This window comes from Serinus canaria, chromosome 13, assembly GCF_022539315.1.
Source record: "Serinus canaria isolate serCan28SL12 chromosome 13, serCan2020, whole genome shotgun sequence".
Taxonomy (NCBI): Eukaryota; Metazoa; Chordata; class Aves; order Passeriformes; family Fringillidae; genus Serinus; species Serinus canaria.
In genome coordinates, this window is record NC_066327.1 from 7,513,285 (window position 1) to 7,638,586 (window position 125,302).

General features: G+C 45.9%; 3 protein-coding genes and 1 long non-coding RNA gene across 5 annotated transcripts; 1 reads left to right on the forward strand and 3 right to left on the reverse strand.

Moving 5' to 3' along the window:
* Positions 1-18,389: 18,389 nt before the first annotated feature.
* LOC103817466 (solute carrier family 22 member 5-like) lies at positions 18,390-43,601 on the reverse strand. The gene is made up of 10 exons (XM_050979724.1): positions 43,108-43,601; positions 34,500-34,603; positions 31,765-31,919; positions 30,174-30,345; positions 29,125-29,251; positions 25,528-25,628; positions 22,490-22,704; positions 21,032-21,214; positions 20,421-20,556; positions 18,390-19,852 (listed from the first exon to the last, which is right to left on the reverse strand). The coding sequence occupies exons 1-10, from the start codon at positions 43,498-43,500 to the stop codon at positions 19,765-19,767; spliced, it is 1,674 nt and encodes a 557-aa protein (XP_050835681.1). The 5' UTR covers positions 43,501-43,601; the 3' UTR covers positions 18,390-19,764.
* On the forward strand, positions 31,931-37,319 carry LOC127060112 (uncharacterized). Its single transcript, XR_007778746.1, has 3 exons — positions 31,931-33,080; positions 36,355-36,504; positions 36,947-37,319. It is a non-coding gene; the product is annotated as an uncharacterized LOC127060112 (long non-coding RNA).
* A 1,400-nt stretch (positions 43,602-45,001) lies between the features above and the next one.
* LOC103825119 (solute carrier family 22 member 4-like) lies at positions 45,002-70,750 on the reverse strand. 2 transcript variants are annotated; one of them, XM_050979723.1, is made up of 10 exons: positions 69,024-70,750; positions 62,915-63,018; positions 61,141-61,295; positions 57,330-57,453; positions 55,279-55,405; positions 53,208-53,308; positions 52,021-52,235; positions 51,193-51,375; positions 48,645-48,780; positions 45,002-47,478 (listed from the first exon to the last, which is right to left on the reverse strand). In XM_050979723.1, exons 1-10 carry the CDS (start codon positions 69,615-69,617, stop codon positions 47,403-47,405), a joined length of 1,815 nt encoding a protein of 604 aa, XP_050835680.1. In that variant the 5' UTR covers positions 69,618-70,750; the 3' UTR covers positions 45,002-47,402. The 2 variants fall into 2 exon arrangements, with proteins under 2 accessions (XP_050835680.1, XP_009098660.3); XM_009100412.4 differs by having other exon boundaries at positions 57,330-57,501; positions 69,024-70,745.
* A 5,161-nt stretch (positions 70,751-75,911) lies between these two features.
* On the reverse strand, positions 75,912-121,208 carry PDLIM4 (PDZ and LIM domain 4). The gene is made up of 7 exons (XM_009091356.4): positions 121,026-121,208; positions 106,989-107,140; positions 98,769-98,853; positions 87,575-87,753; positions 83,418-83,575; positions 79,575-79,695; positions 75,912-78,682 (listed from the first exon to the last, which is right to left on the reverse strand). The coding sequence occupies exons 1-7, from the start codon at positions 121,116-121,118 to the stop codon at positions 78,478-78,480; spliced, it is 993 nt and encodes a 330-aa protein (XP_009089604.1). The 5' UTR covers positions 121,119-121,208; the 3' UTR covers positions 75,912-78,477.
* Positions 121,209-125,302: the final 4,094 nt, after the last annotated feature.

Here is a 125,302-nt window from a genome sequence, read left to right on the forward strand (position 1 = left end):
AAGATGCAATAGGAAACTCAAAGATTTAAAATAGCTCAGGTGTGCCTTTGTCCAAGGTTCAGGAATCTTTGACAAGAAACTAGGGAGAGGGCTTGGAGACCATGAAAGAGGCAGTATTAGGAAACAGGAACTGAAGCAATATCTGATGGGAAAAGAGAAGTGACTGGGATATTTCTCAGCTGGTTTCACATCCAGGCATCTCCTTTCATGCACAGTCACTCCTGCTTTATAATGGGTGGGAAAGTGGGAGGTTGGAGCCAAACCACAGATTGCCCAGGGTATGGGGCTGATGGAAACATCATCAACTGATTTTTGAGGTACTTCTTATTTAAGAGAGAATTTTTACTCGCATGAAAAAATAGCAGGCTGCCAGCAGGGGTACTCCTGCTTGATATGATTGTAGCATCTGCATTACCTCCCTCAAAATACGTGGTTGTGTGGATTTATTTTAGAATAGCCAAATACACAGGAGGGTTTATATTTCTGCTTTCTCATATTTACATATAAATAAACCACTTACATATACTCCAGCCAGCAAACCCAACTACACCCACAGAGACTGGGCTTGGTTTAATTTCTAACAACTCTGCCAAGCAGGTACTCCCCACTTCTTCCTACAGTAACTTGTGGTGATGTACTTTGTTTACAGACATGTTTGGAGACACTCTTTATTGCAAGTGTTTCCTCAGTACCAATTTTTAACTCACATTTTCACCTAGCAGCTGCTTCATAGGATCACAGAACAGTTTGGGCTGGAACAGACCTTAAAGACCACCTCATTCCAAAGCCCACCATGGGCAGGGACACCTTCCACTGGAGCAGGCTGATCCAGAGCCCCCTCCAACCTGGCCTAGAACACTTCAAGTCTCCCATTCATTCCCATTCACTGAACACTGGGAGCTGCTGGGGGTCCTGTGCTCAGCAGCTGGGGGCTTCCCCCCAGAGCAGCATTTCACCTTCCATCAAAGAGAAATCTGGTGTCTCCCCAGCCATGAGCTGAGGCAAGATTTGCAGTGCAGAGGAGGAAAGCAGCACAGCTGGAAATGCAGGGACATTTGGGTAAATCACAGCAGAGCCCATGGGATTGCCCCCACTGTGGGGTGCTGAGCGTGACCTGAACACGAGGGCTCTGTGTTGTGTCCCCATCTGAACACACACAACAAGGATGATGCAATTCACCACAGCTTCATTTTTCACAGTCTTTTATCAGAGTAATATAGAAACATCAGCCGACTGGCAAGAGGCAGTGTGATGACTGAACTTACCCTCACCTTGAAGCAGCCTGGGAAATATTAACCACAAACATGAAATGAACATACCACAGCCACAGGGTTTTTGGTTGGTTTTTTTTTTTCCCTCTTCTTAGGGTTGTTTCTTTTTAGCTCATTAGCCGTGATACCTTTTATAAAGGTATTTGTGACAATGCAGAAAAGAAGAACTGAAAATTCCAGAGGTGCATTTTATGCACTACAAAATAGGGTTTCTTCTTCCAGTTTACTGTCTTAAATTTGACTTTTGCTGTAACCCAGTATAACATTCAGCTTGAAAAGCACAAGTGAACTATATCCTTGAAAGGAGCATATGTTATAATGGTATATGTGAGCCAATGTTTTACATGTGCAAAGGAGAAATTACTCCTGACAACGTCTTTAAGGACACTTAAATACTAAAATAGGTGTTCTCCTTTTCCAAAACATGTTTTATTTAAATTCCTTTTAAACACACTTAATTTAATTTGCAGTGCAGCAGCCAAACAATCTCTAGATTATATCTGACTAGGGTATAGTACTCTATTTTTAGGATAATAAATCTATATGGAGTTATATAGTTAAGTGAAGACCCAAAGCCTGGCATGAGATTCAAAAAAGTCTAACAGCCCCAGAAGACCAAATAATTAAGATACAATGTACACATTCATGCACTTGTGCCTACGGGAATAGGAGATTTATTTTCCTAATTCATAAAAAATCCATTTTCTAATGCATCAGCAGCTGCTTCCTTGCAGCAAGTGCCACAGCCAAAAGCCTACACCTTCCCCTTGCAGCCTACAAACTCTGCCACACACACAGGTGATTCTGACTTTCCTTCTCAGCTGCATGGACAGGCACATCCTCTCAGTGTCACCGGGTCCTCAGTGACACAGAACAGCAGCTCACCCTCAAACAGCTCCGTGTGCCAGGACACAAAGCTTTCACTGACCTGTCCCCTCGCCTTTCCCTTGCAGCCCTTCATTTTCAGAGCACGCACTGAGGCACTGCACTGTGCCTCTCAGCTGAGTGCACTGTCATACTGCTGGAGTCCCACGTGTCCATCTCCTTCTGGCACAAACTGCTTCTGCTGAAACATGCTGTGCATGCCACACCGTCACACTCTGTGTCCTGCTTGCAGTCTGACTCTGAACCCGTGTCTGGCTACATCTCACACACACAGGTGTGCCAGGAGGGAAAGGCTGCTTGGACATTGCCACTTATGTTCAAAAATGTCCATTCACTCTGCAAATGACAGCTTTCTTCCCTTCACATCCTTCAAACTTCACACACACATTGGAGCTATGCACTTTCTTTCTCAGCTGCACTCACGCTCCCCACCTTGACTCCTCTACCCCTTTTCCCTTGGCCCTTGACTTTTCCCCTAAGACACCCACCACATTGCCTGTCTCCCTTTACATTGCCTTGCCTTTCCTACCCAGCCTTGCACTGCCTCATCATTCCTCACCATTCCTTTCCTTTACTTTCCTGACCCATCCATATCCTTCCAATCCAGTTCCTTGCACTGACTTGCTCACCTGTCCCCCACCTGGAATTCAACACCCTCTTTTTGAGGAATTTCTTGTGCCTTTCCCTGCCTGCTCCTCCTAGGACTCTCAAGGCCTTCACATACCTCCAGTGTTTCAAGAGCCTGTGAGAGGAAGCCCAGAGGAGGTCACATGCAAGCACACCCCTCTGTCCTGGCAGCTTTGTTCTGGCACCTATCCTTGCATGTCTTGAATTTTGGACACAAAATTCACATTTTGCCCTTGGGCTCCAGACCAGAATGACAGTTCTTTTGCACACATAGGAAAACAGGCAGCCCAAGTGTTTTAAGTGCAGATTAGAGATGTGAGATCAAAGCCGGACAGATCAGTCTGTCCTGGCTGCTTTTGTGTCCCAGCAATCTTTGAATGTACCCGTCACTTGCCTTGCCTTGGCACCCCAGCAGTTTCTTTGCCTTGCCCTGCTGATTCTCCATTGCTTTGCATTCTCCTGCATGCCCATTCCCCACCCTGGACCTGCCTACTGCTTTCCTCCAGGGATTACCTCCAGGCCTACACCTTGATTGCATTTCCTTGCCTTTCCTGCCCCTTCCTGTACTCTGCCTTGCTGTGCAGTCTGTAGCCTTCCCTAAGCCTTCCTTCCCTCCACTGTTTTGTGTGGACTTTCTCACCCATCCCCCACCTGACTTCCCTTCCCATTTGTCCAGGTCAACCCTTTCATTTCCTTCTCCTTCTAAGACTCATTGCCTTGCCTACCTCTTTGTTTCCTTGCAAAGCCACTGACTGTCTTGCCTTGCCTCTGAACCCCTGCCTTGCCTTCTGTTCCTTTGCTCACCCCTCCCTCACCTGGAATCCAAGACCCCATTTCTCCGGGCACGTCCCAGCCCTGTCCTGCCCTGCCTGCTCCTCCAAGGACTCCCAAGGCTGATCACACAACCCCAGTGTTTCAGGAGCATGTGAGAAGAAGCTATGGGGAGATCCCCTGCAGCCAGATCTGCCTTTCTGGGCATTTTTGGTGTGGGATCAGTGCTTGCATGTGTTAAATTTTGGACAGGCAATGCAGATTTTGCCCTTGGGCTCCAGGGTCAGAATGACAGTTCTTTTGCGTACACAGGAAAGGAGGTGGCCCAAGTGCTTTAGGTGCAGATTAGAGAAGCCCATGTGGGATCAAGGCCAGACAGAGCATTCTGTGCCTGGCTGTTTTCGTGCACCAGCAGTTCTTGAAGGCACATCTCACTGCCTTGCCTTGGCATCCCAACAGCTTCCTTGCCTTACCCTGCAAACCCTCCCTGGCCTGGCATTCCCTTGCATGCCCATGCCCCACCCTTGACCCTGCCTCCTCCAGGGCCTTGCCTTGCCCTTCCTGTTCCTGCCTGCCTTACCCTTCACTGGGCTTACCTTCCTATGCCCAACCTTGCCTACAACTTCTGGGCTTGCTCTCTCCCACCACTCCATTTGCTTTCCCCTCACTGCTCTGACCTTGCCTACAACTTCTGGGCTTGCTCTCTCCACCACCATGCTTCCCTCATGCGACTTGCCTACTTGGGCTGCTCTCTCCCCACTCCATGCTCCCCAGCTCTGACCTTGCCTACCTGCACCTTGGCTTGCCCACAAGTGCCTACACTTGGTTTGCAGTGCCTTGCCTGCATGGAAGGCAAGGCAAGGAGTGGTAGGCAAGGCAAAGCAAAGCCAGGAGGCTCTTGGTAGGGAGAGGCAAGACTGACGTAGGCAAGGCAAGCCAAGTGACTTGGAGTGCCTTTCCTTGGGAAGCAAAGGATGTAGTGCCAGTGTTGGTAAGGCAGATGTCAAGGTACCATGGGAAGGTACAGTCCAGCAAGACATTTCTGTCCTGGCCCCTTCTGTGCAGGAGCCATTGTTGGATATATTCACTACTGCAGACATGTTATTCAACTTCTGCTTGCTAAGTTCCTGAGTGAGAATGGCCATGATTTTTCATGGGAAGGAAAGCATGTAACCCAAGTGTTGGAGGTGCAGATAGGAAGCTGCATTGTGCAGGTCAACAGCAGCAGCAACCTTCTGTCCTGGCATATTTGGTGTGAAAGCACAGCCTCAATGTGTACAATTATGGAGATGATATCCATTATGGAGAAGGTCTCCTGAATGATTCAATTTGGCATGTAGCTCTCACTTCTCAGAGGTGGGTGACCTTCTTGAAATCTGCCAGCACACTTCTTTTGGACAAGGTAAGCAGCTACACTGAGGCTTGGTGTGCAGCTGATCCAGTGCCCCAGGCAGGTAAACAGTGTGCTGGCACTTTTGTATGGGACCAGTCACTAGAAGTTTTGTATTTTGGAGGAGAGGACATAATTTCTCTTGAGACGAGCTTCTAGTTCCTCTCTTTGGCAAAGAAAGCAAATTTGGATGCACACTTTGGGTGAGCCTAGTGAATTTAAAGGCTTTTCCCAATATGCAGTTCTCTGGGTTTGAGCTGTTGAACTGTCAATGGGAATGCAGACACCAGGCTGTTGAGCTTTCTGTCCTGTTAGCTTCAGTGTGTGAGCAGTGGTCCCGTTCCATTTGGATCCTGACTCTGAGATTGAAGGCTTAGGATGGTACCTAGAGCTGAGAAGGAAAGTGCTGATAGCAGGGTGCCATTAGCTTGATGAGTGCAGGTGAAATTGTAGGCAGCAAGAGCTTTTTCAGCTGGCACTTGTGTGAGCTCTGTTTTTGCCAGATGTTTTCAAGTTTGTTAGAAGTTTCACTCTTCGAGAGTGACGAGCTTTGCTGGGTAAAGGAGCTGGTGTTGCCCTTTGAATGAGGTGCAAAGAAGAGTATGCACTTGGGAGGGGAAGATCAGCCAAACGTTTTTGTCCTGACACAGCTGATTTGAGAGCAGGGATGTTTCTGACTTGGTGTGTCCTGGGGGAGTGCTTTGGAGCTGGGCTGGGTGTGTTTCCTTCTTCTGAGAGCCGACACCACCATCGTGTGGTTGTTCTGATGAGCGCTGACAGTGCCCAGGACAAAGCCCAGCACTTTCCTGACCCCATTCCTGTGGGAGCAATTCTTGGAAGAGCTCTGATGTGAGTCCTGGCTCTTGGGCACTGACAGAACGGGATCCTGCAAGTAGCAGGGAAGGAAGAGGAATCCTTTCATTCTTGGCTGAGCAATTTATCAGCTGCAAAAAAAAAGGCAATTGCAGCACGGCCTCTTCCTTTTAGAACCTTTTCTGTGCCATCAGCTGCTCAACATGTAACTCACACCCACTGAACTGCATCCACCTCCCCGGAAATATGCACTTTCTCTCCAGCTCTATGTACCATGCTACTCTCTCACTCTCACAGATCCCAAACCCTTCAAAACATCCAGCAGCTGCTCGCAAAAAAAAGTCCTTCAACAAAAAGCCAGTGCTGGCCTTCATAGTTCTTTTGCAGTCTGTAAACTAGACAGAACACACTGGTGACTCACACTTCCCTTCTCAACTATTCATATAGCATCAGCACAGTCAATCAAAGTGGCAGAGTCCATGGCTAAAGCAAAGCGTTGCCAGCTGCAGTTCAGACTGAAAGATCTGCCAGGGGACAAGGCATTTGCTAACCTTCCCTTTTCCCTGAGAAACCTGATATCCACAGTGCAATCACTTTCACACAGCTTCAGTGTCACTGAGTCCAAGCAGCTCACAGAAAAGTAGATCTCATGACAGAAGACATTCCTAACATAGCTATTTCTCCTAACAGCATTTAAATTGTGCAGAGCATACTGGGACAAGGCACCTTCCTTCTCACATATATGTCCTGTGAGAGGGACAGTCTATAAGTGAGAGGGACAGTGTGTATGTGAGAGGGACAGTGTGTATGTGAGAAGGAAGGTGTGTAATCCCAGTAGGGTCTGTGCAATTTAAATGCTGCTGGAGAAATGGCTGCTTTAGGAATGTCTTCTGTTATGAGATTTTTCCCTCTATCCTGAACTCAACATTTTTACTCTTTCTGGGTCAGCCAGAAGGCATTTAGCCTTGGCATCATTCCTATCTGCCTGGGCCACTTGCAGCAGTTCTTATGAGCAGCACTGGTTCCAGGTGGGTGGAGCAGGGTGGATCCAATGTATTTACTAAGAACCCATGAAAAAGTCTCTGTAGAGCAAACTTAGCCCCTCCAGACCTAAAAGGGCATGGATTTGGGTGCTTCCCCAGAGGAAGGCAGTTCCTGGGCTCTGCTGGGTACCTGCTTTGTGGCCTGAAGGCAAGGTCAGAGTTATTTGGATCATTTCTTCCTGTCACTGGAGTCTGGGACACAAAAAGATGCTCCATAGGGAAATTGGAATGGTTATCACAGGTTTAAACTACTGAAACTAAATTAAATCTTAATTATATAAATAACTGTAGGAAATATTGGCTGTAAAACAACTGCAAGCCCAAAGTGCCAGCCAGGTTTGTTAAATCATCATCATTAAATCAAATACATCACCATTAGCAACTTATCATGCTTTAAGAACAGAATTAATTTAGCAATATGGTTTAAATTTTTATGAATTTATTTTATAATACCTGGATATCAGAGTAGGTTTTTTTGTATGCAGTCCAGAAGCCATAATTATGATTGCTTTTAGGCTGCAACTAATCAGCTATGAAGCAGTCTGCCCACTTCCCTGAGTAAGCCCAAGGAAAAGCCAAAACTTTCCTGCCAGTCTGGGGGATTTTTAGCAAAAACCTGAGTATTTGATAATACTGTTTACTTGTAAACAGTTATTATTTTCATTTCAGGAGAACTCTCTTGGTGATATTTTAAATTTTCAGTGGGTTAAGCACTGCTGCAGCCTTCTGTGAGCAGTAAAACACTTCAGCTTTGCCATTTTCTGGCACAGGGGTATACATTTGTACCTCTCGGGCTGAGTTGTTTCTTTACCCAGACCACACCAAAACAGTGTCCCCATCCACCTCCCCATCCTGTTCACCCCTCAGCTCTGCACGTCTCTGCTACCTCACCCTGATCTACAGGAAGCAATATTTCATATTCTGATGACTCATGGTTCACACACCACATCATAATTCTCTATTTATGGCACAGTGACCCTTGACATGGCTCCCCACCCTGGCAGGTTTAAAGTGATCATGGACACTCCAAAACACAGGAACCCTGATCCTGGTGCTTGGTTGGTTTATTCCCAGGGTGTCTCTTTCTTGCTTAGCGCAGCCTCTGTGGTCAGGCTTCCACAGCACAGCTGTGACAGTGACAGTGTGGGGCTCTGCTGTCCTGCTGTGGTCCTGGCACACACAAACATCTCCAGCACCTGCATGCACTGAGTTATTTCTCCTTCCCTTATTGCCAGGCTTTCCAAGTTACACTGGAACTTTACAGGATTTGATGACGTACTTCACGACGCAGCAGCTGAAACAACCAGAGCAGGGGAGCAGGAATGACCCAGCAGCAGTGACCCAGTAACCCAGCTTTATCACCCTGCCTGCCTCCTGCCAGCTCTCTGTGCTTTTATCATCATCACAGTGGCATAAACACAGAATGGTTTGGGTTGGAAGGGATCCTAAAGCTCATCTTGTTCCAGCCCTGCCTCTCCATGGGCAGGGACACCTTCCTCCAGACCAGGCTGCTCCAAGCCCCATCTAGCCAGGCCTTGAGAACTTCCAGGCTTTTCTGAGCAACCTGTGCCAGTGCCTAACTACCCTTTCAAGGAAGAATTTCTTCCCAAAATCCAATATAACCCTGCCCTCTCCCAGTTTGAAGCCCTTTCACCCCTTGTCCTGTCACTCCAGGCCCTTGTCAGAAGACCCTCTCCAAATTTACATTTGCTGATCAGCTTCAAACCAGCACTAAAGGCAACACAGAATACTGCTCCTATTTTTTTCAACTTTGTTTTTTCTTTCCTTAGCAGGGTGTGTCCTCCAAGAACACAACACTAACAAAGGAAAGCTTCTGCTAACACAGAACCGGGTCCTCAGGGCTGTCTCTGCACTGCCATGCAATCTATCCTTAGAAACACCAGTGCCAGGAGGAAACCTGACACTTCTGCAAATAGGTCCAAATCAAATATGTCAACATTACAAGCCCTAACAAACAAAAAACTCACTTGAAAGCTACAATCCTTCCTGCCTGAGGCCGTAATACAGTCATGCTCTCAGGCTCATCTTCACTGGGCTCAAAACAGCCCCAGAGTGTCCAGCCCAGCACAGCTGACACCAGCACCCATCCTGCACCAGCAGCACCAGTCTGGCTCCAGTGGTGGGGCCAGTACAGCACACTGGGAAGGCAGAACTCATCCCAGACATGCCCAGGGTCAGAAACACAGCTGCAAGGTCTGCCAAGTCATCCAGCCTTGAGTCTGAGTGACTTTACATGATGGTCTAGCAAGCCTGGCTCTGTGCCTCCAGTGAAGAGACACAGAGCTGGATGAAGAGCTGGATGCTCCAGTCCAGCCCAAATGCCCAAATGCCCTCTCATGGAAAGCAAGGCACTGGGAGAAGGGGACAGGGTACCTCTGCCTTGACAGGGAGACCCAGGACCAGGACTTCTACAGCCCCCAGTGTAGAGGGAGCAACAGTTACAGACTCAACTCCCATTAAAAAGCTTATCTATACTCCACCTGTATTACTTGCCTAAAAAATAGTGTTAGTCACCTGGGATTTTTTTGCTTTTTCCCATTATGTTTCCAAGGCAAAAAAACAGACATTATCAAACAGGTTTGATGACTAGAAAGGAGAAATAGCCTATCACTGAACACTCACATAGTCTTTTTTTGTCCCTTTCTCCAAGTAAGTTCTTAGTTGTAAACAAAGGGAAACACACAAAATAAATTACAGAGGAAGATGTACTTCAACAAATAGATGTACTTCTTTCTTCTTAAAACTGTCTCAATTCTGTTTATGCTGGGAAACAGCAACCTCCATTCTCCTCAAACAAACCAGCTCTGAACTAACAACGCAATTCCTGCAATCAAGGTCACAGCCTGGTTTTGCTGGAGCAGGCACTGAATGCTGTAACCAGGGCAGAATTCAAAACCTCATTTAAAATGGGCTAAGTATCAACAATTTAAGTCATTTGCTGAACAGGAGGAAAAGCACTTAGGAAATGTTTTTCTCTCAAAAGAAAGGAGGAAAGTCGGAAACCTTGTGGGTCATCTTGAGTGCATCCTGCAGAGGAAGCCACAGGGAGAGCTGTACAGCAGCAGCAAAGCTCCTCCCCACCAGGGTGAAACCAGGACTCCTCTCCATCTCCTTTAGGCTACACCCAACCAGGAAAGAGGGTAGTTCAAAGAGAGAAGGGATGGCTCACCACTCAAACCCATGTGCAAAAATCAAAGTCATTTCCCAGCTGTGACACTCACCTGGGGTGTCAGTGCCTGAAAGCAGCAGCTGTGGCCCCACACTGTGAACAGGCTGCTCCGTGTGCTGTGTGTGCAGGAGGGAGAGCTGTGTGTCAGGGATGTGTGTCAGGGACGTGGGCAGGGGCCTGACAGCCCTGCCTGGGAAGACATTCTTCCTCATATCCAACCCAAACCTCCCCCCCAAGTGTGAGGCTCTTTCCTCTTGTTCTATCACATTATCTGTGAGCAGAGACCGATCCCCACGTGGCTCCTGGTCCTGCCAGGAGAGTGGTGGAGAGTGAGAAGGTTCCCCTTGAGCCTCCTTTTGTCCAAATGGGGTGCCCCCAGCTCCCTCAGCTGCTCCTCATCAGACTTGTGCTCCAGACCCTTCTCCAGCTCTGCTGCCCTTCTCTAGACACACTTAAGCCCCTCAATATCTTTCTTGTCACAAGGGACCCAAATCTGACTCCAGGGTTTGGGGTGTGACCTCACCAGTATCCAGCTCAGGGGGATAGGCACTGCCCAGCACGAGATGCTTTTATTTGCACTGAGTATTTGGTATAAATTAAAGCTCTGTTGGAGCCAGCTCCTCCAGAGCTCCTTCATGTGCCAAGGGACCTCCCACACTGATGCTTGTTATCACCAGGCTGTCCCAAACTACAATTTTATTGCCCAGAGAAAATGATGCAACAGCTGCATGGGAAGTGTCAGCTATTTAATGCAATGCTGTTTGTTGTTTCACAAAAGCAGCTTTCAGAATGGAATGGTTGCTGCCATGCTTACTGACCTCCTCAAGAAGGCTTTTGGTTGTGCCTTTTCTTTCCTCTTAGGGAAGGAAAAATATCAGGATGAGAAAACTGGTGTATGGTAGTGAAGAGAAATCGAGCAGAGCTGTCCCTGAGCAGACTCCACCTCTGCACCCATTCTGGCTTCTCCCAGAGGCTGAACTCCAAGGGTTGAGCAGATAAGACAATCAGTTTCTGTATCTTATCCTTTGTCCACTGCATTATCTCCATTATCTCAGGACAAACAAACGGCTGGTTTCTCCACTGCTCAGTTAAACTCCCTCGAGGGAGCAGCAGCCACGGCATTGCCTGGGATGCAAACAGGGCTGGGGGGAACTGGTCCATCCTCCACTGGCACTGCTGGCAGAGGTGGCAACACTCCCAGTTAAGGAGCATTGCCCCATGCAGACAACTCGTTTGGAATTATAATGTCTGCCTGCTGTTTTTCCCCTGGAGCTTGCAGTTCTCTTACAGGGGCATAGAACCAGTTCAGCTTTATCAGCTCCAGTCACTTCCATCATCACTAACCTCATGCCATGACAGTATTACATCACCCCTCAACAAAGAAAGGATGGCAGCTGAATTTGGGTTCCTGAGGACAAACATTCCTGCAGCTTTTCATGGCCTTGTGAAAAGCCTTGCCAGACAGGCACCGATAGTGACAGTCGAATAAATTAAAGGCACATTGACACCATGTTAAAATCAATGTCATGCTTCCAGAAAGGCCAGTTCAGCTCCTCCCATCAGCAGGTGTCACTGCCTCTAATGACAAGCAGGTAATTAGCAGGCTGCCCAGGCTGCAGGTGCTGGCAGGACCATGCAGCCTGTCCCTCAGCATCACAGCTCTGCAGGACTGGGGCAGGATGAGCCCAGCACCTGTGCATCTTTGCATCTTTGTTTTCTCGCTGCCCACATTTCCCGGGAAGGAGCAGTCTTTCAACTGTCCCCAGGAAGGACATTTTTTGAAGTTTGCAGGACATGGAGGTCACCAGGTAAATGCTTTAGGTGGCCAGAATATAACAAATGCCTTTCAACAACTCTTATGGGAAACCCAGAGAAAAAGAAGGCAGAGGTTTAAAGTTTGTTACCTCCAAATCTCGTTCTGTGCCTTCCACAGATGGTGCAAAAGCAAAAGCTGTTTCATCTGTGGAGCCTGAGCCCTGTCCAGGGGTCAGCAGCCACCTCTGACCCACTCAACACAGTGCTAAGGTATTCAAGACAATCCCTTCCCTGTACACTCAGAGAAAACTGGTTTTGCAGCCCTTCAGTCATGGTAATTTGCTAATGGAAAATAAGGTGTTTGTAAGGGAAAGCCAGTTAAATGGGCTTTATTCAGTTTAATCACTGTGTTAATTGTACAGGAGATGAGCACCATTTAAGTTGTATAACTAGTGTATAAATCTCCTTAAGTAGGGCTCACTTAAAACAAAAACATCTCACCCATGAAACCACCTTCTCTCCAAAAGCGTCCCTCCCATCAGCTGCCAAAGGTAAAGAGAGAGGAGAGGCTGCCCTGAGGCTCTTCACCACAACCATGAAAGTCAATAAAGTCACACAAGGCGTTCTCTTTTCTCCAGGGACGCGGTTTCAGCTGGGAGAGGTTTACTTGGGCAGCTGTAGACATATTTTGCTAAAATAAAAGCCAAGGCTCTATAAGGCAAAGCGGACTGACTCAAATTCCTCTGAAGTAATGGAGCACTTTTAGCAGCAGCTTAACTGCACACCTCACACCTCCTTTCCCTTTTTCTTCAATCAAACCCACCTGCAGTTTCTCTATCAGACCCAGCACACTGCTCTCCTGCAAACCCCTCTTCTGCATCTCTCTTCTAGAAATAACCACTCCCTCCAGGTTTCCTCTTGTTATAAATGGCAATACAGTTATTGGCTTTTGCATTTATGTATTAATCACAGCTGTTGCTAGAGGAACAAACTGAATTTCATCTGCCAAGGCAAGGGTAAAGCACACTGTCCTCACTGGTCTCCATCCTCAGCAACTTACAGTGTAGTCTTAGTCCAACCTCAACATTAGCCTCTTATCCCAGCAGTGTCTGCTAAATCCACATTAATGCCTCACCCCCTTCAGGTTCCTGACCTTTTCTTCACACTCTGGCTCCACCAGCAGCAATCTGTACCAGAGCTACAATCAATACCCAACTTGAGATAGAACAGAAAGAAATTAAATTTGTAGTTCTTTTAATTTGTGTAAATCAGCTTATACTTGGGCCAGTAATCTTTACAAAATCTGTTCCCTCTTCCCAGATATAAATTCCTTGCTGGAGTTAAGAAGGAGGTTGGGCAGGCAGTGCTGCTCCAAGGAAAGGTCACCAGAGCTATGGCCATCTGAGAGCCAAGAGTCAGTCCTTGCTTCCCTCTTGGATGGAAGAAAATAAACGAACAGAGAAAGGAAAGCCAAGCTGAGGCAGTCACCCAGGTCACAACACTTTCAGCTCAAACAACTAAAGCTGGCAGAATTGTAAGCAACTGAAAACCTGAAGATAGGAACTAGCTGTGGGATAAACTGAACCATCAGCTGGGCAGCTGCTCCCCAGCACTTTGGGAAACACTTGCACCAAAGAAACCCCTCGAAGAGAATCACAGAACCACAGAATGGTGCGGGTTATCAGGATCCTAAAGCTCGTTCAGTCCACACCCAGCCATGGGCAGGAATCAGACCAAGCTGCTCCAAGCCCCATCCAACCTGGCCTTGAACAGGCACCCACAGTTCTCTAGACAGCTATGCCAGTATCTTACTACTTTCGAGAGGTAAATAAATGCGAAGGTCAGACTTCCAGAGGCTCCACCGGGAGCTCACAGGACCCAGCCCTGGGGTACAGGAGCCGGCGGGACCCGGCAGCGGCCGGAGCGGTGCGGGCACTCCCCGAGCGGGCGGGTACCGCTCCCAGCTCGCACCCGCCCGCGGCCGGAGGAGGAGGAGGAGGAGGATGAGGATGAGGAGAAGGGAGCGCCGAGGGGCAGGGCAGGGACTCGCCGCAGCCGCTCCCTCGGTGCCGCTGCCAGACCCGCGGGCCCGCTCCGCTCACCTGCCGGGGCCGCCCGTCGCCCCCAGCCCCACTCCGGCCGCGGCCCCGCTCCGAGTGACACCGCTCACCGCTTTCGCTTTCCCTTTCCTGGCGAAGGAGGGGCTGCCCCGGCTGCCGGCCGCCCTCGGGGAAAGGTCTGGGGGAACAGGGGCGGGGGAGCCCGGCAGGACCGGCCCGGAGCCAGGGGCACGCCGGGGCTGCGAGCGGAGCGGCTCCCCCTGCCCGCCTCTCACACTGCTGGTTTGTCTCTTCCCCAGGCGCCCGACCGCGATTGTCCCCTGAGCTGCAGCAGGGCAGGTGAAGAAGCACTTCGTCCGGGCACCGGAGGGACCAGAGGGCTTTAACAGACGTGTAGATGGGGCACTTGGGGAAGGGGCTTAGTGGTGGGCTTGGCAGTGCTGGGGAAATGGTTGGACTGGATGATTGTAGAGGCCTTTTCCCACCTGAACGATTCTAGGAGTCCCTGTAGATATGGCAGACCCAGTTCCCACAAGGTCATTTACCTCTTGGGACTTGAGGTGAAGGCACTTGGGATGGTGGGAGTGACTTTCTTCCTGGGAAAGCAGCAGTCCCACAACAGGAGAGCTCCCTCTGACCAATACCCTCTCTGCAACTGAGAGCAGGAGCTACATGAACTCTGGTGGCTTGGATAATGCTATCAGAGCATTGAAGAGTTCTTATGGCTAAGAACAATTAATGAATAGATCAAAAAGAAATTAAGTTGGCTCACCCCAGAGGCAAAGAACCCTCTAGATGGTCACATTTAAGATACTTCAAGAAGTATCTTATCTTCTAGCAGAAAGCCATCACTGACACAGCCAAGGGGAGAAAAGCTGGCACTCTCCTAAGTGCCTTGCAGGAACAAGGAGCATCCTCCTCCGCTGGTCTGCAATACCCTCCTGCACAGCTGCTTTCATCAGGAATTCAATCAATTACCTGGTGTTCTTGGACAGTTGCTGCTTATCACTCAATATTTACCCTGCCTCGAAGTAAAGCATACCTAGGAGTCAGCACACTTGTAGTTTGTTAGAAGTCAGGCAAAGAGTCAAGTGACACAGGTAAGACTTGCTGGCATAACAGGTCAAAGATCTACAGTGCAAGTGAGACAGAAAAACTGTGTCCCTGCAGCTATGGACATCTATCTTCAGAAACAACTGGCTCTACACAGTGCAGTCTCTGGTTTGGGTGTATTTTTTTTCTCTTCTCAGAAGCTTTTGTTTCTGCACAAGAATTTCTGGAATGCTGCTCCCAGGCTCTGTTCAGAAGAATGACCTCAAATGTAAGAAAAACTAGTGTGCACAGGCTGCTAGAGGCACCAGGAGTTTTACATGAAACCACAGACTGGTTTGGGTTGGAAGAGACATTAAAGCTGATTCATTCCAAACCCTGCCATGGGCAGGGACACCTTCCACTAGATCAGGTTGCTCTAAACCTATCCAACATAGCCTTGAATATTTCCAGAGATGGGTCAGCCACAGCTTGTCTGGGCAACCTGTTCCAGGAGGTACTTGCCCCTCCACAGCTGATAATTTCTTTTCCATCTCTTATCTAATCCTGCCCTCTGTCAGTTTGAAGCCATTCCCCCTTACCCTGTCACTCCATGCCTTTGTCCCAAGTCCCTCTCCCACTCTCCTGGAGCCCCTTCAGGCACTGCCAGGGGCTCTCAGGTCTCCCTGGAGCCTTCTCCTCTCCAGGTGAGGACCCCCAGCTCTCCCAGCCTGGCTCCAGAGCAGAGGGGCTCCAGCCCTCAGAGCATCTCCAAGACCTCCTCTGGACTCACTCCAGCAGCTCCACATCCTTCTGATGCTGGGGATCCCAGGGCTGGACACAGCATGGCAGGTGAGGTCTCACAAGAGCAGAGTAGAGGGGTAGAATCTTGTCTCTTGGCCTGCTGGCGATTCTAAAAGGGCATTTCATTCTGCTTTCATTCTGCTCAGATCCTGGGGAGCACATCTGGGTTGCACAAGTGCTGCTGGCACCTCTTGCTGGGCTCCTGGGCACTGCAGGCCTGCTGCTGTTTGCATGTACACAGAGAGCTCTTACACAAGGATCAGGGTACAGACAGCCCAAGGCATCTCAGACTGGCTGTTAAACAATGAAACTTCATACCAAGAGCCTTTCAATAGATACTAGGATATATTTCTAAACATGAAGATAAAAAAAAAAAGAAAATGTAATTTTAAAGATATTTTATTCTTAATTTTACAAATAACAAGAATTTATCTATAAAAAAAACAAAACTAGGATAAGAATCAATATAGGTTCAGCTAGGAATATTTACATTCTTTGAAGAAATTTATATATCTGTGTACAAGGCTGTAGCCATTACTGGTTTAAGGTACTCCCAAAAGCATTTCTAAGTAAGGCTTTATGGTCCTAAGCTGATTCTATGTTTTATAACTGCTAGGACTAAGTTTCTAGTCCACAAATACTGATATAGGTATTGCAGTTCAGCTCCCTGGGCAATGCACCCCCTCCCTGTGTACCCACCCACCCCAAATGCTCACTTGCAAAGGGAGGAGGAGTTCACACCTCTTCACAAAATAGTGTCAGAAGTCAGCCAAAGATGCCCATTGTGGAAGATGAAGTACTAAATGATGCTTATGGGAGCATTACATTCACTGCCAGGAGAGTCAGAGATTCTAACAATTATTGACTGTGGAGCACAACAGCACAAGTAGGTGTGGTACCTTTTGAGTTAATGGCATTTCCAAGCAAAGAAACAGAAGTCACAGGATTATCGGATGTGCATGAGATGATGACAGGAGTCAGCCTGAGAGCTGGAAAGGCATCCTTGTCCCCAAGGCCATATGCTATTTCGTGATTGTTCTCTGGCAACAGGGAATCCTCCCTAACCAGGTAACAATAACATGCATTGCTGCTGTGTTACATGTTATAGGCACGCAAACCATGCAGGATTTTCCAGGTTAAGATCAGTCTGAGTGCCAAAGTCTGTTTCATCTTCCTCCTCCGCAGCACAAGCTCACAGGTTTATCACAATTCCTCTTCCAAAGGTCAGTTCTGGCCTTTCTCCCTGTTCTGCAGGTATATCTGTAGTCACACACTGTGCTGCAAATCTTATCTGTTGCCAGCATGGATACCGCTCTAAGATTTGCCCATGACTTTATCAGGTCCTTTTATCTGTATCTTGTTTATTAAAATACTCCCTCAGTTTCTTTTGGAGATGCCTGTTACCCACTAGAACAAGATCCTTGGCTTAGACCTGAACTTGAAAAGAGTAGGATAAAACAGTAAGTACAAAATAACCCAGGCTGCTGTATCAATTATGTTCCACATTTCTGACTCAGACTTTTTGTTTTTAAAAACATAAGCAAGGGAAAAACCGTTTTTTGACATGAAGTGATTGCCATTGATTTTTTTAGTATTAGTCACAACCAGGAAATCCCCCAATTTGGATTTTAAAAAAATCCCCAAACCAACAATAACAACAGACGACCTCACAAAGAACTTTAGTAAACATCAAAATATTTAAATATTCAAGAACAAAAGTCTCTCTTTCAAGGCACATACTTTGATAAAACAGTGGGTGAGAAATTACAGCTAAATCAGATGTTAAATGGACACTGCACTTTAGGACTGGAATTTCCAGACTAAATCATCTATCAGGCAAGCACATATCTTACATTTCAGGGTATTTTCTGAAGCTGTTTACAGGAAGAGCCTTATGGGACATGCTTGTTTACATTGGCAAATTCATTACAAGGAAGTTGCAGCTAAATGTGCCTCAGATTCCTGCAGTTACCAGATCATTCTTTTACAACACACACACACAAAAAGCTGCTCCTCAACGTTCCAGTTCCTAAACATAAGATTTACAAAGAAAAATATCTGTACTGCATTTTACAACATACTCTTATGCTAGTAATAAATATTTCACAAAGGCTGTAAACCTAACAAATCAGGTCGTGTTTTCAGGCAAGGGGGACTGGCTGTTACATGCACTACCCTGACATGTATTTGTTCATGTCAAGGCTGTCCTGTGATGTGCAGTGAGGCTTGTAAAATCCAGATTCTTAATTTTGGCAGTAGCCTCAAATCACACACTGCATTTTAAACCTGCCTGCTCAGGGCTTGTCAGCCTACTAAAGAGGAGTGACACTGAACCTGCCCCAAGCTTTGGATTTTTTTCCTTGGAAAAGCTGTCAACACTGTGGTTTTGGTATCATTCTCTGACCCAGGGACATTGGTCAGCTCCCTGCTGCATTCATAAATGAAAATCCTAAATAAAAAGTGAGAAAATGCAGGAAAAGTGAGGCAAACCCTAGAGCTCAAGACACTGTTAGGAGGAATTAAACCAAACCAAACCACTATAGTCTATACAGCATTTTCTACTTTCTTCCTGTAACAAGCAATCCAAGGTACACATCAGTGCCATGGCTGGAGTCTGTTACCAAGGTCAGAATTTGGGATATTGATTAATGAAAGACTGGAATCAGCCAACACCACCTGTATATTTAAACACCATAGGAAAATGCAAAACTTCCCCAACCAGCTGCTGCAGTAGAGTAAGGACCCTGAGAGTTTAGGCTACAAAGGTTTAGGCTGTTTATTATTATTGTCTTAATTTAACAAGACAGAACAAAACACAAGTGCCATGAGAGAGAAACCTTTCACCACTCACATTTGTCACACTGTAACCAGCATAGTACAAATGAGACTCTCTGTACATATATATTATTGTGTATTTAAAGAAACACAGGTAATGCCAGACTTCCACAACACAAGGAACAGTTTCTTGGCAGACTGACAACAAGATTTGTAGGTTTGTTGGGTTTTTTTAAACAATTTAAAAGCAATTCACTGATTACATAAGTTAAGTGAAACTTAGAATGAACAGACCTCACAGCAATCATTTGGTTGACACTTGAAGATGGAGAGTCAGGGGTCAGAGATATATTCTGAGTTTTGTTCTCAGTGTATTCCACCATGAGGTCATTGCAGTGGCATGATTAACATAAAAATTTACAGCTAAATATATTAATTGTGTGCATGTGTACATGAGTGGGGAAAACACAGAACAAAGACAGGAGAATTGTTTCCATCATCCAAATTGCACAGAAAACATTAAAACAATTTATATATAAAACTTTCACCGCACATTGAAAAGGGAGAATGTCAAACTAACACCACTCCCTCTACACACAGATGAAACCATTTGCATTATTTAGAATAAATCCAGCCTGAAAAAAGGCCATATCCAAGGTCAGATGTAAACAACTTCACCAAGAAGGTACAGTTGAAATCCAGCATTGGAATCAAGTGAATTTTGTGAACAAAATTTCAGTGCTAAATACTTTGTGCAAGACAATCCTTTCAGTCTATGCTGAGTTAAAACATAACAGGTCAGAATTAATTCTCAAAATCTTTCTTTGCATATTTCTAAATTTGGTAACAAATTCAGCATATGCAAAGTCATTTGAGTAAGATCACAGAGAGGCATGTTGTCATAAACCCTCACTATAATAAATAAGTTTCCTGTCCACAAACAGAAGTCAAGGAACCAAAAGCAATGAGCAACTTTTCCAGGCAATTTTTACCTCTTGATGTAAGCATTAGCTCTGGAGGAGGTTCACTGAAGAATTCAGGCACACTGCCAGCCTTTGAACTCATTTTCAAGTATCTTTCAGCTGAACTATATGTGTAAAGTTACAAAAGATTGATCAGATTCTGCTCCATGCTACTACTGCATGAACTCAACCATGGCTGAAAAATCTCATTGAAGGCTACAAAGTATTTATGTTCATATAAAAAGAGAATGTAGGGAACATGGTGTTTAAATTAATAAATAAGGTTCAAATTACAGAAAACAAAGTGTTGTCACTAGCCCTTTCTAGGATAAACTTTAGAAGAAAAGTCCATTTAACTTTCAGTCCACCAGGAAATACATAGGAGTTCATCAAAAAGCTGTGCTTTTTAAAATCTCTGGATTTTCTTCTTCCTCCTTGGAATCCCTTGTGCTACTAGATGGAGGCCTGTATTCTAACCTGGGGGTTGAAGAAAGAAAAAATAAAATAACTTTAAAAACAAAGAACTTAGGGAAAAAAAAATCTGAGTCCTGTCTGACATTACAGCTTCCTAATTTTAATATCCAGTTGACTTCCAGTTGAAAAGGTCCCTTTCTTACACCACATCTATGCTCATGTGTCATCTTCAGTCAGAGCCATGGCAAAAGCCCAAATGCTCTCAGTGCCTTTTAGATCAGCTGAACTAAACTGGAAGAGTTCAACAGTTCCCCAGCACTTAGGAGACTTTCAGGACCTACAACATGTCCCTATACCTTGATAAAGCAACCCACTTTTAAAATGCACTCCTCAGATGTACTTTTATAAAGTCATCAGAGTCAAATGATAAAATTGGAGCTGAGAGAGGTACACATGAACATTTACACTTGGGAAGAGGGACTAAGACTTCAGCTAAGCTTTTGTATTTTCAACCTTTGCTGCCAAAGGTTGAAAATACAAAAGCTTAGCTGAAAGCTTAGTCTCTCCTTCTGACCCTACCTAGACAAGACCATTCCTCAGAGCAGAGGATGTTAAATCAGGTGGCACTTACCCTTTGACCCTCAACATTTGATCAATGGTGTCAGGAAGAGGCATGCCATAGCTCTCAGGCAGGAACAATGTGAGAATTCCTGACAACACAGTCAGGCTCCCCATCAGGATGTAAGGCAAGAATCGATCATAGGCACCTATGAAAAACACAAAAAAAGAAAAGAAAGAAACAAAGAAGAAGAAAAAAAAAAAAAAGCTGCATCAGCTCTAAGTTTCTGATAATTGCCCAGAGACGCTGTGGATGCCCCATCCCCAAAGTGCTAAAGACCAGGTTGGACAGGGCATGGGGCAGCCTGGTCTGGTGGAAGTGTCCCTGCCCATGGCAGGGAGGTGGAATGAGATGATATTTAAGGTTCCTTCCAACCCAAACCATTCTGTGGTTCTGTGGTAATGTTTGTACCAAGGTTCAGGGCTTTACTTGTGCAAGATTTGTGCTTTCAGTAAAAACAAAACCAACCAACCCCCATCACAGCCTGACGTTCAAAATGTATGTTGTTGTAACTGTGGTTGTAGGAACTCAAGGGAGTGGGATAAATAGCTGTGAGAAGTGTCCTTATGGAGGCAAGGGAATTGAGTCTCCAGAGCATCTCCCCAGCAGCCCAGGTAACTCACCAAGGTAAACAAAGTAAGGTGAGAGGATGCTGCCCAGTCTGGAGGCCATGGAACTTGCTCCAACTCCCATGTTTCTTACTACTGTTGGGTAGAGCTCAGCCGTGTAAACATAAACTATTGAGAAGGCAGAGGTGATTCCGAACTTGCCCGACATCACCAGCAGAATAGACAGCGCACTGAGATCTGAAACCCAAACACAGTCAGGACTTAGGCTCCTGCAATTCACTGTATCCCTTAACTCCTTTGTGTTTGTGTAACTCCTGCCTAATTAACTCCAATATCTGCTGTCTTTTTTCCCCTGTAAAAACCACAAATATAAGCAATGTTCTTTTAAAATGTTTTCTTTTTTAAATTACTAGATGTCAACATTTCCATTTTCTCTTGAGAACAGGGCTTCCTGCCAAATGAAAAATAAGGAGAACAGAGTCAGAACTGCTGAGATCCTCTCAGGTTTCAGGGGCCAGAACTCTGCTATTGCAAAAAATGCCAGATATCTCTTTTCAATAAAGTGAACAAAGTAAAACATTTGAAACAAATTATTTTATTTTAGGTTTCCTAAACACCTGGTATTTCTTTAACATTCTTAGCTACATTCTTTGTTTCATTAACACTCTTAGCTATAATAATTTAATTATAGGAAGTTAGGTTGACTTTAAGTGGGACAGGTAAGATTTGAAAATCAAACCAGATCATATCAATGTCCAATTGACTCAAAGAACAGGGGAAAAAACACCAAACCTGAGAATGCAGCACACAAGCACACATATTACCTGTATAAAATAAGCAAGGCAGTTCTTGCACATTCTCTTTTGTATATCTTTGATTTTTAAATGAGCCCTAGGCAACACCACCTCCCCTTATATTCAATATTGTTATCAGTAATGATTCCATAGCCCTATTAATCTAACTGGACTAAAGATACGTATGGTTTGAGATCAAATAAATGTTGCTTGGCCCTCCTTCCCAGTAGATACACATTATTTTAACTATCAACACTAATTCAGTACAAACATATCTGCTTATCAAAAATACTTCCACAATGACTCCATTGAAAGTAACTCTTTAAACAAACTCTAAAGTCAGCAACAGCTGTTTGGGAAGTGAGTTCTGCAGCCCCTCAGCAACTTCCACTTACCAAATTCTGGTTGGTCTAGTCCTAGTTTTACACCTGAACCTTACCAGGACACCCTGCCAGAGATGAGTTTAGAGGCAAAACTGGACTACAATTCTAATCCCAACAGATCCCAAAGCCAATGACCCACCTTTCAAACTGAATCTGAATGTCCTGTTGTGGCAGTCACTTGTGCAGCAGCACTGAGAGCCAAGGAAGAGGGGCAAAGATAGGACACGGGTGTCTGTATTTAGTCCCCTCAGGACACTTTTCCTCCACATCTGCCCCGTGCAAGGTACTGCACCTCACCTATCATAGATATGTGAGATCAACTAATGATTCCATACGTGAAGGCACCAGCTGAATGAAGAGAAGAACACAGCCTCCCAAGAATAACGCAGCAGCCATTGAGTACCGTCGGGGCAGACTGCGCAGCAGCAGCCAGGAGATGATGTAGGCTGGCACTTCAATCACTGCTGAGAGGAAGCAGTTCACATACACGTCTCCGTGCAAGTTAGGTGTGTCAAGAGAAAGTCCAAAATAGCCAACTGAGATTATCATCCTGAAAGAAACAACAGCAGGGTCAAACAAATCTCTCTTCTTCCTCAGGTTGCCATGAACCTCTTCCACATTTCCATCAAGCACAGAAATGGCTGTGTAGGGTAAATTCAGCATCTGGCAGACTTGTTCACTTCTGAAGCAGCTGAAGTGCTCACTTCAGAAACAGCAAGTCAACAATTAAACCATACAGATGCTTTTGATCTTTCAGACTGCTCTTGAATTCAAAGAAGAACATATATATTACCCTGGGAAGAAAGCAATCATTCACACTGCAGTAATGCAGTAGTTGGCATCAGTATTGTTTATAGCCTTAACCTGAAAGTCTGAGCTACTGAATTTTACTGCTGCTGAGGCCTACAACAGCTTTCCATACCAGGGAACTCCAGGTGGAGAGCATTGTTTCTGGGTCATTATGCTCCATGCTTTCTATATAAAGTCAGAGAGGAGGAGCATGGCATCCTGGTAGGCCCAAGCAGCCCGTGATTTTCTCTGCCATGCTCCAAGCTGGCTGGGCAGCATCCAAATCACACTGGCATGGCTGGCTGCCTGGGCTGGTCAGTGCAAGAGGACAGAGATTGGTGGCTGGATCACTGCCATCTTAATTTTGTGCCAGAAGACAGCTGGCTTCCATGTAATCCAGAGAAATATACAACTGGCCTTGGAGGCAAACTCTGTCCTGTCTTGGGAGATGCTGGGTAAAGAAGGTTAAGCTTTACCAACAAGTATAATGTGGTAAATAAGGAAATAATGGGCAGTGGATCATGACATGTCCAGGTGCAAACGTGAGGCACAGAACACTTGGCACTTCATCTTCTCCACCAGCATCTACCTTGTAACAGAACCTGGAGCAAAACCAAGTGCACCGCTGACAAAAGATTAGCTCTTCCTCCTCCTCATCGAATATTGGAAGAACCTTCATGGTCCAGCTGCTTAAAATAAAGCTGCTTAGTGTACCTGGGAAGGCTGAGAGTTACCCCCTACTGGTGTGGTACCCTGCCCTAAGCCATTCTTCTCAGAAGTAGTTCTGCAGTGTTTTTCACACCCTGTGCTCCTTGGAGTTGCTTCTATATACAAACTGTAAAGCTGGAACTCCCTTTTGGTAGCAGATTGCCTTAGCTCATTACATTGGCAAACCTTAATATAGTTATATATTTTGTAGAAAAACTTCAGTGGTATTTACACATCCTAGGGTGCCAAGAAGCCAAACTTCTTTATCCCTGGTGCAAACCCTGCAAAGGGAATAGTTTAATGGCCTGTTACTTAGTCAAAATTAACAAAACACTCAGCACTGTGTAAAGCTGATATATTGCTGTCTTCAACTATCCTCTTTTATAGCCCTTTTTTGTGAGAACTTATAATTCATGATACAAAATATACCATCAGTATACCATGGGCTGGAAAACTATGTGCTGTGAGGAAGCACAAGATATTGTATCTTTATATATTGGGAAATTAAATTAAAGGAGATTAGGTCACTGACATACAAATTAGAATAGTAAAAAAATTGCCGAACTTAAACAAATACTTTTCTGCAAGAGGAGGTAAGAGTGTGCAAGTCAACTGTACCTCTTTGACTCTTCCTGCCTATCATAAAACTTGATTTTTGATGTGGTAAAAAGCCCTTCAGTATGGGTTGCTGAATCCATTAGAATGGATTACATACTATCATGTCAGTGCTTCTCCCAGTTGCTTCATCCTACCAGAAATGCTGTTCAAACAGGTTTTGCCTTTGAGTTCTACAAGCACACACCCAAAACTGGCTGTGCCCAGGAGCTACTGCCCCACATCAAACAGATGAGGAGTAGGGCAGTCTAACCTCCAATCCAACATGAGAGTCAGTGGCTGGACTTGAGCAGTAAGACATTATATAGGCACCTTACTGACATTTCTGCAAGGAACCAACGTTACTCTTCTTTTTGAGCTGGTTTTTTTTTTTTGCACAAGTTCCCTTCTCAGTGTGTTTATGGCCTGGCCTTGTGCTTGGTGATGGGCCAGAGAATCTGGCTTAAATATAAGCCAGTTCATCCTTTGACCTAAGATGCCACATCATCTTGTATGTGCTGGCAGGTCAGTGGACTGAACTCTGAAGCTGTGCCTCACTAAGGAACAGGAACATTGTTCAAGAAGACAGCATATAAACTTAGTTGGCTCCCAAGCACTTAAGGGACCTTCTTGGTTTGGTCATTAGGTACATGCACTAATTAAACCTCACTTGTACAGCCTCTGGCAGGTTTTCAGTTACCCTCTCTGTTTACAGCTTTACTGAGATTTCTGGTAAGGAAAATAACCACCATTTAATCAAATTGAGCATTAAGCATGGCTTCAGCTGGTGAAAACCAAGCTAAAGATGACAAGTACACAAAGCAGATATCAGGAAAATATAGGGAAATTTCAGATGAGAACTTAAAAGGCAGCATTATCCCTTTAAGAGCCAATACAAAAGAAATGGAAAGATTCTCCCCTTATTCAGGCATCACTGTTCAAATCTCTGGGCAGAAGTTCTCTGACTGGGGGTAGGGTATGACTCATTCCTCTAAAAAGACTTTTTTACAGTCAGAAGAGCATTCCCTAAGGCCCATGATCAGGCAGCACTCCCACACTTCCACTGCCAGCTGTTTGGATTCTCGTTCAGTTCAGGATGAGCCTGTTTCAGAAAGGAACACCAACCCAGATGTGTTTCTACACTGTCACCAAAATGAACCAATGTAACCAGAATTTTGTTTTTTCAGCCAGCTAGTCATTGATTTTTGAGCTGGTTTTATCTGTATCTCTTCAGAATCCCTTAGTATTTAAAGTGACATACTCCTGAATCACGCTTGCTTACCAAATAAGCACTGACATAATTGTGATAGTTAGGATATTTCGAGTTCTCACTAGATCCAAAATGGTGTATGTCTGTTGCTTCTGGGAATTCACATCTTGTAGCTGTAAAAGAGCAAACAACAAAACATGGGAACTTTAACTTCCTGCAAAAATAATGATTATGAAACTAAGTCCTACCACCAATTTATACCTCAGTCTTTTGATCTACTGAAAGAGGTTTGTAACAAAACACATGTAAGAGCCAAACTTGTGAAAGTAGAAGCTCCTCTCTAATTTAAAGTCACTTAAAATTTAGACTGAAATTAACTTAATCTTAACTCTTGTGACCAGTGACAGGACTCAAGGAAACTGCATGAAGCTGAGTCAGGGAATGTTTATCAGACAGAGGATGGCTGGGCACTGGAACAGGCTCCCCAGGGACTGGTCACAGCACCAAGCCTGACAGAACCCAGGAAGCACTTGGACAATGCTCTCAGGCGCTTGCTGTGACTCTTGGGGTGTCTTGTGCAGGGCCAGGAGTTGGACTCGATGATCTGTGTGGGTCCCTTCCAGCTCAGCACATTCTGTGATTCTATAGTAATCATTTTCTTTGTCTGAGGCTTCACAAAACAACTGCTTTTTGTCACTTGAATTATAAAGCAACAGCAATAATTCACAATTTATATGTCACTACTGGAAGGGTTCTTACATCCAGTTTTGAGCACTGCACCTGGAGAATCAACTGCACTCAGACTAGACCAGAGTAACAAGGAAGTGAGAAATTTGAAAAAAAGTACAGGGTTTCTTTAGCTTAAGGTCCAGAAGACCAAGGACATCTTGAAAGACACAGAATAGTCTTCAAATATCAGAGAAACAAAGAGATAAACTGTCCATTGCAGACACAGCAACAATTAACAAGAATTGCTGCAATAAGCTGCAGCAGGGCAGTTAGCCAATGACTACTCAAGCTGGACCTAAGAGTAATGTATTTAAACTGAGACAAATTGGCTAAGGAGCTGAAGAGTGCCCATCATTATCTAGTCTGTTTTTGAGATTATCTTCTAAGAATGTAAACAAAAAGACAACAATCCTTTCCCCATTAAACTTTCCAGCCTCTCAACATAAAATCACTTCCATGTAAACAGTGCAAGAGTATTCAACCACAAAGTATGAGAAAAAGTTCTGTGCTTGGTAAGATTGTAAAAAAAAAAAATATATTTTTTTTTTATTAGGACTTTGTTTAGTCTCCTAAAGAGGGGGTCCAAGGGAACGATTTTTCAAAATATAGAAAAGATGATTTAAGAGAACAAATTCCATTGATTAAAACGATCTAAAACTAAACTATTAAAACTCCGATAAAGCAGCTTGGAGTTTCTCTAACCTCTGCAGGAACATGAAAACTCTTTCCAAGTGACAGTTGGTTCTGAAGATCTGGATAATGAAATAGCAGTCTAGTACACACCAAATTTCTGTGTATTTGCTTTCCTCAGTCCCATTTTCTACAAAAGTCAAACAGTCCTTTACCTTTCATCGCTTTCACTCTGCATGAAGCCAAACTTGCATCACACAAACTGTAGTCACCCCACAGCCCATAGCCCTTTCTCATAAATCACATGATCTTTCCACATGCCACTACTTGTTGCCAAGAAACAAGGAAAAAAAAAGAAGAAACAACAAGCAAACCATAAAACAAAACCAGGAAAAGAAATATTCAATTAGTCTGTTGATGAGAAAAAGGGTCCTTGCCTTTTAAGAGCTGGATAAGCAGACAACATAATCTTTACCAGGACAGGCTCAAACAAGAAGCCATGAGAGAAGGGCAGGGAAAACAAAATGATGGTTTGAAATTAAACTTATCATCCAAACATTTCTATCCCTTCTTAACCAACCAGGCCCTATTTGCACTCCACAGCTTGGTCACCTGCTGGACCTCAACTAGCTTGAAATCTCTGGAGTCAAAATTCTGCAGTTGCTTCTCTCCAGCTGCACAGGCTTGAGGGACTCTCCAGCCATAAGCTCCATCCCAAACACACATTTCAAATGAGGAAGGCAAAGGGCCAGCCAGATTTCTGAGAACCTCTCTGCAGCATAAACATGCTTCCTAAACCCTCAAGAGGCTGTAAGCCTTCTGCTTTCCAGCTCTTCAGATAGCAGACACAAGAACAGTATAAACACACCACTGATGCAGAGGAGTTTTGCACAGATCTTTTGGCCACAATATTACTTTTACCTTAGAAAGGATAGACAGCAGTTCTGCATGTTCATCAAGCTCATTTTTCTTTGATGATCAGAAAGCTGGTATGTTTTGAAAGCTGATGTGCTAATGTCTGTAAATGCACATGACATTCTCCAGCCCACCCTGCTGCAACATCAGCATTTCTCCTTGTCCAGCACTTCCTGGAATAAAATCCCTATTCTTGCCCCTGCCTTCTTCTCCTTCACTATCCAAGCCCATTCAGAGACAGAAAACACCTCAGTGCTTCTTTCTAAGAACAAGAGAGAAGATTCCAGGAACAGTGATCTTAGGCAGATGTTGGAGCCAGAGCTTATTTTCTATTCTCCTGCTGCAGTGCTGGCAATAGATGAGTTTTCATGGCCACATCATGAGAAAGAAGAAGAAAAAGGAAAAGATGTATTCTAACAAAGATCCAGAGGAAAAGGTATCAGAAGGAGTGTGTTTTCTTGGCATTCTTACTCTGTTCCAGTAAGACCAGGATGTTTGCCCTACTATCTCCTAGTAAGTCTGCAAAAACAGCTTTGTCTGCACCTCAGCTGACTTCAACACAAGGGAAGCTGTTTCAGTCTCAGCAGCAAACAGCTTAATGGCTTCCCATTCTCCTTAGCCCAGATCAAAGGTATTGTAAAGCAAATGAGTATATTATACTCATTATATACATTATAAGTCTTTTCACTTAAAGGACTGTCGATTGTCTGCCTGTGACTGCCCAGACAGATTCTGTCGAGGTGCCCATTCTCCTGGAATATACAAACAGTTTGTCTGTCTTGACTTTCTGAGATCATGTTTGAATGTCTATGGAACTGCTTCTACACCTTAAAGGCACTTTCTACACCTTCAGCTCAGACAAAGGGAAGATTTCCAGAGAAAACAGGAGCATGTAGGAAGAAAGAGATGGGAAAGATACCTGTCACTACTTCACCTGAAAGGGGCTCAAATTTTGCTTTCCCTAACGTGGATTAGAAATTGAACTAGAAAAACAATATTTCCAGTGTCACTGGCCAGGATTAGCCCTATGTCATACAGAGTTATATTACAGACTGAATTAACACATAATCTGTTTCGTGCAAATATTTAGATCACTAAGCAATAGGCACCTCAAATCCTCCCCTGAAAAACAGAGTTGAAAAGGAAAAAGGGCAGCTGAAACTGGATGTAAAAGATGTTTGCATTAGATGTTTGCATGCTGGCACTCCTGTGGCAATAGGACCACAAAGGCTTTGCAATGAAGGGAAAAGGTATTGTGCATTTCAGCAGAAAACAATGATCTTTCACCCACTTGGGAAGCACAGAATGCAGTGCAGGCATACCTCCATTCATCTGTATGGAATTAACTGCTTTACATGAAGTTCAGCAAAAACTGGACTGCTAAACAAGTCTTACCTCACTAGGGTCAAATATTACATCTGGGGCTGTAATGCCATTCGTTTTTGCAGCTTTTCGGATGATGTCTTCTGCCTCCTGAAACCTCCCCATGGAGATCAACCACCGTGGAGACTCTGGAATGATCCTGCAGAGAAGGTTCAGAATAACAAGCCTTCATTTCCATAGAAAGAGCTGCTGAAGGGACAAACACATTGTTCCAGGCAGAAAGATCTCTAAACATGCCACATCTTGCAGGAATTAGTGCAGTGACAACAGAAATTAAATTTACAAGAGCAGACTAGTGTAAGGAACAAGACCAGACTAATATGCCCTTATGGATTTCAGAAGTGCTGAAGGGATTAGCAGTGACTCAGAAAAAAGAGCAATCCAAACATTCCAAGCATGGGATCAATTTAAGAAACTCATAAATGTGAACACACAAGCAGCACGCTGTTGCTAACACATATAAAATCAGTAACTGTAAATTCTGTGACAGCAAGGCAAATCAGAGAGCAGAATTTCCCAGTCATTCGATTGCACAAGAACCGAGATGGAAGCACAAACACAGCTGCTACTTTAGGTGAAGCAACACCACCACCACGTGGACTATTTCAGCTTTGCATGCCACTCAAAAGTAGCATTTTAAATGCAGAAGAAAACACGGAAGTGCCACAGCTGTGCAAGTACCGTTTTGTAGTTTGTCATATCTCTGTCACCCTACCAATGCTCAGAACATCTGATTTTTCCTTCTGCCCTTAGTTCACACCTATACTTCAAAGCCTGTGGATTTCAGTTTGTGCAGAAGTATGAGTTTTATTGACCTTTTTTTGCTTTGCATGTGCAAGACTTAATTTTACAAAAGCCTATAGAACATAAAGAGCAAGTTTTTCAGGCATCAGTCAGATCACATACAATGCCACGGACCGACAGCTAAACAACTGGGAGAGTAAAGAACACAACATCCATCCTTCACCTACCCATTCATGAATTTCATTAGCTTCATCATCTTAAAAATCTGCAGACAGGACCTTGTAAAGACTAAAGTCTTGTGAGTGAGTTGTACTCACCACCAGAGTGGGATGCAGAGCAGGCCGGGCAGGGTGAGCGCCAGCAGCAGCATCCGCCAGTCTCGGAGGAAGAAAGCGAACAGAGGCAGCAACATGTAACCAAAGGCATAAAAGATGCACACACCCAGTGTGCAGAACAGCACCCGGACTGACTTGCCAAGGATTTCTGTGCCTGTTCAAAACAGCAGAGGGATTATTAGATTTTCACTTAGTAGCAACCAAGTCACTTAGTAAAAATACCCCTTGCAATTGGCTTTGAAATGCACTGCACTGCAGAGTTGCAGGATGCAGCACTCTGCTGAGTAGTTGGAGAGGCACCACAGAGCTGCTTCATGCTGTAATCTGCACCAATGGAGGTAATTATATGTGTAAAAGAATGACAACTGGGCCACATAGCATTTCTGTAACTCAATATGTAGCTCATATTTCTGTAAATACGAGCTGAAATCACCTGACATTCTCAACAGTTAAAAGTAGCTTGATGTCCAGAATCCTCTCCAGCTTATGAAGAGTGACCGGCTTCTTCAAAGAATAATTCAAAGGTGCCTCGACTAAGTTCCCAATCTGTATCACCTTCTAAAAGAATATTTAGACTATCTAAAAGACTACTTAGACTATCTAAAAGACTACTTAGACTATCTAAAAGACTACTTAGACTATCTAAAAGACTACTTAGACTATCTAAAAGCCAAAATCTTCAATGTCTTTTGGGGTAGACATATGGAATTTATGTTGGTCACAAAGACCACGCTACTGCCAGGGGAATTAAATGCATGAACAGGGGTCAGTGCCCTCCTCTGAAATGTTTTGGGAACTGCAAATCAAGAGACAGAGAAAAAAAAATACAATCTGTCTTGTTTCCATGGAAATCAAAGAAGATGCCAGCAGCTGCATCAGGCTATGTGCAGTGAGGTTATCTAAACACTGCTTTCACCCCTAAACTGGCCTTCCTTGGCTCAGAAATAATTTCTTGCCACCATTTGGTACTTTGGACAGTGAGGTCACTGTAAATTAATTTTTTTAAAAAAAATCTCAGATTCATGAGGTAATTCACATCCCCATAAATAAATAGGGTCTTAGCTTGAAAGTATACAAAGCAAAAGTCATGATGACATTTAAATTTTTACTATAGGCTGTTTAAAGAAGACTTTATAAAAATTACTACCTATCCTGGTTCTTTTGCAGTTTTAAAATTAAACAGGTATTTAGACTCCAAAAGACATCAGAAATTCCAGAAAAATCATAGAATCATGGAATGGTTTGGAATGGAAGGGACGTTAAAGATCATCTAGTTCCAATTCCCAAGAAATCATATCTCACATGTATTATCTCTCCCACTAGAAGATGGACTTTATTTCAAATAGATTCTGGGGTTTTGCCTCTTTTAGGACTGTAAACCATAGAAATAATTCAAATAGCACCTCTATCAGCTGGAAGCTTCCAAGGAGAAGAGAAGTTATTCATGCACGGTGAGGCCACACTCTTAACAGTGTTGCTTGGCAAAACAAATCAACTCTAAGTCAGTACTGAAAAGGAGCAGGAAAAGCACAAGATGAAAGGACACATGCAGTGACCAGCAGGACTTTCATACCAAGAACAAATGCTGCCACGTAGTTAGATATCTGTCCCATGCCAACCAGCACAAACAACACTGAAAACATCTCCCAGCTGGTAGAGAAGACCTGTATGAAACTGAAGCCAGTCTGCATTGCCAGAGTTGCAAACAGCACATTCTTCCTGCCAAACCTTCCATGGACAGATTAAAAAAAGAAAGAGAAGGGGAAAAAATATGATTAAACAACATCATGAATGCAATCTACAGAAACAGAAAAATAAAATTACTTATATGCATGCTTAAGGAGATACAAAACTTCTTCAAAAAGCAGAGGTTCAGGAAATGCAACACAGGCACAGCTATTCTAAACACATTAAAAACATCACTGGCCAAGAGAAATTAATATTCCAATGGCTGCTAGTTAAATCATCTTCAAGTATGTGCTGGAGCACTATTCCTTTCTTACTGATTGGAAACAAATCATCAGGAACAAGTTACTTAAAGTGCAAGAGTATCCAATGCTGCTCCTCCTCCAAGGAGCTCCTGGTCCCTGACAGATCAACAGGTTAAAAAAAGAAAAAGAAGAAAGGCTTATGGAAGAGAGGTAAAACTCAGATTTGGAAGATGCTATTGGCAGTCAGTGATCCTGCGCCACAATCTTCATTCCCTTTGGTTTAAATATGAACAAAATTAAGGGATTCTAGAAGAGCTCCTGATGAAGTACTAACAAAACCCCAAAAAGCAAGGAGAAAAGAAATTAAACTAAACTCAACCTGTCAAGCTGCTGTAAGAGTGGTTGCTGCTGTCCTGGCCCAGGCAGCCCCACACTGCTGGGACAGGGTGTGCTGACTGCAGGTTTCACAACTCCAAAGTCCGTGTTGACCTGCAGGTCTACAGCTAGTGTTGTGGACAACACACAAAGAACTGACTGTTACCTGAAACCCCCAAATATTTTGTCAGCCTTCACATCTCAGGCTCACTGCAGTGCAAAACTCACTGCAGGCAGCTTTGCTGGAGCATTCTCCTCATGGAGAGAAGGAGCTCCTGACCCTGAGCTTGGTGTCCCTCAATGGCTACGAGTAACTGGATGGGCTGCATGGATGGGCTGCATGGATGGGCTGCTCACCTGCACCTAGTGAGGATCTGTGCTACCAGGGGAAGGAGCTGCAGGAGACTGCCAGGAGTGTGAAGATAGGAAGCTCATGGATTCTGGCACCAGAATCCTGCTTCACCTGCTGGGTAGTGACCACGGGAGACACTCAGGATCCTTACAGCAGACAAGGAGCTCTTTGGAAGGAAGCACCAGAACCTCCTGAAGCAGCAGCACCAAGAAAAGGTGGTGAGAGACTCAGGTAAGAGGGGAATCACTCCTCATGTGGGAGGCCATGGATCTGGGCCTGGGGATGAGTGTCAAGCCAGCTGAGATCATGGGTTGGGATTTGCAGGGAGGATGACATGGGTGCTGGGTTTCTGCTGCAGCTACCTGCTCAGAAAAAAGCAAACAGGACCTGCTGCAGAGCACCACAGGAAACCTCCTCATGTCCAAAGGCATGGGCCACCAGGAGGGCTATGAACACTCCAGGACACGCTGGAAGGACACAACCCAGGAGGCTTCTGGAGCTCTTTAGTGATGACTTCCTAACAGAGAAGGCTGAGGAGGTGACAGAGGGACACTGCTGGATCTCAAACAAGGGTGCACTGATTGGGGGTGTGGAGGCCAGCAGCCTGCTGCCAGCAGGCTATGCAGGGGGCAAGAGCAGGATTGTGAGGGGAGGAACCAGGCAGAAGGCTGGATCACAGAGAGAGCAAACACTGGCCTGCCCAGGGATTTTTTTGGACAAAAAACATAGCATATAGCTTTGGAGAGAAGTACAGGAAGGCTGGTTAATTTTTAAAGCTCATTCTTTCTAAGCTTGAGATTGGTCCATCCTGAGAAGCAACTATGAAAAGGCCCTAAATGATGCCAGATTTCTGGCATGGAGATTATGTTTCAGTGAAACAGAAACTTTGCAAGTACCAGCAAATTAGAGAACCACATATTGTTCTCAGAGAATCAGAAAGACAGCACACAATGCCCAGCAAATCCCAGGGAGAGAATCAGAAAAACTGAGCTTTACAAAATACAAACAACTGTTGGCATCACAGAAATTAATGGTGTCTTCCTTTTTTTTTTAAATGTTTGTACTGATAAACAAGTTTAAACAAGTTTAAACATTTAAACAAATTTTAAATGTTTGTACTGAACAACAAGAAAGTCTTGATTCTCTGGAGTACAGCTGAACAGCATTTATTTATGCTTCCACAAATACAGATCATTGGACTTAAATGCTGTATTTGATGATGAGAAAAAGCAGCTATAATTTATAAAAAGAAAAATCCCAATTTAAACAAAAAAAAAAAAAAAAAAAAAAAAGAAACCAAGTGTCAGGGATCCTTCTGAACATAGTCCAAAATAAATAGAAGAGAATGTCATTGATCAGATTTTCCAGACAAAACTTATCTCCAACACCTGTTTTCTGGCATAAAAAACCAGTTTGCTGTAGAGTGACTGTGTTGCAAGAACAAGCAGATGCAGATAGCACCTACTAACAATCTTTATAACATTCTGTTCTAGCTCAGCACATTTCTCTACTCACTCTGTGTACACTCAGGTTAGACAGTCACAGAACAGACGTGTTAGTAGTTGTAGGAAGACACTAGTAGGAAAGCTGATATACAATAAATGCCTACAAATGAGCAAAGAGACAGCAGCGCTGGTGTATATACTTTACTTGTCTGAGAGCTGTCCTGAGATGAAAGATCCCAGCAGGACACCCACAAAGAACAGGGAGGTGCACAGGGGTCCCTTCCAGTCGTTGTCACATACGAGATTCCACTGCAGGGAGAGAGAATTGGAAAGTCTTTTAATAAACAGGATTTCCCCTCCCTCCTAAACTCTGCTGAGCTGGGTTTGGAAGGAATGAGAACAGAATTACAGAACAGTTTGGGCTGTAAGGGGCCTTAAGGACCATCTCATTCCAATCCCCTGCCATGGCCAGGGGCACTTTCCACTGTCCCAGGTTGCTCCAAGCCCCATCCAGCCTGGCCTTGAACACTTCCAGGGATGGGGCAACCACAGCTGCTCTGGGCAACCTGTGCCAGGGCCTCACCACCCTCACAGGGAAGAGTTTCCTCCTAATATCCAATATAACCCTGCCCTCTGTCAGTATGAAGCCATTCCCCCTTGGCTTGTCACTGCATGACCTTGTAAATAGTTTCTAAACTTGATTTCCCTACATATAGTAATGTTTCCCATTAGAAATTCACATTCCTAATTTAAGAAAAATTGAACTATAGAAACAACAATATAGAAAGAAAAAGCCTTTTTATTACATTTTAATATGGTTTTGAAAGACAGGAGACTCATTCCTTACTGGGAATCTAAATAACCTCAATTAGAATCTTTGAAATACAAATTGAAAGATACACCCAACAAACAAAGATTTCCAAGATTAAAACAAAAATGAGGAATAAAAGAAAATATTTTTAAAATAAAGTTTTCAAGATCCTACCCAGTTCAGTCACATGTTTTTGAAACAGCACTCCTGTTATTTTTCCATCTACATAAACAACTATTACTAAAAGACTCTTAGTTCTATTTTGGTTTTCTGGGGGAAAAAAATGTGTAAATATTAGAAGAAAGGACAAAACCCAGCAGGGATCCTCATCCCCTCCTTCACAGCTATGTTCTGACTGGAGGACATAAAACCAGTTTCCCAGACCTCTCCCAGTACCTGCTGCCAGAGGGCAGGTGCTGCAGCCCTGAGGAGAGGAACTGGGAGACAACAGAGGTGAGACCAAACCCTCCTGAGCGTAGTTATTCAAACAGCTCCCTCAAGGCCTCTTCTGATGTTTTAGCAATGGAAAATTTTAGATTTTAATCTGTATTAAAAAGGCCAAAATGAAAATATTCACCCGGGCCTGAATAATTAATCCTCCTTGTCCCCCAGTTACAAATAATTGAGTATATTTTTTTTCAATTCATTGAAGGGAACACCCTTCCATGCTTTGATCTGCTCATGATAAACACACAGCAGCTGCTGTGTGCTCCAGCTCCCACACGTGGGAATGCTCCTGGTTCACTGCCTGCCAGCCCCATCTCCTCAGCAGCAAGCCTCTGACTCCAGGAATCTCCCAGCCCTCAGCCTGTTAACAGTCACACCAGCACCACATCCTAGTCCATGGCTTAAGGCTGGAGGATCACTTAAAACTATGCAGAGAATGAACAACAGCAATGACCTTCCACTGCCAGATTCCTGTGTCAAAATGCAACTGAGCCATCGCTTCTTTCATGGAATAGAACCCAGTTTTGAATTAGAACTGGGAACTGTTCCAGAGATGAATTATGGTCATTCACACAGGCTACACTCTCATCAGCTGTCTAACTCTAGCTGCCAGCCCTTACATTACCTTATATTTATAAGACAGTCATCATAATCATTATTTTTAAGGTCAATATGCACCTTTTTCCAATTTGTAACTGTATTCAGGTCATTTCATAACCCCTCCATTGATAAATCTGTTTGTGGTTTTACATCTGAAAATTCTCTCCTGTCAGATTTCATAACCTCAACATTTCCTCCCCAGGCCTTTCCAGCCTCACAGCACCTGGAGCTCAGGCACCAGCACTCCAGGCAGTGCTCCAGCACATCCTACCACCACCATCCATTAGGCATCACTACAGAAGGTCCTTCTAGAACTGTGGCTTTCCAGTATGTTAAAAGTATCTCACTCATGGTAAGGAATTGAACTTACTATAGTTATCCACATCATTTAGATTTTGAACTATAATTAACATTTATAGTGAAATCTCTATTATTCAACAAAAGCTATACTTCATTATAGATTAAAGAAAGCTTCAGTCTGTCATGACCAGAGGTTAAGCTAGCTAGGGAGCTTCAGTAAAATATACCTGGCAACTGGGAAATACCAGCAAATGACTGTTATCAAATTTATAATTTATACAGGCCAAAGGTTTCAATGGTTATCATATGCCTTTATGTGATAACACCTACCAGAGAAACAAACACCACAAATACAAATCCTGCTGTTATAAAGACTTGCCTACTCACAAGAAGTTATCTTTGCATCAACTACTGCAGTCAGGCATCCTCAATAACAGAACTAAAATTGTCTTGGTGATTAGTCTGTCATTACTAATTAGATCATTACTTTCCAGCCGATCACCCTGTGCCTGTGAGTCCACCACCTCCTTTCATCTGTCCTACACCCTGCACTTTGGCACAAGGCTTGAACAACACTTGGATTTCCAGACACTGGCATGTTTGTGTCCTATAACAAACATTTCCTTCAGATCACTGAGGTGGAGACCTTTCTTGGAAAAGTTCACAGTACTAAAATGTTTAGCACAGCTCTGCCAAAACCTTCTTGCACTGGCAGGTGGAAACATACTGGGCATTCAAATGTGACAATGATTACCAGCTTGTTTTTCTGGCCTCTCTGTTAAAGCACAGCAAGGAGCTGTCATGCTGAAGACCACTTGAACCAGGCTCATCAAAGTGAGCTTCAACATCAAATTTCCAAAGTAGAACTACCTTGGTTGTACAACACCAGTAATTTACAGACTCCACAGGGATTTTAAGGTCTGTTACCCTTTGCCCCAGTAAAGGGATAATAATTAGAACAAAGGGATTTTAAGGTCTGTTACCCTTTGCCCCAGTAAATACATGACGAAGTCTTCAACTCATTGATGACACACCTATAATAGACCTATATTATACTGCTAGTCCATGATGAAGGCATCATCCTCCCAGAATCATTTTGCAACCATACCCTTCCCTCAACTGCACATTGTCCAAGAGGAAGTCACCAGGGCAACACTGCTAGATGACCATGGTAAAGAGCAAGTGTCCCAGGAGTAGTTACTAATCAACCCCTCCTGCTGGTAGTGCTGTTTGGACACAGCACACCCTGACCTAGTGCTCTAAAATCATGTGCTATTTTCACTTCTTAGTATCTAGTATCTAGTTCTTTTCAGCTAGCTGCTAGCTGTAACAGCCTTTGCCCCAGTGAACAAGATAAGGTTAACCTTGGCAAGGTATCTGGGCTTCAAACAAGAGAAAAACATTTCCACTCTGTTTTCAAAGAGTAGCTGCTGATTGTGAAGCATCGAGCTGCTCAAGACTGGTACCCAACAGAACAGAGCATTCTTGATCTATTTTGTTATAACTTTAGGACATCCTCTACTGCAGTTTAAACTTGTCTTCTTACTCATCTTACAGATATTTTGTGATTTTTCTACTTCCCAGTCAATTCATCAGGCTGGGGTGATGTCTGCCAGCAGCCTCACAGCCAGCACAAATGCTCACTTCTGTGCTGGAGCCGAGCTGTGCTCCTGCACCTCTGTAAGCAGATCCTTGGCTGATGCCAGTGCTGGTGAGGACAACTGGGAACAGGGGATGGGGAAAAGAGCACAGGCTATGGAGATGGCCAGGAATGTGGACAGCTTGGGTCAGAAGGCAGGGGGAGCAAAAAGGAGAGGGACTGAAGCAGTTCCTGTGCCTCTCAAGCCCAGGATTGAGGCCTGAGTATCAAACAGTCCCAGGCACTTACAATCATCACTCACACACCTCTCTAGGACAGCACTTTCCAAGTTCTGCTTGATCTCTTACATACCAGCTGCCTGGAACCATGTCCCCAAGTCCCTTGCTAGAAAGGCAAGCCCAGTGACAGAACTGAGAAGGATAAAAACTCTATAAACTACCCCATCAGATCTCCTCCCTCTCACAAACTCAAGACCCTTCCCTAGTGCCACTACAAGATCCCTAAACAAAGCTGGACTGTGACAAATACAAACCTTCAGGAGCCTCACCTGGTTACACTCCGCTCCTATAAGCAAAAGCCTTATAGACAAAACAATTTTTACAGCTACAAGATACTGTGTCTTCCCATCCCTTTATTTTTTAAAACTCTTTTCCTGTCTTGCTCAGAATAACATGCATAATTGAAAAATTAAGTGGCTAGTTCCATGTATTAATATTTTCTTTTTAAAAATCAAGACTTTTTGAAGCTGGTCCAGTACCCTGTATTCCCTCCTACCACTTGCTTCTCTCAGCAAGTAGAGGCAGGTTCTTCAAAAAATCTCAGTCACACAACCAAGTACTAACAACCTTTGATGCTGAATCTGATTTTGTTTATATCCATACAAGTATTCTCTGCTTACTTGAAAGCTGTGAGTGTTATTAAACACCCTTTCCTCTAAAAACACATTTGTATATACTTAAAAGGTCTGGATGTTACATTGAAACTTATTATCTAAAGCAAACAGAACTCCGTGTCTACAAAATACACATTCTGCTTAGTTTTCCCTCCTCTAGTTGTTTTACATTTTTGCAGCAATAAAGCTTGCATAGAACAGGAAGGAAATTGCCAAATATTTTACAATTCCAGTGCAGAAATGGAACTGTTCCCCATACATCACATTGTTGAGATGGCTGGAGAAAAACGAAACAGGGCCCTGCCATCACCTGAGGTGACTTTGAATTTAAAAATAAAGGCAACATAAAGGGAATTTTACCCTGTCACAACGGTCCACAGTGCCTCTAAAAGAGCACTGTTTTCATTTAACAATATCAACTGCAGGCCTTTTATTCTTTAACAATATTAATCTTTATGCTGTGATCTCAGAAACAGCTGTACTTTGTACAATTTCAAACACTACTGCATGATGTGTTTTTTAAATCACACCTTGAAAAACCTTGCATTTTACAAACACCTTTGTTTTAAGGTGTCTTGTCAGACATTTGTATTTACTTATTAAATGAAAACCAGACTTTCTTTTCCTTCTTCTGAAAAAACTAGTAATACTAAGCTTTTTCAAAGCTGCAAAAAGCTTTTTCAGCTCCCAGGGCTCCAAAGTTATGAGTATGAACTTCAGCCACAGTGATAAGCAAACATTAACCTACAACAATAAAAAAGAAGCACCTGTTTTAAAAGATGATAAATAATGGAGGTGACTAACATTAATGAGTTGGGTGAGAGCTGAACCTGGATGACACAGGGTTGATTTGCAATTCAGCTGCTGGCTCCACTGCTGCAACAGCCTGCTCTAGAGGAAGGTGTCCCTGCCCATGCCAGCAGGGGTGGAAGTAGATGATCTTTAAGGTCCCTCCCAACCCAAGCCATTCTACGATTCTATGACTGTACAAATTACAATGTCTAGCATAAGCCTGTGTTTTTATTTTGGCAAAGTGAAACAATGCATCCCTCTGCCTTCCAGAAGGGTGAACACTGAAACCTCTGGATGACCAGCTGTGCCCCAGAGCCCATTTGTGTCCTGCACATGTGACTGCTGCAGTCTCCCCTTGCTTCCTGAAGCCCTGGCATAACCCACTCATCTCCAGGGACTGTGGGCTGACAGCACAGCAGGGCACTTGGATCCCTGGGGTGTAGAGAATGGAAACCTCTGGGCCCTCATCTCTGCCCAGAACTTTCTCTGAACACCCACACAGGAAGGAGCACTAGCCCTGCACCTAACCAGCCTCCAGACACCTGGCAAGTCCCACCATGTGCATCCTTCCCCTGCAAAAGCCAACAGGCCCTAAAATTTGCCAATAGCAAAACAGACACAAAGCATGCAAATCTGGCACACACCACCTGCACTGATTTCAAACTGATGAACAATACAACACCTTTTCAGAAGCTGAGGATGAATAAGTGTATCCAAAATTCAGCATCTGTTTATGTTCACTGTTCAAGAATTACTCTTGTGTGAACTAAAATGTTCTGACTGATGTATCATCTAACACCTCATTATATCATATTTCTAGTGCACTTATGCCCTTAGCTCCACTGCTCAATTCTACTCCTGGCATTGCCCCATAACAAACATGACTGGCAGAAGTTAATATTTTCCCTTAATTACTCGTAGTTTAGTCCTTTTAGTACCATGTATGAACTTTTACTACTCCTACATTCATTTTTTACAGGACTTATGGAAGAATTAGAATGACACAATTGGTTTCTTGAGCCAAAATAAAGCCCTTCTTAGGCCCTGAGCTACAGCATTTCAAAAAGTAAAAGACAGAAAGGGATTTTGTTACACCAGAGCTGGTTAAATACTGCAGACTGGCTAATAACAACCTTCTGTTGTTGGTTTGTGAAAAAAGAAAGTCTCTCTTCAAGAGGGAGAGAACTGAATGTTTTACATCTCCCCTGAAAAGCAGAACCATAAACAAGGTTTCTCTAAAGTCATGACAGATTCAGCAAAAACCTTTCTTAAAAAAAAATCCCCCTTCCCCCTCCCAGTGTCAGCTATGGAAATGTGGGACAAAGGTCCTCATGATTATTCAACAAGTTAGAGATACGCAACTAAACACAAGATTAGTTAATCATGAAAGCAGTACCACCAAGCCAAGAAATTAAACAAGTTAAACACTGAAAACCTGTAAGTGTGTGAAAGGCCACAGCTCTTGCAAAACTCCCTCAGAAGCATTAATATTAAATGAGAAAAAAAATACTGCCTCAGTGCATGATGCCTGGGCAGACAAACACTGCCTCCCACGGACTCAGGACATCTGCCAAGTCACACAGAGGAGGAGCCAGGGCTGGGGAGTCTCAACACTATGTGAGCAGCTCTCTTTTCTTATAGACTGTAAAACTCCTGGACAATACTCCAATAGCTCAAGACATTTTAATTAACATCAAGCCAAAGCTGAGTGAAGCTCTAAAGACAAAGCAGCAAATCGAAGCCAGGATAATAATCATAGCACAGCACTCAGAACACCATGTGCCCCCCTGTGAAAGGCCTGCCCTCGAAGATGCCAACTGCTTTACACTGCCCTGAGAGTACTCAGCCTTTCACAACGGTGCATTTCAGCAAGCACTGGAGCTGAGACATTCCGAGCAGCTTTCCTCTCCAATAAGACAGCAATTCCTTAGGAACAGACGAGGCAATGCCTTGCACTTGTCAGAATCATTTAAACCCTTGACTGAGTTTCCTACAACTCCTGTGTTCCCATTTCTAATTCTCCCTTGTGCTGCCATGGCTCCTCTCCCATGTTCTCCAAGTCACCTTAGTCTTCTGTGCCCAGATCAGCTTATGGTCATTTAGTACTCACACCCATCACTACCCAAACACTGATCACAACCCAGCTTGCAAAACAAGAAATCATGGCAGATTTTTTATGGAGCTCCAGCTCCATAAAACTGGGAGTCTAGGCAATGGGACTGTACAAACTTTGTAAGCCTTCTGAAAAAGACCTATACTTGTATTGAAATTCAAGTATTCCTCAAAAGTACTTCTCAAAATCCATTTTCTTGCTTCTTAAATCCTGCCCCTGTGTCTGGACAGCTTTCTTCTGAAAGCTGAAGGATACTCAGCACAGCTTCACCTTTGGTAGGCTGCTCACACCCCAGACTTGACTCAAGCAGTCTACACCTGCACAGACACCAACATGACCTGTCCCAGAATGTGAGCAGAGGGACAAAGCACAGGTACTGTGGGCACACAGCAAAGTTCAGGGTCCTTTGAACAAAGCATCAAACCAGGTCTCCCCAACCCATGCATCTTGCACAACTCAGGATGACTCCAACCAGTGGTGACAGTGGTGACACACTGGCACAGGCTGCCCAGAGGAGCTAGGAATGCCCCATCCCTACAAGTGCTCAAGGCAAGGTTGAACAGGGCTTGGAACTACCTGGTCTAGTGGAAGGTGCTCCTGCCCACGCCAGGGGATTGGAACTGGATGTTCCTTAAGGCCCCTTCCCTCCCCTGTGATTCTATGAGTTCTACCACCTTTATTTTTTTAAAGAAAGAAAAAAAACACTGTTGATGTTCAGAGACATCTCTGCCACACCAAGCAAGCTGAACCCAGTGCTGACCCTGCTCCAGCCCCAGCCCCCTGCACAGATACCTGATGAACCAAGAAGCATTTGCACAGCGTGACCAGTTTCGCTGGCCAAGGAAACAAGCAGCACTTGGAAGCTCATTATAGAATCAAACAATGTTAAGGGATTGGAATGGACATCATAAAGATCATCTAGTCCCTGACATGGACAGGGACACTTCCCACTAGACCAGGTTGCTCAAGGCCTCATCCAAGCTGGCCTATGAACACTGGGCATCCACAACTTCCTTGGACAACCTGTTCCACTGTATCACCACCCTCACCATAAAAGTTTCCTTCCTCGTTCTTATGCAGATGAAAGTGAAACGAAGACCTCAAAATAAACTCGGCATGGCGGGTTTAGCGGCAGATCAACGTGCCGGCAGAGAGGCCAGGACGCGGCGGAGCTGCACGGGCACTGCGATAACCCCGCGGTTCTCCGCGGCACCCCGGGGCTGCCCGGGATTCCCCTCCCGCTCCCGCGGCCGCGCACCTCGGTGACGATGGTGGAGTGATAGACATCGCGGCTGTACTCCCAGCCGTCCAGGCACGGCTCCTGCTCCAGCGTCTCCAGCTCCACGTCGGAGCCGGGTCGCAGCCCCAGCGCCGAGAAGTTGGCGAGCGCGGCCAGGCGGTAGCGGCGGCAGCGGCTCGGCACCTCCTGCCCGCCCCGCCGCTCCAGCGGGATGCTGGCGTTACGCCACTCGTCGCTCAGGTTGGCCCCGCGGGGCACGACGCACCGGTGCTCGGGCGTGCCGGCCAGAAACACGATGGAGAGGCCGTTGAAGCCATTGGGAATGATGCTGGCGCTGAGCAGAAAGAAGACGAGGCGCTGGAAGCGGCCCCATTCGCCCAGGAAGGCGGTGGCCGCGTCGTAGTCGCGCATGGCGCGGCCGAGCTGCGGCCGCCGGTGCCGCGGCTCAGTGTGGCGCGGGCAGGAAGCGGCTCGGCCGCGCAGCCCCGCGCCATGGGCCGGCCTGGGGGTGGGGTTTGCCGCAGGCCGCGCAGGTGGGGCCGGCCCGGCAGAGGCGGGCCCGGGGCGCTCCGCCCGGAGGCGCGGCGGGGGCTCGGCCGGGCCGGGCCGGGGCGGGCGGAGCCGCCTGGGGCGGACCGAGTGCGGCTCTGAGGCGGGTGTGCCACACAAGGCGGCGCCGCAGCCTGCCCGCCGCTCCCGGGTCTCGTATGCGGGGCTCCGCTCCGGGCCTGGGGCCGCCTTCCAGCTCCCGCCCGGCCCAGGCCTGGGGGACCAGTCCCCTGCCCTTCGTGTCTTGTGGTCAGGAACGGCGTCGGGTTTCGTATTCACTGCCCAGAGAATTCAAAAACCAGGGTGGAAATGAATTCTGGTCAATGAGGTGGGAAAGGACCCCGCAGATCGTTGCGTCCAACCTCTGACCGAACAGCCGCGTCCAGTCTTGCCTTAAACACCTCCAGGGACCTGGACTCCAGCACCCCCGGGCAGCCCCTTCCCACCGAATGGTGACTGGGCTGCCTGCAGCCCCAAGGCACACATGTGAACCTGCCTGGGGGTCTTCCAAAAAACCTTGTTTGGGGTCAGTGACATGGATGAGCCAGGAGCCTTCATGGAGTGTTCTGCTCATCAAAGCAGGGCTGTGGCTGTTGCTGCAATTTCAGGAGCTAAAGGGTTCCTCATGTCACTCTGTAGCACCTTCCCACAGCTGCCTTTGTCCCTTCAGCAGGCTCAGCTAAAGCTGTAAAAAAACTTTCCTGACCCTGACACTATTTTCTCAGGCAATGCGTACTACATGTTTGACAAATAATAAATTTAATAAATAATATTCTAACCTTAGGCCCAAAATCCCAGCTCTACCTAGTGGCACTGGCAGGAAGGTCAGAGAGTCCCATAGACATCAGTTCAAAAGCTGAATTGTATCACTGCAGAAATTTGGTCCTGCTCTTCATAAGGCTAATTCACATTTTCAAGTGGCTTTTCATGGCTGATATTTTTCCCCACTTCTAACTGATTAAAAAAAATGGTGTACCTTTTATAGCATTTTTTGAACACTTGTATTTACAGTGATCTTTTATCCCAGGCTGGAATCACACAGCTGTGAAAATTCTCAAAGGTAGAAAATGAATTATATAATAGGAGCTGAATCACAAAATCATCCTTGAGCCTGGCCAGTCAGCTTCCAGGGATACGCACCTGAAAGGCAGATAAACTGTACCACACCATCATAATTTTCCTGTGTGGAAGAACTTAAATGGTGAAAGAGCTTATTTCAGGAATTTTTTTTAGCCTAGTAAATAATAAAATGTATTTAGCCTGATCCAGTCTAAATACATTTTATTATTTACTTATTTAAAATTCTTGGCACCAAGTGTTTAAGTTCAGAGACTTGCTCTTCAAATAGAATCCACACATGAAGCAGGTTGAAACAATGTCAGTGCACGTTTTTATTGCAGTGAAGACAGAGGGCAATGACTGACAATTACTACAGCTTCATACAATTATTAGCAGATCCAGCAAGTCAGCAGAGGATCCAAGGTTGCACAGAGAGACCCCAGTAAAGGTGACAGAGGTTACAGATGAGGCACGGGGTGATGACCCCTGTGTCAGTGAGAACAATCCAGCTGGGATTCCCTCATTTCCACTATGCTCAGACTCCTTAAGGCCTTATAACAACATCACAAAATTTTAAGAAAGACATTCCACTCCCCTGAAAGATTATTAAATCTGCTGCAAAAAATACTGAAGTGTGATGCTAGCTCAAGATCAATGTTCAAGTAAGAAAAATGAGACTGGTTAAAACATGGTATTTTAAAAAACACTATACTTTTTCTTATTTAAAAAAGGAAAAACTTGTTTTAAGATACTGAAAAGTTCAAGAGTACAAAAATATTTACCTTTTAGAAATACCCACGCCTACAGTCACATAAAATAAGTCTCAAAATAACAATCTTCATAAAAATATGACCACCTATATTTAGCTCAAGTCCTCAAACCTGTCCTATACTGATAAAAAGGCTTTCTTGAGAAATTCAGTTACATCCAAACAGTACATCTTTAGATTAACTCTGTAAAAGTAAAAGCAAGATCAAATACTGCTGTTATTAGAGAAATTGATTGAGAAGGGATGAGAAGATCAGGAGTCACAGGTTCTCTTATGCCATGTTACATTTATGGCAAAAGCATAACTGCAGGAAATTAAAAATAGTATTTCAACTCCCAAAAGCAGCTTGAGTTAATTGCACAAGTTCCTTGCATTTGTTCATGAAGCTTAATATTTGTGCTTGAACTTCAGAGAGAGCCTCATTCTTGTGCCAGGAGCCAGAACAAGACAGCCTACCCTGAACTCATGCATGAGAGATGAGACATTGTGCTTTTGTTAGCCCTTACAGAAGGTGAATCAGGGCTAATTGTTATTTATAAAGGATACAAATCAGTCTACCAGGTCTGACAGACTTTAGGTGACCAAGAAGTGCACATACAGCAAATAAATACAAAAATAAGAGGAATCACACTCTTCAAACAATGTAGTGTTCATAAAACAGTAGTAGCACAACTCTGAACTCTACATTTATCTTCATCCAATCTAGTTTTGCTGAACTTAAAAAAAACGCCAATCATACATAATCTGTAGGATTTGAAAAATCCTGGTTTTGTTGTTGTTTGAGTTGGTTTTTTTTTCTTTTTTTTAATAAAACCCCCTGTGGTCCCAAATTAGTCCTTTTGAACTTCTAATAGCTGCAGGTGAACATATCCAGTACAGAAAATCAGATTTTTGTTAGCATCGAATTGCCTTTAAGTTTGTAAATCCTACAAAGGTTTTGTGAAAGCTTTTGAAACTGCAGTGAGTGTTCTCTGAAGGTGCAGAACAAAATGGTAGATATTCGAAGAAGAAATTAAGTACTCTGGGAAAAAGAAAAAACAACAACCCAAGAGAGCTAAAAAACTGCTTATGCCCATATACCACAAAAAACCTGAAAGCTACATGCTACCATGGCACGTTGGGACAGGATCATGGACTTGCTGCAGCTCACTTTTCTGTTGAAAGTGGGTGTGACCCACCAGAAAGTCAGCAAATTATAGTCCTTTCTCAGTGCTCAAGATTTTCCCCCCTCCCCAAAGACACTGAAGATTCACAAAGCTGAGGGTTTAGGGTGCGCTCAGGCTTTATGAAAGAGCAGCAGCTTTTACAGGAACAGGGGGATCCCAGGTCCTGGGAAAAGCAAGTGAATTCTAAAGCCACTCTGATGGTATGTTTAAAACCCATGTCCTTACAGGGAAGTCTGTGTCTGCTCTGCTACAAATGAATTTTGACTCCACTTAGTCTATGGGCTTTGGTCACAGATTTCAAAGGAGGCCAGGATCTTTCTTTTGGGTTTTGAAAGGCAGATACTCAGCTCCCCTTCCTCCAGTCAACACACAAAGTGAGAATAAACACCAGCATTAGGTTTGCTATTATTTTTTCCCCTTTCAGCAGCTTTTATCAAGTACCTGACTGCCTAGAGTCACTGCCATGTTATTTCTAAGGCTCACTTCCAGCTTACTCCTTGACTTGTGTTCAGCACAGACAGGCCCCCATTTTTCAGCAGGGGCTGTGTCTGCTGACAAACAGCAGGGACCAGGACACTGAATGACAGAATAAGGGTCCTGCAGGAGCAGACAGCATCTGGTCAGTATACCATGTAATTTGGGGACAGCAGCACAGGGGATAACAACTATGGTGCAGTAGCTGTTGGGTTTTGTTCATTTTCCTCTGGCAGCAAATGCATTTTGAGATGATTTTGTTCTTCTTTCAGCCCCTCTGAGAGGTGTGTCTTTCTTCACAAAGGTGTTACCCGACTTTTAGGACTCTCCTTGGAACTCCTAGTGACAGTGGGTTGTTGCTCATTTCTGAAACTGAAAGCAAGTAAAAGATTCAGAACATTTTCCAGGGTATCATCAGACACTTCCCTCTCCTACAAGCACTACTACAATAACCATGTTACACTGCTAATATAAACATGAAATGAAATATAATGTTCTGTACAGTGGGCCTTGCTGGATGGCAGCAGCAGTGCAGCAAACAACATTTGGAGTTTGAACATCCTTCAGCAACTATAATTCAGTTACTTCAGGCTGTTCATCCAAGAAACCTCTGAGGGGAATCTGGTTTGTTTCTAGGATTTCTAGCTACAGTTTGTCAACTACAAAGCTGAAAAGCCACATGTGAGACATCTAAGAAGTAATTGTAATAAAGAGCAACATGCCCTTTCTCAAGGAAAGGCCTAGCAATTTTTCTTTTTCTGAGAGCATAATGACAGCTCCTTATGCTGACCAAGAATTAGATAAAGGGAATTCTACCTTTTTCAAGCTATTATTGCTTACAGGGCCAAATTCTGTTCCAATACCAGTTCTCACTGAGCTGAATGGGGTCTATGCAGCTGCTCTTTGGTTAATTCAGTTTCCCTCTGCTGGTCTAAGAATTTTTCTCACACTGTAGTGGATGTGCATGGATTTGAGCAGAAATATTTGCTCGGTGTACCCTAAAGAGCAATGATGGTGGGACATGAGAACTGTCATTGCTTACAGCTAAGTCATATAAACCTGAGGAAAAGCTGTCTTGGCCTGTCTCTAGCTGCCCAAGAAGAGGCTAGAATTTTGAAATCCTGTGTTTAATTTAGAATAGTACCTAAAGAACTTAGACACTGGAAGAATGAAGGGTCTCATAATGCATATAATCCTACTAAATAAATAGTTTAAATGAATAGTTTAAATAAAGAGTTAAGGAGAGTAAATTATATAATAGGATGGAAAATGTCTGGACATCTGAAGCAAGAGCCTCAAGGTGCTGTGAAGGTCAGCCTTGCTTTGCCAGCACACATCAGCTCTCAGGTTTAGACATTCTGGAGAAATTGTATGGTGTCATTGTCTGTCAAATTAACAAACCCAAAGAAAACAATCTGAAGGGCACTTTGAGAGCTTTGAAGTTTTGCAGTGGACCTGAAGAAACATGTTTTCTGATTGTGAAAAGGGACTGTGTTCTAAACTCCTGTGCAGCGTGGGATGAATGAAAGCTGCCTTACCATTTCACCTTCAGCATCTGCTCAAAGCTCTCAGGCAGTGGATTGCCAAAGCTCTCTGGGAGAAACAGGGTCAGGATCCCAATCAGCACAGTCAGGCTCCCCATCAGGATATAGGGTAGGAATCTGTCATAGGCACCTGGCAGAACACAGAACATTCCAACAGTACGTAATGTTCACAACTGATAAACTCACATGTAAAGTTTATATTTCAGACATTGCTGTAATGCAGAATTAATTGGAATAATTAGCTGAGAGATTCATCAATATCAAAGGTGAATCCAAAGCTGAATTACATCTATTACCTGCCAGCAAAGGGACTTTTCAATTTTAAAGCTTCAACATGTGCTCTTGGATGGCCACACCTACCATAATTTCAATCCCCACATTTGTGTTGCAGCCAAAAGTTTGGGTAATTTTTTTCTTTAGGGTTTTTTGTTTGGTTGGGTATTTATATTTTTATATTTTCAACTTTTTATTTATTTATTTTCAACTGGGATAATCAACATCTTTGCAGGGCAATAGGTCTGCTGGAGCCTTCAGTACCACACTGTCATCAAGAACCAAATCCTCTGTTAAATAATACAATATGAGGGAATACAATTGCTTGTAAGCAGTGAAGCACTAATCACTGCCTGAGATCATGTACCCTGCTGGGCTGATGCAAAAGAAGGGAAGAGACCAAGTCAGCTGAACAGGTCAGTTCCAGACTAACAGCTCATTTATGGAGAACTGCTTTAAAGCCTTCCTTGCTGCAAAGGGAGAAAACATCAGGCTTCCCAAGACACACTTAAGGCTCTGACCTTACTCTACTCAGAGAATTATTTTGGACTTGAAGGCAGCAGCCTCTGCCAGCAGCCTCAAGCTGGCACACAACTGTTTAGGCAGGATGCAAGATCCTCAAGTCACAACAGCACAGCAATGAAAAGGTCTTTCAGAAAAAGGATTAGCTAGGAATTAAAGTATTGGAGAAAGAGAAATTATCAAACTGGACTTGACAGCTTTATTTTATAGCTGGGATAGAGCAATATACTTTATAATGTATGGAATAAACTCAGATTAAAGAGAGGACCTCTGGGTATGTCTCACAGAGCTGAAGTTTGTGATCTGATCTCCTCTGTGTTTTTGAGCTGGATGAACTGCAAGGTCCTAATTTAGCTGTAGCAAATAGCAGCAGCTGACAAGTTTCTCCTCAAACCTCTTAAAGTTTAGGAAACTATTTTGATGTCTGGAACATGATTTTTTTAAAGACTGAGCCTATGGATACCTGGGAGGAAAAAAACCCACAAAAAGCAATCAGCAAAAATGTTATTTTGTCTACATTTCTCTCTCAGTGCTGCAATGGAGACTGAAGACCTTAAGGAGAGTCACAGTCCTGCTGACCCTTTTACTTCACATTTGCACTGTACAAGTATGAAACTAAGACAAGGTATTTTCATCATTTTTGGTACAGAGTGTTCCAGTTACACTGGATTGCAGAGGTGAGTGAACACTGATTAGTTACAGATAGTAATCTCCTCTCCACTTTCCTGGCATGGAGAATCAGCAGGAACCCCTCAGCAGTACAGCAGCAATGTTTTGTCAGAGCCAGCAAAGCGAAGCTCATGTTGAATCAAAGATCTCAGCAGGAAGCAACACTCATTAGGGGCAGAGAGAGCTTGACATGGGTCCAGTGATGGCAGAAGGAAATAAATCATGTGTGAATGAAAGAAACAGGAGATTGAGCACCCCAGACTGAACAGTCAGTATTCACAGATACTCTCACCCTTAGTCCCCTAACACTCTTACTGTCTGCAACATGAAGAACATGTATTTTATGTATTTAAAAAAAACAAACCAAACCAAACAAAAAAATATTTGTCAGTTAATATATGTGCAGCACTCAGAATGTGATGGCATTGAGTGTCAAAAAAAGCCTATGAGGAAATTAATAATTCTGCTTACAGAAATATTGAGCAATGAGAAAAAGCAAAATGAATGAATGCTGAGATGACTGGCTTGGAAACTAAAAAAAAAAATAAAAAAACACTTCAAGTAAATACACTTTCATGCTACTTAACCTATATGTTTTCCATGTATTACTTTAGAGAGCACAAATCCTGGGAATGTTTGGATTCCCACCTGCCAACATACCCATCTCAGGATGCACAGGGACAGTACCATGCAATGAATTTCCTACTGCTACATTTCCTTACTTGCAAGACCACTTCTTGTCACATTCTCCTGAGTAACTAACTGGCACCCTGAGATGTGGTTATCATTTCAGCCACTCTGCTTGCACAGTTTATAAACATCATCATTGTGTTGGACCAGCTCTAACCCACTTCAGGGATGCATGAATGGTCCCTAAAGGAATGAATTGCCTGATCCTTCTGTGAAGCCCAGGGAGCTCCACTTAATTTCTACCATGTGAACTCACACACGAGCTGAGAGAAGGAACTGAAAAGCCAGCAAGTGAAGGGACTTAACGCTGAGCCTGCACTGCAGAAGCCCAGACAACTTCTCTGTTGTGGCAGTTGTGTGGTGCAAGGCAGGAAGCAGGAGATCTCACCCAGGTAAACGAAGTAAGGAGCAATGATGCTGCCCAGCCTGGAGGCCGTGGAAGTCGCTCCCACTGCCATGTTCCGCACCAGCGTTGGGTACAGCTCCACGTCGTAGACATAAAGCATTGAAAATGCAGCTGTGATGCCAAACTTCCCAAGCATCACCAGTCCAACAGAGAGGACATTAAGTTCTGGAGGAGAAAAAATAAAATCAAGGTGAATAAACAACACCTTGTGCTTATTACCTGTATTACTTCTACATCCAAAAGACTGTCTTGCTGTGTTTTTCCAAAAGGGTGCTTAAGGGTTTTTTAATGATACAAAGTGTTAATCCCATCCCTAGATGACTCCAAACTCCTGACTAAGCTTAATGTAGATGCTCAGGTTATTTTGTATTTGTCAGATTTTTGTTGACTTCAACCAAAACCAGCATTCTTGAAATGGAACAAAACTGTATTACACAGGAATAAACTACAAGCTTGAACCCACCCTTTTTTCACAAAATCCTGTGGAGATTTACACACAGGGAAATCTGGATGCAGGTTTTTATAGCCTGGAAGCACAACCAGATAAATCACAGTACACTTTTGGCTTTCATTTTAGAACTTGGTTCCCCCTGAACTATATAAAGCTCAGTAATTTGACACAATAAATGAGAGTCGAGTGTGACTCAGCATATACAAATGCAAAAGAAAAAAACCTAAGGCTGCAAGGGATCAGCAGAAACTTGACCTCCAATTCTAAATTTGATCCTGGTTTCCAGTAATTTTGTGGTACAAGTATACAGTACCATAACATATTTTGAATGTTTCATATACAAATGTTTAATTTTGTACCTGCAGGAACCAGCTGAATGAAGAGGACAACACTTCCCCCTAAAAACAAGGTGCCAGATAAGGAGTAGCGCCGTGGGAAGGAGCGGAGGAGAAGCCAGGCGATCACATACGCTGGAACTTCAATAACAGCTGAGAGGAAACAGTTGAGATAGGCATCTCCATGCCAGTCTGGAGTGCTGAGGGATAGGCCAAAGTAACCAACTGATGTGAAAAACCTGAGGAAAGCAATAAAACCAAGTTATTCCAGAAACAGCAGTATCTGGACGCCTCCAGTGTTGCCTCAGATGTCGTTACAAAAATAGGATGCCGCAAAGCACCGCCACAGGCATTGTGGCTTAAAAACGTCTCAGAGGCAACCCCCTCTTTCTAATTCTGTCATCCCATTCAGTGATCACATCCACAGCAGCTTGAAGACACCTCAGATTTCTCTGTCCTTCCTGCATACCCTACACCAAGTAAAAAGCTTTGTGAAAGTTGTTTACAAAGGCTTTTCACTGCAATGGACTCAAAGACACAATGAAAGTCTTGCAAGCTTCCCAAGCCAACTGCATTCCTACTTGAAGCTAGTGTCAGGATTTCCCACCCTCAGCAGTTCCATCATATCTTATTTAATCTTCACAGAGAGCTGGATGTTCATGTTTCAGATCTCAGCAGTGCCTTACCAAATGTGCTAGCCAGTTCCTTTCTGCTGGAGTGAATATGGACAGAAAAGAGTTCTGGTTTGTCTATAGAGCATTATTGGGTCCTCATTTCTCATGGCTGCCCAGGCAGGGACCAGGATCTCACTGAGATGGGCACAGTACAGAACAGAACAAAAATGCTGGCCACAGGTCTGGCTCTTATTATGTTACTGAGTTGCTGCCTTTGCTTCAAGAAAAACATTTCTCTTCAAATAGAGATTACGGAGATGGGGAGCATTAAAAAAAAAAAAAAAGCAACATACTTAAAAATACAGAAGTTGTTACATATAGTTTTCTAACTATTTTACACCTGAGTCAAGACTACTGTCTCCATATTCTTGTGTAATACTGCAGTGTGGTTGTGAGGACACTGAGGGCCATGTACCAGCCAAGGACCACTGGGGCTCAGCTCCGAGGCTCAGACTTTTTATCTAAACCTGTGGCATGTGCCCTCAAATCAGGAACTGTTCTATTGCCTGGGTACTTTAGGAATTCACATTTCCTTACCACAAAAGTAATGACATAATAGTAATAGTTGCAATGTTTCGGGTTCGAAATAGGTCCAGAAGGATAGCCTTCTGCTGCTGCTGGGGCTTCGAATCCTGCATCTGAAGGAAAAAGGAAAACAAAACCAAAAAAATTCCCACACACCTAAGAGCATAACAACCTCTGCTACCCACAGTCCAGGCAGTTACGGAGTTAGGACTATCAGGGGATAAGTGGTCAGCCCAAGGGCCACTTCTGCACCAGGGAGCACAGTCCTTAGACAGAGCTTGTCTTTGCACTCAGCTGTACTCATGGGAGTTTCCACTGCACCACGAAGATTCATTAGAAAGGAGAATCAGCTGACCAGGCAGATGAGTTAACGTTTCCTTAAGGATCTCACATAGTACTTCCTGAAGTAACCTCAGTACCAGAGGCATTGTTCTGTCCATTCTCTGCACTGTCCATTCTACTCTCTCAAACATTCAGTAGTGATGGGAAATTAATGTAGGAAATCAGCCAGTTTTGCTGCCTGGCAGGGAGAGGAACAGATGAGAAAGGTTGGTGAGGTGGCCAGGGCACATCATAGGAGCATCCACCACCTCAGACTGGAGATAGAGGGTCTAGTTTGAGGCTGCAAGCAGGAATCCTCTGAGTGGCAATTAGGGTGCCTTTCTGCCTGCACACTTCGCCCTTGCTAGGGCAAAGCCAGAACTTGTGGCCAGGTTTCCCCCAGGCCCAAAGCACAAACCACCCTGCTTCTCCCTACAGCACTATCCAGGAGATGCCTTTCCTAGGAATAGATGATGGTTTCCAAGGAGTGTCTTTCTATTAATGTTTGAAAAATACTTCCAACATGAGACATAGCATGCAGATATCTTCCTCAGGCTTTTTTGGACAGACACTTTGGCACACAAAATTTCCATGAAGCAGGTGAGTGCCTCCTTGTTTTAAGAAAATATGCAGGAATGATAAAATGCTGCAATCCAAAAAAGTCATCTCCAGTTTGAAAGACATCTGAGGCCTGGCTGTGAAGTAAGGGAAGTGCTTTTCCATGGCTGGTGTAGAATGAGCTTCCCATAATTGGAACATACACTTCAATTCACACTAAAACTTCCACTTGGGAAAGAAATCTTCAGCCAAAATATAAACGTGACAGTTGAGTGACAGATTCTGCCCAGGGGAGGGGTAACTCACAGCATCTTTGTCTGGCAGACACTGCAGAGGAGTGCACAGTGCTTTGCTTTCTGCTCTCCCTGCCACAAAAGGAGGGTGGCAGTATAAGGCAGCAGAGGAAGATCCGACCTACAGACACACGGTCATTGTTGAGGCAGGGCTGGAGGAGTCTTTGCACAGGAAAAATGTGCCTCTGTGAGGAGCTCCAGTGAGGGCAGAGCCAGTAGAGGGGGAGATGAGCACAGGAACCAACCATCCCGCTGTGGCTGTGCTGCTTCCCGGCTTGCTGGGCTGCCAGGTTTCACCAGACTTTCTTCTTTTAACCAACAGATATGAAATACAATACCAGTAGATATGAAATACAGAAAAACCACAGTTTTGAAGAAGAGCTTGATGTTCTTCCCTGTCTTCACTCACATCATGGTTTTCAAGTCCCGTTGTAGCACTCAGGTGCTTTGGCTGGTTTGGGCAACCTGAGGAGTCCCTCAGGCTCCACACAGAGCCAGCTCGTGCGGGTGCTGATTCAGGGTCCCCCACACAGACCCTTCCAAAGGGCTCTTGCTAAACTGCAAACTGCTACTAATGCACCAAAATGAAATGGGCACAAACACATTCTCCTTGGGTCTTTGCAGTGCCCAAAGGATGAAGCAATCTGGGTCACCATTGCTTTGAAAACCACAATAAAACACTGCTGAGGAAGAGAATTTTACTGTGAGAAGCAAACAAATAAAACCTCCCTCTGGGTTGTCACTTTGATCTCTTTGATCACTTTACTAACCCAGCACTTACCACAGGCCAACAGTCACTGCCAGCCTGAGAGCTGCCGGTGCAAACCAGCTCTGCTGGCACTTCCCAACAAGTCAACCAGCCAAACGGGGAAGTGCCAGCCAGGTGAAGCACCAGGATGTATGGAACATACCTCTGCAGTGTCAAAAAGCACAGCTGGGGCTGGAATGCCATTCATTTTTGCAGCCTTTTGGATAATAGCTTCTGCCTCCTTATATCTTCCCTGGGAGATCAGCCACCGAGGAGACTCAGGAATGATCCTATAATAAGTTTCAGAAGAAATGATTCAATGCTTGCCCAAAAGTAACAAGTTGTAAATAACATATTTATTGTCCTAGGAGTTACACTTGGATCTCACAGATTGCTTGCAGCAGGAGACAGCCAGCACAGAAGCATGTGGGCAATGTAATTCAAATACATGGAACCTATTGTCATGCTAAAGTAGATGCTTTGTCCTCAGTGGTTGTTTTTTAAGGAATAATTGATGTCCACCAGATGTCACCAGATAGACAGAAAGGATGGGGGTAGCTTAGCCAGTGTGAATAAAAAATATTCTTAGGAAACTGCACACAATGTGGAAATGCTTTAAATATGCACAGCATGTATTTAAAGGTTCTGTGTCATAGGAATTTTATATACAAACCTCACCATGTTACCACAAGTCTGAGGCAGATTCTCCCAGGCAGAGGGCAGGGGCAGTGTCCCCTTGCAGAGTTGATGACATTTTCTAATCAATTACAGGCACATGTTGAATGAATTAACACCAAGCACAGGACAGAAAACTTTAACTTTCCTTAACTAAATCCTTAGGTATTAACAGATGCTATTCCTTAACTAAATCCTTTGGTATTAACAGATGCTATCTTGCTCCCTTTATTCAGCAGCACTTTTACCTCTCCTTGGAAAAAAGCCGGTCAGGCACTCATTTTCTGATGAGCCCCAAAGACTGACTCAAAGCCAGGTCAATAATTACAAACATCAAATGATTTATATCTGATCATTAATCATTAATGGGACTTTCTGTAAGATGAGCTGCCTCCACTGCTTTTCTTACTGGGAAAGCTGAGGACCTTAAGACTGCAGAGATAATGCAAGGAACCTTCTGGAGAATTTGGAAGGGAAATGAGTGAAAGAGCAAGAGGGATGTGCAAGTCACATGGCCCGTGGAAGCAGTGGGTTCACATGCCAAAATGCCAGCTAACACCAACCTGCCTTGGCAGAGCTTTGCCAGGGCACCTTGATCCCCATCTACCCTCACACAGGCCCCAAAGTGCCATCAGAGGAAGTTTTTGGCACTTTTAAGTGTAAGCTTTTAAAAGGCCTGGGAATTCCCAGCCCATGGATTTCAAAGCAGGACTCTGAAGCCATGCCTTGGGGACAATTTTCCTGTGCCTCACAGTGCCTTTTTTATAGCAGACATCTGAGAGGCTCCCACCCAGAACCAGCCTCCCCAGAGAACAGCTGCTTGGTGGTGCAGCGGGAAATGCTGCTGTGATGAAGGAATTTGAAATGCTTCAAGTGAAATAAGCAAACTGACCCTTAAACAGAATCAGACTGTCTTTAAAACCCAATGACAGCAGAAGTGGAGCTGAAAACCATTTTAAAGGTTTGGTTTGAAGACTGAGGTTAAAAAAAAACCCCAACTAACCATCAGCAGATACTTCTAACAAGACTGGGACATGCAGGAGGTGTTTTAGACTATAGAAGAGTGTGTCTAAATCATTCAACTGTTATAAAGATCCTAATTGCTCACTTACTTTTTCAAGATAGCAAAAAGAAAAGAGTTCCCTGAATGATATGAAAGAACTCTTCCTGTTGTGAATTATTCTTAACTTAAGAGTGTGAGTGATACCTTGCTTTTTCTTTCCTATTTTCAAACACCTGTCCCTTTAGAAAACAGCAGATGCCCAAGGCAGCAAACAGAGAGGGCTATCTGCCCTTCTTCAGTGCTTCTGTCCAGCTAGAAAGAGCAGGGCTTCAAGTACACAGCACCAACCAGGCTCTCTAGGTAGTTACTCGACTTAAAATTGGCAAGAAACCCCAAACATAAAACGCCCCTCAAGGCAGAGCCTTCTCACTCGGTGAGTAGAAGAGTGCCCCTCCTCCCGGACCCTCTGCCACGACCCAGCACAAAGAGCATCAGGCGGGAGGGGAGGTGGAAGCGTGGCCCCGGCATGGACTCACCACCAGAGCGGGATGCAGAACAGCCCCGGGACAGTGAGCGCCAGCAGCAGCATCCGCCAGTCTCTGATGAAGTAAGCAAACAGTGGCAGCAACATGTAGCCAATCGCAAAAAATATGCAAACTCCTAATGTAGAGAATAGAATACGAACTGTTTTGCCAAGAATTTCTGTGCCTGTTTAAAACAAGGGAGGTTGGATTAGCATTTTAACTCTTTGTGTTCAAGCTTGACTAAATACTTTATTGCATTTACAAAAAAAAAAAAAAAAAAAAAAAAGCTAAACAATCTTAGAAACAATCTTAGAAAAGAGCAGCACAGCACAGACACACCTGTACAGAAAAGCTGCTGGGAGTATTGGGAACCTTCAGATAAAGAAGCTACTTCTGTTTGCTTTGATTATTGCATTGGCAGACAAGATAAGGACAGGCATGGGGGATGGCTGGCAGACTTCCAGGAGCCTTCCCCACACACTCATCCTGCTCCCCCACTTAACCCATCTGGATTGATGATTAATTCACTGCTGGGCACTTCTGAAAGAGCAAAGGTCTGAGCACAGCAGACTGGCATGGGATGGAAGGATGTGAATTTACAGTCAGGTGAGGTGGAAACAAATTTCCCACCTATTTTTGGGAACAGAAGGAAGGTTGGAATGTTGGATGGGCACATCAGGGGCTGAAGGACAGAACCAGAGAAGATGCCATCCTCTAGTAATGTGACTGTTCCAGTAGCCAGGCAGCAGTCAGGGAAAGCATCCTACAGCCATTGCACCATGCAGCAACCCAATATCAAGTCATGAAAACTCAGACAGTTCTAAGCCTTCTACAGCACCTAAATTCTTTTATAATAAAACACCCAGCCACTCCTTAGCAGAATCCAGTGAAGCCCCCAAGTCTACCTCACTTCTTGAGCTCTCAGCCCCTGGTCTGCAGAGCTCTCCTTCACATCAGGAGCACTGCAAGGGCCATAACTGCCACAGTTTGATCTGGACTCAATTGAAACACAAACCACACTGAGAAAACTGAGCATCACAAAGTGTGCAGAGTGTACTTGGTTGTGTATCATGGCAAGAACTCCAACATTTATTATTGCAGAGAAAATGGAAAAAAATACCCAAGACTGGAAAACCCTCCTATTTGATAGTTACATGAATTGCCATTTCAGAAACCTGGAGTAACTGAATAAAGTCACAGTAAAAAAACATGAAAATAAGAATTTGCTGGGCTAAAATGAGTGTGTGTGGATCAATGTTACCATCTTCCTCTCAACTTGCTCTTGTTTGGAGGGACTTTCTTGGGAGAGGTCTGATACTTGAAACATTGTTTTAAGCCTGTTAAATGTTACATTATAATTTGTGTCTCCAAAGACAGTACCAGATGATGTCTTTCATCTTCCCTCATTCTCCTAGCCATGGAGTAACAGCTTTTGGCCAATACCATCATGTCTTCACAAACCTCTGCAGCATTTTGCAGTCCCAGAACCTGAACACAACAGTTTTGAGCACAGAGAACAACTGAGACTAAAGCTATGAGAGAAATTTCACAGCATGTCTGAAAAAACTCTACTTTTGACTACAGAAGTTCACCAACAGCTCAGGGGGAACTATTTCCATGAAGGTGGGCAACAGTGCAAAGGGCAGCATGAGCCTGGGTGGCTAAGGATGCTGAAACAGGGTCTGAGCTACACATGGGGAGGCAACAGAGGTTTGGATGTTGAGAGTTTGAGTGACAGGGGAAACCTGTGCTGAACTTGGGAAAAGACCCAAGGCTCTCAGGGGTGGAGGGTGCCAGGGCTGCAGCACAGCCAGGATCAACGGGGCCTTTGTAGGTGCAGGTGTCACTGCTGCCCTGGCAAGCACAGCTCAGCCCTGCCTGCTCTTGGATGAAACAAGGGAAGCATCTCCAGCAGGATGGGCTTTCTATAGGAGTTACTTTTCTTTTTATGGGTATGTTCTCCTATTCAGTACCTCTATCACGAGCAGCTTCCTGGAAGCTCCTGGGTTTGCCTTGCCACAGGCAGAAGTTACAGTGCTTATGGGGACACCTGGCTGTGGAATGTAGGGTGGGAAAGACCACCCTCTGTCAGTATCTCCCTCCTTACCCATGACAGGCAGCTGATGGCTCACTTAAATGAGGAAGCTAAGGTTTAAATTAGTTTAGATTAACCCTGCCCTTAGAACCAGCCTCAAGGCTGCTGGGGACTGGCCAGCACTGCTGCCAAGTGCCCCAGGAATCTGTCCCTCTGGCTCCCTGGGAGCCACAGCTGGATCTGCCCCTCTGCTCCCTGGGAGCCACAGCTGGATCTGCACCTCTGCTCCCTGGGAGCCACAGCTGGATCTGCCCCTCTGCTCCCTGGGAGCCACAGCTGCTGTGGCAACTCTACAGAGGGGGAATGGCAGAAGATAAAGCCCAATGGGGCAAGGGCCAGCAAATGACAGCTAACCAATTAAACAAGCCTAATGGCATCAGGGAAAACCCAGTCCCCTCTCTCAACAGAAGAGCCATTTGTCCACTGGGGTGTTCCTGGTCTTCCCTTTCAGCTTTGCTTCTGCTGAGCCCTGAGACAGCATCCCAACCCACATCCAGCTGTGCCCCACATTCCCAGGGGAGCTGGCAGCTAAATTCCTGCCTGATCAGAACCTGCACCTCTGTGCTACCCAATACCCATGTGTTTCCACAAGGATTTTCAGCTTTACCCAGTGCTGTCCCCTCCAGCCTTCCCATTTGCTCCTGCTCCATCAGCTCCACACAAGGATTAAACTACCAGGACAGTGGGAGCAGTGGCAGTTGTGACAGCAATGGCAGGAACAGTTACAATGGTGATGGCAACAAAGGATCTGTCTGCTGACAGCCTGACCTTAATCCTCCCCTGCCACAGGCAGCAGTGACTCGTGGCTGCTTGGGGACACTATGCTGTATCCTCTTCATAGCACTGACTTCATATTATGCTCTTCTGAACTGTTTTTTCCCTGTTAAATCTCATGGGGTAGGAAAGACCAGCATTAACTAGTAATGTACAGTTTTAATCTAGCTCACATTATGATCTACAAATTGTAATGTTGACACCAGAGGTTTAAAACCAGCCATAAATATATATTTATACTGACTTTAAAGACAGCAAATTCCCATTTCCCCCCTGAGACCTGCATCACTCATCCCCATAATCTGCCCATGCAGTTGGGGGATGAAACCCCTGCATCCAGTGGGAGCCTTTGTGGAGTCCCCTTCCCCATGGGGTCCCTTGTTCCCTGCAGGGTCCCCAGGAAGAAACTGTAGCCATGCAGCTGCTGGGTCTTTATTCCTACACTCCTCATAGTAAAGAAAGCAAAACTTATTTTCTAAAACTTAGGACTTTATCACTGATCTCAACACTGAGAGCATTTATAGCCAATGGGGCTTTGGCACTCAGCCAGCTCCTCTGCTCTGGTCCCCCTGACACCCATTGTGCTTGGAAATTGCTGGTTTGCTCCCAGGCTTTGCACTCAGGTATGCACTGACCTCTCTGCAAAGGGTGAAGAGGGAGGCAGGGATGAACCCAAATGCCTTCTGATCTCAGACCTGCTGCTAAACCCTGACCACTGCCTTGAATGTCTTCTCCAAAGAGGAATGAAATGGATGTTTATTTATACTCCTCCTGCTCTCTTGTTTTTCTCTAAACCTACAGAAAGTATAGGCTTGAAGAATCACAGAGGAAAAAAAATCATACTGGCCTAAAGTAGGAATTTTACCAGTGTCTAATTAAATGATCCAGGTTCAGAGGGAAAAAAGGTAACAGTACATTAAGCAAACATTTAATCTAATGCAAATGTATTCATACCCAAAATGAAGGCCACCACGTAGTTAGAGATCTGTCCCATCCCCACAATGAGAAAGAGCACTGTGAACATCTCCCAGCTGGCGGAAAAGATCTGCAGGAAGCTGAAGCCAGTCTGCACAGCCATTGTAATAAAAAGGATATTCTTCCTGCCAAACCTTTGGTAAAGAAAAAGATTATTACTGAAACAGCATGTATTTATGGTGGGGGCTATATAAGAGGGCACAAGGGAGAACAAATATCCAATCTCAAGTCATGCATCTTAGCACAACCTGAAGTTCTGTTCATCTTAAAGAATTTTATTTTCATACGCACTAAAAAATATTAAAATTTCCAAGACCCATGAGGAACATGAGAAGAAACAGAGAAGAAAAGCTATGAGCAGAAACTTCAGAAAGCCACTAGAGAGAGATTAAGGAGACCAGGCAACAGTACAATAGGGAGACACATGCAGACTGCAGGCCAAAGTTAGGAAAGTTAGGAAATGATGGATTTTAAGCTACTGGCACCTATACTTTGCAACACCATTATGCTTTGAGTATGCTAAACAGCTTTGTCAACTGGTTCTGGTCTGAGTTGCCAGACATACTGTCCCCTTTGTCTCACCTGTTTCTCTGCATTAGGATTATATGGCATGTGGCCCTGGAGAGGCAGGACAAGCTCAGGTTTTCCTCCCTGTGGGCACAGATGCTGCACAGGCTGCATCACCTGCTGCCTGCAGCAACTCTTCACTTGGAAAGGCTTCTGTGGCAGGCAGGGGAAATTGCTTAGGGACAGGCTCAGATCACAACCCTTTACTGACAAAAGCCCCAAATAATCCAAGGAAGCTCATGTGGGAAGGCATGAGCTGGGCTCTCAGTGGCTGGACTGCCATCAGGGCACACACACTTCCTCAAATGCTCCCACTGGGAAATGGCACCACTGGGATTTAGTGATTATCTCATCTCCCTTTCAAACAGTAACACCAACTGACTTCTGCACTGGGGCAGGAGTCAGGAGATTAAATTCAGATCACATGGAATTTAATGCTGGAGGCTTTAGGATTAAGACTGCCAGTGAGTTTTGAAACCCTCCACTAAGCACCCAGAGGAACACTGCTACCTTATGACATCCTCAGTCCCAGAGAGCAGTCAGAGCAGGAGCAGAGATCCCACCATATGGCTATGGACACAGGGCTGAGGGCTGAATGGAGCAGAGATTTGCACAGGGAATGTATATTCTGCATTCAACACTTGTACGGCCAAAACCTCAACACTGTTGAGACAATTATCAAATGCCTGTAATGATTTTTTTACATTTATATCTACTTAGTGAGATGCTATGACAATTGCTATCATTTTCAGGTTATCTTTTTTCCTTCCTCTTATATGCCCTTACTCTGTTTCCACCAAACCATCTCTCCTATGCAGAGATTCCATCCAAAGGGCAAATTCCTATCTTGCAGCTCTATCAGGGATTATCAGTTAACGTGCAACAAAACCCAGCATCTTTTAAACTACTGAAAAGGCTGGATAAAGAAAGAAATGGGAAGTGGGTTGTGAAGGGAAACCCACTGCATCAATCTGCAAAGCAGCCACATGGGCTCCTTGTAGAGATCAGTCCCTGGGCTCTGAAGAGCCCAAGAGAGAGAAATCCTTCACCTGGGATAGACCAGGATGGGATTTTTGAAGAAGCCAGGCCAGTTACCTAATTTAGATCAGAAATCAGAGCACTGGATATTTCACTCCTTTTGTCTCTGAAAACAAATGCCCCAGGTGTGCCCTGCCCATGGCATTACCTGTCTGAGAGCTGCCCTGAGATGAAGGAGCCGATGAGGACCCCCACAAAGAAGAGGGAGGCGGTCAGTGGGGCTTTCCAGTCGTCCTCACACACCAGGTTCCACTGCAAGAGAAAGTCCTGTGCTCAGACACAGCCCCAGTGCTGTGCTGAGCCTCATCCAGCACAGGGGCTGCTGCTTGGAGACACACACGTTTCCATGCAATAGAATTCTGTTTCCCACACTTCCATCCATAGCCAGCTCTTGGCCAAGGTCACTGTTGGACACCCTGCTTAAAGCACAGGAAAAGAAGGGAAAGGGATTGCCTCCCCAGGCAACTGCATGAGGCCAAAGCACCAGCAGCTGTCTGACACAGCCCCACTGCCTCTGGCCAGCAATGCCAGACCTGATGGGAGCCCATGTGTGCAGCTCAGGGGCTGTCCTGGACCTGTTTCCAGTACAATCCTCCCATCATGTACCCACCAGACCCCTGGAGCTGGCTTCCCATGGTCCAAGATGCTTCCAACAGTGAAACAGAGCAATGGAGAAGGGTAAAGAACCATCCTAGCTAAGGAGAGCTCCCAGTTTACCTATGCCAGCACAAAACCTGCTGCCTCTCTATAACTTCTGGGGCTGACAAAGCATGCGTAAGAAGACACACAGAATGAAATCTCTTTTCTTGCATTGAAGTGTTACCAAATTCTGTTCCCCCCCACCACCTGTACACTGACTTGCCACCCATCACTCACAGCCTCATGACTGCAGCTGGCTGTAGCTGCAGACTTAGGACAGGAGCCAGTGTGGAAACTTCCACCTAAAACTACTCATAACCTCAGACAAGGTCTAAAAAAAATAAAAATGGCATCATGAGCCTCTGTCCACCGAAGTTACAGCTGAGCATGTCTGTGCCAAGGCTTGCTCCCCTCCCGGTGACTAATCTCCTGGTTAAGGCATGCCTGCCAGCAGTACTTAGGGAGAGGCTTCAAACATGTCACTCTCAGATCAGATAATTCTACCACAATGGTAAGCTGGTTAGATCACAGATTAAAGTATGGCATAATTTTAATAATTAGCCATGCTATCAGAGAGCAGGGCCATTGCCTGCGCCAGCAGCCACCCTTTGCTCAGAGAATGGATGGGTCAAAAGCACAGGCAAAGGTTTGGTGATGGAGCAGAAACTTGCCATCAGAGCTGCTCAGGTTCCTCACTCAACTTCAGGCAACAAAGAGCAATTCTTGTGTTGCAGAGACACCCAGGTGCTATCTGATGGCACCACAAGCCCTGCCAAAAACAAACCACCAGTGGATTGGTGGGTGAGCTTCACAGCTGCTGCAGAACAGGCAGGCAAACCCCAAAATAAGGCGGTGTGGTTTGATGCAGTTTGCTTTGGGCTACAATTTAGGCAAGAGATGCAATTAATGCCTATTTTCAGACAGAACAGAAGGACTCTGCCAGCAGAGGGAAGTCAAGTACCTCTGCCCTTTGCCTAGCCTGCAAAGTAACACCAGCTACACTACAAAAAAAGAAGTTGAGATTAAATACACAGCCCATGCCTCTTCCAGAGGAACACACATGTCTTCAAGGCAAGGAACACGGAGACTTGTGGACTAAAATGTGACTCCAAGACTTAAATCTGATTAAGAACAAGAAGAACCCTGTGGCAGAATTTTCTGTAAGGTATTTTCTTGTCCCTGCTGGGAAGGGAGAGGTGGTGAAGTGTGGGCCTGTCTGGGCACACACCTGCACTTATTGGCACTGTGTTTTGAGAAGGTGGAGGTTAGCATGTGGGTCAGTGGGGCTCTGGTACATTCAAGGATGATAGTTGTGAAAAATAGATGCAGGAATCTGCTTCACCTGTGAAAGAAAACAGATTTCTGTAAAGAAAGTCAGTAGAAATCAAGTCCAGTATTTAAAACAAAGCAAAATTCAGCTACAAAAAACCTGGCATTCAAAGTGCACTGCAGAGTCTTTTACCTCATCCTGCTGTTCCTTCCTTGCCCCTCTCAGGGAAAACTGTTGAGTGCCAGCATGGCAGAATCTGCAGCTCATACAAACTATTGTCAATTATCTGAGTACTGAGCACCTTGCTCTGGGGCATTAGCACAGCACCTGCTCCCGGACCTTCAGACTTGAGTTGCTCAAGGTTAAGGATCAATGTTTTCAAAATGTCTCCATGGTACCAACAGCATGTTGGCTGTAAAATAAACCCAGCTAAATAATAACTTGCCCATGAAACTGCATTACCTCCTTGGTGCCAAATGCCTCCTATCCAGGTGTTTGCTCCATTTTTTCCCATAACATACTGCATACCCAGCAAAAATTCACTCTAGAAGGTCTAGTCTTTCACAATTGGGGGGGATGTATAAAAAGCACACAGCAGCTGGCTGTCCAAAGAGGTGTTACTGTTTACAGGAACTCACTGCATTTGATCAGGAAACACACAAACACATCAAATCCATCTGACTTTGAGTATATCTGAAGCTGCTGAGTGAACAATCCACCTATTTTAGCTCCAATATCATATGGTACCTGAACAATACAGCCCTACCCTACAGCTACATCTTATCTCCCAAATTCCAGCTTCCCATCCCCACAGGCACTCACTCTGACTGAGGCTCATGCACAGTGATCAGCCACATATCAACATGGTAAGGTTTCACCAGTGCTTCAGTGTGTAGGGAAAAGTGAAATGCAGCTTGTTTGACCCCTCTCTCAGAGCTGCATCCATCACAGATAGCACCAAGCACTCCATGGCTACAGGAACTACAGACCAGCCACAGCAAAACTGCCTACAGCTAGAACTTCCAAAATGTCTCTACTAGGCTAATTATACATTAACCAGAAAATAAGTAATTCTGTAATGTCCCTAGCAAAGCAAACTGGGGAGCAAAGTTCATGTAAGATTCCAGGCAAGGCGTCTGAATGCTAGGAATAGGAGCTGCTCAAGAACACTGCTATTAAATCACGTTATTCCCATCAAATCCCTACAGCCCTCTCTGACAAGTCCCCAGCTACTGCAAGAGCCAATTCTGCTAAGTGCTGCTGGTAGGAGCACTACAGATGGACAAGCTTTCTGAAAAACTGAAATTGCTGGAGAGGGTACCCTGACTGCCCAAAGTGCCCCCCCTGCCAATTAGAAATCGCTAATTAACCCCCTGAGCACAGCCCGTTCACATCAGAGGAGAAAACACTAGAGGAGCCTTGTGTAAATGGGTGGGGCTGCAAACCAGGGAAAATCTGAACTTGTTTCCAAGAGTAAAGCTGACCATGAATAACTCAAGAAGTGTTAATTATTCACAGATGGCCCCATCCTGCTCCCTGGGTACCAGGTCCAGCAATGACACCAGCTCTGCTTAGTGCACAAGTGACAAGCACAAGCACCTCCATGCCTGAGCAGAGGGTGGGCTTCCAGGGCTGGGCAGGGCTGTTCTCCATCGATGGAAAAAAACAGAAGAGAACAGAACATAACAGAAAAGACCTTCAGATGCCTTCAAACCACTGCAATTCCTATCCAGTCTCTTGCCTCTGCCAGTCCCAAAAGCTTCTGGTTTCTGCCTGCACTAAGATCAAGGGCCAGGACTGGGACAGGGACTGAACAGGATGACACAGGTGACAGACCAGTACCCCCAGCAGAGCCTCTGGCACTCCCTCTGCCCTTTTCAGGGGCCCCAAAGGGGTGTCTGGGGTACATGCCATGCCCCAGTAGTGGAGAGCAGCTCAGTGTGTCCCCAAGGAACAGTGCTGGTGACAGCCTGGCTCAGGAGAACAAACTGGATCCTAATGCCTACTCTGAAAGGCAAAATCAGTGCTTGTCCTTGAGACTCTAATTCATGTTTGATCTGAACATCATTATCTGGAAGTAAAAGAAAAGTAGATTACTTCCAGAAAAGAACACCAATGTAACAGACCCCAGGAGCCCCTGCCAATAGGAAAAGGAAACTGCAGCCCCTTCATCTCAGCCAAGGAATCACTCTTGACCCCACAATGACTCACATTTCCACTTGCTCACCATTACTCTTACAGCCCCTTTCTTATATCAGCCTGGCCCAAAGATCACCTGTGGACACGTTCACTTTTCCCCATCATCTCCATTTTAACACCACCAAAATGACTCAGTCTGGGATTCTCTGGTCCCAGGGTTTAGCATGTCCTCACAGACCAAGTAACACAAGTGCTGAGCTGGCATCTCCCACTTGCCTTCAAGCAGCATTTAATAACAGGATTAAATGCAACTGAATGAATCAAATGAAGTCTCCAGCTTCATCTTACTTGATGGTAATCCTGTACCATCAAGTTCTGTTCTTTAATTGAGTTCTGAAGCTATTTCTTCACTGAGCTTTCTGGTGGCCTGTCCTGGCTTGTCTTTCCTAATACAGAGAAAAATGTTGGGTACAAAAATAAGCATCTCAAATTTGTCTAAACTGCCTCTTTCCAGCATTTAATCAGTGCCTGTTTTCCTTCTTTTGAAACCAAATTCTGCATTTTTTCCAAATATCCATGACAATTTTGAAACAAAACAAGTATCCTTCTTTTCCATCTGGCTTACAGATGGGAACCTGGCACTTGGTTTCCATCTCTGAAAGTGTTATTGCCTGTCTGGCACACCCCAGGCCCTGTGGCAAACCCCACAGCTATGTCCCATCCAAATACTGCACAGAATGCTCTTGTCTGGCATCTTCCAACATAAATTATTTACTGTTCATTAAGAAGAATCAGATTTCTCCTCCTTTTGCTTCATTTACTGCCTCTCCCAAAGCATGCACTGACTCTAAAAAGTTCATAGAGACACCAGGATAAACTGACCTCCCTCTGGCAGTGAAGTGGCATTGTCTGTGCCAGTGGTGGCCACCAGGCACCTGTCATGCAGCCGTGCCAGCCTGTGGGTTATGTGGGCAGCAGCCAGGTTGCTGCTTCTGTTTGCCCATGGCCAGGAGCAGGGCAAGCCTTCCATGAACCCCTGCCTTGATCTGCTATTGTGAGGGAGCTCGAGAGCCAGCACAATGGCAAGTGTCACACGTGCCAGTGACGTCTCTTTGAGCAAGTGACAGGAGGCTGACACCTCCTGCCTGGCATGTGGCTGAGCCTACGTCTGCACACCCCTGGCACAGACCCTCCTCCTGTGTGTTCAGGGCACAGACTCCTCGCCTCAGCATCAGAACCTTTCCTGGCTGTGCCATCCTCCGATGTTTTTTGGTGGCAGATGTTGCTGCTGAGTCACAGGGACTCGTGAGGAGGGTTCCCCACCCTTTCCCTCTCACGCTCCCGAGGGTGAGCCGTGCATGAGGAGGGTGGCCCTGGGCTGAAGGACCGCGGAGCCTGCCAGCTGCCACTGCCTGCCATGAGGGCGAGCCTGTTATTCCCTGAAACCCCTTACACAACGAAGAACAGCAACAGCACTCCTGCAGCTTCAGAGGAATCATTTTCCTTCTCTAACGGAGCTGCACACTCCGTGCCAGCGTTACGGAACAGCACGGCTCTGCCTCCACACCATGGCACGGCCAGAAGAGACAAATAAGTGCTTACATTGCCCGGCACAGCTGATGCTGCCCCGTGACTCTCTGCACAGATGATGCCACTGCAGACAGAGCCTTACAGACCGAGCGGGCAGCCCGGCTGCGGCCAGGTCAGGCTCCCGCAGGAGTGACCGCGGCACCTGCCTCCCGCCAATCCCAGCGCTGACCGCCGCGGAAGCCACCGGCATTCCAGGGAGCGGGGCCAGCGAGGGTCCATTCTGCTCTAGCCCCGGACAGACTGGGGTGTGTTTATCTGAACGTCTCCATGTCCCCATTCAGCGCTGCACTGAGGACGAGCTATTCCATCACATAGAAAATTTACTGGGATGCTCAACGCGCGGCAGGAGGAAACTACTGGGCTTCAATTTTCTGCCTCCCCCTCTACACAAATCTGTCCCAGAGTAAAACCAGCTGGCAAACACAGCTGGAATGGCGAGGGCGCGCAGCTCCATCGTTAACCTTTAACTCGCATCCCTCGCAGCATCGTGCCCAGCCGGACCCCTTCCCGCAGGCACTTCACCCGATGGTTCCTGCTCCCTGTTCGCCCACCCCCAGACAGAATGAGAGGCCCCGGCCACAGCACGGCCCGGGGTAGGGGTGTCACCGCGGCCGCGCACCTCGGCGATGATGGTGGAGTGATAGACATCGCGGCTGTACTCCCAGCCGTCCAGGCACGGCTCCTGCTCCAGCGTCTCCAGCTCCACGTCGGAGCCGGGTCGCAGCCCCAGCGCCGAGAAGTTGGCGAGTGCGGCCAGGCGGTAGCGGCGGCAGCGGCTCGGCACCTCCTGCCCGCCCCGCCGCTCCAGCGGGATGCTGGCGTTACGCCACTCGTCGCTCAGGTTGGCCCCGCGGGGCACGACGCACCGGTGCTCGGGCGTGCCGGCCAGGAACACGACCGACATCCCGTTGAAGCCATTGGGAATGATGCTGGCGCTGAGCAGAAAGAAGACGAGGCGCTGGAAGCGGCCCCATTCGCCCAGGAAGGCGGTGGCTTCATCGTAGTCGCGCATGACGAGCGCGGAGCTCCGCGGGTCTCCCCGGAGCCGCGCGCTCCGCGGAGGCGGTGCGGACGGCTCCGCCCCCGCCCGACTCGGCCCGGCCCAGCCCGGCCCCGCGAGGCGGCGCGTCCCGGCCCGGCGGGCCCGGCCGGAGGGGAGGAGGGAGGAGTTCGGCCGGCCTCGGGCTCTCCCGACCCCGCCTCCCCGGGGCATCCCCGGAGCTTTCCCCCGAGCACCGCTTCTGCTCCGCCGCCGGCTCCGGAGCTTTCCTTAGGAGGCGTGTCCGGTTTTTTTCCATTTATTTGCCTGGGCAGCCGCAGCATGAGCGGAGCGGGTGGTGCCGGTACCGGCACGGCGGGACCGGGCGGCTGTCTCGGCAGCAGTTGCCGGTGCGAGATCAGCGTTTGGTGGGAACGCGGCAATGATTGCGCCGCCCCCAGCCTTCACCGAGCCCCGAATCCCTCCCTTCAAAAAACAGGCTATCCCCTGTGTTGCTGCTGCAAGATGGAGGCACAGCATCGTACCACCCCCGCGGGAGCGGAGCACAGCCGGGCATCAGGAGCACAGTTAATGGGCAGGGAGCTGGAACAGGGAGCCATCAGCTGGGAGCTGCCGGGCCGGCGGCGTCTCTCTTCCCGGCTCATCCCACGAAAGGTAGCGACGTCGATAATGGGAGCCCTCCTACACGCTGGCACAGAGGAAAACAAGGGCAGTATTTTAGGAATTGAACGTTCTCACAGCCCCTCAAATCTCGTCCCTAATGCAGCCCGGTGCTTTTTCCCAGCAGTGTTTACTCTCGGCAACAGACAAGGTCAGCAGTGTCTGCTCCAGGAGCCTGTAGCAGCTCTGGCCTCGAGAGAGGAGCTTTTTATATTCCCATCTCCTATCCATGTACTATTCCTGCTCCACACGTGACTCTGGCTTTGCCCGCAGTCCGATACGTGGATAGCTGTCAGAGCCATTTCAGAAATCTGAACAACGCTGTCGTTTTCTGAAATTATTCAGGGAGCACTCAGAAACGCGGTGGTGTCTAAAACAAGCACAGTCCTTGCCCTGCTCGGACATGCGGCTCTCTGGAGCTGTGAGCAGGGTGCCCGGGTCGGGCTGTGCCCAGACGAGGATGCCCGTGTGCGATGTGCGAGGGCAGGCTGGGAAGTATCGCTCCAGCAGAGATCACAGAGGGCGACGGCGGAGTGGGGGAAGGAAGCACGGAGTGGAAGCGATGCTCGGCGGTGCTTGGGCAGGAGAAGCATGTGGCAGCATTTATCTGGCCAGGCAGCGATCTGCAGCTGCTTTGGATGAGGGCGAAGAACTCGTGTCATGGGAAGATTCAGATATCTCCTGCTTGGAGAGGACATCCTCATGCCAGGCCTGGGCTACTGAGCAGTCTAAGCTGTCCCCAGTGATAAGAGCAGGGTGGGGGCCAGTTGGAACAGATCAGGGGTTCCCAGGCAGCAGCAGGCAGCAGCCCTCCACCTGCCCTGCCCTGAGGCTGTGCAAGAACCATAGTAAAAGGCAATGCATGCCTGCACCCATGAGGAAATTAGGGATGTGGAGTGTATTGTCTTAAGCATTAATGCTAATGCAAGCATTAATGTTAATGCAATCTTAGTAATTATTCAGTCAACAGTAATTTATTACAGAGGACTAATTCACAGAGCTCAGAAATAACTGTGGTTAGGCTGCAAACTTAGCATATCAAAAGTGGAAGACAGAGTCAGTAAGGGGTAGATGAAGTGCTTAGGTTTATCTGGTTTGCAGATGCATGCTTAACGTATTAAAATTTTGTGTCTGACATGAGAACACCACGGGGTTTTCTCTTTACTGTGAACCTGCATAAATTAGCAGTCATAGAAATCCCTTGTGTTCTAGCCAGCTCTGCTACAGCACCACAAGCTCTTGCTGCAATCACCATAGCCCAGAGCTTTTGCTGGGTGCTCTGCAGCTTGCAAAACCCACTTGTGATCCAAGATCAGGGATGCTTTACCCCAAGCATGGAGATAATGAAAACCACATTAAAACAGTGGCCAGTGAATGGCTTGGACTGTTGTGGAGCAAATTCTCTGTAGGGGAAGGACCAGTCCTAATTCTTGCAACTGATCCTTCTTAAAGAGGTCAGTGCATGTGTCCAGAGAAGGGCAACTGATCTGGGGAAGAAGCTGGAGCACAATTCTGATGAGGAGCAGCTGAGGGTGCAGGAGGGGGTCTGGAGTATGGGAGGCTCAGTGGGGACCTTCTTGTTCTCTACAAATCCCTGAAAAGAGGAGGTAATAAGGTGGGGGTTGGTCTCTTCTCCCAAGGAACAAGCAATAGGATGAGAGGAAATGGCCTCAAGTTGTACCAGGGGAGGTTTAGTTTGGATGTTAGAAAAAATTTGTTCGTGCCACTGGCAGTGGTGGAGTCACCATCCCTGAAGGGATTTAACACACATGAAGATATGGCACTTGGTGACACAGTTTAGTGGTGGGCTTGGTAGTGCTGGGGGATTTTTTCACTAAAACAATTCTATGATTTTACCACAGGCTTATAAAACCCACTTTCATCTATTAGATGAAGAGCAGTGTGTGGGAAATGAGCTCAGGGAGATTCCTTTAAATTGAAGTCAGAGCCAAGGAGCCGGCAGAGCAAAGGAGGAGTACTTCATTACAGGGGGAGATGGAGCAGATTTTTGAATGGTTGAGACACCACCTCTAGTGCTGATTCTTGTGGAAGCAGGAAGTTGCTCCAATGGCTGCTGGATGCCACAAGCTGCCCTGAGCTGTGGAGGAGCCCAGCTCCTGCTTGTGCAGTCACATTACCCTCATCCAGTGTACCACTGTGCCACTGCTGGCATCAGAGCTCCTGCTCTGCTCCAGAGTGGGGTGGTGCTGCCCACAGCAGCTCTGCTCTTTCCCTTTGAAGGGATCCTCTGCTGTGGTAGGACAGCTGTGCCACCCTCCCAGTAGCCATCTGGAGAGCTGGGAATTAAGAAAGGACATGATACTTCAGAGTTCTGTGGATTGCATAGCACTTGGATCACGTGGAAACTTGCTTATCAACAGGGCAAAGCAAGGCCTATTTTGTATGTGAGCTGCAGTGTGTCCTCTGAGGGGCTCTGTGCCACATGATTGAGCTTCCGTGCCACCCTGCTGGAGTGTGGCACAGCCCTGCTCTGGCCAAAGCCCTGGCCTTGCCCTCCTGCTTACCTGCTGCCCACCCTGGAGCTGATGATCGTATCCATCAGGGTCACATCCCACTGGACCAAAAGCACTTGGGAAAAAGTCATCTTTGGCAGCCTTTAAAAAGGCTCTTGACTCAGCCTTTCTGCTCTCAGCAATACAGTGCAGGTGCCCCTTGCAGCAGTGCCAAGAGTTGCCTGAGGCTCACTTCAATCTAACCTGTGGGACTTGGAGCTCTCAGGGGCATTATGGCCATCATTTCCCAGCTCCTGGTAGTGGTGAACTTCTCCTAAGCAGAGGGCAGCAGACAAGCATTTGGTGTGAATGAATTTTCATCTTCTTTGTGGTAGGAATCCTGTAAAAGAGATGGAGCAAGGATGCCTGTCTTTAGCACATAAGTGAGGATTTGGGATAAACCCTCCCAGAGCCCACCTGCTCCACTTCAGTCAGCTTTCCCAAGGCTATCCACCTCTCAGGAAGAACTTCAGTAATTTTGCCTGGTGCAATGTCACTCCAGCTGGAGAAGGGACATTGCTTTGGCCCTGGTGGGAACCAGCACACGCTTCCTGTGCAGCAGGAGCACGTTCTGCTTCCCTGGGCCCAGCCTTTGGGTCAGTGATGTGGGTCAGGGCTGCAGCAGAGCGAGGAACCGCCAGAGGTCTTGCCAGAGAAGAGACGAGATGCTCAAGCCCATCACTATGGTGTGAAACGACCTCTCCCGGAGAGATCATTGCCAGACGTTTCCCGAAGTTCTGCCCTCGGGGTGGATTTGGATGTTCTTGTTCGGGAACCTCCCCACATGCCGGGACTCCTCACAGAGCTGGCTCTTGTCCTATCCTGCTCGAAGCCGCTGGATATTTCAGTTTTCATCGCTAGATGGAGCAGGAGACAGCACAGCGCAGGGATGGAGCTCTGCCTCGTCTCATGGCCCTGCACCCAGACAGCTCCTCTGCCCCTCATCCCCATCCCACATCCTTTATAACCCCCTGCAGCCCATCTGCCCCCACACATTCTTTATAGCCCCCTGCAATCCAGGCACACCCATTTGCCACCATCTCCCCTACAGATCCCATACATTCCTCTGTACATCATGCATTCAATATCCTCCTTTACATCCCCTGCACTCCCCCAATGTTGGGAAAACCCCTGGGATATGCTGCCTGGGGAGCTGGGATTGGCCATACCAGGGATAGGTTAGACACCTCTTGGGAGGGTCATGGTGGCTGGTGCTGCCTGGGGACAGGAACAAGGTGTGAGTGGCCTCCCAAGAGCCCCTCCAGCTGGATTTTCCAGTGGTGGTGTCCATGTCCCACTGGTGAGCCCAAATCCTCCCAACCCATGGTCCCAGACTGCCAGAAGCTTGCATCTCCTGAGAGTCCATGTGTTTGGGGAGGACACACTCATCACTGGCCTCCTGCAACTCTTCAGGTTCAGGAGTCAAGGACTTAGGTGCTTCTTCAGACAATAGTTATTCTCATTAGTAAAGGCAAAAACCTGAACCAGGCTTGAGCAGAACCTTTGCAGAGTGAGGTGTGGCCCTGAGCACTTTGACTGCCCTGAAATCAGTACTGGCCCAGCCCAGGCCCTCCTCACTGGGCTCCCTGTGCAAGCAACTGCTTTAGGACTACCTAAAAATTCAGAATATTTAACTGTCCCGGTGGAGAAGCTGGTCCTGGCTGGAAGAGCTCTGAGAGTGTTTGCTGGGGAGAAACAGAGACAACTTGCAGATAAGTTTTTCTAGAATCGGGAGCAGTTTTCTGGGTTTTATTATATGTAGAGGGAAGATTTTTTTTCCTCCCTAAAGTAATGAAAATAGTTTTTTTTATACATGAGAAAGGGAAGAAAGGGAACTTTTCCAAAGGGCCTCTTTCCCTCAGTCCCCCTCCTATGGCACAGGACATTTATCCTCAGATAAATGGACAAGCTGAGATTTTTTCAGTCCCTGGGGCAGACCAGTAGTAACAAAAGCAAAGTTAAACAACTCCAAACAAAAGCTGCAGCAGAACAGGGGCGTGGTGGTGGAAATAATGCCTGGCTAAGTAAGAAACTTTAATGATACATGGAAAAAGTTAAACAATTAAAACTTGCATCAGTCTGGCCCTGGTCCCACCTCGTTTAGTTAATAAATGCTGTGCTGCATCACAGTGGAGCTTGTGCCTCTTTTTTCCTGAAGAAGAGAGGAGGCTCCCAGTGTTGGGCTGGTCAGAGTAGCTGTGTGGGTAGCAGAGGGTCTGGGGGGCCCCAGAGCTGCCCAGGCTCTCTGTACCCCTCAGTCTCACAGTGGGGATCCCCCCAACGGGCTGAAGCCCCCCAGCATCAATGCCCAGGGCAAAGGGGCTGGGGATGGCAGTGGCTAAACCACAGAAACATATCCAACACATGTGTGTATTCAAGGGTGAATAGAAAAAACACTAATTGGAGAGTCATAACCATATGAATTATTTGAATATGTGTACAAATTAGACATAGAGTTTCCAGTGTGGGTCTTTCCCCTATGGAAACCTTTTCTGCCACATGCAGATCCTCAGAGGTTTTGTCTTTTAAATGTTTTAGGCACATACAGACAACTAATTCCACATATGAATACTTGCCAAATCAAACTTTTTAGGTTAAATATTGGAGGCACTTACCTCACACCCCTTCTGACTTTCCCATACACCAGTGATTTGAATCCCAATCAATTATTAAAACTAGACCTGTAGAGACTGAGCTACAGAAGCAAACATCCCTCTGAGACGGCTGCTAACCCCAACCTACCCTCACCTCCCAGACCCCCACACTCACCACCCAGTGGGCTTCTGTACTCCAGGGGTCAGCAGTCACCTCTCCTTGGGAAGAAGGCCCAGCTCACTCCAGCAGTGCCAGCAGTAACACCCCAGCACTGCAGAACTGTGGATCCCAGTCTGAGGACAGCCTGGGACATCAGGTGGGAGAAGGTTCCCTTGGAGTATCACTGTGACTGATTAAACATCACCAAAAGCACTGATTCTTCAGCCTTGTGCAGGGGCAGATGCAGCAAAGCTCTGGACCATCACAGGATGAGCTGGGTCACACTGGTGGAGAGGAGCCAGGCACCAGTGGGGGATCACACAGAGACACAGTGGCCTTTCCCACCTCCACACCTGTTAGGATGTAGGATCCCAGGAAGATCTCAAGTTAAAAAAAACCCACACCAACTCCCCAAAACACAGACCAAACCTCAAAGAAGCTCTCAATGAAATGTGGAAAGCAATTCACATTTGCAATTAGCATGGAGATGCAATTTGTATCTCCAAGATGCTTTTTGAAGTTTATCCAGTCCTCTGGATGCCAGGAGACCCCCACACATACAGACCAGGCAAAGGCCAAGTGATGTGAGACAAAACCCATAATACAATTTTATTTTTTGTTTCATACAAACAGTACCCTCCCCACATTTTACAGAGTTGAACAGAATTATCTGGTGATAGAGAGGGTGACGCTTGTGGCTGCTCCTGTAAGCCTCAGAACAGGAACAGGGTGGCCTGAAGCCAGGAAACCACGTGCCCTGGGATGGGCCTGGGTGAGGCAGCTCCAAGCTCTGCAGGGGGATGGGGTGAATTGATTACTCCTCAGAAAGGGTATCATGAGATGCCATGTGGAAATATTGACTTGAGGGAACTTGGGATCATTAGAAGAAGCTCCATGTGCAGCATTCCCACTGGTGTGGCAGCCAAGCAAGACCACCAAGGGTGCCCTGGCAGCAGCCTGCTCAGCTGGGTGTTTAAAATGAGGGCAATGAACCAACTTATGAACTTCTTGGTGCTCCCTGTATCAGGGCTGCAGATTCCGGGCATCCTGCAGGATGTGGCCACCATGCAGGTAGAGTCAAAAGGGGACAAGAGCCCCAGGGAGTGACAAACGCACCACTGGCAGCTCCAACTGTCTGCCTGGAAAACAGGGAAGGGCGTCCTGTGCCATTCATGTTGGGAGTCTTCCACCATGCAGCTGAGCTGTATTCAGTCCTGGATTTTGGTGAAGCCTGAACTCTCAAGCTACAGGCACCAGAGCTCAAACCAGCAATGTTTAAGACAACAGAGGAATTTAGAATAAATGTTTCTGACAAGGACACCCCAAGAAGCTCCAAGCAGAGCCCTGCAAACCAGAGCAGTAATGCTTCCCACCTGATTACCATGTCCCTCCTCTACACTTGTCCCAAACATTCCCCCCTTCAGAGGGTCCAAGTGACCAAGCAAGGCCATGCAAATACAAGAAAAATGTGGTTCAGCACTGTGATAAAATTTCCACATTTCTTGTACATTAATAACTAAAAATTCCTTATGGCAGAAGGAGGGGGAGGTAGATGTCTCCCTGCTAGCAGGAATGCACACAGCCAGCATCTCTGTGGTACCCAGCTGGAGGGAGCCCAGGGCTGCTGGGAGGCTGCAGGGCATGGGGTAGGAGCTGCTGTGTCCCAGTAAGGCACTGCACGAAGAGGTCTAGATGGACACCAGTAACACACTAAAATCCCTTCTGGGGTGCAGAACCTGTAGGAAGGAATTACCTGCTCAGCCCCAACTAGGATCATGTTCCCAACCCTCCCCCAATCCCCAGTTTTCCCTCGTGTGGAGAGCCAAGAGGGAAAGGAGTCCTTTGCCCATTTTTCCTTTTCTATGGAAGGAAAATAAGCCCAAGCATTTATTTTTCTCCCCTATATCCTTACTCTCTCAAAGTGAGGAGGACGAAGACTGAAGCTGTTGCAAAGCAGAAGTAACCTTGTTGTACCAAAGACACAGCTTCCATCACCTTGCACAGCAGTACCCAGCTGAGCAAGTCAACTCTCTCCTTCCTTTAAGTACCAACATGAAAAACCCACATTTCTCTAACAAAGAATAATTTCAAGAGCTACAAAACCTTCTCCCTGTCAAATAAAGTGGATGATGGACCTGGCTGAAAGCACAGCCTTGGGAGATGGGTATAAACACAATCCTGCTGCCCTGGGACCTGGGGCTCACCCAAGCTCTGGTTATTCCCTAAGTGCCTGGAGGGATTTTATCACCCCCCCTCTGCTGGGAGGCAGACCCAGATAGCAGCAATCTGAGGATTTAGAAATAAAGAACTGCAAAATTATAGCAAAAACTGGGGAATATTCACAATGGCCAAAGCAAAGGCAGCTGTGGGGAAAAATGTAGGAGGTGGGGATAATCAAAGGGTGCTCCAGACTGCTGCAGTGTCCTGTCAAGGTGTATTTGAGTCATTAGATGACAGAATAATGGAGTTAGGAGTAGAAGGAGGCAGAAAAAGGCCTCATCACACACTCAGTGCGGAGATCTCTTGGAAACTCGAATCAGTCCTTGTCAGCCTCAAACTGCACTGCCCTGGTCCAGAGAGTTTCACTGTAATTACTGCCTTAAGAGACCACCCTTCCTTGGCACATCTGCTGGGATGCAGCTGAGTGAGGCACCCACTGGTGATGTCCTGACTCTCAGGGGTTGGTTTTGAATCATTCACTGGGGCAGCCACAGGACAGGAGATTAGGGTCAGGACATAAGAGATAGCTTCTTTTGTTAAAGTGCCTTATTTTCTTCGAGCTTTTAAAACATCTTCTAAAACATCTTCAGTAGAAGGAGGGCACAAAAAAAAAAGAAAAAAAAAGGAATACAGGTTTTATATGAAAGAGAGTAAAGAATTAATCAATATTTACACAGATCTTAGACAAGATTACAGCACAGACTAATAACCCAACACAGCAAAAAGCAGAATGTCAAAAAGAAGGGCAAAACCTGTTTGAATGCTTTCAACACCATTTCCCAGAGATCCCAAGTGTAAACGGTTTTATCTAGGAAAAGGCATTTGAACTTGGGCTTTGGTCATGGGGGTTGATTACAGCCCCAGTGCTTGCAGCTGGAAGGAGGACGTGGGTGGGCCACCCCACCTCTCCAGAGCACAGCCCAGCCTTAGACAAGTTCAACTTTAGCGTTTGGATAAACAGCCACCACGTCATATCCTTCAGGGGGCTTAACCCTCTCCTTGGCGTGTGTCTCGCAGTACAGCTGCTCCTCAATGAAGAAATACCCCCTCTGCTTCAGGTTGAGGCCACAGTCGTCACACATGAAGCACTCAGGGTGGTAGAGCTTGTCCCGAGCCTTGACGATGGTGCCCCTGGGAGAGATCGGGAGAGCTCGTGTGAGGTGGAAGAACAAGGAGCATGAACAGCTTTTCCTGCTGCCTCAAGTGAAACACTAAGAAGGAAAGCAGCGTGCAGGGACATGTAAGGGTGTTATCAGGGGTTCTCAGCCCACCCAAAGCTGCCACCTCACTCCAGGTGTGGCTTCACTGTGCTTCTGTGGGAAGGGATGCTCCACACCCAGCAGCCCTGCTCCAGAGCTTGATGCAAAACACAGCCTTGAATATATACACTCAGCCTGGATCTGAAAATCAGGAGCCAGCATCCTGCAAGTACTGGGGCTGAGCACCTGCAGGCACTATGACTTGTGGAGCAGAGACCCTCACTCACAGCTTCAGCAAGAATACCATTGCAGGCATTTGCACAGCTCACACTCAGCCAGCAAATTTGACTTGAGCAGGATATAAATTACAGCAGAACATAAATTACAACAGGTCATAAATTACAACAAACAAAGCATAAAAACATCTATACTTTCTGAAATAAACATCCATCTGTCAGAGAGTAACTCTTCAACAAATAAACAAAACAGCTGTTTTCTTCTCAACACTCAAGGTGTTTCTCCCACCAACCCTTGTAAGGCAGTGAAGGAGTGCTTGGTGCCATGGTGCTATTCATAGTCCCTGGGCAGCTACTATGATAAGCAGGGCACAAACCATCCCATAAATCATCCCTTGTGAGATTCCCTTAAAAGGGGCAATCCAAACTGCATTGCTCAGGTTTAGATATGGTTAGAAAAAACCAGAAAGGGATTCAAGGTATTCTGTTATAAATTCTAACCCACATGCCTGGTAGGACCCAACCCAGCCACATCCCAGTGTCACTGTCCCCACTGCACCAGGGGCTCTGGTGAGGCAGGACACTTACACAATGCCATTCCTGCAGCGGGTGCACTCGGGGAGCATTTGCAGCCCAGACATGGGGCCACCAAGCTTTGGCACCGGGGACTTGATGTTCCGGGGGTTGCTCAGTTTGTCGAGTTTTTCACCTGCCAAGAATTAGAAAGACACAGATTAAAAACTTGGTCTCTCAGGCCTGTTTTTTTCCCTCTTCTTCTTCCTTTTTTTTTTTCCTTTTCCCCTACAGAATCAGATGAGCCTGTCTGTCATAACAGGACCTGCAACTCCCTTGGAAGTTCCAGGACAGCACCAGCTCAACAGACATGGACCTTGTCAAAATACAAAGCAGCTGTGATCTAGAGATGAGAGATTAATTTGGCTGTAACACTACTTAGTTAAAAATCATAAAGTGAAGAGCCCAGAAAAGCCACCCCTCCCCCCCCCCCCCCCCCAAAAAAAAAAAGTTTCCATCACAGCAACATTTCAGGTACACTTGGTAGACCCACCACCATCTGTCAAGGAGATATAGATGAAAGAATTTCAGGGAATGAGGAAAATTGAACCAAACAATAATAGAATCACATGCACTTTTCTTCCTAGAGCACACATTTAAGCTCAAATAATCTAGCCCAAAATACTGTGATAGAAGGTAAAGTCTTCTGAGGCACTAGGCCTCCTTTCATGAAGGTCCAACAACAGGAAAGTAAGAAATGAAGATTTTGTGTGTATGAAAAAATATCATAGCAGAATTTTCAGTGTTTCTGCTTCCACTCCCTACAGACCATCTACCATCTGCCCTCTGATTCTGAACAGCACCAACGTGCTTGTTGCCAGCTACTGGGATACTTAAAAGCTTCCAGTATTGACTGCATGGTTTTCCACAGCTGAGAACTGACTGGTCTGTTTGGCATATATTGATCTACAGGTCCTCTGTGATTGCCTAAGGTTGTAGAAAGGAGAAGCTCATGAAGAAGGACCAGTTGGCTCACAGTTTGGAAAAGCAGCAGAAGAGCTCTTGGATGAACAAGTCATTCTCCAGAGTTCTAATTTGCTACACTTCCTGAGCTTCCAAGGTGTTTCAGTCCAGGGTCCATTGTAAACATGTGCTTCAAGCCCTGATGCCCAGAAGGTCTCAGTAGGCCACAAGCACTTTCTGACTGAGGTCTCTGCACATACTCTGTGCCAATTTTGGCAGCTTCAGAACAAAATCCAGTGTAAGCGCCTCCCATAGTTCCAGGAACATTTCTGCCCTTCCTAAGGGGAACTTTAAGTACCTGGAGCCTGATACATCATCACTCCTGGTTGCTCACAGCCCCAGGGCAGGGTCACACCACAGACTGAAGGGCATCCCTCAGCAAAGAGACCCCTGCTCCCCCATCTAGTGTGTCTCAGGAGTGCTTATTGTCCTGGGCCCAGATGGGAAGGAGGGTGCACCCCTGACTCATCCCCTGGGGTGCACAGGCACCTTCCCACCACAGCCCCCTCTCCAGCCATGGCTCTGACACAGAGGCCAAGGCTGCCAGCAGTTCCAGCCAAGCAGGTAAAACCAAAAGGACCAACTTCCCACCAGATCCCACCTCCCCAAAACACAACACAGTGTTTGGAAATGCCAAGAGTTTTCATACATGCAGGAGTGCCTGCTCAAGAGCAGAGCAGGGCTACTCCACCCCAGGAGTTCCCCCAGTACTTGGCTGGCTCCAGCCAAGCCCCTTGTTGAATCCTTCCGCTGCCTTGCTGGGAATAAACTGAAGCAACTGCTCAGTCTGTTGGCTTCCCCCAGCATGAGACACAGCATGCTTGGACTAGACAGGCTCATCTGCCAACATTTAACAGTTAAGCTGTCACTGCCTCTCATGCAGAGTGCTTGGATAAGTTGCTTAAAAAAGGAAAGAAGGAAAAAAAAAAAAGGGATTTTACAATAAAATGAACCCTGCAGAGAAGGCTGCTTCCCATCTTCTTGAACTGTGTATCATTTCCTTCTATTTAGCAGCCCAGTCTCATGGTGATTTATGATCTTCAGCAAGGCAGTAAAATGCTTTAACTCCACAGCCTCCACCATGCCATCCCTGCTATGGCTGGAGTTTTTTGTCCTTTCTGGGTTATGGGTGCATATGAGGGTGGGCACTGCCATTCCTCCAGCCTCCACCTTAGCACAAAGCATTGCTCCCTAAGGGGGGGGATAGGGCTCAAATACTTCTAGTAAGAACACATTCCATATAAAACAGGTCGTTGTCCAAGACACTCAGCTCCTTGGGAGAGGAGAGCTTGACTTTAAAAGGACAATGCAGAACAGGCTCAGGTCAAAATGTGTAATTTTAGGCTTAAGGAAAAAGGAGCAGGGGTGGCAGCTGTAAAACAAACCCAGCAGGAACACTTAGGATTGAAAATGTGCTGGAACATCACAGAGCTTCATGCCAAGCAGAGATGCTTTTCACCTAATTTCTCATCCCTTGTGAAATAAACACTGTTGGAATGACCATGGCATAAGTGAGGCTGTGCCTGAAGGCAGTCACACATTCCCTCCACACTACTGAGAGGGAGAATGGTAGAACCCAGGTGACATTGACTGCTCCAGCCTGTCCCATACTGGCTGGTACCCGAAAGCAGCCTGTCAGGCTCCAGTCAAACACACAGTGTTGCACTGGTGATGGGCTAGAGCCAAGAGAATGATGATGAGCACACATCCAGGACTGGATGCACAGTCCCAGGACGTGGGGACTTGTCCTGGCACCTCTTTGTTCCCCAGCCTTTTCTTTCTCCCTTCCTCCTAGCGCTGGGTTTCTGCCAGCACAAGGCTGCAGGATGCAGGGGGAGGCAGGAGCAAACCAGCAAAGCTTGATTTTTTTTTCCCTTTCCCTGGCACAGAGAAGGAAGGCAGGCAGCACTGTTACTAATTGGGATTAACACAGTCACTTCCCATTTACTTCTTCCTGACAAGGAGACTGGGGAAGCAGCAGATTTGTCCCTGCTCTTGGAGGTCTTGAAGGACCTGAGGGTCCAACCGGGGCTTGTAAATCACACCAGTTTTTCTGCCAATCCAGGGGCTGTAATACTAATATAAAATACAATAATACACCCAGTGCTTCTGAGGTTGATCCTATCTCATGCTTTGCAACTATGGCTCAGTCCCAGTGAGAAAACCAATACTGGTGAACTTCCATGATGATCAGAAGTTACCTGCAGTTGTGCTTGTTGTGAAGCAAGAATCAACATCCTTCTAGTCAAAGAACAGACTTCAGCATTTTACACAAACAGAAACTGAAATGCAACAGCCCAACTCACTACCTCTCACAGCTCCATAATGAGATTTACAGCAGTTGGTATTTTCTCATAAAAGATATGTTCCTGGATTCACATGATTGCAGTATGGGGCCCTTGGAAGGAAACAGAAAGAAGGGTCTTGCCCTGTAAGACTGTAAAGCAAAGCCTAAAAATTTGAACATAAAAGCCCGAAAAGACTTATGGTGAAAGGCAAATAAAATAAAAAAGAAGCTGAAATGTATAGATTGGGGATCTTATTATTTAATGTGTTAACAACATGGGCAGGAAGCTGTGACAGACCTGAGAAGTGAGCCAAGAGTTCCTGATCTCTATCCCTGCCTTGCTGAGGACCATCCCACGTCCTTATGCAAATGCCATTTACTTAACGAGACCAGGTTCTCCAACAGGGATCTTATACAACTGCTTAAGGCCATTACATCTCATAAACCATCTCAGAAAACAGCTGCCACATTGCTTACAAATCCAGCTTTCACACAGTGCTCAAGTCAGCCACAAACTCTGGTAAGCAGGACTATGTGAAACACTGATTTGAAACCTGCCATCCCAGTGGTCTCCTCACAGGAGGGTGCTTGGGTGCCAACCTCCTTACCATTCTCACTGGCCTCCAACATGCCCTGCAAGTAGCGGAAGGATCCAGACTGCTTTGGCTCTGAAATGGGCTTCTCATAATCCTGGAGCATCTTGTAGACATCAGACTCCACATCAATCCCATTTCTGTTCCGTGGGAGAGACTTCACGGGGTCAATGCTGGTGTAAAGCAAAGAAAGAAAGGCTCAAGTCAAACAGAAACAGCTACTGTCAGCTCATCAGGGAGGTACTGAAATCTCCACATTCCCACAGATTCAATTAAGCACCTCTGTTCTCATGTGTTTCCCTGCCTGGAGGTATGTCTGGCACAGGAACAGTTGCTGAACCGAGGAGGTTAAACTTGTTCCCTGTTGGGCTCCAATTGAGCAACACAGCAAGGGCTGGCCCAGTTACCAGATGCCTTCAGGAAAGAGGGCAGCTGCTTGCAAATGCTGTAAATTGCTTTGCTACCTATGTAATTTATTGATAAAATGGGAAAAAACAGGCATTTCATTAACTATGTAGGGCCAGGGCATGCACCCACCCCTTTAAGGGCATCTGGAGAGTGTGTGCCAGGCAGGACAGCAAAACCCCTCACCATCCACAAGTGCTTCCTGTGAAGCTGGTGTTACTGTAGGTACATGACAAACACAGAGCACAGCTTAACTGAGAAAACCACCTCACCAGGGAGGGGGACATTGGACATCAGGGATGCCCCCCCCCCACCTCCAGCCTGGAGCTGCTTCTGCTCTGTATGAGGAGCATTTGGGATGCACACACAACAAACAGCAATTTAAACCATTATTCCAGTCCAATACATCAAAAAAATGAAAATCATGGTCTGGAATCAAATATATTTCAGGTACATGCTTAACCGTCCTGCTGAGAAAAGCTGAATCCAACTGCTGTTGTGCTCCAGAGGCCCCAAGACAGAGCACAGCTCCAGGGGAAGGGGCTCCTCTTCCTTTTTATAGAGCAGGTCATCAAGGTCATTATAAAACCAATAAAAATAGCAAGAGCCCTGAACTCCATCACCTTCACATACTTTAGCTATCATCTGGATCATTTTCTCCACCAGTGTTATATTCATGTCTGCTTAAACAAATAAACAAAAGAAATAACATTCACTTTCAAAGAAAGAAAAAAAGGAAGGAGAAAAAAAACCTCCAGCAAAAATCACTTTTAAAGAATGTCTAGAGCTCCATATTCTGGTAGTGACTCCCCGGCAACTCTGCTCCCTGTGGGAGGTGAGGGCCAGCCTGGGTGGTGGGGCTGAACCATGCTGGGCATGAGCCATGGACCCATCCCCGTGACTCCCAGCCAGTCCAAACCCCACAGGTGTGCTCCAAGTGCTTCTCTACCCTGCTACGGTTCACTCCTACATCAACTCACACATTTTCAATGGGAAAGGGCAGGTTTTGGCCAGCTGTGTTAATTTGGCCCAGCCTGGTTTGTTGGTAGCAGCAGGGAGGGGGCCCACAAGGGTAGCTTCTGTGAGAAGCTGCTGGAAGCTTCCACCGTGTCTGACAGAGCCAATCTCTGATCTCTGAAGTTGGACATGTTGCTGGCCCAATTAGAGAGGCTGTAACACCTCTGTGATGACACATTTAAGTAGAAAATCAAAACGGGGCAGTTTTTCCAGGGATGGCAAGGCACTGCTACCAGGGGCCATCCCCGGCCTGGCCTGTGGCGATACGCGGCTGCTGCCATCTCGGCACGGCCCGTGGCAAGCCTTGCCCTGCCCCAGCCATGCCTGGCCAGCCACACTGCAGGCAGAGGGACAGAGGGACAGCAGTGGCTTCTCCTTCCCTTTGCCCTGCAGGGAAGAGAGACGTGAAACAGCACCGGCGCCGCGGCCTCCACTGCTGGAAACATGGCGGCAGGGCCTGGCCCATGGTGGAAACATGGCCAGAGACTCCCTGACACAGAACCTAGATGAGATCAACCTCCTGGTGCTGCAGGATCTTGTAAGAATCTTTGAATTAGTGGAACTAGTTGGTAATGGTATCTATGAGCAGCAGCTTTTCTTCTAGTCAGAGAAGAGGAAGAAATGAAGACACGTGAGGGAAAACAACATGGCGGCACCAAGGTCAGTGGGAAAACAAAGAGGGGGAGGAGGTGCTCCAGGCATTGGAGCCAAAATTCCTTTGCAAGCTCTGGTAAAGACTATGATGAAACAAACTGTCCCCCTGTAATGCAGGAAGCCCATGGGGGATGCAGATCCACTCACAGCCCATGGGAAAAGTGCTCATGGAGGAGCGGGTGGATGGCAGAGAAAGCTGTGATCCAGTGGGAGACCCGAATGGAGAGAGGGCTCCTGCTTCCAAAAACAGAGAGGGGCCTTGCTTCCAAACTAGAGCAGCCCATCCTTACAGGACTGCACCCTGTGGATGAGTGACCCAGGCCACAACAGTTTTGGGAACACTTGTTTGCCCGTGGGAAGGACTCACAGCATAGCAGAGAACAGACTCCTCTCCCTGAGCAAACAGAAAATCTTGAGCGCCAAACAGACCAAAACCCCCACACCCTGTCTCCCTTCACTGTCACTGGACAGGAGGGAGGGGCTGGGGGAAGGTGTTTTAAAGGTGTATTTTACTTCTCATTAGCCTTCTCTTACTCTGTTAATATAAATTTACTTTATACCTTTGAATTAGAACCTGTTTTGCCCTTTAGAGTATTTTCTCCCAGTCCTCATTTCAACTCATGGGCCCTTCATTATTTCTTTTTCCCCTCTCCTCTACCCAGCTGAAAGTAAGAGAGGGTAAGCAAGTGACTTTAGTGGTACCTGGCCTTTGGCCAGTGTCAAACCATGATACCAGCCCAGCTTCATCAAAGAATATGTACTCCAATTCAAAGAAAAGGCACTCCTGCCCCAATTCTACTCAAAGACCCAAGTGAATGTCCTTGCTTTAGGCTCATTTGCAGAAAATACCAGATTTTCTTCTCTATTTTTTGTGCAGTTCTCCTCTTTCCAACTTCAATAACTTTCCCGCAGCAGCACAGGGAATGAGCTGGCTTGCTGCATCACTGAAATACAGATTCATGCAGACTGAAAAGAAACTCTCTTTGCATGTGATACAGACATTACTTTCTTGCAGGATATTTTGCCAGTTTGGAAGAACATAAATCAAGATCCTCATAAGCCATGTGAAAGCATCCCAGTCCACAACCTGGTTTGTCTCAAAGTCTGAGTTATTCACTCAAACCATTCTTGGCTACACAAAAGCCTTTTCTTTCCTAGGAGCATTATTTATTTCTCAGCCTCCCAGACAGCTGCACTGAGCAGATCTTACACTTATAAACATCCCAGTTACTGGAATTCATCCTTTCAGCCAATATCTCCAGCTTTCAGGGCAAGTGTTGGCTCCTAGGTATGTGGCAAGGTGTACCTCACTCCTAGGAGGGCAGCACCCTCCATCCTGCCTTGGAGATACACTTTGAAAAAACAAAATATTATTGTCTGTGACACTCACAGAGCCATGGAATTGTTTAGGTTAGAAAAGATCATCAAGCCAAACCATTCCCCCAGCACTCCCAAGGCCACCACTAAACCATGTCCCCAGGAGAAACATCTACATGTCTGTTAAGTCTCTCTGTTAAGCATGGTGACTCCACCATTGCCCCAGGGAGCCTGTGCCAGGGCTTACAACCTTGCTGGTGAAGGAAGTTTTGCTAATATCCAATTTAAACCTCTCCTCCTCTTGTCTTCCTTGGCATTAATCCCAGCTGGGGGACCATACCTAGGGGCCACTAATCTACCTACTCACATCAGCAACAAAAGGATCTTAACAGAGATCTGGAGAGTGAGCACCTTCACCAAGATGCAAACCTGAGCATTGCTTCAGCAACACAAACTTCAATTTAATGTTGCAGTTGCTACCTATGTAAATGTGGCCATTTTGTTCAGAAATTGCTGTCTCCAAGCCTTTTTATTTTTGCTTTGTTTTATTTGGTTAGTTTATTTTCTCCTCCCACCTACACCTGACCAGCCCAGCATCCTGGTGGACTTGGCAGAGTTAGGTCAATGGTTAGAGAAGATGATCTTGAAAGTCTTTCCAACTGAAGTGAGTCTAGGATTCCATGACCTCAGGAGCACCAGGAGCACAACAGCCTCTGTGCACTCCCTGAACCTTAGTTTGCAGGAGCAGCAGCAGATGCAGAGCCAAGCCCTGCCCCTACCTATGTGCAGGAGTGATGTGGAGTCCACTCAGCTGGCCTGGAAGGGCTGACTCAGAGCTGTTGTTTGTGTACAGCCGGGTTGGTTGGTGATGCTGCATGTTCAGCATCTGCTTGCTGTCCACAGGGCTGCCCCCAGCTCCATGGGGCATGGACCTCCTGCTCTGGGCAGGGCCACTGTCCTGGAAGAGAAAGAAAGCAGAAAACATGAGATTTATAGTGTGTGATGTACATGCAGGGGCTGTGTTGGGACATGCAGTTTGCCATAGTAACATTTTATGTGTGCTGTGGAAAACAGGGATGTGCAGCAGGAAAAGGAAAATTCAGGCTTGACCTGCAGTTAAATTGTGCTGAATCTACACAGCTCCCCTTGGTCCCCAACTAAATGAATTTGCTATTTTTCCATGGTGAGCCACTGCCAAATATTCTGCATTTATTTCTCCTGCACTTATTTTATATTTAAAAGCATATGTGCTGTTTCTTTAAAAGAAAGGCTGTGAGTCTACTTCTTATTCCATGTTCCATCACTCTGAGTACACTTGCTGTGCTCCTGACTTCAGGGCCATCCCTTCCATTTCTACCAGCAAAACAGGATAAACCCATGCTAGGCAGCTCCACGTGCAGGATGGGCAACACCCAAGGACAAGGGACCAGTCCTGGGATTTTCACTTGCAGCCACCCTTGTCCACACACATCCATGTTCCTTTAGGAAGGTTTTCTCCCCAAATAAGATTAGTAATTTACAGTGTGACAAACACATCACTCAAGGGTTTAGCTTGATATTCATATTTCCATTTGCTTTTTAAGTACCAAGGTAAACTGTGGAAATATTTTTGTCATATGACCTCAAGTCAGGAACTCAGATGCCATTAAATGAAAAATTTTCCACATTATTTTAACATTTTACCAATGTTAAACATTACCTATGTGTTATTCCACACACATGGAATTCCACATACATGGGTGTGCTATTAGTCAGTCCTATCCACACCCATAAACCAAGCAATACCTACTGCTTATGTCACCTGAGCCAGGCTTTGCCTGCAAAAACTCAGTATGAGGAGAGGACCTAACCCCAGCAACTGGGAAAAGCAGCAGGAAGCTGGACACAGCCCATGGACACACACTGGCTGCTATTTCCAGCCATGTGAGTCACAAACATGCCTGGACTGATGAAAGACATAGATGCTGTGTAAGAGGCTGGAATCTGTTTAACCTAGTTTAATTTGTTCTAGGGCAGCTCCCCAACACAGCTGCCTTCCACCAGCTTTTCAGTAGATTGAAGCTGATAAAAAAACAGGCAGGGAAATAAAACACCATCCTGTGAACAAATAACAAAGTGTATATTGTGGGGCTCTGATACAAAGCTTATTTTTGACTAAAATAATCCAATAAATACTAATTAGAAACAATTGTCTACCCCAGTGCACAGGAGAACACACTGGCACTCACAAACTTTGTAAAAACAAACAGCTAAGAGAAGTAAAAAACAGAGCCTGCTAGAAAAAAATCCTGAAAGTCCAATTCTTCAGTACTTCCTAAGGCAAATTGTCCATTGATAAAACCAAGCTTACTTAAGAACTGAAAGATGGTGTCTTCAAGGTTTTTTTCCTACCATCAGCTGAAAGCCTGAAGCCTTCAGCAAGCTCCCAGCAACTTCCCCTGCCTCAGAAGCTGCCTGGAACCCTCTTGGCACAGTTCCCTCCACACCACACATGCACAAACACGTGGGGAAAACTGCTTCCAACATAATAACTTCAAATTGTCTATTAAAAAAGGAATTTTGCTGCCAGGAATAATATAATTTTAACTGTTCCCCAATTTATAGTTTAAAAAAAATACATATATATATATATATATACACAAGCAGGCTATGTGTTCCCAATTCCCAGATTTAGGTTATTATTTCAAGGGAAATAAAGAAAACACTCAACCATGACGCAGAGAGGAAAAGAAGGATCATAAACATTTTTTTGGGATAACAGCAATGGCCCATATGGATGGCAGCACTGACAGCAATGCTTTTAGAATGCAATTACCTTTAATTATCTGGGCCAGATTCACTCTCAGTCCAGGGTGGCTGCAGAAGAGGGCTGGGTCCTCTCCTCTGACCTCAAGTGCCCCTGCACACGGGTGCCATCCAGACCTTTGCTGGGGAGCACAGAACTGGCAGCTGTTTCCAGAATGGAAACCTCCTCCAGACCATCATCTCCATGGATTTGCTTAAATCCAGGGTAGTTTATAAAGCGCTGCCCCTTTGTCCCTGTTAAGCTCAGCAATTTGTACATCAGGACCAAATGTTGCTATAAAGTGAAAACTCATTGCTTGGGCACTCTCCAAAAGGAGGCCCTTGATGGAAGGGCGGAAACAAAGCCCTGCCTGCACTGCCTGGCATCCCCAGTTGCCACCAGCTCCCTGTCCCTGTGGGGAGAGGATGTTCATGGTGGTGGCAGCTCACCTTTCCTCTGCTCAGCCATGTTATTAAGCCACAGGTGACCCAGCAGATTCCATAGGGATCAAGAGGTTCCTCCTCTAGCACAAAATGCTGTTCCCAAGCCAGAGCGCAGGCTCCTCTTCCTCAATGGCTGTGAGACCTCTGCAAGGCTTCACTTTGTGCAAAACACTCACACATTCATCCTCAGAAACCCAGAACCAGATGGATTTCTTTCCAGTTGTCAAATTCAAGATCAGTTCAAATTTCCCCCCTTCGAGGCCTAATTTGCTTTTCTTTGCTGGATTTTCTTCCTGCTTTTTATGGCCTTTCTTAAACTGAGTTTGCAAACCCTTCTTAAGAGCTGGCCTGTGAACTCTCACCAAGGAGAACTCTTTCAGCCTACAAACCAGAAACTCCCAATTTGTTTTCTCATGCTTGGCTGTTTTTTCAATGCATATTGCAAAATGTCCTATTTGTCCATGGAATTCTGCACTCTTTGGCATGTGGCAGCGTGATGTGGGAAGACCAGACAAAATGAGATGAGACATTGTTGAGACCCCATTTTTAGATGGGTAATATGCTTCCACCTAACCCCTGTCACTCACTCTCTCTCCTCCCCACCCCCCACGCACACTTCTTTTTCTCTCTTTAAAAAATACATCCATTTTTTGGCACCAATATCTAGCCTCATTTGGTTTTAATCTAGTTTTTGGGTATATTTTGAACCTTCAAAGTTCTTTGCGGTTTATACACAGAGACCTAGCTTTCCTCACTTTTCTGGGTTTAAACTGGATTGTAACAAATGTATACCACAGTCTGAAGGAAAGCCTTATCCATCACATCCTTCTCACTACACTCCTTTCACAGCTGTCAGCTCAATATCAAATTAGTTTTTCAGATCTCTCTAAGTAAGAGACCAAACTTTTAAAATCAGATGATCTTTTGGAAAAAAGGCTGCAGACAATGTTCACATGAAACATGACTCAAGGTGGAGCCTGGTGGAGCCCCAGCCCGCCCATATTCCTAGGACAGGTTGTACTGCGCAAGGGCATGTAGTGACAGGACAAGGGGGAATGGCTTCACACTGACAGAGGGCAGGCTTCAATGGGATATTAGGAAGAAATTCTTTCCTGTGAAGGTGGTGAGGCCCTGGCCCAGAGAAGCTGTGGCTGTCCCATCCCTGGAAGTGTTCAAGGCCAGACTGGATGGGGTTTGGAGATACCTGGGATAGGGGGAAGGTGCCCCTGGCCATGGAAGGAGTGTGGAACTGGATGAGCTTTAAGGCCCCTTTCAACCCAAACCATTCTGTGATTCTGTATAGCACAAGGTATAGCACACATTTAACCCAGGGACAAATCTCTCACACTCAAAGAGCAGTAACATTTCTCCTCCTTGGAGCAGCCATGTGGATGGATGGCCATCAGCAAGGCTCCAGTGGATGTTTCCTCCCACAGCTCAAGGGAGAAGCTGCACCCTCATGCAAATTAAAGAGCTCAGGAGAGACTCGAGCTGCAATGCCAGGGCTTTATCCCTTAACCTACCTGGCTCCCCAGCAGTCTCAAAATCCACAGCAATGGAAAAAAGTTACCTAAGACAGTCAAGATAAAATGTTTCAAAATTATATTTAAAAATGCTTAAAATGCATTACTTAAGACAGTCAAGATTAAAATGTGTTTGCATTTATCTTGACTGCACCATGCAGAGAGCACATTTCTAACATAAGTGTGCAAGGGGCATTTACCCAGCAGACAGAGGAGAGCTGTGTATGACTGTCTTGGTAGAAGAGCCTTGAAATTTCCTCCTTTGCCCAGCAGCAGCAAGCTCCTGCCAGGTGACTACCTCACTAGAGCCAGGCTCAACAACAGCCTAAACCCTAGAGAGGACTGTCCTAGATCCCAGTGTTCAGGGTCACCTTCCAAGCTCAGGAATAGGAGGGCATTGCTCACTCCAGGTGTTGGACTGATGCCCCCACCATGCACAGGCTGCTGTTGGATTAACTTTCCAACTGACAGAAAGTAATATCTACTACAGATGGAAAAAAACCTGAAACCATCACAGCAAGTGTCCACCTGCCCTCCTGACTCTCCCCTTTCTCCCAGGGAAGGTGCTGCTGCTCCCATTTCAGTCCACGCTTCCATTGAATTACTTTACTCACCATCTGGTGTTGGGCTTACGGGACAAAGCTGGTGAGCTTAACACTAGCAGACTGATGTCATGTTTTCCAGCTTACTGTCACTCTCCCCTCTCTCAGTTGGGGAACTGTTGCATTTTCAGCTGTTACCATATCACACTTTCTGATTTTCTTCCCATAATCATTATCAGCAGCTAATTGAAACGAAAAGTTTCACTGACAACAAGCTAAGCTTCAGGCTACAAAAATATGCTTAAAACAAAAGGTGCCTACTTCACCAGTGTGGCTTATCTGAACACCTCCTTCAGTAAAAGCCAGGGTAAGGTGCACCAAAAAACACAGCAAAACAACAGAATGATATACTGTTTCATTTTGGAATGTCCCAACCTTTTGCTTTTCCTCATTAATAAAAAAAGATAAATTCAGGTAGATTCAAAAACATGTCTCAGCCTTTCCCAGCCCTCTGTGGCACAAGCTGCTTTAGAGGATGGAAGCAGCTGCTTCAGACTGATCATCCTGAGGGACCACTGTGAGCATCCCTCCAGCAACCCTCTGCACCTGGGGATGGCTCTCTCCACTCAAGTGACCTCCAAGAGCAGTTAATTCCTCTTAAGTGAGATAGAAGGAAAAGTGAAAGGGGATAAGCTGTTTTTCCTGATGGACAAGAACAGAAACACTGAGCTACACCTGTGCTTCCAAACACTTGGCATTTCTAAGTACACAAGCAGCAGTTTCCTTACCTGTGTTAATGCAGTCATCACTGAAACTGATGTTATCAAGTAAAATAACACAGTATATGTCTGTGTTAGCACTTATACAAACAGCATTTTGTTTTGTCCCAAACCAACCCCCATTTCAGTATAATTCCTATGTACCTTCAATGAGAACAAATTATTCAAGTTACTTGGACAGAGGAAAACACTATTTTGAAGTTTCAATTCCCATTTTCCCCTTCCTTTATCCTAATATTGGTTTTACCTTTTTCATATAGCAGGACTATCAAAACTCACTTAAAGATGCTAATTTACCTAAGACACACACAGAGAATTTCACATAAAAGGTTACAGCTTCAAGATATTACAATGGTACTCAGAAAACTCCTTTGCTTTCAAATTATGCAATATTATATCACAGGCAAAAGTAAACACAAGTGCACATGCTATGTGTGTGTAACCTTTTCACCCAGCAAATTAGATTAGTGGGTTTTTGTAGTGTAAAACCCCAATATCTGGGTGTGAAATGTTGCCTGAGCACCCAGAACTCAGGGCTGATGCACCCACAGTGGCTGTCAGCATTCAGCATGTTTCTGCTATTAAATCAGTCCTCAAACAACGAGCTGTGAGTTCCCATGGAAGGGAGGCCGGGTTTGTGCCAGGGCATGAGCTCATCCTTTGTTTTCCCCAAGGCAGACATTTTCCCTCCTTTCTCAGGAGAGTGCTGGTTGGTGCCCTGCTGGCTGGGACTGGGGGTCACAGCAGGAGCTTTCCCAGAAGCAGGCATGGCCCATGCTGCCCCAAGAGCAAGGGAGGAAGGATGGTCAGTCTCTCTGAGAAAGGAAATTCCATCTCTCCAGCCAGGAGGCTTTAACCCCCAGCTCAGAGAACTCAGCATGGCCTATACCAGGCTTTTGCAAAGATGTACATAGAAGTTTCCTGCTTGGCAGCAACCCACAGAGAACTTAAAACAAACACTCCATCTAATTAAAGTTAACTTAAATCTATTACTCAGTTAATAACATAAGGAGACATTCACCCTTAGTAAAAAAAAAAAAAAAAAAAAATATATATATATATATATATATATAATCTAGAAAAAAGTAAACATGAGCATATTTAACACATTTTAAAAGTGTTAAAAATCAGTTCTAAGGGACAGGTTAGCAGCCAACTATCCTCCCTGCTCTACTGTGGGACCCCACTGCTGTCATTGGGTGCCCAGAGCTGGGGCACCAGAGGCTCAGACTGCCCTGAAGCGCACATGTGATTTTATTTATGTAATTAGGAGCAAGCATAATCAGCAGTGATACTATTTGTGAAGTCAGGGCAAGTATGAAAAGCTCCCAGGAATGATGCTGCAGAGCCCATGCTGGGTGCATCCCATGTGCAATGAGAGATGCAGGTCCTCAGCCCTGCAACCAGACACACCTGAGCCCCTCTGACACGAGCAAACAAAGGTGTGTTCACATTTCCACTGGCCTGGCTCACACCCAGCACTGCCTGGATTAGGCTGCTCATACAGTTACAATAGATGCAAGTTTATCCCAATTCCTCCTCTTCATCCCATTCTGGCTGGCATTCTCACATAGCAAGCCATGGGCTTTGCACCTGATTTTAGTCAGAGCAAACAAACAAGTCTCTGTGGACTGAGACCTGGGTGTCAAGAACAGAGTAACACATAGGAAAAGCAATTTGTAAGTGATGAGCAGAAACAACCTTCTCATTGTTCCTGCGCAGCTCCCCTGGTGCTGTGGCTCTTCACTGCCCAGAGCTCACCCTCAGTCAGGTGGTGAGGCTGGGAAAGCCATTGCTCAGGACACAGCACAAGAGAGGACCAAGAGTGATGACACACCTCTCTCATCCATCCCCTGAGAGTGACATGGGGCTGCTCTGCTAGCTCAGCAGCACCAGGACACCATTCCCCAGGGATAACTGTGGGAAGTGCCTCTGCCTGTCTGCACGGCCAGAAGAAACCCAGCCTTTCACCCCATGTTCCTATTTCAGCCAAGCATCCAGGTTTGGGAGGACTTGCATCCTATTCCAGCTCTGGCTACGTGATGCCAATTTAATTTCTGCTGCAATTATTCTCCTACCCACACACTTGATCTATTGTCAGTCAGCACTGACAGGGTGCCCAAAGCCCATGTTCCAGCCCCCCTGGGTCAGAGAGCTGCCAATTCTGGCAGTTTGGGAATGAACAACAAGACAAACACCCTCTCTTTTTATTAGCACTGCATGGCAGTATTTTAACTAGCAAGCTCATGCTACAGGAAGCCAATAACAGTGGGATCTCCAGAGACTGATGGATGGGTGCTCCCACTCCCCCTGTCTGCTGGGGAGGAGGGGCTGGGACCAGTACCCACAAGGACACCAACACCATGCCAAGAGAGACTGGGGATCCCAACACATCAGCAAGGATGTCATGTCTGCGTGATGGAATCTGGAACTGCTGGCTGGAAAGCTCTGAGCTGTCCCCAGCATCCCTGTAGGTCCCACCCATTCCTGGGTCCAACAGACAGGCAGCCCTTCTTTAGGTTGCAAGTCTGAATATCACTGCATTTGTGGCCTCCTCTGTAGGTTCTTCCTGTTAAGGACAGACTCATCTAGCAAATCCAACTGATAACCAAAGTCTGCTTTAAAAAAAATTAAGTTATTTTTCCAGAAAGTTACTCACTCATCCTGTTCAGTGTTGTTCCTGCTAACCGTGAAAAAGCAGCTCTCCAGTTCCAGCTTCTTCAGTTTGAGGGTAGCTATTCCCCACAGCCATGGCAATAATCAAAGTTTTAATAAGGAGGATTGATCACATTCTTGGACTCTTAGTAGAGGTTTACCAGAAAGCTCAACTGAGAAACCACAACAGATTTAGAAAAAGGGGAGAGGAAAACTCACCAACTACTCTACACCTTCCATGTTCTCTTGCACAGAAGGTAACTACAAATTTCACTGCCTTCAAGACAAAGATTACACCTAAGAACCTAAATTGTAATAACAGAAATACAGATTTTCCTACAAATCATTCAGACTGAGGCATTCTGCTTATGCTCACATGTTTTAGGCAAGAATTACTGTAGTCGTAAGTCAAGATTTTCAACAGATCTTTGTCCAGTATGATGAAAAAGCATACAGAGTAAAACCTGGAGGAAGAAAGGATATGTGCTCACCATTACTGCAAAGGCCACTTGGGGTAAAACTCTCAAAACCTTTTTCAGGGACAAACCCCCAACCTCTTTTTGTGATCTGAGGGCAGAATTCCAGCAGAAAATTTTCCCGGTGTTTCAAAGCAGATTGCTTTTTTCCAGATGCAAGGAAGTGCACCTAAAGGTTGCACATATTGAGCCAAGTTATTACTTTACAGGGAGATTTTTCCTTCTCACAATCTAGTATGTGCCTTTGCCGAGGGGCTGAATGGACACAGCACAGGACAGCACTGGGTCACCTGCAGCAAAGATTGGCTCTCTTTGGGTGCTGATGGTCACCCTCAGCCTCACACAGGTCAGAGGACATCAGTGATAAAACCTGGGTTAGCACAGCTGCTGCCATGTGCTCCAGGCTGTCAGCATGAACCACACTGGAGGCACAGGCAGTTTGGGGAGAAGAGTCAACAAAAACATCTTTGGTGCAAGCACAGCCACCGGGAGGTGTGTGTGGAACCATCTTCACCTCCTCTCTGAGAAACCCAAAAAGCCACTAAGGAAAACAACACATGGATACAGGCACAAAAAAAAAAAAAAAAAAAAAAAAAAAAAAGAGCAAGGGCAGGAATCTGCTGCCTGTACTTGTGTACCCTTGTTCACACACCTCTCTTGGTGCCCTACCACAAACACAACTGCCTTACACACCTTCTCCCCAGATTTACATATTTTCAGGATTCAGAATAGTTCATCCACACCCCCTTCATTATAGTCTATAAAACTGTCTAATTTTTAAAAAGATCCATATGTAACATATATTAATAGTCAGATTCAAATCCAATCTGCATTAAACCTCAGGAAGTTGTATCTGGCAGTGGAACTGCTGCACATTTGTTCCTCATTTAATATTATTCATAGGTAAAGTCTAGTAAGAAAAAATATCTGTCAGAAAAGATGGCTGTAATTGATAAATGAAGCAAATATGGCCAGAATGCAAGGCCCAAGCTCACACATCAGCCTGCGCTGTGAGTCAGGGCAGGAAAGACAAACAGCCCCACGTGTTGCTGATGTGTGGTACTGAGGCAGCTCTGCCATTGCTGCTGTTGTGCTGTGCCTCTGCCTGCTGTCCTGGGCAGAAATGCAGAATATCTGCAAATTCCACATCGCTGGAATGGCCAACAGTCCCAACAGCCTCATACTCTGGTCCATTTCTCATGGGGTTTGGAGGATCTCAGCCTTGTCCTGAGCCCTTGGTGTGCCCTCTGCTACCCACCCCCATGTATCCCAGTACATGGGGAGTACTTTCTCCCCATTCCTCACTGAAGGAGACTACATTCATTGTAGTCTCATCATCCCCTCTCTTCCACCCTTGCAGCTCTTGTAATCCTTCTGAACTGAGCCAAGGGAGGGCTGAGGGGGCACCCTGGAGCCCTCATCAGCACACTCTAAAAGCCTCTCTGGAAAGGAGCAGTAGAGCTAAACCAGCAGACCCTGCACACAGGCATTTTGTAAGGGCTGGAGAAAAAGCATGGAAAAGCATATGACATAAACTACGTCTGTGGAGGAGACGACCATCTGAGCAATATTTGAACACTCAGCATCAGCCAAAGGGAGCTCACTTGCTTTGGGGGCAAGCACAGGGGATTCTGTCAGCCTGAACTGACATACTTTGATATTCTGAAGGCTCTGGGCAGCCCCAGGGCCTCTACCCTGCCCTGGGAGGGGTGGCCAACCTACAGCAGTGAGAAGCCTCAGCAGGCTCCAGCCCTGCCATCCATGACCTTGGGTGCCCTGGGAAGGCTGGCAACATGTGCACCAGCTCAGCACACATTCAAGGGGGAGCCAGACAGCAGGAGCTGCCCTCTGCCCATCTATCCTCCTGGTCTCCTCCTTGTTCCCCAGATAACTCCACAACATGGACCAGCACATGCAAAAATTGACAATTCAATACCTTATAAGCAGAGAGGGAGAAGAGAACCCCCAATTCTCTTTCCATCAAGAAGCCAAACGAGAATGAGAGTCACCTCTGACCTTGCTAACAAGCCATCAGAAACCTGGCTGATGCAGAAGATGGGGTAGTAAGGCAGGGCAGGATACAGGCAGAAGGCTCCAGGGGACAGAGCTGAGGACAGAGGGAAGAGAGAAGCTGCAAAACAGAGAGAAGGAGTGAGAGAGAAAAAAAAACCAAAACAACCCACAAAGGAAAAAGATGAGAACATTACAGAAAGAAAAAAAAAAAAAAAAAAAGAAATCCACCATCATGGGAGGTGAATCACTGTCACGGGATTGGGAGGGTACAGCAGATTTTGGAAACAGCCAAGGCAGAGGCACACCAGCTGAGGCAGATGCAGACAGAGCCTGGGTGTGCTGTACCCCAGGAAGGGCAGGCACTGGACAGTCAGAGGACTCCCAAGAGCTCCATCCAAAATCACACTAACTCTGAGCTTGGTCACAGCCTCACAGGGGTCAGTGCTGGATGTCACCCTCCATGTGCTGCCCAGCCATCCTGTGTCCCCAGCAGGCTGATCCAGCAAACCCTGGCCTGGCTGGAAGGCAACGACACAGATGGGATTGTGCCAGATCTGCTCAGGATCTGGCTCACCATGGGAACCAGCCCAAGAAAAGCACAGATAGACCTGCAGAGAACTTTAAAACCACACATGGAAAGTCCTTCACTTCTGGAAGGAGCACAGGCAGGGCACAGGGCTTTCCAGAGACATGGATTCCTCTCCTCAAAAGCAAGCTGGGAGAGCAGCAGAGTGGGGCAGAGCTGCAGCTGCTATACCTGTGGGTCTGGCTCGATGTTGATCCGGTATGCTTGAGCCTTGCCATCTTCCAGGACGGGGGGGGACCAGGTCTTCCCTTCAGATCTGCAACAGGAAATTAAGTAAACTGTACTTAAATTGCTTTTAAGAAAGCCCAAACCAAAGTGCTCCCACCCAAACAAACAAAACCCACAAAAATCCCAAAGAAAGAAACAAGCTCATTAAACAAAACAAAAAAGCAATTAAACAAATTTTTAAAAAAGCCAAAACAAACAAGCCAAAAAAAAAAAAAAAGAAAAAGCCAAATATATATATAGCATTTATTAATTCCCTAGCAGGTTTATAATATATTTGCATTTGTCCAAAATTATCCTCAGAGACATCAGTGATAAACAGAGAAGATGACAGTTTCATCCCATTAAAACCATGAAGCTCAAAACCATATTTGAACTACAAGGTTCTGTCTTAGTTTGAAGTTAAAGAGACAAACTTCAAGACATCAGAATACAGGCTCTTGGTGGCTCCTGTTTTGCAGATTCCTGGCTTTGCCCCTTTATTCTGGCCCTGAATCCAGAAAGTATTCTGATTACACATGTGTATAGATTTATGTATACATACATACATACATGCAATCCCTGGCAGGCCTGTGTACCAGACCACATCAGGAATTCTATAAACACCTTTCAGGGAGAAGGCTTTCACCAGCCTGTATGAATCATCCTGACCCTTTCAACAGCTGCCAGATAGAAAAAGCCCTAAAAATACAGTTTCCATTCCCAAATGCATCTTCAGTCCTGCCAAGGCAGAGCAGAATACTGTCACTGTCCAAAGATTTTCCATGTGCCTGATCATTTTTTCCCCACAAAGGCATCTGGGGACACGGCTGGAATGTGATCTCCAGCACTTAGGGTATGAGGGAGTGACAGGGGCCTGGGCAAGGTCCAGCAGGTACATCCACAGACTCCTCAGGATGCAAGAAGGTTAAGGTGGAAGATGGAAACTCGAGTAAGTTCAAGATAAAGCTTTCAACATGCAAACTATTCTGTTTATCATCACACTCTGTATATGCACCACTTCACAAAAATATGGGCTGTTCCATGGGCACAGATGCATCCAACCATCCTTTGTGGACTCTCACCCCTGCTACATACCACATTCACTCTCAGTTAAATTATCTGCAGAGTCCAAGCTTGAAAAATAAGGAGCATGATTTTAACCCAGGAATTCTCAAGGAGATTTTTACCTTTGGTATTTTGCAGCTACACAAGTCATCATACACAAAGCTGCCTTTACAAATCTAGGGTCTGACCCAAAACCTACTAAATGCAGGGACTCCCACTGACTCAAACACACTTTTGATCTAGCCCCTGAGGATTTCAGCTTTTTTTCCTCACTACTGCCATTACAGCTTTTTCAACACGGAGTGATTACTCTCATAGCTAGGTATCTTGTTCTGGTAATTTATCTTTACTGTTACTATTTGATTTTAGGCTGGGACAATCCACTCATAAATTGGTCTGTCCAAGTGGGACAATGGAAACAGTCCATCCCAGGAACATCAGCATTCCTATCAACCCCAGCTTGCTTCTTGCTATGATCTGGTGCTGTGTACATTGCTTCCACATTGAAAATCAAATCTGGAGGCCCAGAACAATGAAATGCCTAATTACATTGGCAGGGATCACCACTATTATTTCTGTGCTTTCCCCTGCACTGAGCTAGCCCAAGGAGAGCTTGCAGTGCCCCAAGGAGGGTCCATGATGACTTCCCCCCACTCAGCTCTCGAGCCCACATGCCAAACACAGCTTAAAGCATCCCCAAAGACTTCAATGTGCCAGTAAATAAGAACACAGCTTCAGCAAGTGATTCTGATTGCAGCAGATAAGAGCAATAGCAGTAAATTCATTCTGTGTGAAGGTATGGCATTCAGTCACCAGCACTGCCAGTTCTCCACACCCCTGACAGAGATCACACTGTCTGAGCAGAAAGCAGATAAACCTGTGCTCTCCAAAAGGCATCATGGGTATATTTACACTTAATGACAGACATGGACAGACTTCAGTTTACATGGAGAAGGCCATTCATGGTTAATGCTTTAATGATTAAACTCAAGGTTTCACTATCAGTTCTGCAGAGTAACAAGGAGTTCTTGGTATAACTGAGACCAACTCTGACAGCAACAGTCTGAACAAAGCCAGGCTCACATCAGCTCCAGCTAGCATTTATGCTTACACAGGGAAACCCCCTCTTTTCCCTGGGAACAGCAAAATATCATGTAATCTGAAATAATCCAAAATAATTAAGAGATTACTCTGCCTGAGAGAACAATGCTATAGGCAGCTACTGTAGGAGGAGCTGATGCTTGGAGCTCACACCCCAACCCCAGCTCCAGGAACATCCCATGCCCACTTCCCCAGCAGGACCAGCAACAGAGGGGTCCTCTGTACCCCCAGAACAAGCCCCAGAGCAGTGGGGACTCAGAAGCCAGCAGAGTCACCCTGAACCCCCCACCAGGAGCAGGTTCACCCTACCAACAGTCAGAGTTTTGTGTTTAGGCAACAGCAAAATCCCAACACATTTCTCATACGTCACAGGCAAGAGATCAGGCATCACTCAAATGTTCCGAATTGTTTAATTTACAGCTCAAGGACAGGAAAAGTGTTCTCAGATGTGCTATAGGGGATTAAAGTCAGTTATGTGGAAATCATTACCCTGCACTCACACCACTCTGCTCTCTTAATGGCATCCAGGACAATCCTAAGAAAAATAACTTGACCTAGGTTTGTGCAAGGCCTTCCACACACGGCTTCATAGGAAATGGACCCATAAAAAGGACATCACTAAAAAAAACTAAAGTTGCAGACACCTTTTATCCCACCATTTGCTTTCTAAAAGTCTCAGTCATTCTCAAAAGATTACTTGCATATGCTCACATATTTTACCAGAATGTTTTTTCACCTGGTAGATATCTGCAAGTCTCACTCTCAAGTTTGTCAAGCTGCTTTTAAGTTGCAAGAATTCCTGTGTCTTACCAAATTTCTTATTTCTCCATCCCCTAAAAACTAACATTTATCACTTGGGGAAGTGCCAGCCTGGATCCAGGTCACTGCTGTCACCATGCAGCTACAAACCACCAGAATAATCACATTGCTTTATTTCACCCCCTTTCTTTGGGGGGGTGACTCCAGGTTCCTGCCAATCTCCTGACTGCTCTTCACCTCCCACCGTGGCACATCACTATGCTCACAGCTGATTGTTATCACTGATATGGCCATCAGCCTTCTAGAAGCTGAGCTTGGTCTAGAAGCAGCTATAGCAGATGCTTCAAACTTCCCAGGCTTATGAACCTCCCCCCAATAACTGTGGGATGTTGGATCCATCCTCTGCAGGGCAGCTGAGCAGCACAGGAGCTGTGCTCTGCTGAGCACCCCAAAGGACACAGCTCATTCAGTCAATGGGAAGAAGCTGCAGGATTTCTCCTCCTTCATTCCTCTCAGCTGAAACCATTGTGTATTGCTCTGGAAAGCTGCCGGGTTTCCTCTCTATTACTCTTCAAGGAGCTCCAGAGGGGAAGCTGTGATTCACTTTTTCAGTTGTACTTTTACTGGAAACTTGAGAACATACATTGTCATCCTTCCCATCTTCCAGCAGCTTGCCTGCGCTGCTTACAGCTAACAGACCCCAATAAAATCCCCAGGAACTGGGGGAGATGGGAGAAACATCAGCTATGTGAGGTTCCAGGTACTTCTGGGGCTACATGTCTAGCAGATTCATTACTGGGCTTTCTTACACAGAAACTTTCAGAGAAACTCCCTCTCTTTACATAGAGCAGGAATAGACAGAGAATTTTCTTAGTCAATTCTCCAAGCAGACTCAGCAGCAGCATACATGCCAAACCAAGGGGGAAGAAACTGCTTCCAGGACTTAGTTTAGATAGAAGGAATCAAAGCTGAACCTTTGAGGATTTATTCTTTGACAGCACAGTCAGGAAATAAATTCAACTCAAGCACCCTGGGGCTCTTGGCTGCACCTGGGGCCAGGCAGATGCTCCCAGTTGCCCAGCACCCATCTGGCCCTGTGCACAACAGCCCCAACCAACAGGAATGGCTGGAATTGGATTGGACTGGAAATCATAAAAGTGTTAAAAGTTGAAAAAGCCTCTCAGACCATCAAGCCCCAGTGCTACCCCAGCACTGCCAAGCCCACCACTAAACCATGTCCCCAGTGCCACATCCACATGTCTTTAAATCCCTCCAGGGATATGAAGTCCCTGGGCTTGAAAACCCTTTCAGCAAAGAAATTTTCCCTAACAGCCAATTGAAACCTCCCCTGGCACAACACACTAACACACTTCTTGCCTCTTAAGGAATTTGTTGTGTAACTTGGAAGCAACTTCACAGTGAGTAAAAAGAACAAGTTTTATACCAGGTGTTTGTGAGTAATAGTTCATGGGGCTGCTCAACACCCCGGATCTTTCTCCAGCCAGCTGCCACATAACTGGCCTGATCCTTCCTGCACTAAGACAGGCAAAGTATATCTCATGCTACCTTGGCTGGAGAGTCAACAGCTGGGAAGATGATGATGGAACAGCTGCCTAATTTATCACCAGAACAGCCTGAACCATCCTGCTGAATCTTAATCAGCACCATCACTGCCTTCCCCTCAGCCTCACTATGCCCATGTGAACTCCTGGCCTCCCATTCTGGAGCCATTAACCACAGCCTGAACATCAAGCCCTTATTCCAGGAGTGCCCACACCAAGTAATTCCTCACATCTTACATCAGTGCCCACATAGGCATCAGTTACATAAATCAACTCCTTTCATAAACCAATGAGGATTTTCAACCACTTTGTTTCAGAACAGCAAGGCCACTGTGCTGCTTTGCCTTTCACTGCCTCACTGCCCAAAGAGAGAATTGCACATGCTGGGGAAAAGCAGAATCCAAAAAATCCAGGGACAAAACACCCACTAATTTCAGGGAGGTCAGGGGTCTGGCCAAGAAAGGAGGTAGAAAATGGAGGGTATGAAGAAGGAAATAAAACCCCCTCAAGAGATTTGTCCTTGATAAAGGACAAAGAGATTTGAAGAAAAGGAAATATCCGCTAGTCCAGCCTGAGAGTAGGGGCAGCTTCACAGACACCAACACTGACTGTGGGCTCCAGGGGCACAGGAGAGCCATGGAGCCCAACATGCTTAAAAACCTGTGACATCTCCTTGCCAGCAGTTTTCCCAACATGGGCACAGGGCCAGTTTCTACAGGAAAGCTGCAGTACAAGCCTTCATCCTCCCTGGCAGATGACAAAAGGTTCAGAAAAAGCTGTGGGGCTCGCCCTGGCCCTCTGGCACAGATGGGCAGGTCTGGACAGTGCTGCCAAGGGTTTCCTGGCAGTCTGTGTCAGCAGGAACAAGGATGCCATGAGGTCTCCCATCCCACACCCAAGGTACTTTCAAGCAGTGATTTCAGCAAAACACAGCTCCAACCCCATTTTATGGCTGCCTTTATTTCATGCATGATACTTGGTCTTGGTCAGGCCACTCAGTAACTCCCCTTTCTTGTTTTCCCCACATTCTGACTTTCCTACTGAAGTTCCTAGTCTAAGGGCATTTACTGACCAGAGTCTGAAAACAAAACCCATCTTGTTCTCTAGCTCAGTAACACATAATGTCAAGGGTTGATGGAGAAAGGGCATGGGATGAAGCAGTCCAAAGGGCACCAGGGGGATGGAAGCACTGCACAGCTCCCTGCCCTCCCCTTCACACTCATGCATGGCTGGAGGAAGCCTGCTTTGACAAAACAGTTCTTCACTAAAGACATGCAACAAACAGGCTTCTTATTTCAAATGTATTTCAGACAAACACATTTAAAAATAAATCTTTTGTGTTGGCTTGCAAACTGTATTGTGTTGAAGGCAGTGTACAGAAAAGATGTTGCTTGAAGAGCAACCTCTGCCCAAAGGAAAAGATATTAACCCACACCACCACAGGCAAGGCTTTCTTGAAGTTCAGCCTCAGAGCAGGGTCCAGGGTGTTGATCCACAGCTGTGACAAACAGCAGTAGCTGGACATGCACACAAACCAACAAAACTCCTCATTATTGCCCCAGGACAAGGCTCCCTGAGCAGGACCAGGTCACCGCATGTTCTAGGAGGCAGATCCTGGAGCAGGGATCCACTCACACCTAGGAGGGAATGCCAGATGTGCTTCCAGCAATGACCAACAGCTGGGCAACAGGATCCAACAGGTCACTTGGGAGACTGGAGAGAAATCCAAGAACCAAGTCACTGTGCACCCGCTTTGGGCCAAACTAAAAATAGATCTAATAGCTCATCACTGGAGCTGCTGTCCCTACTGCATAAAAAACCAAACTACTCAGTTTTTCCTGTCAAGAGAAATGCCACTCTCATGGACATCTCTGGGCACAGGGAAGCTGAGTTCTGCCCTTGGAGAAGCCACCAAACAGTGTGATCTCCAAGAGGAGCTACCCCAAGCTGAACAGCTTTACACTTCAGCATCTGTTCCTGCCTTGCAGAGCCCTGAGCATTTATTTTTGCCTATGAGATACAAAAGTCTTTAAAATCTTGTGTTTATGAAGACTTTAAGGCCTGACAAAACCATTGCAATCCTACTGCTTAGCAAAGGCCAACCATGTCACCCACAAACATACACCACTGAAAGGCTGTGGGCCACCAACAGCAACATCTCTCTTAGAAAACTCACCTTCTCTGGACACACCACAAGGTCTCACTGCTAAAATTATCCACACCTTGCTAGGTACAGTTGGGAAACACAACCTGAAGCCACAGACCCTCCACACAGCATCTTGCAGGTCACCCTGAGGTCATGAATGACCATGGAAAGGGAAACCAAGCAGGCAGATCACCCCTAACCTCAGCAAGGCACACACCGACACTGCTCTGAGACCTCTGTGACCACAAGGTGGGAATTCAGTCCATCAATTCACACAGCAGAAACCCTCATCCATGAGAATAAACACTGCCATGTTGCAAGTGAAAGCTGCTTTCAGCAAAACCTGGTTCTAACTCCCAGTGAAGCTGCTCTGCTGCCAGACCACCCCAGCAGCTGGTGGCTCACCAGAACCTCCTGTCACTACAAGGATTTTCTCCTCTTCCAAAGAGAACTCCAGTAGCCTGCAGGCAGTCAGGAAGGAAATCTTGGTCCTGCCCCGGGCACAGGTCCTCTTGGGGGTAGAAAATCACCTGTCTCCCTAAAACTGCTCCAGCTGGAAAGCAGAACAACTGCCCTCCTTGGCTATGGGAAACTCCACCTGCGTGAAGGGGTTTTGCTTGTTTTTCTTATCTTCTTTCTTTTGTAATACTAAAGCCACATCATCTGTACCCCATGAGCTGAGCTCAGGGGACTTTGCTTTAGCCAGGCAGCTCAGAGATGCCTGTCTGAGGAACCAGGAGGAATCACTGAGGGTTTGCTCCATTTATGGCAGCGCTCCTTCCCCACTGCCCAGGCATCCAGTCAGAGCTACATGGTTTTCCAAGAAAAGTATAAACAGTAAATGATAGCTCTTTATATCAGGAAATGCCTCTTTAATCTGAAGTGGGAAACTATATTAACTTATTTTAACTTATGCCAGATACTATTAGCCTTTTGTGAACCTTATAAGGAGTGTTCATTTTGCTTGGGTAATTTGTGATTTTGCTATAAAATTAATTCCAATAGAAATGAAAAAAAAAAAAAAAGAAAACTAAACTAACCAGACAAAAACCCCACAACACACACACAAAACACCCCAACTAAAAAAAAAAAGAAAAAAACAAAAAAAACCCAATATCAAACTCATGCCTTCATTTTGCTTTGAAATGCCCTAAAAAGCAAATCTGGCAGGACCTTCAAATGCTTTTTTTATTGAACAGATATTTAAAATGATGGGTGGATGTTAACAAAGTGGAAGGGTTTGTCCAAAGGACATTTTGATTCCCATGCTACTCTTGCTTGAGTTGACACAACCACCAAGACAACTCAGGCCACAGCCTGGACAAGCCTTACAAGGTACAACCGATAATCCACACATAAAAATGAACTGAACCCACTTTTTCTACCAGTAAACCATTAAAAATCATTTTGTTTTACTGTTTTGAAAACACAGGACAATTACCCAGGCCATGGGGATGCTCCAAGAACCCAACCTGAGAACTCATCTGCTCCAGGGCCAGCCAAAAGCCCTCTGAGCAAAACTGACACAAGAGCACATCAGAGAGAACCAACCTGTTCACAGAGAGCAGCAGCTGGTCCACACATGCTTTGATCTTGTTTTGAGCTTCTAGATGTGTCATGTTGTCCGTGTTCTCTCCGTTAATTGCCAGAATAATGTCTCCTGGGCACAAGTCTGCCATGGCTGCTTTACTGCCAGGGTTAATCTGGGAAAAAAACAAAAAGGGGGGTTACTTAAAAGAATGCTAGGATTTTTTTTAAAAGAAGTCCAGTTTCTTGGAATAAGATGCAGGTAAAGAGAACAGTTATTTATGGAGATTATGTGTTGTCTCTACACCATTGTCACACACCTGAGGATGGATGTCAGAGCTCTCAGGTCTCCAAGGGTCATCCCCTACAACAACACTCTCTGAAATAAGGAATTTCAGTCAACTCCAGCCACTGTGTGACCAGGTCCCATCTTCAAATTCGTCTCTTGCTTGAAATAAATGTAATACACTCTTTCCAGAGAGATGTTTCACACTCCTTTGGCTTGCAGACCTTTCATGATGCTGCAAGAGTCTGTCCCTAAGCAGCACAAGAAACCCTCCTCTGGTTAACCACCATCCCCCTGACTGGGGGAGAGGTCACATTTCACATCACTTCTTCTGGACTGACATCCAAATGACTTGTCTCTTTCTAGCCCTACGCAGTCACCAACCCCAGAGGGATTTAGCAGATATGGCACCTGGGAACATGGTTTAGTGGTAGCCTTGGCAGTGGTGAGGTAACAGCTGGAACTGAGGAGTCTTTAAGATCATTTCCATCCTAAATGATTCCATGATTTTATTCTATAAATATCACACAGCTCTTTAAGCCTCCACAATTCTTTCCTTCTGGTTTTGTCAGAGTGCCAGAACCTTATAAAACTTCTAACTTCTTTCCTGAGGAACTAATGACAGGTCCAGGTACAGTTTGTGGTCAGCAACAAGACCAATCCTATAGCCCATAAAAGAGGTTCTTGAGAAATTACCATTTAATTTACATCATCCTAAATGTGGTTTTAATTTTACCGTAATACAGAATGACGCAAGGCATATTCAGAACAGGTAAACATGTCTGGCTAAACTCTATGCTATGTGCTTTCACTCTAATTTCCTCCTCAGTTTATTCACAGCATCTGCTAACCAAACACTTTTTATCAACTGAGAAGTTACGGCAAGCCTGACTGTTGGTTTTTCATGTGTCACTGCACTAAAGCAAGTTGGTGCTTTGATTCTGTTTACTCTTGATTTACACAGATGGAATTCCCTGTCTTAGGTGGTGGGTCTCTGCCCCATGCTCATTGAGAAATCCAGACAGCAGGAGCACTGCTGTACCCATCACCTCCCCTTGGCTTACAGCAGTGCATGACAGCAACCAGGCAGACCAGGTGCAGTTTTTCAGGCAGTAAGACCCAGTGGGGTAGTTCCCCAGTGCCCAGAAGCCCCCCAACCACAGGCCATCATTAAGCAGGTGGTTTTTTTAGAAAGGGGGCATGCACATGCACATCCCAGCTTTCATACAATCCTACAATGGTCTGTAGGATTAAAGATCATCTTGTTCCAACACAGTAGCACATTCCACCCAGGTTGCTCCAAGCCCCATCCAACCTGACCTTCAACACTTCCAGGGACAATTTGTTCTATTTTTGTAGGGAATAAGAAGAGGATTTAGTCATACCATAACAGCCCCTGTGGATTGCACTAGAGCTATCCCTGGTGAGAAGCAGACAGCCCCTGTGTAACACAGGCCTGCTGCACAGCTCCCTGCAGGACCACAGCTCCTGGCACTGCTGAAACATGAACCTGAAGGTGTTTGAGAGGCTCCAAACCACTTCTGACAGTTAAGTAGAACTGGCAGCCCAAGTTTCAGCTTTTGTTGTATTGTCAGAATAAATCAGTATTTGCCATTTGCTCTTCAATAGTTTCAGCTGGGCTGCTTGGCTCCAACAAACCCGCCCGGACCAACTGCTCAGGGGCTGCCCTGTGACTCAGCTCAGAGCAAACAACAGGAGATGGCTTTCAGCTCCACACACATTAGCTCTGACACAGGACATTTCAAGCCAGGACAGGATTACTTTTCCCCTGGCATTGTTAGGGGATTTTTGACCCCTGTATCAATTCACAGGGCATTTGGCTCCTTTTACAGCCACAGTAGCTGCCAGACTCATCAGAAAGTCAACCTAAAGCTCAACCAGCAATTCCAAGGAAGCACCTCCATGCTCTTGCCTGCTGTTATCTGCTTCCCTCAGTGTTCATCCCTCAGCCCTGGCTGCCAGCAGGCTTTTAGACTAACAGACCCTCCAGCTTGACTCAGGACAGCTGTATTTTGTTCTTGTCTATTCAGTGCTGTCTAGATGTCTGATGGATTTTTTCCCCCTGAACTGATCTTAACCATGTTGTAGCTTCCTTGAAGAATAAGCTGTTCACAAATGGGACTTTTAGCTGTTTCCTAATTTAAGCTTCTGCTTTATTTCAAATTATTTTGGCAGTATTTTCATATTAGCATTTTATACTAGCTGTGGAGATGACCGAGGGCTTGAAATGGAGCTGCATTCCAAGAATTCATCTGAGATACAGCATCGGTGTCTCAACAGCTTGGGAATCATTACTGTAATGTCTGTCAGGCCCAAAGTTTGTATTTTAGTGAATAATATTTAAACTACTGTAGACTAAGTTCTCCTGACCCACAGCTGTGCAGAGCCATTGACACCAAACACTCCACAGAAAGCCTGACAAGTCTGGTTATGGGTCAGTGCTGTGCCTGAATCCTAGAGCAGGGGTTCTACCTGCTTTGGACATGGCTTAGTGGTGACCTCAGCAATGCTGCGTTAACAGCTGGACTTGATGGTCTTAATCTCTTCCCACCCAGGCATTCTGTGATTGCATGACATTAGAGCCTGGCAGTGCACAGAGGTGTTGGATGGAGCTTGTATGATGTCAAGGAAACATACAAGAATCAGAGTAATCAGATTATGAAGTTAAAACACTGCAAAGAAAACCTGCACCAAGTCACTGCAGCCTTGTGCTCTTCAAAGGGGCCTCCAAAGGAGTTGATGCTTGAGAACAGGAGAGGATTAAGAAAAACAGTGGTAAGATTTTATTTGAAGTTCTCCATCTGTGCCAAAACCAAACCACTTCAAAAATCAATACTGAATGAGCACAGACCAAGCCCAGACCAATGGATACATAACTCAGGGTGGTGTGAGCTATCCAGTCACCACAGGCAGCAGAGAGTGCCCTAAAGCCAAGTCCCAGCTCATGCACCAGTGCCTAATGTGGGTTATGTGCCAGGGCACCTGCTGCACCCTGCGTGTGCCACACCTCATCTTGCTTGGGCTAGGTGCCTGCCAGGATTTGGGCTGCTGGTGTTCTTTTCTGCAGTGAAGAGCTTGGGCAGGGCAGTCACACACCAGCAAGGAGCCAGCCCAGGCCCTCACACCCTGCTAAGCCCCAGGGCAGCAGGGCCACACCAAGTGTTGGTGTTTCAGGTGGGGAATTCTGTGGGTCAATGGGGCGGTCTAAGCCCCCATGCCATCAGCAGCTCAGTGTGGTCCTGCTCCCTGTGAGGCCACAGAGCTCCCAAAGACCCCTGCTTGTGCCATGAGGTGACAGCAACCTCAATATACCTTCAGAGCAGTCCAGGGTACAGCACCAAGAGCCAAAACCACAGCAAACACCACGACTTTAAAGAAACATAAGTATTTATACTACAATTGCCTTAAAGGTTTTTTATTTTTCAATCAGACAAGACTCCTGCCTCCTGTGGAAGCTCTGAGCTCCCAAAGACTTCATGAAACACTGAGGTGAACCCCCAGCCATCAGCTAACTCACACCTGGTTATTGCCGTCTTGCATGCAAAAGTATTTTCCCAACAACATAAATCCAAAGCCAACTAATGGAGACTTGGGGTGAAGTTGCCCAACACAGACAAGCCAGTCCTGCAGAAAGGGGAGAGGACCATCTCTCTGTATCTTCCTGCTCCAGCCTCTGCCTTTGTGCCATCCCTGGTGCTCAGCAGGTTCTGAGGCACAGCCTGGGATGCAATCCAGAAGAGCTGAATGTTTTATGGAATCACAGAATGGTTTGGGTTGGAAGGGACCCTAAAGATCGTCTGGCTCCAACACCCTGCCATGGGCAGAGATACCTTCCACTATCCCAGGTTGCTCCAAGCCTCATTCCACCTGGTCTTGAATACTGCCAGGGATGGAGCAGCCACAGCTTCTCTGGACAACCTGTGCCAATGCCTCATCATGCCCACAGAAATAATTTCTTCCTCATATCTAATCTAAGTCTTTCTTACTTCATCTTAAGGGCAATTCCCCCAAGTTTTCTGTGAGTGAATCAAAGCAACTCAGAGGAACAGGTCCAGTGCAGTTACCTGTCATCAGGGACCATGGCAGGCCTGGGGTCAGCTCTTCAAGAGATGGTTAAGCAGATCCCAGTGCTACCCAAAACCTAAGCACTGCTACATTTTCAGCAAGAAGGAACTAAGCATAAAATATGTGCAGAAGCAGTTCATGTGCTGGGGAGGTCACTGGCACTGGTGCTTTCACAGTTCCTTTTATGCCCATAGAAGCTCTGGTGTGTTCTCTGCTGTGCACGCACAGCACGGCTGCTGCTCTGAGAATGCAGTGTGCACGCCTGCCAGTTTTACTGCTCTCTCAAAATTAAATCAAGAACAACCCTCTGAGTTTAACCCCTCCACATAAACAAGCAGCTGCTTCCTCACTTCTCTCTCTCAAAAAATGAAGATGCTTCAGAAAGCTTATAAACTGAAAAGACTAAAAGAAACAAACCACTTGCCCAGCAGTGCTATGGTAGAGCAGAGCACAAGGGGGTGTTTGCAGAGCATGTGCCCCAGGTAAGCAGCTTCAGGCTCTCCAGGTCCCAGAGAGCAGCCCCTCCTCACACAGCATGCCTGTGGAGGGTGTGTCCTGCAGGGATTTTTTCCCCAAGGGAGCCAGAATATACTTTCTCCCCTTTTCTAATAAAAATATTAATTCTTCCTAATCCCCTCAGGATGTGTCTCATTTGTGACATCTTTCCATGTCCTCCACATAGCATTGTGCTTCAAAAAAATACCAGAGGTCCAATACTGGTGTCTGTCTCAACCCCCTCTATTGTTCCAGTAAGAAAAAGACAAATTTTAAAAGAGAGCTCCCAGTGGACAACCCTTCTTTCACTGCCCTCTGTCTCTTCAGTCACCACAGAAGGTTCAGTGACAGCACTGCAAGCATCACCTCCACACCATGCCTTTTGCCAACTCATCCACCAGGGAACTCTATCTCAATAAACACAACCAATTTTTAAAAATAAGTTTTTTCAATCATATTCTCCACTGCTTTTTCCAGGATTATCATCCACCTCTCCATTCTCCTCTAAGGCAATTACCCTCCAGCAGCCCCCTTCCCCAGCCAAGTGCACACTCTGATGCTATGAAACAGACTGGGATAGTCCCAAAGCCAGCAGCAGCTCTCTTATCATGCCACTGGAGCATCACTAGGATTTACTGAGTGCTGGCATCTGACAATGACAGGCCATTAAAATAGAGTACACCAGAGCAACTGCCTTGTGCTTAACCTAAATTGGTTGGTGTTGGAGCTGGGCAGTCTAATTTAGTAAGCAAGATTATTTGCACCGAGGGAAGTTTGCTCTTGAAACACAGTGTTCTACCATCTGCCCTGGAGCTTGGCCACAGAAGGGAGCCAGGGCTGGGAGAGCATTCAAACCAGGGTGAAATCCCCATGCCTGCACTCCTGCCCTCACAGGGAATGCTCTACTCAGAAACAGCTTTGCTCAAGCCAACTTTAGAACTGGGCAAACACCACAAACTGAAACAATCAATAGTTTAGTAAAAGGTTAATTTGTAATATTAATTTAATCCCTTTTTATTTCTACTCTTTTCCCCAGAAACCTGCATCTAAGGTCACCGGTGTCAGGATGAGGGATGCAGCTCCTCACTGCCTGCAAGGCCTCAGCACAGCCATGGGGAAGATTAGGTTAGTCTTTATTCTCACAGAATTTTTTTTTTATCCAAATCAACAAAAGGCGCCTATTCAGGCCAGTCCCACCTACATAATGAAGGCAGCTTTATCTCTGCCACACCTTCACTTTTCATTAAAAGTGCGACTCTAATGCCTCCCATCAGTGAACAAAGCCAGGATTTAATGGGTTAAAAGGTGCAATCCCTAACAAGCCTACACAGACCACACCACTCTTCTCTTAAATCAGTGGTAATTTGTTGTAGGCCAGGCTGGGGGAATTTTCTGTTCTGCAACTGTGATCAAAAGGACCTGATTAAAGTCTTTGAGAGACTTTCAAGATAGTGTGACAAAATTCTCAGCTTTTAAACAAAGCCTGCCTGTTCCACGCTATGGGGTAGGGAATGATCTTACATAGCTACATCTTTTAAAACAAGATGAACCAAGACTCAAATAATTAACTAATGAAAATAAATTCCTTAAACCCTTTAAACATTCTTTCCAGGGATTCTCTTCAGCTTTTCAAAGCATCCTGCCTTGAATTCCTTGCCAATTGATTTGCATTTTTCTAGTTGCTTATATAAAGTCTGATATAGCAAGACATTATTTAGATAAGCTCACAGCCCAGTACATGAAGAACACTGTTCATGGAATCTGAATTCATTTAACTACTGAAGAAAACAAGCTTAAAACAATAGAAGGGAAAGAATCAGAGTACAAGTATTATAAAAGGCAAGATAGTCAAAAATCCTTTTGAATCCAAGTACTAATGGATCCAAATCCAAATTTAGAAACAGTTTCATAGAGCAGATCCTAACCCAGCCCAAAGCATGAGGTCTCTGTACAAAGAAGAGGCTGAGAATCAGTGAAACTGGACATGTCTTTTAGAGCACCAGCCACTAACCCATGTGCAGACCTCAGAACATGGATTGATCCACAAGGATCACCTGGTGTATCTTGTCCACAGCTCTCTTGCTCAGACCAAGGGCACACAGCTCTGGCAGCACTCCCCACAGTCACAGCCACCTGGAGACCCTTACTCCCTCCTCCAAAGACAAGTTAAAGATTCTGCACAGAACAGCCCCATTTGGCAATACAGCTGCTACTACACTTAAATCTGCTCTGAGTCTACTTTGTCTTGTTAGGGAGCAAGGTCAGGGAGGGACAGCTGCCCTGGGGACACCACTGAGCCCTTGGTGTGGGTGTGCTTGGAGCACCACTGCACAAACCAGACTGAGCAGCATCACAAAAAGTGTTTATGGCCAGAATTGCTTCATCTCCTTCAGGGGTTTAGGAGGCAGCTCTCCAGTGAAGTTTTCCCCCTCAGACACCCCTCAAGAAGCAGCAGGGCCTCTCAAGCCCTACTCAGGAGCAAGCTTTAAGCACTGTGCAGAAGACACAGAGGAACTGCTTAGAGTTTGCCTTCCAAACCATCTGCCTCTTGGCCAGGAAGGCAGGCTGACACTTTCCCTCCCACCAAAATGAAAATGTACACAGAGTGATCTCCAAAGAGAAAAAGTTCTTCAACATAAAAAGTTTAATCCAGTTGGTGAGCATACCCAGAGTTTCATTCTTGCAGCACACTCAGGTGTTAATCACAGAGTGCAGGGATTTGTGCCTTTGTTACACAGCTGCTTTAATGGTGAATGTCAAGTATTTTGTAGGGTTTGGTCTTTTGGACCAGAACCTTTACACTTGCTAAAGGTTTCTGAAGTGTTTTGTTGCTTATGGTAAACAACAGCATTCAGAGCAGGGTCAGCATCCTGCAAACCTCCCCTCTGACAATCTCCTCTGCTGCTCTCAACCAGTCCTGGAGTCAACTGCTCAAAACAGCTTCTCTTTAAGCTGTGCACTGCCCATTTCTAATAATTAAGAATAATGGCTTCAAATAATCTTCTTTATTCTGGTATATTTTGTTTTCTGAAGCTTGGGCTGTAAAATGTCATTGCCACATAATCTGCTATCAATCCACACAATATGTAAAACTACTTAAGGCTTAATGGGTGTGAATGCAAGCTGCTCTGGTTGTCAAGAAGGATTGAGTGTGGCTGTGAGGCATCTTTATGGTGTTTGGAAAACTCACTGGCTGAAATCCTCTTGAGCAGCACTTTTTACTTTTTTAAAATACAGCTGTGTTCTCTGTGGAGAGAAAGCAAGGTTTGTTTCGGGCTTCTCCTGGCTGTAAAAGTTCCTCAAAAGCCACACTGTGGCTTGACATCTTTGCTGTTGCTCAAGTAACATAGTGAAACCTGTGTTTGCTTGAAGTTTTTGTGTAAATTCTGAAGTAGAAACCAAACACAAGCTTATCTACCAGGGCCTGGGGCAAGTGGGGTGTCAGGGGCTGTGTACAAACCCACTACACGAACAAGCTCAGTGAGATACGGGGTTTGCTCTGGCACACATCTGGCACTGATAACAAATCAAGCAGAGTATTTTTCTGTGAACTTGTTTGTTTTAAACTTTTCTATCAACATTGCTAGATGTTGAGAGAGCTACTGTTTTCTTTCACACTTTAGAACCTGTGGTTACAGATGACTTAAAAAATAAAAATGTTTTTACTAAGCATTTGGGTATCTGAGAACCACAAGTCAAGGCATTTTGAGAGCTCAGAAATCAGAAAACAAATTCAGTTAGAAATACTATATTGTTCCTTCTAGGATTTCCTGTGACATGTATTTTATCTCCAAGCTATCAAAAATGAAATTAAATTGCATTGGTCTGCATTAATCCACACAATTCATAATGATGTACTTGTATTAAAATTAAAGGACTTACCCAATTTCAGGAGGACCAGGATTATAACCATCTGTTGTGTAACACAGCAAAAAAAGTTTAGGAAAAAAAGAATAATTGCACATAATTCTCCCTGTTTCTTACATACAACAACAGGGCTGCTCTAGTTAGCCTGTTATCTAACTATGCTCTTTAACCCACTTAATGAAGTAGGATTTAAGTGCACACTTCTACAAAATAATTTTGAATACCTGTCCCAACAGGCAATCTTTCAATCTTCAAGGAAAACTGACATCACCACAATTTGAAACAAAAAGAAGGGGGAAGGAAGAAAAACCCCAAACCCACAAATCCCAAATACCCATGGACACTGAACCTCTGCTGCTTTGTCCAGCCTGGCAGAGGCCTGGTGTTCTCACGGGTGTGCTGGGTTTATTTTGTTAACTTTTCCCAAGGTCAGACCTTGCCTGCATGGATCTACATGAATCATTCCTTCCACCTGCTTTCCCACTCGGGATTATCAGGGTGCTTAATTACGGTAATTAGTATTAGGTTTTCATTCCAGTATGCTCCACCACTACTGTCTCCTGAACCAGCAAAAGCATTTATTCTTCTCTTTCAGTTATTAAACAAAGGCTCAGCAATAGAAGCACTTTAGCAGCAAATATATTTGTGACATATTTCTGTTAGTTCTTATCTGTAGCTCAGATTAAGTGTTCTGTACCAGCACAGCTTCACACTTAAACACCCAGACCTCTCAGCCCTGAGTTTATAGGAATGATGAGAAAAACAAAAACTAACTAGCAAAAGTATTTCCTTCCACTTGAAATAATCATCCCACTTGAAATACTGTAACAACTTTACTATGCAACCAAGTGAGGGACGACTTTCATCACTCAGCTCTACACAGGCAGCAAACCCAACAAAAGCCAGCCGAAATCATGTTGGGCTGTAACTTTGGGATTCAGCAACACAGAGAGGCTTCTTCAGTCCATCTGGGAGCTCTGAACTGAGTGCATCATTTTCATCTAATTAACCATCAAATACATAAGAACTATAAGAAATAAAAAACCCACCTTATGGAAATTGAAATCCTCCTAACTTGTCTCAAACAGAGAAAATTCCTGTTCCTTTTGCTGCTGTCTCTGATCCTTGCCTTCTACACCAACACATGTGGAGTTCCTGGGGTAACCAAACCTGTTAGTGCCAGCCCTAGCTCTGGGGAGCCCCTTCTGCTCAGCCATCCCACCCACAAAAGAACAAACCTCCCAGGCCTCGCCAGGTTTTATACCATGGAGTGGGTTCTCTCTGCATTCACACAGGATCACAGCACAGACTTGGGCATTTGCTGGCTGACCTGACAGAGTCAACAAAATCACTTTTACTGGAATTCCTTCCTCAGCAGAATTCTTTCTCGAGTATCCTAACCTTTAACAGGACACGTCTCTGCTCAAATGTGAAAGCTGCTTAAGTTTAAAAGTCAGCCTTAACTCAAACAATACCTGGATAATGGATTGCAGACCAATTATTTCTCATCCTTCTTGTATTACAGTTCCAAGCCAAAGCTGAAACTTGCATTTTTGCGACTCCTCTAGAGACCAGCGGGCAAACTAATGTTGAAGCCAGCAGATAAAGGAAAAATTGTATTAAAATCTCATTCAAAAAATACTGGAATTGGTCTATTTGTCAATTATCTGTTTAGCTAAGTAATTTAGCTACGATTTCAAAAACAGCATGTGCATGGATTAACACTGGCAGAACTGGGCAGATGATGACATCAGCTGCTCCAGGAGCAGGACAAGCAAGTTCAAATGATTAAATGCGTTCAGCTCCTCCAGTTACGCTAATGACTGATTATCTTTTAATCCCAGGCAAGGGGTAGATCAACTGTGATCCCACACAGAACCACAGCACTCACTGATGTGGTTACAAGCACAACACTGAGAACAGCCAAGTGAATTATTCCATTCCTGTTCCTGAGCCATGGCTGCTGGTCAAAAGGAATGTTGTCACTGGAGTAAAAGCCACAGGGAACCCCCTCTCCCACAGAAGGGAAACACAGCACCCAATATTAGCCTGCTCAACCAAGGAAAAGCAGCTACCAGAAATTTAATTAAATCCTAAAACCACCTTCTCTAAAGTCATTAAGGTCAACTTGACACAGATCTTTTGGATAACTTCCTACCCCCATAAATATCATTAGGAGGAGTAACCATTAATGATGTGATGTCCTACACCTACAGTTAGCTCACTGTAACAGTGGGCATAAAACAAACTGAGCCCTGTGCTGACAACACACCAGTATCACCCTCCAGGGCTGCATGCCCCCAAACCAGCCCAGCAAACTCCAGCCTGCTAATATGGATCCTCCTGAATATACAAGAAGAAACAGGATAAAAGAGTATAGCACACCTAACTTTTCATGTGACTCTATGAGAGAGATGCCCTAAGCATGCCCTTCTGGATTTGCATTTATCTTTAATACCAAAGAACACAACACCCCACCTGGAGCCCTGGCCTCTCCAGGGCAGAGTTCAGCATCAGCTGCTCAGCAGAGCAATCAGATCCTTACCCCTTGTCACTTAAGACTTGTCAAATCACAGAGAGAAGTGACCTGTTTTCAAGAAAAAAAGATCATTGCTTAATGTCCTGAGCCTATTAGAGACAGCTGCAAGGGACAGACTGATTACCATCAGCACCTGCACAGACACAGCCACCTCACAGGGGCTAAAGGCCAAAGTAAACCCTTGTGAGCAAGGCAAGGTCCATCCCAAAGCAGGACAGGGTCACTGTCATGTTCCATGCTAGCAAATCCATATATTGTCATTTATCTCTGGAGAATATTATCACAAGACACTTTTGTGGACCACCTTCAGCTTTGTCTCCTGCCCAACACCACTGTGCCTCTTCCTCAGCTCACCCTGGCAGTTCCTTACATTATTTCCAGCCTCCAGCACCCAGAGCTGAATGTGGGTGGCCTTGGATGCCCCAAATCCCAAAGTGCAACCTGATTTCCCAACATAACCAGTCTAGGTTGGATGCTTGCAGAGCTGTACAGCCCAAACACCTTGTGCCAGGTTGATCCTCAGCCCCCTTTGGGCCAAGCAGTGGGACACAGAAGTCCCACACCCCTCAGGCAGCCCAGCACACCCAGCACATGTTGGCATCTTGGGCCCACAGCTGGATGTGGGAATCTGAGAGTGTGGTCCTGCCTCCCAGCAGGATTGCTGCCTTTCCAAAGATGTTTGTAATTTAATGGCATTTTAGTATAAAACAAATAAAACTGAAATTAAAGAAGAAAGGCACTTTGAAGGGAAGCAGAAGTCAGCCAAAAGCCTTCACAATTAGCAATTTGCTCTCCTGCCATGAGCCAGGCTGGGTAAAGGGGATGGAGATGGGAAGCCCCCAGCCCACTTGCCAAGATTTAAAGCCAGAAAGAACAGATTTCCTGGACAATTACAGAATAAAAGGGAACATGGCACCACAACAGCCATGATCAGGCCTCTGCACAGTAGCAGGGTTGCACAGACCCACCACCAAGCAAAGCCCAGGCTCCCCTCCAACAGCCCCTTCCTGCATGCCCATGGCCAGGAGCTGCAGCAGAAGATAATTCTTTCCCAGCTTTAACATTTTCAGGTATTTGCAAAGCAATTGAGCTCTTTTCTTGAATTTAGAGACTAGAGCCCAAGCAGAGCACCCTGCATCTCTATTTACATCCTAGTGATTTGTTTCCCACCCTCCAGGAGCAGCTGTTAGAATACAGCACATCAGAGCACCAGCCCACTCCTCAGTGGGAACAGAATTTAAAAAGGATCCAATTTAAAAGGCTGCCAAATGGAATAACACCCTACATCTGCTTCTTGCATTACAACTGCTGGTGATCCACAGCAAGACTGGCCTGAGGAGAATCATCCTCCTCACACTTCCCAGGTTTGTTGAATCAAACAACAAATTTGGCAAGCCACCTATCTAGGCAGAAGCAGTCTTAGGTTTTTCTTCTTTAATATTAAACCAGTTGTTTTTTTTTTTTTAAGTAACAGGAAAACTGGCTCCATCCACTAAGTTCAGATGTTTACTTCCACAACAAGAACATTTCTACAGTTGCTGGGAAGTGATTTTTGATAGATCTTATGTTACCAGGGGAGAAACAGAACTCTCCATGTCCAGGAGGTTCAGGCTGACCCCCAAAAGCCGAGTGCCCCTCTCACAGCACAGCTCCCCAGTTCTGTGAACAGCTGCCCCCCCCACCCCGTGCTGCACAGCCAGCCCCACCTGCACCACCCCACCTTCCCTCTCCTCCATCCAGCTCCTCCTGCTACCCCTCCAAAACAGCCCTCACTGGAGCACTTGGAAAGGGACAAGACAAAGTAAAAACAGAAACAAAGTAAAAAAAGGGACAAAGTAAAAACAGAAACAAAGCCATGCAATAGACATGTTAGAACTCAAAGACAAACCAAACCTCTTTAAAACACGCTCTCTTCCATAATTATCTCTCTGAAACTTAGGATACATGTTTTTTCTTTTCTGTCACAGCTTTGGCAGATAAATGAAAAGACAGCAAACAGCTTGTGCGCAGTACAACAGTATTTTTAAGTTACAGCTCCTTTCAAATGCACTCAGTGCTTGTTCCAGAAATTCAGCGGCAGCTGCCCAGGGGAGTCGGGCAGTGCTGCAGAGCCCGACACGCCGGGAAGGCAGAGCAGCTCAGAGCACCCAGCCCTTTCCCGCACGGCCACGGACACATCAGTGCCCCAAGGAGCGTGCCCAGCTCACACGCAGCACCTCATCCATCACACAGCCATCACACCACCGCGCCTTCCTGCACGGGGGATGGTTTGTTTGCACACGTATCTACACACAAAGCCTATTTCAATCTATCTGGGGCGTCTTAGCAAAGAATTTTCCAGAATACATATCTGTGAGGTCAAATACAAGTGTGAGTACACTTACACAGTAATTACTACCAGCCCACATAGACCCCAGAACACTGCAGCCTGCATGGAGAAACTTCTTGCTGACTTAACTCATGCCTTCTTTTAAAACCCCAACAGCCTGTGAACTCAGTCCAGGGCACGAATCCAAACCCTGCGAACACTAAAAACTTTGAAAGCAGATCCTTATGAATTAACATCCAAAAAACTAAAGCATGGAGAATGCTGTAACACTTGGGAAAGCAGCTGAAACAGCGCAAAGCTCAGAGGGGAGCACTTATTTGAGTGCATATAGAATAATTTGGAGTTGAAAAGAGCCCAAGCGCTGCCACCCGCCGGGCCCGGGCAGAGCCCGCCCGCCTCCGGGTACCACCCGCCCGCCACCCATCACCTGCGGCCGCTCCGCTCCCCCTCCGAGCTCACCCTGGAGATGGTCAGCGGGGCGCTGAAATCTTTACCGCCCACCAAACGAAAGCCCCAGGGCGAAGGGCCACGCAGGACCACCGAGTGGGCCATAGCGGCAGCGGCACTCCCTGCCCGCGGACTGCTGCAACTCCGAGCGCCGGCCGCGGCTCCCGAGCGCCGGCACGGAGCGATCCCGCCTCCCGGCACACCCCGCCCTCAAGGCGTGCCGGGGAGGAGGGATGGACCCAGCCCGGCTGGCCTTAGGGAACTTCTGCACAGATTTCCCTCTGGATCCTTTTATAAGTGGGGTTCGGAGCGATTACTCGCAGTGGTAAAGTTGTAGTACTGTACTGGTAGTAAAGTACCAGTATGCAAAAGTAAAATTTGGTGTGGTTTTGGTCAAAGACCCCCTCATTGCAGTTCCATCCTGTGCAGTGGAAGGAAAATGATGCAATAGGTCAGTAAACGTTTGGTTGTGGCTGTTTTATTCATTACAATAAGTCTCCCGAATGAGAAAAAGTTCAAGGAAATAATCAGATTTGGTTTAAAGCAGTTTGTGAATCTTTCACAGTCATCACTTCCAGGAAAATAATGACAGAATCATAGAGTGATTTTGTTTGGAATGGACCTGAAATGTCATTGCATTCCAACCCCCTGCTGTGAGCAGGGACACCTTCCTCTGTCCCAGGTTGCTCCAAGCCCTGTCCAACCTGGCCTTGAACACTTCCAGGGATGGGGCAGCCGCAGCTGTTCTGGGCAACCTGTGCCAGGGCCTCACCACCCTCACAGGGAAGAATTTCTTCCTCATATCCAATCCACCCCCGCCCTCTGTCAGTTTGAAGCCATTCTCCTTGTTCTGTTTCTCCATGCTCCAAGTCCCTCTCCAGCTCTCCTGGAGCCCCTTTAGGCACTGGAAGAGGATCTCATTTGTCCCCAGAGCCTTTCTTCTCCAGGCTGAATGTTCCCAGGTGTCTCAGTCTGTCCCCACAGCAGAGGTGCTCAGCCCTCAGAGCATCTGCATAGCCATTGTACCCCAACATTACTGTGTCCTTGCAGGGGTCTCTGGAGCAGCACCTGGCCCTGCAGAGGATCTCAGTTTCCTGGTGGTACAGCTGGATCAGTGACTGTTGGAGCACCATGGAGATGCCCATGCTGCCAGTGAGTGTTAAATGGGATGGTTTGCAGGCACAGAGTGGTGGGTTGCAGGTGGGGTGGGTGGTCAGCAGAGCTGCAAAGCATGTCCCCAGAAGCTGAGAAAAAAATCTCCAAATATCTGTAATATTTCCATTTCTTCCTGGAAAGGGCTGGACCAGAATTTCCCACTTGAAAAAGAAGGACCTAACAAAGGATTCATTGTTTAAAAAGTCCAGTTCCATTTAGCACCTTCTCGCTGCCTGGTTTCTGCAAGTTTAATTTATGTGCCATTTGCTGTGAATGCTCTTTGCTCGTGACACAGGAAGGTTTGTGTGACTGGCTCATTGCTGTGCCCATTTGCTGGGCTTTGGTCTGGGACAAGGGTCACAGCTGTGACTTTTAAATAGGCTCCTGAGCTGTCCTGCAACTTTGGGATATAGCAGCATGAGTACAGTCTACATGCTGTGTCACAAACCTGAAACACAATACACTTGGTTTGCTTTGCTAGAAAGGTGCCTGCAGAGGAGAGGTCCAGCTGCAGCCAATACCAGCAGAGCTTTCCCCTACTCTTTGTTGAGTAGGGGAAAGCGCTTGCCTTCACCAACAGAGGCTACACAGGCTGACTTTTGTCTGGGTGATGAATCATACCTCCTTATTCCTGCATGATATCACCCAGCTTGCAGAAGCCTGGGAGTAGGCTGGTCTGAGGTTTCTTGCTTGTGTTAAAAAATCCACCCAGCCAAACAGCAAAATTCCTCTCACAGGGAGATGGAGGACTGGTTGATGTCCCACCTCTCCCGCTCTCACTGTTCATGATGAAGATGATTCTCCGAAGGACAGAGTTAAAAATGTCCCCAAATGCAGCGTGTCAGAAATGGCATCTCCTTCCTCTTAGGAGGGAAAAGAAAAAATTCTTGCTGTGAAGGGCACTAAGTTTACTGGAAAGTAGCAACAATAAACCAGAGCTATGGAAAAAAAAAAGGAAAAATCAAACCCCTCAGTTCTGTAGAGTCAAACATTTCCCACTGCCATTCGCTGGAGCTCCATTCCCTGGGTGGGTTCTGAACTGCACCCTGCTGTGAAGGGCAGCTCTGCTGTGCAGCAAAGCTTCAGGGCTTCCAAGCAATTCGCTGGCAGAGGCAAAAGATGATCAAAACACAGAAATCCCCTCCATTAGAGTATTCATTTCAAAAGCAGACAGGAAACTGCTGGCTCCGAGGCACTTTCTCCTCAAGGCTTTTTGAATGCTCAGCCCAGATCACTCCTTATGGAACTGATGCCTCATCTAAAACTTAACCCCAGTAAGACAAAATTAGCCAAATTGGTAAAAATTTGTGGGTGTGTTTATTCCAAATGAGACTATATTCCAGAACATACTACACTGTGTGAAGTAGAGGTAGTTTTACTATGAAGAAGACTATATGCATTTGAATTGCTTCTGATTGAAAGTGTTCACATGCAGAGCAGCTCTCAGGATTCAGAAATGTATCAGGAACTAATTTTGCACCCCTCTGTCATAGATGTTTTTCCACAGGTTGCAGGGAATAAGAACATTAACTAAAGAGGTCCATGGTTCACAGGTGCCCCGTGTCCTCTCAGCTGCTCACACACCTTTTCATATGTGCTTTCTTTGAGCAAAGCAAACATGACTCTGCAGTATACAAAGGATCCAGTCAGCTCTCACTTCAAGTACCTGAAGTGGCCTCATAAATTTCTGGTTTTGTCTTTGATAGAATAACAGAATGGGTTAGGTTGGGTGGGACCTTAAAAATCAACTTATTCCACGCCCCACTGACAGGGACACATTCCTCTAGAGGAGGATGCTCAGTGAGAATTTTTCAATTCTATTTTAGGTAATTTCTAAAATCTAATTGGAACTAATTAAGAGAAATTAACAGGACCAACAGCAGCTGAACCTTGCTGTGGGAGCAAGCCTCAACATCCAGCTGAAATACAGTATTGCCAATGTGTTCATTCTTCAGCTGAGTGCTGAAACCCGACAGCGAGCTCTAACAAAGACCACACATTATTCAAAGGGAGGTCAAACATGTTCATGAATTCAATCTCACCATTCTGTTCACTTTATCCTTCCCCTCCCCGATATTTTCCTTGATGTTTGTTTCCAGTATTTTTCCACCCCAGCGACTTATCACCTCTTTGTTTCTGTTTTTGACTATTCCATTCAGGCTCTACTTCACCACTGGTGACACTCTCAGTTTCCTTCCTTTGTTATCACAGACTGACTGGGTAAACTACAGATCTTTGTGTCCCATTTTCAATGTACATTCAGGTTTTCCATCTGCCCCCCTCCCAATATGTAGCAGAGGTCTGTGTTTATCTGAGAGTTCTGATAATGACCCTTCAATGCTTTGTTTTTGAACATCAGTCCATATGAGGGTGATTTAAAGCATCATGATGACTTGATAGCTCTTCTCCAGGTCAGGAGATTTTTCTTGCTTGTTCAAATTGCCATCAGGGCTCTGGCTGTTTCTGCTTAGGGCCATTTCAGTGGCTGAACTTAGTCATGAGTTATCCATCCCTGGAAGTATTTGGGGCCAGGTGGGAAAGGTCTTGGAGCAACCTGGTCTGATGGAAGGTGTCCTGCCCATGGCAGGGGACTGGAATGAGTTTTTAGATCCCTTCCAATCCAAACCATTCTGTGGTTCTATGATTTAAAAGTAGCTTTAAGCACCAAACTAGCCATTAGCCTGTGGGTTTGCCTTACCAACAGCCTCTCTTCTGTTAAAACTATATGTCAGAGGCTCATGGTTTGTGTTTGTAAATCATGGTTACAAATGGTTACAAATGGTTATTTGTGTTTTTTAAATGTAGTTACTCCTCATATTTTTGATTGGAAAAGGTCCCTAAAAGTGATGCTGATCATATGAATTCAAAATCCTCGTGGGAGTAAAGAACTCCAGGCTATGTTTCATGGCATTTGTGCAGTTTACCCTCCCAGTAGTCAGGGTTTCTCAGACTACAACCTCTTCCTTTCTTACATTAATCAGTAATCCTTGATTTTTTCATCTTAATTTCCATTTCCCGAATGAATCCTTTCTGGTGCCTTCCTATCCCAAGAGGATTCACATACAAAGATTCTCAAGGGTTCCAGCTTATTCCTTTACTTAATAGATTTAAAAAAAAGTAAAAATCTAAAGCCT

Bases quoted from the DNA above. Each gene is read 5' to 3' on its own strand.
- LOC103817466 (XM_050979724.1), bottom strand. From the start codon at position 43,500: ATGCGCGACTACGACGCGGCCACCGCCTTCCTGGGCGAATGGGGCCGC. The intron at 31,920-34,499 runs GTAAAGTATATA...TGTCCATGGAAG, and splicing joins TCAGGACAGCTCTCAGACAA to GTTTGGCAGGAAGAATGTGC. The intron at 30,346-31,764 runs GTATGAAAGTCC...TGTTTTGAACAG, and splicing joins CGTGGCAGCATTTGTTCTTG to GCACAGAAATCCTTGGCAAG.
- LOC103825119 (XM_009100412.4), bottom strand. From the start codon at position 69,617: ATGCCCCGGGGAGGCGGGGTCGGGAGAGCCCGAGGCCGGCCGAACTCC. The intron at 63,019-69,023 runs GTGCGCGGCCGC...TTTCTCTTGCAG, and splicing joins ACTCCACCATCATCGCCGAG to TGGAACCTGGTGTGTGAGGA. The intron at 57,502-61,140 runs GTATGAATACAT...TGTTTTAAACAG, and splicing joins CGTGGTGGCCTTCATTTTGG to GCACAGAAATTCTTGGCAAA.
- PDLIM4 (XM_009091356.4), bottom strand. From the start codon at position 121,118: ATGGCCCACTCGGTGGTCCTGCGTGGCCCTTCGCCCTGGGGCTTTCGT. The intron at 98,854-106,988 runs GTTGGTTCTCTC...TTCCTGTTGCAG, and splicing joins CTGCTGCTCTCTGTGAACAG to ATCTGAAGGGAAGACCTGGT. The intron at 78,683-79,574 runs GTAAGTGTCCTG...GATCTCTCCCAG, and splicing joins CGCTGCAGGAATGGCATTGT to GGGCACCATCGTCAAGGCTC.